The 111,718-nt window shown below is 43.6% G+C and overlaps 1 protein-coding gene and 1 non-coding gene across 7 annotated transcripts; one reads left to right on the forward strand and one right to left on the reverse strand.

The window, feature by feature from the left end:
- The first annotated feature begins 12,608 nt into the window (after positions 1-12,608).
- On the forward strand, positions 12,609-110,862 carry MTM1 (myotubularin 1). Of its 6 annotated transcripts, none has more exons than XM_023249466.2 (15): positions 12,609-12,694; positions 36,366-36,438; positions 38,799-38,871; positions 40,665-40,759; positions 54,323-54,433; positions 58,760-58,861; positions 79,620-79,703; positions 81,895-82,044; positions 86,185-86,373; positions 89,928-90,113; positions 96,523-96,729; positions 97,637-97,729; positions 98,438-98,551; positions 102,638-102,814; positions 109,133-110,862. In XM_023249466.2, the coding sequence occupies exons 2-15, from the start codon at positions 36,376-36,378 to the stop codon at positions 109,298-109,300; spliced, it is 1,812 nt and encodes a 603-aa protein (XP_023105234.1). In that variant the 5' UTR covers positions 12,609-12,694; positions 36,366-36,375; the 3' UTR covers positions 109,301-110,862. The 6 variants fall into 6 exon arrangements, with proteins under 6 accessions (XP_023105234.1, XP_023105235.1, XP_023105236.1 ...); XM_004000974.5 differs by lacking the exon at positions 12,609-12,694 and adding an exon at positions 30,484-30,709; XM_023249467.2 differs by lacking the exon at positions 54,323-54,433 and having other exon boundaries at positions 12,619-12,694.
- Positions 22,200-22,305, reverse strand: LOC111558798. Its single transcript, XR_002739938.1, has one exon. It is a non-coding gene; the product is annotated as a U6 spliceosomal RNA (small nuclear RNA).
- Positions 110,863-111,718: the final 856 nt, after the last annotated feature.

A 111,718-nucleotide genomic window follows, 5' to 3' on the forward strand; every position in this document is an offset into this window, starting at 1 on the left:
CAGGAGTCAAAGGCAAATGAAATGTTTGAGTGCCAGTGATACATCACACAGATCACCAAGGACTACCCCTGAAATTCGCTTGGGAAAATTCAACAGCATTTTATTCCACCCCACAAGCATTTACCAAGAGTCAGCCTACACTGTGTACTCTAGTAGAGAGTGCAATTGTTGTCTTGCAAGCTGGGTGATGGAAATGATTGGAGAGTGAGGAAATACCCTTTCTATTAAAGGGGCCCCATTGTTTTCAGGGTGCATATTTTGTTTTCTTTGATTTCCAAAACAGAAGTGCAATACTAAACAAGGTATTTTTGTAACTGTGAGGAGGGGGAAAAAAGCCAAAAAAGCATTGTCCGTGTCTAATTGGACTAAATTGAAGGGCTTGGCTGCCAGGATTACTGTTTTGAAAGAGATCATGCTGTGTGCCAGCTTCCCAACTGGTAGTAATGCCCCATGACCTTCGGGATAGTCTAGACCTTTTAACGTGGCATTCTTCTGCAGCTGTCACCATCTTCTGCCTCACTGTTAAGCGTTGAATTGTGTCATCCCAAAAGAGGCTGAGGTCCTAACCCCCAGTACCTGTGAACTTGACCTTCTTTGGAAATAGGGTCTTCTCAGATGATCACATTAAGATGAGGTCATTAGGGTGGGCCCTAACCCAGTAAGACTGGTGTCCTCATGAAAGAGGGGACATTTGAACACAGAGACAGAGGCACATGGGGAGGACACCAAGAAGACCAGAGTGATGCTGCCACAAGGAGCTACCAGAAGCTGGCAGAGACGCCCAGAACAGATCGTTCCCTAGGACTTTGAGTGGGAGCACGGCCCTGCCCACAGCCTAATCTCAGACTCCTGGCCTCCAGAACTGGAAGATGACACATTTTGCTTGCTTAAGCAGTTCAGCGTGTTGTACATTGTAAGGGCAGCCCTAGCAAAGGAATGCACTCACCTTCCATCCTGATCCGTCCAGCCGCCTCCAATCCTACACTCCCACTACTCTGTGCCTTGGCCAAGAGGAATCACACGTCCGGGTTTACTGGGACAGTCCCAGCGTGTGTTTGTTGTGCCAGCATAATAATGAACAGTGCCCCCTTTCAAAGGCATCCTAGTTTGGACTGTGTATTCTGTGGTCACTGTAGCATTCTTCTGTGCCAACTCCAGCTTCGAGCGATCTCCCTCTCGTTTGGTACCTCGTTGCTCAAAACCTGTCCCAAAAATCACTGCTTCTGTGAAACACACACCACCTCAGCCAAGATTTCATCAGTTGGTCCTCTGGGTCCCCAGAGAAGTTTATACGTTTCCAGACCACGATACTTGTTACTATATCATGTCAGCCCAAACATGCCCTTCTCGGGGAAGCCTCCCTGACATCCTGACTGACTCAGTGCCCTGGTCACTGCTCTCAGTGTCCTGAGCTCTCCTCCCTTCATGGTTTGTAGTCTGGGTTGTAATGAGCTACTCGGGGGAGTTCATATCCACTGCAGTAATCTATTACTTGCTCCTAGCCTGTGGCAGTGGGGACCGTGTCTGTGTCCTGGCACACAACTTGAATAAAAGAGCATCTAGGTGTTTCTTTGAGTGCTTATCCTCCCTTCTAAAGTTGTCGGGATTAGGTACCCTAATCCTCTCTGTGTCACCGTTAGCACCTAGTACTGTGTTTAGAACATCAGAGGTGTTCAATGCCTATTTATTAAGAGCATGCTTAATTTAAGAGCCTAACTCAGTTGCTATACAATACTATGAGTCAAAAAAGAATACTGCATTTGCTTCCCTCCTTGAAGGATATTGGGGGCTTTCTGGACAACAAACACAATTGAGACAATGACCTCTCTCAGAGTGACTGTTCCACTGGGAAAGAGAAATGATATAGTTACAGTAATCTCCTGTCCAACAATGGCTGCAAGGTGAGGGAAGATGTGGGAAATGGCCCATTTCAACCTCTGATCCAGGTGATTTCAGGTGAGAGCTGTTATAGAAATGCACGACTAATAACTCTACATGTGTATTGAGTCACTGAGAATTTGTACAAAATTCTGATTTATATGAGCTACACCAGGTCTCACAACACCTTCGTGAACTAGCCAGGGCAGAGAAAGAAGCTCTGGAAGCTGCCTTTATTTAAAAGGGTCAAATAGTGTGTCTCCAAAGTCACACTGGTGACTGTCCAGGAGGGAGCTTCATTGTTGAAAATTGAGGTTCTGTTCCCAGCTCTGCCAGCTACCAGCACAGTTACCTTGAACTACCTGCAGCCTCTCTGAGCCTTGGTTTCCTCATCTGTAAGAGTGGGATTATCACTTTATTCACTTGTCTTCAAAGGTTGCTGTGTGGACCAGATAACAAGATGGGATGAGAGTGGTTGGGGAACTTGAAGTCACCGGATATACTAGGGGCCTTCCAAGATGGTCTTCCCAATAAACCCAGAGAGAAAAGAAAAAGAAAGAAGTACCTTACTGACATTAAGATAGACATATGAATTGGTGGAATAGAATTGAGAGCCGCAAAATAAATGCTTACACATATGATCGTTGATTTTTTTTTAATTTTTATTTTATTTTAAGAGAGAGCAAGTGACAGAGGGACAGAGAGAGAGGGAGAGAAAGGGACAGAGAGAGAGGATCCAAAGTGGGCTCTGCACTGAGAACGCAGAGCCCAATGTGGGGCTTGAATTCACAAACCGTGAGATCACGACCTGAGCTGAAATCAGGCACTTAATCAACTGAGCCACCTAGGTGCCCCTGGTCATTGATTTTCAACAAGGGTGCCAAGACTATTTTGTGTAAAAGAACAGTCCTTTCAACAAATAGTACTGGATATCCACAAGTGAAAGTATAAAGTTGGACCCATACATCATACCATACACAAAAATTACTCAAACTGGGGTGACTGGGTGGCTCACTCTATTAAGCGTCCAAGTCTTGATTTCAGCTCAGGTCATGATCTCACGGTTCATGAGTTCGAGCCCAGCATTGGGCTCTGTGCTGACAGGGCAGAGCCTGCTTGGGATTCTCTCTCTCCCTCTCTCTTTGTCCCTTTCCTGCTCACTTGCTCACTCTCTCAAAAAATAAATAAGCTAAAATTTTTTTTTTACTTATCTCAAAGTGGACCACAGATCTCCATGTAAGAGCTAAAAGTATAAAACTCTTAGAAGAAAATAGTGGTAAATCTTCATGGCCTTGGATTTGACAACTATTTCTTCAATATGGCACCAAAAGTACAAGTAAGAAAAGAAAAAAATAGGTAAATTTGACTTCAATAAAATTTAAAACATTTGTGTTTCAAGAGAAACCATCCAGAAAATAAAAATACAAGCCACAGAATGGGAGAAAATGTTTGCAAATCATATATCTACAGTGGACTTGAATCTGAAATATATTAAGAATTCTTACAACTTAACAATAGAATATTTTTTTTAATGGGCAAAAGATCTGAATGGACATTTCACCAAAGATAATATGCAAATGGCCAGTGACCTAATGAAAACATGGTCACCATCACTAGTCATCAGGAAATGCAAATCAAAACCATCAAAATGAGGCACCACTTCACACCCACTAGGATGGCTAGAATGAAAAAGTAACAACTGTTGGTGAGGACGTGGAGTCATTGGCAGCTTGATACACCTTGCTGGTGGGAACGTAAAATGGTACAGCCACTTTGGGAAATGGTCTGGCAGTTCTAACAAATGCCAAACATAGCATTACCATATGATCCAGTAATTCTACTGGTGTATAGCCAAGAAAAATGAAAATGCATGTATATGAGGATTCAGAGAAGTGTTATTCATTCATACGAGCATGGAAACAACCCGAAAGTCCATCAATGGATGCATGGATAAACAAAATGTGGTAGGTATATATACACACAATGAAGTACTGATTCATGTTACAACATGGATGAACCTTGAAGACATTATGCTAGGGGCACCTGGGTGGCTCAGTCAGTTGAGTGTCCAACTTTGGCTTAGGTCATGATCTCATAGTTTGTGGGTTCAAGCCCCACATCGAGCTCTCTGCTGTCAGCACAGAGCCTGCTGGGGATCCTCTGTCCGCCACTCCCTCTCTCTCTGCCTCTCCTCTGCTGGCACTCTTTCTCTTAAAAAAAAAAAAAGAAATATTAAAAGAAAAAAAAGAAAACATTATGCTAGGTGGAAGAAGCCAGACACAAAATGCCACATATTGTAGGATTTCACTTAGATGAAATGCCCAGAATAGGCAAATCTATAGGGAGAAAGTTGGTAGTTGCCCCAGGATAGTCAGGACGTGGAAATAGGGAATGACTGCTCATGGGTGTGGGGTTTCTTTGGGGAGTGATGAAATGTCCCGGATTTACTTTTTAAAAGTTATTTATTTATTTTGAGAGAGAGAATCCCAAGCAGGCTTTGCACCATCAGCACAGAGCCCCAGTACAGACCTCTAACTCAGGAACCATGAAACCACCACCTGAGCTGAAGTTGGATGCTTAACTGACAGAGCCACCCAGGTGCCCCGGTCCCAGATTTAGATCATGATGGTGGTTAAACATCTCTGTGAATATTCTAAAAACCACTGAGTTGTACACTTTACGTGGGTGAATTTTATTTTATCTCAATAAAGCTGTTAAAAGAGAGAGAGAGCTCATGTAATGTTCTGTGTTGGGGGCAGGGGAGAGGAGAACGAGAGGGGGAGCTTAGCCTAAGCAGGTTGCCACATGCAGCACTGAGACCAGGCTTTCCTGGAGCTCTATTAACTGTCTGAGAATTGCCAGCCCTCTCATTCCCAGGCACTTGGGCTTTGCTCCCATGAGCCCCATCTCTGAGGAAGGACAGGTGAGTTGTCTGCCACTCTCACTAGAAGCACTGCCACTAGAAGAAACGCTAGAAGAAACATCACACAGTTTACTCTCTTGGGGCCTGACAGAGGCAAGGATTAAGAGCTGGAGAAGGGGCTGAGGCTCCATCCCGCTCACAAATAGCTACCCCTGGAAAACTCATAAGATTAGCAGGCTTCTTTGGGTGGGTGAACATGCCTTCCACTGGTCGAAGTGATCCCCAGGTGCTCTAAGTGGAAAGGGAGGACCTTCCTCAGACTCTCCCTGGGGCACATGGGAAAGAACTCCCCCCAGCTCCCCACCTCTGATGGGTGCGATCCTTAGGATGCAGGTTCTAGGGAAATTCCAAGGCATCTGCTCCCCTGCACACCCCAGCCTTTTCCTTGATGCTTTCTTCAGAGTGGATAAGAAGGGTTTAGGGACGCAATCCGGGAAAGGACCCTCCCCAACAACTCCTGTGAGTATTTGGCGGTGACACAAAGAAGAGGTGGTGGTGTTTATCTTGGAAAAGGCTCTTGTTCTTGCTTCCCTCATTTTTCTAGCTGCCTGGGACTTGGGCTCTTGCTTGCTTCTGGCTCCCTGCGGGAAGTTTTGTTTTGTTTTGTTTTGTTTTGTTTTGTTTTAACATTTATTTATTTTTGAGAGACAGAGCATGAGCAGGGGAAGGGCAGAGAGAGAGGGAGACACAGAATTTGAAGCAGGTTCCAGGCTCTGAGCCATCAGTACAGAGCCCGATGCCGGGCTTGAACTCACCAACTGCGAGGTCATCACCTGAGCCAGAGTCTGACACTTAACTGACTGAGCCACCCAGGGGCCCCAGAAGTGGGACACAAGACCTTCTGTCCTAGGTGGAGGCCGACCTTGAGGGGTACAATCACGTCTAAGATGAACTACGGAGTCTAGGTTTTTTGCCCCCCCCCTTAGTTCAGACTACTGTGGAGGCTTAATCTTTTCGAAACAATTGTAATAAAATACGCATAACAAAATTTACCATCTTAACCAGTTTTAAGTGTATAGTTCACTAGTGTTAAGTGCCCTCATATTGTTGTGCGACCAATCTCCAGAACTCTTTTCATCTTGAGAAACTGAAAAATCTGTCCCCATTAAACAAGTTCCCATCCCTTTCCCTCTAGCCCCTGGCACCCACTATCTTATGTCTGCATGTATTTGACTAGTCTAGGTGCCTCATATAAGTAGAATCATTCAATGCTTGTCCTTTTGTGTCTGGTCTCTTTTACCGAGCATAGTGTCCTCAAGATTCATCCATGTGGTAGCATGTGTCAAAACTTCCTTCCTTTCTAAGGCTGAATAGCATTCCATTGTATGGATAGACCACACTTTGTTTGGCCATTCATCCATTGATAGACACTTGGGTTGTTTCCACCTTTTGGATATTGTGAACAATGCTGCTATGAACATAGGTGTACAGGTAACTTTTTTGCAACCCTGCTTTCGATTCTTTCGGGTGTACATCCAGAAGTGGACTTGCTGGGTCATATAGTAATTCTATCTTTAATTTTTTGAGGAGTCACCATACTGTTTTTGACAGTGGCTGCACACTTTACATTCCTACCAACAGTGCACAAGTGTTGCAATTCCTCCACCTCCTCACCAACACTTGTTATTTTCTGGTTTTGGGGGGGTTGTTTTTCCTAAAGGGTGTGAGGGGATATCACATTGTAGTTTGGATTTGCACTTCCCTAATGCTTGGTGGTGTTGAGCACCTTTTCATGTGACTATTGGCCATTTGTATGTCTTCTTTGGGGAAATGTCAATTTAAGTTCTTTGCTGTTTTTTTTAATTGGTCTATTTGAGTTTATGTTATTGACTTGTAGGAGTTCTTTATACATTCTGGATATTAATCCTTCATCAGATATGTGATTTGCAAATATTTTCTCCCTAGGTTGCCCTTTCACTGTGTTTGCTGTGTCCTTTGATGCACAGAAGTTTTTAATTTTGATGTAGTCTAATTATCTATTTTTACATTTGTTACCTGAGCTTTTGATGTCATACATTTTGAGTTAATTTTTTGTGTATGGTGTCAGGTAAGCATCTAACTTCATTCTTTTGTCTGTAGATATACAGTTTTCCCAATGCCATTTATTGAAAACATTGTCCTTTCCCCATTGAATGGTGTTGGTACCCTTATCAGAAATCATTTGATCATGTATGTGAGGGTGTATTCCTGGGTTCTCTATTTTATACCATTGGTATATATGTTCTTTTTGTTTTTTAATTTGAGAGACAGAGAGAGAGAGAGAGAGAGAGAGAGAGAGAGAGAGAGAGAGAGAGAGAATCTCAAGCAGGCTCCACATTCAGTGCGGACCCTGGGATCATGACCTGAGTTGAAACCAAGAGTCAGATGCTCAACCAACTGAGCCACCCAGGCGCCCCATATATTCTTTTTATTCCAGTACCTCACTATTTTGCTTACTATATAGCTATGTGATTTGTTTTGAAATCAGGCAGTGTGACGCCTCCAATGCTTTTCTTTTTCTTCAAGATTGTTTCAGGTATTTGGGATCCCTTGAGATGTCATATACATTTTAGGATGGATTTTTCTATTTCTGCAAAAGAAACAGAATTGGGATTTTTACAGAGATTGTATTAAATATTTAGATCCCTTTTGGGTGGTATTGATGTGTTAACAATATTAAATCTTTGAATCAATGAACATGGATGTCTTTCAATTTATTTGTGTCTTTGTTTTCAGCAACGTTTTGTAGTTTTCAGTGTATGAATCTTTCACCTCCTTGGTTAAGTTTATTCCTAAGTATTTTATTCTTTTTGATTGATTAATCTGAATAACAAAATGTTCATGCTCAGCAAATGTTTGCTGACATTCAGGTCTTTTTCTCTTTCATTTCTTGTTTTCTCATATATTCTCTTCTAGGTTTAATGTTGGGTCTCCGAATATTTCAGTGTTTGAGAAGTAGCATACTATTCACCTCAGCATGAATCAGACAGCCCCCTCAAAGACAAAGATAAAGTTCTTTTTAAACATCTATTTTGAGTAAAACACACTTGAATGTATCATGAAACAGTTCCTCATAGGACTTCCTTCCTCAAAAAAAATTTCTTAGTGTAAGAAATAGAGATTTTAAAAACCCTCATTATTAGGGGCAAAGGGTGGGCATCTTGTGAGCTGATCTTTCTTTTGTGTGGCTTTGGTTTGATTTGTGATATGACTGGGGTCTGGAGCAATTTTCTCACCATGCTGCTTGTAGACTAGACCTCAAAGCCATCCCCCAAAACCCTACATTTGTGTAGTGATGAGGGAGACAAACAAAACTGGCCCTTGGAAACATTGTAATGTCATAACAATAATCTCTGCATGTCTGGCCCCTATGTCCAAGAGGCCCTGAGACCAAAAAAAAATTGTGTTTCTCTTTGTGTGTGAGTGTTTTCATGTCCCATTACTTGGCTCAAACTTCCACCCAGCACCTGGGAAAATAGACTCTGCTGACCAGCGGGGCCTCTCCAAGGAGGCCCCAAACTCAACACTGAGTTCTATGAGAAAGTAGAAGGGAAAGACCAGCAAGAAGCAACAGAGCTCTCATCTGCACGTGAACAGAGTCCAGCTTGACCCCTTGGTGTTCTGGAGCCCCTCTGTGTGTGTGCTTATAGGTCATTGGCAGTTCCCAGAGAGAAGATGGGGGGAAAACTTCTGGTTTCTAGAGTCTACAGATGTCAGGTTCCCTCTGACCAGACTCAGCTCCCAGGTAAGCACTCCCTGTCCTGCCCCCATGGGGCTTGGCCACCATCTTCTCCTGGTGGGGCTTTTTCCTAGCCTGAGCCAATCTCTTGCCTTGTAGCACACCCTTGGTGTGTGGAGGGCAAGCTGCACCACGCTCTCCCATTCAAAACCCTGGGGCTCTTGAAAACAACCAACCAGCCAAACAAAAACAGACAATTGTGGGCAGTCTCAGGAAACTTAACTGAGGCTACTCACCCTCCTGCCCCTGCCCCTGTAAACCCCAGCATTACGGAAGTATAACTTTTCCACAGTGAAATTCATTCATTTCAAGTTTAGAGTCTAATGAGTTTGGGCAATTGTATACAGTCACGTGATCACCATCACAAAGTATAGAACATTCTCATCACCACCAGAACTTCCCTCTTGCCTCTTTACAGTCAGCCCCCTTCCCACACCTCTGGTTCCAGTCAACCACAAACCTGCTCTCTATCACTATAGTTTTGCCTTTTCCTAATGTAGTGTAAATATAGTGTATTGTGTATTGTTTATTTCATTCAACATAATATTTTTGAGATTCATTCAAGTTGTAGCATGTATCAATGGTTCTTCCTTTTAATTGCTGAGTAGTATTCCATTGTATGCACACATCACTGTTTAGCCATTCATCAGTTGATGGAAATTTGAGTTGTTTATCTTTTTGACTATTATTGTGAAAGGCTGCTATGAAGATTTGAATACAGGTTTTTTTGTGAACATAAGTTGCCATATCTCTTGAATAAATAGCTAGGAATGGTATTGCTGGGTCTTATGTACATTTACCTTTATAAATCACTGCCAAACTGTTTTCCAAAGTGGCTACATCATTCTGCTCAGGTTATTTTTTTAATAATAGCTTTTTTTTTTTCAGAGAGAAAGCCTGAGCTGGGGAAGGGCAGAGGGAGAGGGAGAGAGAATCTTAAGCAGGTTCCATGTCCAGTGCGGAGCCTGACTCAGGGCTTGAACTCACAACCTTGAGATCATGACCTGAGCTGAAATCAAGAGTTGGACACTCAACCGCCTGAGCCACACAGGTGCCCTTGCTCAGGCTACTTTTTTTTTAAGTTTATTCATTTTTGAAAGAGAGAGAGAGAGAGAGAGAGAGAGAAACATGAGTCGGGGAGGGGCAGAGGGAGAGGAGACAGAATCCCAAGCAGGCTCCATACTGTCAGCGCAGAGCCTGATGTGGGGCTGGAACTCAGAAACTGTGAGATCATGATCTGAGCTGAAGTCAAGAGTCAGACACTTAACTGACTCAGCCACCCAGGCGCCCATGGCTACTTTTTAAATAAAGAGCAGAGGTGAGGGGGCCGTGGGTAGAATCACTTACAATAAGCTTATAATGTAGATACTAATGTCCCCATTTCCCAGATGAGGAAATTGAGGTTGAAAGACATGTACTGCCCCAAAGTCACACACCTAACAAACAAAGGAAGGAGCTGGAATGCCCAGGGGCTTGCTCCTGCCTTCTCCCACCTCCCTTCCTATCAGTCACAACCCGGCAGCTTAGGGACACTGCTGCCTTGACATTCTAGACAGCACATTCTCCTCTGTTCTTACTGTGCTAGGACACAGTAACCGTGAGAATTGGCATTTGATTCCTTTTTTTCAGAGGAAGCCGCCAATGATCAGAAGTAACTTTCCCAAGGCCAACAGCCTTTTCCTTCTATAAGAATGCCCCTTCCCTTCCTCCACCCTCCTCCACCCTGGGCTTGAACCTGGTAGAACCAGGTGGTTGCAGTTCCCAGCCTACAGCAGGGGTGGGGACTGGGAGGTCAGAGCACCAGCACTGGGCCCGTGTGTGAGGACACTAAGGGAACAGGAATTTTCCCTTCTCGGACCTGCTTCCCACCGAGGACTGTAGAAGTGGGATCAACATAGACCCATCCTGGGGCCTGCATTCTCCATTTGCCCTAACTTCAGAGAACAGGATAAAGCCCCAGAGGACAGGAGGCACCTCCAGCCTGTGCCCTAGCCAACACCGGAGGGCCTAGGTGGGGAGATGGGTGCACCGTGTACTACCCAAGGAAGGTTATCAGCCTTAATGTCACATGCATTGCTGCTCCCTCCCTAGTGTCTCAGAGCCAGCTGTCTACTGACAGGCTCCTCTGCATTTGGGGTGTGTGTGTGTGTGTGTGTGTGTGTGTGTGTGTGTGTGTAAAATGCAGGGAAGCCTGAAGAAACCCCAACACACACACAGATACACACACACTTTGAACTACGAGATGCAGCTCCAGCCTGAGAGACAGCAGGACTGGGTCAAGAATACAGTGACCTCACCCAAGACGAGGTGGTTGCTCCCCAGTAGTGCTCCATGTTTACAGTTTTTCAAGTGCCCTCCCCCTTTCACTTGATCCTCACACCTACACTGTGAGGCAAGGGTCACTGTCTACATCCCACAGGCCTGAGACTGATCTTTACTGGCCCTTTCTGCCTGGGCTGTATCCTTCAGAGCTGGAGCTGGGTTAACCTCTTTAGGAGGAGGAGTGTTCTTGCTCTGTAACCCCCATCCCCTGGTTGAACAAAGGGTTTCAGCCAACTGTATGCAAGGTCTTGCACCGAGCTGCTGCCCTCTCTCCATGGCATTTTCCCCGATCCCTCTGCCTCAAGACTCAGATTATTCAGTAACCCACCAGGCAGCCTCTCTGGCGTGCAATGCATGCAATCAAGAAGCATTTACTGAGCACTTTTTGAAACCCAGTACAAAAGTGAATGTGATTCAAAGAAGTTCACAGTCTGGGGAGGGGAGTTGGCAGGCTGACATGTAAGCAAATGATGACATCAGCGTGATGAAAAGGACGCTGGGAGAGCTAATTCTTCCTGGCCCGGGAACAAGTGCTATTCTGCTGCCCTTCCAAGAGTTTGGCCAATGCAGGAGAAAGAAACAGCAAGTGTAAAGGGCTGGAAGGAGGAAAGAACATGGTGCATCCAGAGAATAGAAAGAAGTTCTCTGTGACTAGACCAGAATTTGGGGCGAGGAGAGAGAAGAGGCACATTGGGAGAGTAGGTGGGTTGAGTCTGAAGGGACTTGTTACTCACGTAAGAAGTCTGGACTCTTCAGTAGGGTTAATGTGTGTGTGTGTGTGTGTGTGTGTGTGTGTGTGTAGTGCGTTTAATGTACATAGTGACTTATGACTGTATATAGATACATATGAAAATACACACACTAGTATCAGGTAAAACAGTTGTGTTTAGATGCTGGAGTACTAACAAATATAAGAGGAAAAAGATGTTGAAGAGATCCTGTTTACCATCATTTACATGAAGTGTTGATGTATATATATTATATATTAGTAATTATTACGTAGCATGAGGAATTTTACTCCTGTTCTTCAATGTGTCCTATTAAGTTTGGTTTATTTGATGACACACGGAATACTTTTCCTGAAGTTGTCTTGCTTCTGTTTTTTTTTTCTTTTCCTTTCTTTTTACTGTGTTAATGGTCGCCTGTCCCTAACCTTAAAAAAGCAGAAGGAACTTTGCCCTTAAATGTTTCCTTTCACTAAGTCTCAAGAGAGTTCTTGGAAAGATACTGGCACGGCATGAAGTACACACCTCAGCTGTTCATTTGGTTTGTGAATTGCAGATTCTGGGCCAGAGTCAGTGAAATTTCTTTTTTTTTTTTTCCCTTGTAGTGTCTCAACTTCACGCAGCCAACTCTATGTACCCAATATCAGTTCAATTTAGTGACATCCGCTAAAGTTTTATCTAGAGTTTTCCCTCTGGATTTCCCCTTTATTGGAGAAAAACAATGGGACTCAGAGGAGTCCTGGGACTACGCTTCCCAGCGGCCTCCGCCGGGCTGCTACTCCAACTTCCCTTGCTGGGGCGGCCCCTAGCATCTGGGCCTTGCCCACTGGCATCGTATTTAGAACTACAACTCCCAGATGCCTCCAAGCGCCGGACCTTTCAAAGAGGGTTTCCCAGCAGCCTCCCGGGTGAAGAGCCCCGCCTCTCAGAGTGGCTCCCAAGGCTCTACAGGCGCCTTCCACCCGCCTCAGCCATGTCACGTGACACACACCCGCCAACCGACGCACGGAGGAGGGCGGCGGGCGGTGGCCAGGGGCGGAGAGGCCGCAGGGGGCGGGCCCTGGAGGGGGCGGAGCGGGGCCCGGGAGCGAAGCAGCCTGGCAACGGCGGTGGCGCCCGGAGCCCGAGGTGGGTGAGCGCTCGCTTCTGGCTTGGCTCCGAGCCGGGTGCTGCGGGACCTGGGGGGGAGGGGGGCGGGAGGAGGAAGTTAGGACTCCCCGGGCCGACGGGTCCCGCGTATCCTCGTAGCACCCGCGGGCGTAGGTGGCGGGGGGGGGGGGGGTGTCGCCCGAGCGCCTCGCTGTCCCCGCCAGCCAGGGCTGAGTGAGGCCGGTGAGCCCCAGGCAGGTGCCTCCGGCTTCCTCGCGTTTTCCCCGCCCAAGGTCCTGGGCTGGCGACGGGCGAAGGTCGGGACGGGAATCGGGGCCGAGGGGAAACCCTGGGGGCGTCGCGGCCGCTCCCCGGACTTTGCTTCCCCGTCCTGTGGCGGCGAGCGCGCTGGGCGGCCGTCCTGCCTCCCCGGCGACGCGCCTCGGCTGGTCCTCGCCTTGGCCGTCCGCCTCGGGTGAGTGCCCGCCGCATCCCCCGCGGGTCCTGCGGAGCGGCCGCAGCCCGGTGCTGTCCGGGAAGCCTCGGTGGGCGCTCTCGAACAGAGTTTCTGTGTCACGCACGGGAGGTTTATTTGCTTTTGCAACAGTTGAGAGAAGATCTGAGAAGGAACGGTTAGTTCCCTGATACGCAGTCGGAAGTATGCACAGGCACGAGCAAGCGCCCTTTGCCGGGTTGCCTCCCTTAACTGTCTTTTGCTGCGCTCAGGAAGTGAAAACTAATTTTAGTCTTTGCCTAGGCAAATATGAAATGAATCTGCTGCAAAGATTATATTATGGGCTTTATAGACACATACGAAGTATGGGGTGGAGTGAATTGTGACTAGCTTTTAAATAGACATACTAGACCTTCACAAGAATGGAACCATGGAATGTTAGAATTGACTGGGACCTTGAAGTTCATAGTAGTTAGTTTCTAGGATGGGGAAACTGAGGCCCAGAGAGGGTAACGCTTAATGTGACCCAGGATTTGGGGCAACCTAACGGCAAAGCTAATATCACAAGTCAGGTCTCTAGGGAGTATCTTGGTGTCTAACCCGGGTACTTTTTATCACAGCTTAGTTTTGTTTTTTGTAGAGTGTCCACCTTAGAATCTTGAGACTGAGCCAGTGATTTTGCTATAGTTCAAACCATTTTGAATTCCCTTCAAAACGAGTTTACCAGCCAAATAAGACAATCAGGCTTGTTACTTTATAGACACACTTTGCTTTCATCCAACATATGTTTTGGGCATGATCTCTTATTACCAGATTTGATCCAGTGACTTTTGGCTGTTTCACTAAACCAGATCTACCCTTGAGAGATTCCACTCCATGGAGTAGATTCCAACCAGTGGTGCTGCCAGTGCATAGCAGCCTCCCCAGGTGCTTGAAAGTACAGAACATTCATTGGGGCTTTTAGATTCTAGCTATTAAATGATTGGTCTCCTTACCTTAAAGTTATAACATATAGTTATCAAGTTCTCAGTGGCTTCATTTATTTACCCATCGAACCCAGAAAGCCCATAGTGTGCCTGCAGTGTCCCAAGCACTGAGAAGACAGCAGACAGTACCTACTGATGAAGCTTTACAGAGCTTATGTGTGGGGAAGAGGACAATAAAAAAAAAAAGTAAACGATATATTTTCTAGTGGAGATGAACACTATGCAGAGAAATAGAACTCCCAAACTCTATGTCAATAAAACAGGCTGGCATGTTTGAGAGTGACTTGGGAATTACATTGAATTGTTAGTTTTTGAGTGTCAGCTGCTGCTTCATTAAAGTAAATAATCAAATCCAAAAGTAAATCTGTCTAAAAGAGATTCCGTGGAGTCATCATTTTTCTAGCGATTGCCTCTTGGATCCTAAATTCATCACGGCATCATTTTTACTTGCATTTTTTCTCTTACATGCAAACCGTGCTTTCAAACACCTAGCGGGGTGGTCTTCGAATCCCTTGCTATCTCAGTAGTTACCTTACTCTAGCTACAGAAGGCTCTGCTGAGGTCAGTATTCCTTGTTGATTTCATGCCAGTGTCAGCCTGCCTCAGGCTACCTTACACAAGAATTTCTCTTCTTGCATTTTGGTTTGTACAGAGAACCTACTATCTGAAATGATCCGCAATCTTTGGGTTGTATGATTTTTAAAGAAAAGAGTTCATTTTGATGTTAGCTCTAGAGTAAAGAAGCATTCAACGTCTTAAAAACTAAAGTGCTAGTGGGGTGCCTGAGTGGCTGAGTCAGTTAATCATCCGACTTCAGCTCAGGTCATGATCTCATGGTTTGTGAGTTTGAGACCCACATTGGGCTCTGTGTGGGCAGCTCAGAGCCTGGAGCCTGCTTCAAATTCTGTGTCTCCCTCTGTCTCTGCCCTTCCCGCAGTCACATTCTGTCTCTCTCTCAAAAATAAATAAACATTAAAAAAAATTTAAAAAATACCCTAAAGTGCTAGTAAAATGGCATTCGTGATAGCTTACTCTACAAGTTCATCTGTTTGTACCTTTTCAGTTCTCTCCTATTCTGTATGTTCAATGGCTTGAAAGCAAATGTTTTCATTCTTACAGGTTCTGAAAAATGGCTGAAGTTACAAAAAAAATACTCAAATATTCTTTGTTCCAAAATGAAAGGAGGATTAACAAAATGTAGTTACTTTAAAAACCACTGAAGGAACATGTGGTTCTTGCTCTTATTGAGGGCTCCAAAATAAGGAGAAAAGCAGAGCCTCTTCAAGGCTTAGTAGGCGACATTTTGAACTGGTGGCCAAAGGATTTCAAAGGCCAGAGTTTCTTGTTATTTCTAAAGTTTTTTCAGTTTTATAGAAGAATAAGAGTTTGTTTTCATTATTCTTTAGTAATTTCCCTTCCCTGCTTCTGACCTCTTTGAAGTTCTGCTTTCTTTATTTTCTAGTTTCTCAGTTCATTATTCTTTTTTGGCAGATGGGGGAGGGGCAGGGGCTGTCATTTGCCTACGAGGTATTGACTCTGGATTTGAATCCTGGCTCTAATATTACCTGTGTGATTTTGGGTGAGTTACTTATGCCTGTGTATGCCTTAGTGTCCTTATCTGTAAAATGAAAATAATACTGATAGCACCTTCCTCAAAGGGTTGTTGTCTAGACTGAGTGATAATCTATGTTAAGTGCTTAGAATAGTGTCTTATTTTCTTTGAAAGATAAAGAAGTGATTCTAGATATGTCCTAATAAACTTTTGGACATCAAATAAGCGTGATTTTGTTTTTCTAGACATTTCTTAGCATCTTGTGGGTGACTCGAGCTTTTAGTTTCAGGTGACATTGGCAGTGGTGTCCACAGTTCTTGCAGTGTGAAGTTCCCGTCAGTGTTTGGACTCAGAAATTACTCGAGGCCACATTTTGTCTGTTTCTACAAACATGATTAGAACAAGAGTGGCCTTCTTCCATTTGCTCTGCTTGGAAAGCAAGAGGGTACCAGGAGACCCAGTTGGAGTTAGTCGGGTGAGATCCAGTTGCCATCCTGTAGTTGGAGGATGGTTTTTCATGTTAAATGTTTACAACGTATTTTTTCCACCTGAGCACCTGGACAGTCTCATCCTTTTCCTTTTAAGGAAAGGAACCTTAAAAGGTTCCTTTAGAACACCTCTTTAGCAGGCACCTCTTTAGAACATTGGCATCACGCGCTAGCACTTTCTGTTTCTACCTGAGGAGTGAGGGGTGATAAAGGAACCCTTTGTGTGAGGTGGCCGAAAGCTTCCTGAGTCTGGATTCCAGAAGCTGGGTTCAAGTCCCGTTTCTGCCACGTCTTAACTCTGTGACACCAGATACGTCATTTTACCTCACCGCTGCTGCCTCTTCCATTCGTACGATAGAGCTGTGAGCCCTACCAAGCTTCCAGAACTTTGCAGAGAATCACATGTACAACAGTACCCTTCATAGGCTGTGCAGCATGATTATTACTGCTTTCATGTGTTATATAAGCTGTCACTGTTTGGAGAACTGGTGTAAGAGAGCAGCGTCCCTCCTGTTGTTGGCCCACCTGCCCCATGGCTGTATGTGTGGCCTCTGCCTTGCTTTCCGTCTTCTGTCAGCATTGAAAAATGTGGGTGTTTCATTGCCTCTCTCAAATGGACCTGAAGCCATTGGCACACCTTGCGAGCTTCCATTTTATTTATTCCCAAGACGGTAGTACTGTATAGCCAACAATCACAGGGCAACAGCAAGCGATCTCTGCATCAGGAAATATTGCCTGCCTTTTTCTGAAGTATTTCGGAGTGAAAATCTTTCCTTTTTCAAATCGACACCTTCCATTAGCTCCTCAGTGCAGCTTGAGGCCCTGCGGAGCTCCTCCATCCACAGTAGCCTGGATGCTCTCACTCCAGGGGTTAGGGTGAGAAGACATCCAGGGCATTGATTGTGCTCCGGGTCCCTGCTGCCTTCATGTTCCAACAGAACTGGGGCTTAGTGCTCTGTTCTTGTTATTTGAAGTTGTTTCTCAGGATCCTGGAAGGACTCTATTATAAGTAGCTCTTTGAAATGTCATGTACTTAGGTTCGTCCAGTGTTGCTGAGCTGCAGCTCTTTGTTTTGATACGTAGTACCTGAATATTTCAATATCACTTGTTCCATCTTCCAAGCTTGTGCTGAAAGTTGGGGCTGAGGTTGGAGACGTTTTTTTTCCTGGGCAGGTGAAACCTAACATGGCCCTCTACACACAGTAGACATTTAGAAAACACTCTTTGACTTGAACTGGACAAGTGGAGGGGTAGTTCAGAGTTGTTTGGATGTGTTCATTTCAACAAATCGGGTTGTATGTATAGAGACCATATCCATATCTCCCCCCCCCCCCACTGCACGATGGAAGGGAGCTCATGCTGAGCCTTCCTCCCACCCCCACCCCCACCCCCACCCCCACCCCACCATGGTTGATTAGCAAATGAATAAGAAAGTTCTTTGAGTCCAGTGATGGGAGAGGTCTCACACATTACATTCCCAGCCTCTGGATTTTTGGACTACTGTCGCGAGCAGTTTGAGTTTAGGTTCATTTTTGCTTTGCTTGTTGGTAGATTTTGGGGGGTGGGGAGGGGTATGGGAAGTTGAAGGGTAATAATTAAAAGTAAAAATAAAAGTAATTTGTAACTCATTCCTTTCTTATTCCCTTGCCTGAAAACCTTGACGACACCGTGATATCCTTTCTTTAGCTTGTGATAATTGTTACATATCTATATTGTGCCCTTGGGCTTTCTGGGAAAAGGAAGCGCTGTTTCCCGGAGCCTCTTGAAATGGAACGCGCTGCTATGTCCCGGCGCCATGTTTTCCCCTTCGTGGGAGCTTCGAGGCACAGGTGGGTCACAGAGGGGATTCGTGGCATCAGATGGTGGTGCTTAAATTGCCCTTGGCTGAGCCTTTAGTTTCTTTATGGCCCCGAGATGACTTAGGTGGGGACTTAGAACAAGGGCTGTGCTGTCAGGGTTTGTTCCAGCAGTCCTGGAATTGGCCTGAGCTGTTTTGCTAAAAGAAGAAACGTATCCCACGGCAGTGACCCCCAGCCATGGCTTGTCAGTAGTAGGTGGGTCAAGGTGACAGGGACGAGCCACACCATAGGAGGACAGTGCCATTGACGCTAGTCATGTGTCAGGCAGGATATGAGAAACCTCAGTCGAGATTCCATTTTGAGCTTTCTGGTCCTGAAGTGTTCCTTGCAGACACTGATGGTTCCAAATCTGAGAGAGAAAGTGAGTCCCTAGACGGAGGGCAATTGGATTTGGCCCTCACCTCTTTGCAGCTCTTGCCGTGAGGCCTAACAACTGAGTTTTTAAGGTTGAGGCTGAGTGCAACCCTGCCGGCCATTTCCTTTCTTCACCGTTTTCAACTCTGACAGGGCATGATCATTTCTCCAGAGGTTCCCGTCCCTTCTATGCCACAGAACAGTTTTTCCTTGTTGATAAAAAATTGTCCTGATGCTCCTGCTGTTCCTTAGCTCCTAGGAGCCCAAGAGCAATGTAGAATTTCAGTGCCCCCCGCCCCCCATCTACACCTAGAGTCTGCATTTTGATGACAGCCCTCGGTGATCTGTTTGTAAATTAAAGTTTGAGGCCAGTTTAACTAGTAGCTCACATCCCGGCTTCCCCATGATCCTTTGAGACCTTGTGGTCCATTAGAAAGATAATTTGAGCCACATGTGTAATCCATTTTCCTAGTAGCCGCATTAAAAAAGGAACAGATGAAGTTGATTTTTATAACGTATTTAACCTAGTATATCCAAAATATTATCATTTCCACATGTAATCAGTATAAGTATTAGTGAGATGTTCCCCTCCCCTTTGTTTGTACGAAGGTGTCGAGGCCTGGCATGTATTTATATTTCCGCCACCCCTCCATTTGTACTAGGCACATTTCAAGTGTTCAGGAGCTGCACGTACTTAGCAGCCCCCGCGTTGGACAGCACAGCTTCGAGAGATACATTTTGGCCTTGATTTGCTGTCGATGCCTGAAGAGCAGTTAGAGCCGTGGTCGCCTCAGTAATAAACTTGCATTCATGATCCATGTTGTAACCTGTGCCAAGCCCTTTGCCCCTTGTGATTACGTACATCCCGTATGAATCCTCACAACATCCCACAACTTTGTCACAACTTTGTTCAAGACAGTTCTCTTCTCCGTTTCGGCTTGGTAAGTGGTATGAAGAACTCGCCCTTGGTATATGAGTGAAATGCAGGCTTTTTTCTTGAGGGTATCTTCAAAGAACTCATGGATTCCGCCCTTCTTCTCTGGCTCATCCTAAAGGGTGTGGACTCGCTAAATAGAACTTTCCTTGCCAGGCTGGCTGCTCATTAGAATCACCTGGGAACTTTAACGACCTGCTGCCCAGGCCCCACCCACAGATGTTCAGATGTACTTAATCAAACATAGGCTTTAAAAAAAAAAGTTGGGGCACCTGGGTGGCGCAGTCGGTTAAGCGTCCGACTTCAGTCAGGTCATGATCTCGCGGTCTGTGGGTTCGAGCCCCGCGTCAGGCTCTGGGCTGATGGCTCAGAGCCTGGAGCCTGTTTCCGATTCTGTGTCTCCCTCTCTCTCTGCCCCTCCCCCATTCATGCTCTGTCTCTCTCTGTCCCAAAAATAAATAAACGTTGAAAAAAAAAAGTTTATAAAAAAAAAAGTTTATTTTGAGAGAGAGAGAGAATGAATGGGAGAAAGCAGAGAGAGAGGGAGAGAATCCCAAGCAGGCTCCGCTGCCAGCACGCAGCCTGACCTGGGGCTTGATTTTATGAACCACGAGATCATGACCTGAGCTGAGATCAAGAGTCGTTTGCTTAATCGACTGAGCCACCCAGCCCCCCGCCCTGAGACATGCATTGCTCGGCGTGCAGGTCGGCTTGAGAGCAGCTGCTATGGGAGTGTGTCTCCGGCACACTGAGTGTGCTTAGAATCACCTGCACTTCGGGCTGGGACGCAGATCTGACTCAGTGGGTCTGGCGGGTCGGGAGAGCCGGCTTCAGTTGATGCTGCACCTCTGTGGCTCTGTCCCCGGCCCTTTGACATTAGGTAGCCGGCCACCTGACAAACACCTGAGGGCGTTTCCCAAACTACAAGCTCACTAGCAACAAGCCTGGAGTTTCTGATTCGGTGGGTTTGGGGTGGGGCCCAGGAGCTGTATTTGAGAAGGCATGTTTTCCACACTCCACCATAAAGTGTTTAGTTTACGTTTTATGTAGGCGCACTTCTAGCGCACCTTTGTTTTGGGCTATGTGGATGTTGACTGTTATCAAACCCCTTTTCTGCCTTTACAGAGCTATGTGATTTTCCTCTTGAAACCTGTTAAGGTGATGGGGGTATTTTAAAGGATTGCCTGATATAATGTAGCATTAACCAGTTTGCCTGCTGGCGTGAAACCAGCGTGTTTCTTTCTGCTGGATTGGATTGGTTAATATTTTCTTCAGGATTTTGACATCTGTATTTGAGAGGGAGATTTTGCTTTCCTGTACTTGATCTAGTATCGCTTTGCTAGCCTTGTAAAGTGAGTGAGAGTATTACCTTTTTCTGTTCTCTGGAACTTTGTGTGAGATTGGAGTTATGTGTTTCTTTTTCTTTTTCTATTTTTTTTTTTTTAAGAGAGAGAGAGAAATCTTAACATGCTCCACGTGTGGAGCCTGACTCAAGGCTTGATCCCACGATCATGACCTGAGTCAAAATCAAGAGCCGGATGCTCAACTGACTGAGTCACCCAGGTGCCACCGTTTCTCCAGTGTTTGGTAGAATTTACCCCTAGAACCACCTGGGCCTGGTATATTTGGAGTGGGAAGATTTAAAAAAAAATTTTTTTGGGGGGCGCCTGGGTGGCGCAGTCGGTTAAGCGTCCGACTTCAGCCAGGTCACGATCTCGCGGTCTGGGAGTTCGAGCCCCGCGTCGGGCTCTGTGCTGACCGCTCAGAGCCTGGAGCCTGTTTCAGATTCTGTGTCTCCCTCTCTCTCTGCCCCTCCCCCGTTCATGCTCTGTCTCTCTCTGTCCCAAAAATAAATAAACGTTGAAAAAAAAATTAAAAAAAAAATTTTTTTTAATGTTATTTTTTTTTTAATTTTTTTTAACGTTTATTTATTTATTTTTGAGACAGAGAGAGACAGAGCATGAACGGGGGAGGGGCAGAGAGAGAGGGAGACACAGAATCTGAAACAGGCTCCAGGCTCTGAGCGGTCAGCACAGAGCCCGACGCGGGGCTCGAACTCACAGAGTGTGAGACCGTGACCTGAGCCGAAGTCGCCGCCCAACCGACTGAGCCACCCAGGCGCCCCATATTTTTGAGAGAGAGAGAGCAAGTGTGTGAAGCAAGGGTCAGAAAGAGAGAGGGAGACAGAGATTCCCCCCAAGCAGGCTCCACACTTTCAGCTCAAAGCGAGATGTGGGGTTCAACCCCACGAACTGTGAAATCATGACTTGAGCCAAAGTCAGATGCTCAACTGACTAAGCCCCTGGAGTGGGAAGATATTAAACTACCAGTTAATATATGCCATTTCTGTGGTTATGTCTGTCTTTTCATTCTTAAATCTTTTTTTTTCCTTTGGTTTATTTATATTTTGAGAGAGAAAAGTGTGAGTCAGGGAGGGACACGGTGGGGTGAGGGGTTGGAGAGAGAGAGAGAAAAAATCCCACACAAGCTCTGTGCTGTGAGCGCAGAGCCTGATGTGAGGCTCAAACCCACAAACTGTGAGATCATGACCTGAGCTGAAGTCAGAGGCTTGACTGACTGAGCTACCCAGGTGCCCACATTCTTAAGTTTTAATATTGTTTGTGCCTTCTCTCTTTTTTTCTTAGTCTTACCACAGGTTTGTCAGTTGTGGTTATGTAGTATGATGTTTGTTAGGATGTAGAAATGAATGAACATAATGACATTCCCCAGTTTCTTTCTGATTAATTTTTAGTGAGTAAAAACTTTATATCATTTTAAAGTCAAATTTACATCAGAGTTTATTCCAAAAAGCCTTATTTACATCCCTGTCTCTTGCTGGACATGCTGTTTCTATCTCCCATCTCAGGTAATCAATATTATAGTTTTTAGTTTCTTTTTCTGTTTCTTTCTTTTTTTTTCTTTTATGAAATGCTTCACGAATTTGTGTATCATCCTGTGCAGGGGCCATGCTAATCTTCTCTGTATCATTCCAATTTTAGTTTATGTGCTGCCAAAGCGAGCATTCTTCTGTTCCTTTCGCAAATTTGAGCAAGTGCGTGCACACACATATTTGCATTTCCCCTCTCACACCCAAAAAGCATACTGTGTACACTATTCAGCCTCTTGTTTTTGTCACTTAAAATATATCCTGGACATCACTCTTTTCTTCGTTTTGTCCTCTGTTTGGACTTATTCTGTGGTTTGGATATTTCAAAACATAGAATTTTTATTTAGTTCTAGTATATTCTAATTTCCATTGTGATTATTTCATTCACCTGTGGGTTTAGAAGTGTCTTTTTAAATTTACAAATACATTTAAAAAATGTTTATTTATTTTTGAGAGAGAGAGAGAGAGACTGAGCAGGGGAGGGGCAGAGAGTGAGTGGGACAGAATATCTGACGTGAGCTCTAAGCTGAGAGCAGAGAGCCCAATGTAGGGCTTGAACTCACGAAATGCGAGATCATGACCTGAGCCAAAGTTGGATGCTTAATTGACCCAGCCACCTAGGCACCCCTACAAGTACATTTTTTTAGGTATTTTTAAAACTGATTTCTAACTTAACTGTATTATGGTCAGAGATTGTGACCTGAATACTAGTAGTTCTTTGAGATGTGTTGAGGGTAGGTTTGTACAGTATTTTGTGGTTGGCTTCTTTGTCTTAGCATAATGCTTTTCAAATTAATTCATGTTGTCTCAGGTATCCATAGTTGGTGACTTTCTGTTGTTGAGCAGTGTTCCACAGTGATTTGTTTATTCACTAGTTGATGAACATTTGAGTTGACTTAAGTTTTTGGCCATTATGAATAAAGCTGCTATGAACATTTGCTTATGAGTCTTTGTGTGGACTCGATGTTTTCATTTGTGTAAATACTTAGGTGTGGCATTGCTGGGCAGTATGCTTAGTGTATGTTTAACTTTACAAGAAACTGACCAACTATTTACCAAAGTGCTTGTGCCAATTTGCATTCCCGCTGGCAAAGCAAAGCATGACAGTTCTGCTTGGGCCATATCCTCATCATCCTGTTATTGTCCATCTGGTTAAATTGTAGCCATTCTAGTGGCTGTGTAATGGTAGCTCACTGTGGTTTTAATTTGCATATTCCTGATGTCTAACGATGGTGAGTGTTTCTTCATGGGCTTATTGGCCATTTGTACATCTTCTTTGGTGGAGTGTCTGCTCAAATCTTTTGCCTGTTTCTTATTGGATTGTCTGTCTTGTTAAATTATAAGACTTCTTTATATATTTTGGATACAAGACCTTTATGAGATATGTGATTTGCAAGTACTTTCTCCCAATCTGTAGCTTACCCTTTCATTTTCTTAATTGTGCCTTTGAAAGAGCAGTGGTTTTAATTTTGATGAAGTCAGGTTTATCTTTTTTTTTTTCCTTACAGTTTATGTTTTTGTGTTCTAAGAAATCTTTGCCTAACCTAAGTTCACAAAGGCTTTCTCCTGTGTCTCCCACTAGGACTTGTAGTTTTAGCTCTTACGTTTAGATCTTTTGTGTCCGTCCCCTCTCCTCCCGAGGGTTCATATCCTGTGTAACCCCTTTCCCTTGAGTTTACAGCCTTGTGAGACCTTGAGGAGAGAATCCAGGTAAGTTGTACCCAGACTCCTGACCCATGACCCACGGAAACTGCAAGATAATTGTGTGTTGTTTACAGCTACTGAGTTTGTTATGTAGCAATATAAAACTAATACTTCTTCATTTCAAGTTGTTTTGTATATTGTGTTAAGGGTCCAGACTCACTTATTTTTCCATATGGATATCAAATTATTCCAGCATCATTGGTGGAAAAGACTATCCTTTCCCATTGAACTACCTTGGTACCTTTGTTGGAAATCAATTGACCATTGCTGGGACCTCCAAAAGATGAGTCTAATTCTGAAGTCAATCTTCAGAATTAGTGGCAATCTCTTTGCACACTTCTCTATTACTGCAAACTGCCTGTTGGGCAGGCAAACTTAGTCTTGCTAGTATCACACTGTCTTGATTACTGAGGCATTTTTAGTAAGTCTGTAAATTGGACAGTGGAGATACTCCAACTTATTTTTTCCCTCTTCAAGGTGGTTTTGGCTATTCTCGGTCCTTTGCCTTTCCATATAAATTTCAGACTCGTCAGTTTCTACAACAAAGCCCATTGAGATTTGACAGGGATGGCATCGAATCTCTAGATCAACATTAATATCATAAGAATATTGAGCCTTCTGGTCTTTGAGCATGATATGTATCTTCATGTATTTAGGTTTCTTTAATTTATCTCAGCAGTGTTTTATAGTTTCCCTTGCATGAATCTTGTACACATTTTATTAAATGTGACCCTAAAGAGTTCATTTTTTATATTATGCACATAATATTTTTACACTTTAATGTCCATTTGTTCATTGCTAGCAATACAAATACAATTAATTTTTATTTTGACCTGTATATCCTGCAACCTTACTAAATTTACTTACCAGTTCTAATAGTTTTTCTATGGCGTTCTTAGGATTTTTTGCATATATGATCATGTCTGCAAATACAGTTTTACTTCTTCCAACGTGTTCTGCGTTTCATTTCTTGCCTTATTAAACTTGCTAGGATCTCTAAGAGCTATGGAATATGCAGGCAGCAAGAGCAACTGTCCTTGCCTTGTTCCCATACTTAGTGGGAAGGTGTTCCATCTTTCATCATTAAGTATGATATCAGCTATAGTTCCCCCCCCCCCCCCCCCGCAGGTGCCCTTGACTATTCCTAGTTTGCTGAGGTTTTTTTTTTTTTTTTTTTTTTTTTTAACAATGATTAGATGTTGAACGGTGTGGGTAGAAGCCATGTCTCAGGTACAATCTTTAGGAAGCTAGTATACCTCATGAATAGCCTTGTTGACGCTACATATCACTGCATTCCTATCCATCACCAACCACCACTATCCAGCTTTTCCTCCTAGTGTTGATAACAGAATTTCTATCTGGAGTGTGGAGAGTTTTTTATTCTTCTATGGAGCATCATATATTGCTCCTTCACAAACCATGGAAATTCTCTGCCGCATTCATCTTCTCTTTCTTTGCCATCCTTTTGACACTGGTTTGGGTTCTTCTTCATCTCTTTGCCCTTTTTATTTCTGCCTCTTTCCTGAGATTATTTTCTCACATGTATGAAAGCATTCTCCCTGCTGATAGTGCCAAGTTTTAGAAGTGTGTGTGTTCACGTGTTCAGCCCTTTGCCTTCTCGTAGAGCTAGGCTGGTTGGCCAGCGTGTTTAGGACTCTTTGCCGTACTCCGGCAGTCAGTCCTAATTACAGTGGGTCACTGCAAGCCTTTCTCTTTCTGAGTCTCCAAAGCATATGACGATGCCAATCTTTGGACGACCCTTTGGACACTCCTTTCAACTGCTGGCAGACTGCCTGTGGGGCAGGCTAACTAGTCCTGCTGCTGGTCTCTGCTAACCTCCAAGGTCAACCTGCTCTTGTAAATTAGGACTAATAAAGATTCATCAGGCCCGGCATTGGCAGCGGTTGGCAACATTTGCAAACCTCACTGCTTTCTCCTTCTGGCCCATGTAGAGAAGGGACAGGAAACTCCAAAACTGTCCAGCTCATGTTTGGAACTCTTGTTTCGAATTGCATTCAGGCACCTTAAAAAAAATATCCTCAATGGTGTCAAATCCTTGAGTGAGGACTTAAAATTTAGCTTTAGACCAAAATAATTTTGAGGTTCATCTATTAGAGCAAGTGGGCACCCGTATTGTGGGAAGCATTGGTATTCACTGAAAAACTGAGATATGGTAAAATTTATGGGATGATGTCTTATGTAGCTCTAAAAACTCTAAAGGCAGTTTCAAAAGAATAGGAAGAATACTTTGGCGGTAGTGTTACTGGACAAAGTGCACACCACCAAAATGGACTGCTTTGAAGAATTCCTCTAACCAAGTATGTTCTGATAGGCATCTTAACAGAGGCCTCCTTACATCACACTTGTACCTCATGGGATATTTATTCTATTTCTATCCACCAATAAAGAAGTTTTCCCATCTTTCTGATACAGTTTGCAAAGACTCTTCCATGATACAAAGTAATCTTACAGTGGGCGGACAAGAAGGAAAGTAACTGGTTCCTTGCCTCCCAGATGTGGATTTGGGGAGAAGAGGCACTATTTGTTTACTTGTCTGTGAAATGAAGGCTAGAGTTCCTGTTTGTGACCATCCGATTTTATCACATAGAGATGGAATTCCAAAAAAACCTTTTTTGTTCAGCTGTGTAAGCATGAGGCATTCCTCATTTTTCATTTGATCATCTACTAGAGCGACAAATATCTGTTAGTGCACAAGACGGTCCTACTGACTGGGTTTGAATTCCGATTTTGACGGTTCTTCGTGGACACATTGTTTAACCTTTCTGCTCCTTGGGATTGTGTGTTTTCGTATGAATATAGTCCTAGCAGTTGCCTTATAAGGTTGTTGGGGGGGTGGGGTGGGGATTGAATGGGTTCATCTTGCTTAGGAGAATGCTTGGTACATAGTGGAGGGTCAGTAAAATGTAGCCATGCTCATTACCCATGAGTACATGTTCTCTTTTGTTTTTTTTTTTAACTATACAGTATCACTTGTATGATTATCTTTATTACTGTTCTACCTATTTGTTGTCTTTATTGCCAGTTAACTTATATTTGTTCATCTCCACAACTCAGTTGCTAGTTCCTTGAAGACCCATCTCAGTTTCTTTTTAGAATTTCACGCCATGGTCCAGATTAGTTGTCCAGTGTAGATTTATTGACTGATTTTGGATCTCTTTGGAAATAGGCTTAAATAAAATTATGGAAAGAGCCTAAATGTCCATCAACTGTTGAATGGATAAAGAAATTGTGGTTTATATACACAATGGAATACTACGTGGCAATGAGAAAGAATGAAATATGGCCTTTTGTAGCAACGTGGATGGAACTGGAGAGTGTTATGCTAAGTGAAATAAGTCATACAGAGAAAGACAGATACCATATGTTTTCACTCTTACATGGATCCTGAGAAACTTAACAGAAGATCATGGGGGTGGGGAAGGAAAAAAAAAAGGTTAGAGAGGGAGGGAGCCAAAACATAAGAGACTCTTAAAAACTGAGAACAAACTGAGTGTTGATGGGGGGGTGGGAGGGATGAGAGGGTGGGTGATGGGCATTGAGGAGAGCACCTGTTGGGATGAGCACTGGGTATTGTATGGAAACCAATTTGACAATAAATTTCATATTTAAAAAAAGAGGCTTAATTACATATGCTGAGCAAGGAGTGTCTCAGAAATGATTGGCTTGGTGTCATTTCATTATTTCTTCTCAGAAGCTATATTAATATTTTAGTGCTGGTTAATTTAATCAGTGTTCAGTGAATGCTTATGGATGGATTGACAAACTAAATTGTTCTGAATGCAACCATATGTTGACATGATCATTTTGTAGGTTGTTAATTTCTTCAGCTAACCTCTTGCCTGTTACCTGTTGGATTTTGCCCCCCAAAAAGATATGCTGGTAGGCCTAGCCCCCAGTGCCTCATAATGAGACCTTACTTTGAAATAGGGTCATCCTAGATGTAACTAGTTGAGATTGTACTGGAGTAGGGTGGGCCCTTAATCCAATACAACCAATATCCTTAGAAGAGAGGAGAACACTGCACTAAGACACAGACACATAGGGGCAGCTCTATGTGACCGAGCTTGGAGTGGTACAGGTACAAGCCGAGGACTGCCAAAGACTGCCAGCCACCGCCAGAAGCTGGGAAGAGGCAAGGAAGGCCCCTCCCCCAGTGCCTTCAGAGAAGCATGGCCCTGCACATACTGTGTTTTCAGGCTCCTAGCCTCCAGAAGTGGAAGGGAAGAAATTTCTCTTGTAGGCTATCCAGTTTGTGGTACTTCGCCAGAGTAGCCCCAGGAAACTCAGCTATCCGTTATTTTGCCTTTTCCCTCCTTGCTGCTGGAATTAGAGTGTTGAGTACCCGGAGATTTCATCTCAAAGGGCTGATTTGCCTCTATTTTCACCAATTATCCATCTCTGGCCTCTAATCCTCTCTCTGTTTTTCTAGAAACTGCACATCTGCTTTTCAGTTCCTTTCTGTTCCTCCCCCTTCCCCACTAATTCCAGTTGGAGGAATCTTTGTCAGGAATGCCATTCTGAGAAGGTCCTTGGAAAGTAAGGAGATGTTCTGGACTGGCACCTTCGTTGCTACCCTAGTGGTGACTGTTTCCATGAGTTTACTCTTCCTTTCAACTATCTTAATGTTTGCCTAAGAAGGTACTTTTCACTTATAAATTTCAAATGGACTTTTTGCAGTAGTTTCTCACAGGGTAAGATAGTTTGACAAAATGCAGTTTTATCATAGAGCACATCAGCTGGGTTCATGAGTTTGGGAACTGGCAGGTGGATGGGGAACTTGATCTTGTTCCTATTTTAAAACTCTGTTTACTGGCAGGTATTTGATGGTTACAAAATCCATTGGTGGATTTAATGATTTGTTTAAATGTATGTAATATTACTAGGTAGCCTTTTAGCATCAGAAAAGTTAACCTGATGGTAGCTGACTTTTTGAAGGGTTTATGTAGCATACCAATTTCAATTCAGGGAGCATTGCTAGGGTTACCTTGTTCCATGGCCACAGCTCATGCCACTGAAGCCAATCAGCTGCCTTGAAGATGTGCCATTTGTCACGAGGGGACCGTGTAATAGGGTGAGTGGATCAGCTCAAATCCATCACTAACTGCTGGAAAAAATGATTCAAAAAGCATTCGACTCTGGATCTGAATTACATTGCTTGTAGCCAGAGGTCCTTGCAGCATTTAAAGAAATAGAAGTAAGTGTATTGTGATCTCTAAAATGAATAGTAAATATCAAAGGGCTACAAAGAATGAGTTTCTAAATGAAATAGATAACATTTTATTTTTATTATTAGTTTTTAAGATTTTATTTTTAAGTAATCTCTACACCCAATGTGGGGCTCGAACTTACAAACCAGAGAGTTACGTGCTCTACCTACTGAGCCAGCCAGGCACCCCTGTTTAACATTTTATAATTTCCAAAGAAGAATCATCAAAACGAAGCCCCTGGAGCCCTGAGATTTGATGTGGCTGAGACAAATTGAGCTGTGGTGCATACGTGTTGTGTGTGTCTATTTGGACAATAAGCCACTTGCTTTGATGGGTGGGCACTGTTGCAGAATAAACACAATTAGATTTACTAGAAACATCTAGCATATTTCTACATCCTTGATCCAGAATAGAAGGTGATGAGGCAAGGTCCCCATGTTAGGGATCCTGTGGAAAGTTAACCTGGGCTAGGAGTCCAGTGTTTTGGTTTTGTCTCTCTCTCTCTTTTAATGTAAGTATGCATGCTTTAAGGCTATTCAGAGCCTTGCCAAGATGAGATGGGTCATCTTAGAAGGTGTGTATGCAGAGTGCATAGGCAGTGTTAGACATCATATATTTTATGGAAAATCCAGCCAAGTGTATTAGCACCAGCTTGCGGAGTGACTTAGAGTTCATCAAAGCATCTCTGTAGGAGGGGGAACTTGGTATTTGAGTGCCTCTGTTTTGCCATCTGCTGTGGTAGTATCATGCCCATTTCACAGACTGGGAACTGTAGTTTGTCCAACAGTGCAGAGTTGTTATTATTAATTAAGTGACAACATTGGGGTCTGAAACACAAGCTGGTCTGAGTACAGAATCCCTTTTTTTCAACTGTAGCACCCGGTTTTGCAGCTGGTCATAGTGCATTTTTATAAGGTATAAGCTACAAATTGGGAGTGAGTAACAGCTTCTATTTTAGCTTAAAAGGACATGATTGTCATTGGGGTGAAGAAAGTTCATTTGGAAATCATTTATTTTAATAGTTTAAGGCAGAAGGGTGACAGCTTGTTTTTGTAAATAAAATCTTACTGGAATACAGGCACACCCGTTCATTTCTGTATAGACTTTTACTGTTTGTTTTTTTTTTTTTTTAAAGTAAGCTCAACACCCAATGTCGGGCTTGAACTCACGCCTCCAGATCAAGAGTCACATGCTCTACTGACTTTGCCAGTGAGGCGAACCTGCCTTTTGCTGTTTTAGTGCTACAACACACAGTTTAGTAGCTGCAACAGAGTCCGTATTGCCCACAAAGCCTAAAATATTTACTATCTGTCCCTTTGTAGAAAAAGTTTGCCAACCCCTGTGCAAAGGAAGATGTATAAAAATGAAACTCCTAGTTTTACGGACCATCATTTGTTTCCCTGTGGGTTGAGCACATATGGAACTTGAATTGATGGTGTACCTGGTCTCAAATTGGCTAGGATACAAACATTTCTCTTTTGTACAGAGTGGTTTCTCAAGGCATCATTTTTATTTTCTTGCCTCCTAGGTGGTCTACAGTGAGAGGAACTTCAATGCAAAAATCAGAAGAAGTTAATTTAGTAAATCCTGTGTTTACAGGCACTCCGGGTACCTAATGGAATGCTTGAGTGGTTCTCATTGGGGGTGACACTCCCCCTAGAGGTCAAATTGGAAATGGGGGGGGTGTTTTTATTTTCAGTGTAATGTGTTGAAAAATACATTATTTAACAAATTTTTAAAAGAAAAATACATTATTATAAATCACTGTCCTTTTGTTTCTCCTTTACACTGAAGTTGAGGCACTATATTGATTATTTTTTGAAATTGTGTTTAGATTGGTAGTATCTATGATTTTCATTTCAGGCTAGCAAAGGGCCTTTGCAGGAATTTGCTTTAATAACAAAGAGAGGATTGGATCTAGTGGTATTGAGCACCACTGCCCTAAGTATTTGGCCTTTTTTTTCCAAAGCAGACTTCCAAGTAAAGAGAGTGCCTTCAGAAAGACTTGTAATTCTGGACCCAGAGGCTGCTTACGCACAGCTTCTTGCTCACTGGCAGGCTTTAGAAGTGGGTTTTCAGACTGGGTAGCTTTCCACAGCTTTCAAAGGAGCCTCCAGAGAAAGACTATCTTTACACTTCATTTACACGTCAGCACAGAGTACGAAAGCACATTGAGTAAAATCCAAAGAGAAGGCCCGTATGCACTTTGTCACTGTACATGGAAAGTTTGCATAGACCACTAATTGAGGGCCATTGATCTCCAATCACGTGACCATGGGAGTTAGAACTCCTCTTGGAGTTTAGATTTTGCTTGCAAAGGCCCTGTGAGGTGGAGGTCAAAACTATTTTCTAATTCTGTTAGATTTTTTTAATGTTTGTTTATTTTTGGAGGAGAGAGACAGAGCCAGAGTGTGAGTGGGGGAGGGGCAGAGAGAGAGGGAGAGACAGAATCCAAAGCAGGCTCCAGGCTCTGAGCTGTCAGCACAGAGCCCGATGCAGGGCTCAAACTCATGAGCTGTGAGATCATGAGTTCAGCCTGAGCTGAAGTCGGACGCTTAACCAACTGAGCCTCCCAGGCGCCCCTGTTTTTAGATTTTTTAAAAAATCTATTTATTTATTTGTGGAATCTATTTATTTGTGGAATCCTGTTTTTCATATGCAACAGAGAGGGCAGCAGATCCTTAGTCTGGAAGCAGGGTCTGGTGGAAGAGGTTTCTGTACCTGAATTGGAAGTATGTCTTACAGGAAAAGTGTCTAGCGTGGGCTGGTAGGGCTCCAGTTCTTTGTGGTGCAAGCTGCTTCAGAGCAACATAAGTTAATGTTGACCTTCCACTGCCCAGAGTCATCCGCCTTGAATATCCTGATGAGCCAACCGTTGGTTCTACCGTTTTCTTAAGTTTGTGTCGAATTTTGGCTTAAATGGAATATTGGGTGAATGACGGTTCGGTTCTTTGGCTAAGTCTTTATTGCCCAGGTCATTTATTTAACAAGTAAGTAAAACAGACCAGAATCCCCATCTGGGGGGTGGCTTGTATTCTGGTGGGGGAAGGCAGACACTAACAACAGATTATGTGAAAGGTGGTAAGTGGTAGGGAGAATAGATTGATAGAGGCAGAGAAGAGGGGGAGACAGGCGGAGAGCGGGAAGAGAGGTGAGAGAGACAGGGTAGGGGGACAGAGAGAGTGACACCATGAGTTTAGTTGTCTTGAATTTGTGAAGAGGGACTCAGTTAAGGCCGTGTTGTGACTTTTACATTTGATATATTAAATAATGCCTCGTTTATGTAGCTTTATGTGAAGGGGTTAGGGGGCCCCAGATTGCTTGCCTAGATGAGTTGAGTCTTAACTACTTCTTAGTCTCAAACTCCTTTTCTGCTGAGATTGGCACCGGTGACACCCAACCTGGTTTCTTTCAAAATGGGGACCACTTAGAAGCGCTTTTCTCTGAGTGGAAAGGACACTGCAGTGTTAGTCCAGAGGCCTAGGCCCTGCCACTGACACACACCCTCGAGGCTCTTCTGGACATCTTCTCTGTCCTCAGAGAGGATTGGGCTGAATGTATGACAAAAGTTGTTTTCAAGATCAAAAGTGAGAGATGCCCACCTCTGGTTAGATTCCTGTAGAGTGTGTGTGTGTGTGTGTGTGTGTGTGTGTGTGTGTGTGTGTGTAGATGTAAATAGATACAAGGATTAAGCTTCATTTTTTACTTTAAAGCCAGGGTAGCCCAAATTCAATGTGTTTTTTTTTTTTTTTTTAATAAAAAGGAGTAAAACTCAATCTTTAGGTGTCTGGGACAAAATATAACCAAAAGGGTATTTTCATGTACTTTTTAAAGAAAAGCTTTATAACTAGGTCACCGCCGGCCATGCATTATCCCTGTGTTAGTTAACTTTCTAGCTAGTATTTACAGGGTCAGGACTAATTTGTAGCATACTTTTTTGTGATGTCAGCATTCAAGAAGTATCCTTTCATAATTGAAAAAATGGTAATAATTTGTTAATGTATATACTAGAACATTCTTCTGAGCCTGTTGTATATATTCGTTCATTCATTTTGCCCATCTATGCTGCAAAAAAAAAAAAAAATAGAGATCATAGCAGCCAAAGTCCTGAGAAGTTAAGTAACCCGCCCCACGTCAGTGAGTTGCAGAATCAGGATTTGAATGGAGTTGGCTCCAATAACTGTGCTCTCCAACATCGTGCTGTTCCAGCTTCTCTGCATTTCAGGGATCAATTGGAACCATTCAACAGAGAGGTTCACTGATGAGATTTTAAAGCGAACCTCATGGAACTGACCCATGTTACTTGGACCATTGGATTTCTCAGATTTGTGCTTGATCCAGCTTTTAATAGTAGTAGTTTCTGTGTAACTCTAAAAATGACTTTAGACATATTACAGTTGACTCTTGAACAACTTGGGGGTTATGGGTATCAACCCCCCATGCATTTAAAAAGCCACATATGGGTTTTGACTATGCAAAAGCTTAACTACTGCTACCCTACTGTTAATTTGGAAGCCTTATTGATAACATAAAGTTGATTAACATATTTTGTATGTTGTATATTATATATACTGTATTCTTACAATAAAGTAAGCTAGAGAAAATATTAAGGGAGTCATAAGAGAAAATACATTTACAGTACTCACTCAACTGAAAAATCCGTGTGTGAGTGGTCCCGCACTCTTCAAACCTGTGTTGTTTAAGGACGAACTGTATTTGATTCCTTACAAAAAATGTCCTAAATGGGCATATCTATAGAGCTAGAAAGCAGGTTTGTGGTAGCTTAGGGGCAGGGGGAATGGGGAGTGATACATGACTAATGGATACAGAGTTTCTCTGTGATGAGAATGTTCTAGAGTTGGTGGTGGTGATGGCTGCGCAATTCCAGATATACTAAAAACCAAGCAGCCACTTGGTTGTACGCTTGAAAGGGGTGAGTCATGTAGTGAGTTGTTGTATCTCAATAAGATAGTTAGAAACGAGGAGGAAATTTTCCTCTGTTGTATTTAATCCATTTTATTTTTATTTATTTTTTAAATGTTTATTTTTGAAAGAGTACGCACACACGCGCATGAGTTAGGGAGGGGCAGAAAACGGAGGGGAGGGAAGGACAGAGGATCTGAATCGGTGAGCCAGATGTAGGGCTTGAATTCATGAACCTCTAGGTCATGACCCGAGCCAAAGACAGATGGATGCTCAACCGATTGAACCACCCAGGCACCCCTGTATTTACTTCATTAAAAAAATTTTTTTTAATGTTTATTTATTTTTGAGAGAGAAAGTGAGACAGAGTGTGAGTGGGGGAGGGGCAGAGAGAGAGGGAGACACAGAATCGGAAGCAGGCTCCAGGCTCTGAGCTGTCAGCACAGAGCCCGACGTGGGGCTCGAACTCCTGGACCGCGAGATCATGACCTGAGCTGAAGTCAGACGCCCAACCGACTGAGCCACCCAGGCACCCCTACTTCATTTTAAATTGAAGTTTGTTTTTTTTTTTTAATGAGGACTGAATAAAATAGGAATACTCCTCTTTTCTTTTATGACTTACAAACATGAACAGGAAAGTGAAGACTGAATTGACTGTGTAACCCAGCATTTTAAATTTCTTATATTGACAGTAATAATTTAACTTTATTTGAAAACATTGACCTATATTAGTAAAGTATTTTAAATATTACAGTATCTGATTATTAAAAAGTAATTTTATATCTAACTGGAGAAAATCCCCCAAGTACATAATCTTGTTTAGTGCGTAGAATAATTTCAGGGCAGAAAAATGTCTGACTTGCTCTCGCTAGTCTATCTCATCCATTCTGCTTCTCTGAGATAATGAGTTATTTTGCTTGGATTTGAACTTGAGGTTAGGTCTTTCAAAGCTATTTTTTTCTTAACTGTTTTATCTGCATTTCACTCATTTCAGAATTACACATTGATCTTTGTAAAAAGCTATTTCTAATTTTAGATTGTGCTACCTCTTAATACTTTCAGGTTTAAGTTTATAAAGAAGCATTTTATTTTGCCGTAATTACTTTCAAGCCTCAGGGTAGTTCTGTAGCTCCACTGTTGTAGGATTTGGTAAACCAGTAAACAAGCTCACCCCATTATGATGTTTCACAATATTGTGTATTTTGTACATAATCACTCATTGACCAAATAGGAGTGCCAAGTGTGTGCCAGGATGCAGCCATGACCCAGATGGACCCCATCCTTGCCTTTGGTGGCCTGAACTCCAGTGGGGGAAGCCTGGCAGTCGTAATCTTGGATGATTGTCCTCACGTAGCCATTCCTGCATCTTTATCCTGGTGGTTACCCTTACCTGCATCTTTGTCACCTCTCTTGGTCCTTGCTTCTTGACCGTAACCAGCACTGTGCAGCTACCAAATCACTAGGTTTTGTGCCAAGGTGTGTTAATACTCGCCGTGCCAGGTTTTGTTAGTGAGTGGTTGCTTTTTTAATGAGCCTCACAAAAAGATCCCATAAATATCTGCAGCCCCCTAGCTGATGTGGTTCACCTCCCAGTGACTTCATGTGTATCTCTCTGTGTCATTCACTTTGAGAAGGAAAATAACTAAAGCATGCTTAGTTTCCTACTGTGGCTGTAGTCTTCACAAATCTAAATCCTCGCATTAAAACGATATTGTGTGTTCTGAATACGATGCTTTCATTTAAGTCTGAATTGTGATGAATATGCATTATTTAAATGAAGTATAAACTTTCCCTAGAAAACACTGATCAAATCAAATGTCGCTAATTTGATTTCCATCAAATCCATGCCACTTTAAATTGCCTCAATTTGGAGAAGACAGAATTTTTAAAGGCGAAATAAGTGTGAGGGTTCAGTTGTCTACCTTTTTTACTACTCTGCTTGGCTGCTTCTAAATTATCTGTAAAAATTAAGAAGTGTAGAGATTTGAGGCCTGTTGCACGATTACTAAACATGGTGTTTTTTTGAGATGACAATTTGAATGCTATGGATAACAATTCTGGGAGTATGTGTAATGTCTCCCACTGTGCTCCCCCAAGTACACTTAGCTGCCCTTTTCTTCCCCAGATCCCTGTACCTTTGTTGGAGCTCTTCCACGTGACCTGTGCTGTGCTTAGTCCCTCGTGTGTCTGGTTCCCATTGGGGAGACTACTATGGAAATGGGGCCTGGAGAGCAGAGTCCTTTGGTTTTCAGTTGCAATACTCCAATCTCAGGTGCCTTATTGTTGGACATTGCATACAAATTCAGTTGATACTGAATGTTGTCTTTTTTGTTGTTGTTAGAGTTTCCAGAATGGCTTCTGCACCAACTTCTAAATATAATTCACACTCCTTGGAGAATGAATCTGTTAAGAGGGTAAGTTGTGTTTTCAGCTTTATTTGTGCCTCTTTTTCTGCATTTCTCTTCTTATATTTGCATACTAGGTGGTCATTTCAGGCTTATTGAATTATTAATTTCATTATTCATTCACATAGTGTGAATTCTTCAATATATGTGGTTTTGTATGCTATCCTACCTTGTTCCAGAAAAGACAGAATGCCGTTTACGTGTTAAGTTTTGCATTTGTAAATCCTTTCGTGGAACTTGAGCAGGCTGTTACACCTTCCTAAATATTGGCCTTATTTTCTAATTATGATAAAATGGTTGTATGACCGAAACAAATACAGCATTAAGAAAAAAATGTTCAAAGTATCAAGGAGAAAATTATGTCATTAGAGAGAGATTTTGAAACCTATATTGAAAGGAAGGGTTGAATTTAAAATAAGCTTTACTCATGGCTCTTTGAAGCTTTTGATACATTTACCAATTCTCCAGCTGAAAGGTTGATTTACACCCCCGCCGGCAGTGTACTGAGTGCTGAAGCGATCAGAAGGAAGCCAACTAGTGTCTTTGAATTTGTAGCTCCCTGAATACTAATGAGAGTGACCTTTTTTTAAAAAAAAATAGTGTTTATTGTCCATTTGCTTTTCTTTTTTGAAGTGGCTGCTCGTGTCCTTTGCCTGTTTGCTTTTTGGGGTGTTTGAGGGATACTTTTCTATTGATTCATAAGTGTTCTTTACATATTGTGATAATCAGTTCTTTATAATATACAAGTCTTTTTCCTAGCTTATTATTGGCTTGTGATTATATTTGTGGCATTTTGATTTTGAAATACAGAGGTTTACATTTTTTGTGTGCAATCACATCCCTCAGTCTTTTGTATTTCATATTTTCTGCTTTGGGTGTCATGTTTACAAGGACCTTTTTCATCCTCAAGATTATATAAGTTTTTATTGTGTTTTGGTATCGTTCTGGTACAAGAAGCCGTTCTAAGCACAAGAGTTACTTCATGAAGCTAATTGTAAGTCCATGTGGATTGTGACTCTAATAGTGTATCCCATGTTAATCCCATGTTATCCTGTGTTAATCAAACATGTGTTTCCCTAATTTTGTGGTTGACTTCTACTTTCTTCACCTAGCCCAGAACTCTGGTCTTTAAAGGGTATAATGAATATCAATGTTTGTTACGCCTGTGTTTAGTTAGTGAGAGGCAGCATTAAAGGGTGTTGATGATCTCTTTCTGGTCTTATCATTAGTGTAAGTTGTGCAGGTTTGCTCCCCATTGGGGAAGGCATTCCTGGCTGGGAGCAATCTGTCTTGCCCTCCTAGTTAAAATGCTTAGCTTACAAGCACTAACACGTGGAAAATTGGCTAGGAATTTTCACATTGTGCCTGAATAAAAATGATAAAACCATCAAAAATCCAGCAGAGCACCTAACTTTGACAGCTTGTATCTGACCTAAATACACAACTGACACTCCCCTTATTTCATAATACTTCACATCTGCACAGCCCTTGATAAGTCACCAAATGGTGCCTTGTGCATTTTGTGTCACCTCATCTCAAAAACCCTTTGAGAGAAGTATTACTAACTTTACACATGGAAAGTCATGCTGAAAAAGTCTTGTGCCTGAGTAGATGTTAAGGATGTGGACATAGGCAGCGCATCCTTGGCATTGATTGGCATGGACAGCTCAGTAAGGTTGGGGTCAACTGTGGGTGGCTAAACTGCTCAAGTTCAATTCATAGTTTAAGTCTCAACAACAGATGTTGGCGAGGATGCGGAGAAAGGGGAACCCAGTTACATACACACACGCAACTTGCCATCAATATTCATTAGCTGTGTTAACTTTTAGTCTGTAAATAACATTAGCACACTTTTCAGTATTAATTTTTAAATACTGGGCCCAAGTGCTTTACAGTTAACAGCATTCAGGAAAGTGATAAAAAGTCAATATCAAGCATATTCTTTTTTTAAAATTTTTTAATGTTTATTTATTTTTGAGAGAGAGAGAGAGAGAGAGAGACAAAGCACAAATGGGGAGGGATGGAGAGAGAGGGAGACACAGACTCCGAAACAGGCTCCAGGCTCTGAGCTGTCCATGCAGAGCCCAACGCGGGGCTCAAACCCATGGACGATGAGATCATGACCTGAGCCAAAGTCAGACACTCGACTGACTGAGCCACCCAGGTGTCCCAATATCAAGCATACTCTATAGACACACTTTGGCAGCTTTTTAAAAAATTTTAAATATTTAATCATCTAAATAATGGTAAATATCACTGTAATTTTTTTCTTTTTAAAAAGTATGTTTTTGGTTGGTTGTGTTCCAGGTTGCTTAAAAACCTGTGCAAATGTAATGTCATTTCTTCTGATGCCCCTGTTTCATTTCCAGACTTCTAGGGATGGAGTTAATCGAGACCTCAGTGAGACTGTTCCTCGACTTCCAGGAGAAACTCGCATCACTGGTAAGGGTCCTATGAATTTAGGATTCACACAGTATGATGAGCGTCCCAGCAGGGTCAGGTGGCTTCAGTCCCTCCTTCTCTTTTAGAAGTCACATTGAGATAAATAGGCTAGCTTTGTTTGAAAGTGTTAACATAAAGACAACCCTCTGCATTAGTTTCTTGATCAAAGAGTTCCTTCAAGAGTTTCGTGTGGTCCAGGATAGTGATATTTTCCCCTCTGTACCCAAGACTGAGAATTATTTTAGAAAAGTGGATTATCTCTTGAACGTCCTTGTTGGAGCCCTAAGCTCTCATGGTTTGAGGTTGTAAGAACAAAGTAATACTAAATTTTTCCAGCCTATGATGTGTGCTTTTTAAAATGATCAACCTAAAGACTTAACATCTAAGTAGTCTTCCTTTGAAATATAGGAGACCATATTGGTTTAAAATATCTTTCATTTGTCTGAAAACATTTGTAGTAGTGTAGTAGTACATTTGTAGTAATGTTGATACAATATTTTGATTGTTTACTTATTTTTTTCATGATAAATTCATATTAAGGGGAAGGGATTTACTTTGGAAGGACCAGATCATTCTGGCTTAAGAATACAGAAGCATGTGACAGCTTCTAAGCCAAATGCTGATGTTGTGGGCATTCACATTTTGTATTGGGGTCAATACCCTCCCTCACCTCAGATCACCACATATTTGGTGGTGATACAGTTACCATTGTTTCAGGGAACCCTTTGGTTTGTTAACTAAGATCTGGGTTGTTTAGGTTAAATGGCTAAAATATGGTATTGATTAGATTAATGTCATAAGATATGGTCCCTTTGTGAATTAGTTAGCCGTGCAGCATGAGAAACTATTCCACGTCTACAGACTTGCACACATGATCCTAGTCTTGAAAAGAAAACCAGTGGCATGTGTCCATCCCAATTTCTGGATAAGAGCAGAGAGGATAGCTTACTTTGGGCGGTCTTCCTCTATGAGCTTTTTGTGCTCTGTATCAGTCAGACGCTTAACCGAGGTAGTAATTTATTGAATTAGCATGAAGTAGCCTTACTGGGTATTTTTCATTTAGTACCCGTGGAGAAAGGGATTTCAAAGTAGTTTAAAAAAAAAAAACCCAGTACCACATTCAAGGACACCCTTGAAAGATAACAGAAGGATATTTTTATTATAATAAATTTACTCTCCTGATTTAGTCTCCCCTTATGTTTGAGTCCACTAAAGATGTACTATTCTTTTGGCCATCTGTTTTTTTAACACTTAAATAATTGAAGTGAATCAAGCTTAACACTCTTCTCTGGACTATTAGAAAGAATAGACTATAGAAATATTTCAACTACTGACATTCATTTATTAAAAACGTCATGATGTCGGTGTGATTAGAGGCTGGCAAACGGCAAATCCTGTCTGGTGGTTAGGCCATGAGACTGTCCTCCTCCATGAGTTGCCATCTTCTGGTTGAAGTAGCTCCGTAGTTACCTTTATAGCCACCTGGGGGGAGCAGTGGCTGTACCCTCCTTCACTTTTGCTCTCCAGCTTTTACCACCTTGCCCAAGCTGGTGACAGCATTTTGGTCAAGCTCAGGGGAGCAAAGCTGGTGCCTGGACATGACGTGTGGCCCCTCTTGACCTAGCACGGTAATGTGGAAACATTGCTGGTGCTTGCTTTCGACTTTTCTGGTGATCTTTTTTTTTTTTATTGTAGTTATTCTTAGCCAAATAGTTTATATTAAATTAGTGCCATTTGTTGTGTATTTTGGTATATATTTCCATTATTTTAGGGTACTTTTTTTATCTTAATAGACAAAGAAGTTATTTACATATGTCCTTTCAATGGCCCCATTAAGGGAAGAGTTTACATCACAAATTATCGTCTTTATTTAAGAAGTTTGGAAACGGTAAGTAGAATCTAAGACCATAAAGATGACCCTAACTGTTAAAGATAATGCTAAACTGTCTCTCTTCTACCTTGCAAGACTGACTGTGGACCAGATTAACATGGGAATGCATTTGCTTCTCAGCTCTTAATTTTTGGCTTACGCAAAGCTCATTTAACACTAACACCTGTATATGTAGGAATAAAGTGAATTTAAAAAGAAGTTTTTATCCTGGGAAATACTGGGGAGGGGTTGGTAACTGGACCCATTTGCTAGCCTGGAGAAGTTGGTTAATATAGAACCGTGGTTCTTCACCAGAAGCACAGATGAGAACCACTTGTGCTGCTTAACAGACACCACAGATGTCCTGGATGTCCTGCATCAAAATGTCCATATCTGTAGTTCAGGTGTGGCTGTTATTTTTAAAACTTTACAGAGGAGGATGCTGATGTGAGTCTCTACTCTAGAACTTTCCTAGTGTTCAATTACAAAGTACCAGGTAGCAGTTTAGAACTAGGATGCCTATGGTATGGCTTAGTGCTGTTCTACCTTTTCATTCTAAGATGAAACGTTTGCCATAGCGTTTCAAGGAATGTTCCACTGATGGAACAATGAAATAGAGACGAGGTGCTCTAGAAGGGAAGGGAAGAGTATAGCTGTTGTGGCTGACACAGAAGGACTTACAGTAGATAGGTTGTTGTCTAGGCCAGCCTGAAGGGGCAGCTGTATTTTGGGGGTGGACCAAGGGGGGAATAGATAGATAGATAGATAGATAGATAGATAGATAGATAGATAGATCGATCGGTTGGTCCAGGGTACATGGAAGAATAGCCTAATAGTGGTTTATACACAGGAGATGGTGAGACTGTTTGAGGAATCTAGCTTGTGTTTCATTGTTTTTACCCTATAATTTCTTCAGGACTGTGTTATTGATGCATTATCTTGATTGAATCAAGGCATATGACTGATATTGACTAAGAAACATGGGCTGAATGGTGGTGGTACACTTAGGTGAGGTTATACACTGGTGTTAAAGGCTCATAGCCATCCAAGAAGGGTGGTCTCTAATGTCTTGCTGTGCAGGGCCCTTCCTCTGCAGCGTTTCTAATGCAGTACAGTTGAACACCCAGAAAGCACGTGTGTCCAACATGTGAAAAACAGCAAACCAGCCAATGTGCTAGACTACACAGGTGCGATTTGAAATGGTCTTAATCAACCAGGATTTGGGAGTGAAACTAATAATATAAAGTTTAACATAGGTAACATTTACTTCATACAAACCGGTTGTACCAATAAAGAGGGTGGAGGAGGTCTGTCTTAATAGTGGCTCAAGCTTATTTGATCCAGTAATTGGGCATGATTGATTAAAAAGTTAATATACCTGTAGGCTAAACTAACAAAACTATAATAGCAAAATGAGACTGTAGTCCCATCTGAAGTGTCGTGTTCAGATCCAGGTGCCATGTTTTGAGAGGGACATTGGCAAACCAGCAAGGGTTCAGACAAAGGGAACAAGGCTTGTGAAGAGGCTGTAGTATGAGCGATGATTAAAATAAGCGTCGATGTTTCCTCTGAAGACCGAAGGGAGGCATGACAGAGCTACCTTGGAGTGTTTGGAGTGCCTTCTGTGGAGCAGGGATCAGACTCATTCTGTACAGCTCCCAAGGGGCAAATTGGGACAGATTGAGAGATTTTATGCTGATATATGCAAGAGTTGTCAAAAATGAGAATTAAAGCAAGTGTTACGGTGCCTTTCCCCTCTAAGAGTCTTGGCTCGTTGGGCTGCCACGCGTGCCCAGTTCCATTTCATGCTATCACTGATGATGAACTGGGGAAATTTTTTTTTTAATTTTGTCTTTAATTTTGAGAGAGAGCATGGGAGGACCAAAACGGGAGTGGGGAGAGAGAGAATCCCAAGCAGGCTTGGTACTGTCATGCAGAGCCCGATGAGGGGCTTGAACTCACAAACCGTGAGGTCATGACCCAAGCAGAAACCAAGAGTCGGATGCTCAACCAACTAAGCCATCCAGGCGCTCCAAGTGGGGAGATTTTTTAAACTGGGGTGCCGTGACAGGATTGTATGATCTCAACTGCATAAACTATCCGTAGACAAGAGGCCAGAAGGAAATATAGCAAATGTCTTAGTACTTGGGGTATCTGGGGAGTGGAATTATACATGCTTTGTTTTGTCCCTTCCACTTGGAGTGAGCATGTATCACTTTTATAATTGGGAGAGCACTTAGCAAGCTTTATTTTGTTCTTATACAGCATCTTAAGAGGTGGGGATTAGCACCGAATGGGTGTACAAAATGCCCATTTGACACCAGCTACTAACTTTTTCCTCCTTCCACTGTTTCACATAAACCTTTTGACCAATTGGCTATAACATTTAGTCCAAGCATAAAAGTGGGAAGCTAATGGCATAAAACACCATATAAAGAAAGCCATGTAAGTGGTTCTGCAGAAGCCTCAAAGCATAGTCCTCATAGTGTTTCTCAAAGTCTAAATAAGAGCATCAGTTGTGGATTCTGCTGCAGACTATGTGTTTGGCAAAGAGCTGTCCTCTCACGGGCATTTGGAAGCGGACACCTGTGTGTTTCAGGTATGTAAATACTGCAGTGGGAGTCAGCTGTCCCATTTGGTTGAGGTGTCAAGGGCAAGTTTCCTGTCTGCCCCACCCACCCCTGCACCGTCCCCTTCCCAAGGACGGTAGAAGCACAGTGGCTGTATCCTTAGATTGTCATCGTGGCCCTCCTTCATGACCTCCCCACTGTCCCCTGCATGCTGCCTGCACAGTGATCCTCCGTGGAACGAGGCCAGCCAGCTTACTTCTCCATTCTATAACTCTCGTTGGCTCCCTATTGCCCATAGAATAAAATCTGCTGTCCTTTATATGGCATAAAAATCCTTGCAACTTCTCTTGCTTCGATCCACACCACTCCTGCCCATACTGTTCTTAAACCACCTTCCCTTCTCCCAACACGCAAGGCCCTTCCATGCATCTGTGTGGATGCATTGCATTTGCTGTTCTCACTGTCCCCAGATGCTCTTTTCAGAAGCTGCTGTTTGTCCTTCAGAACCCACCTCAAAAATCACACCATCTTCGGAGCCTCCTCCAGCTCACGGTGAGGGACCCCCTCCCTCTTTGTGTCTCGGTAGCCTTTCCCCATGCCTCTCTGTTAGCATTTATTGCTGTGAGCCCTTCATTGGCCAACACTTCCTTTTTCCTTTTCGTGTTTGTTTCTCCTGAGCACTTGCCGCCACCTCCTATTTTATATATGTCACTGCTTCGTCTTGTTCCTTGGCTGTGTGAGGACAGGGATGCTTGTCTATCGCCCCGTGTCCCCTCTGCGCTTAGGGCCTGGCACATTGAAGGTGCCCAGTCGGGCTGTGCTGAATGAAGGAACTCTGGTGTTCTTTACTTGCTGCTATGTCTGTGGCCTTTACTAATGGTGTGTCTGCTTGGTCCTGTGTGCCTAGCTAGCACGGTGCCCACTAGATAGTAGGCACTCAGTAAAAATGTATTCCGTGAGTGAACTCGGGAGGGAACAGGCTTCATTGCTGTGGTGTCTTTTTTTTTAAGTTTGTTTAAGAGAGAGAGCATGAGCAGGGGAGGGGCAGAGACCTGGGTCGGGGGGAGAATCCCAAGCAGGCTCCATACTCTCAGCATGGACCCCGACAAGGGGTTGGAACTCACGAACCGTGAGAGGTTTTGACCTCTCAAAACCAAGAGTCAGGGGCGCCTGGGTGGCTCAGTCGGTTGAGTGTCCGACTTCGGCTCAGGTCATGATCTCACGGTTTGTGAGTTTGGGCCCCGTGTCAGGCTCTGTGCTGACAGCTCAGAGCCTGGAGCCTACTTCGGATTCTGTGTCTCCTTCTCTCTCTGCCCCTCCCCCACATGTGCTCTGTCTCTCTCTGCCTCTCAAAAATAAAGAAAACTAATTAAAAAAAATTTAAAAACCAAGAGTCAGACACTCAACCAACTGGGCCACTCAGGCTCCCCTGTCACTGTGGTTTGACCTCAATGTAGGCCCCACTAAATCGTGGCATCTTGAATACCAACATTGCTTCTGGAGTTTGGAAATTTCATAGTCCCCTTTTGACCTTGAGGGTGTTCAGGAATTTGGCTTGGGGTCGATCTTGTGACCACAGCAGGGACACTTTAGGCACAATAATAGTCTATAATCAGTATACCACCATGGGGAAGACTGCTTCAGCTTCCCTTCCAGGAACACTGGGTTCAAGTGCTATAGTGGGTTAGAAAAGCAAAGTAACTCTTTGTTCACGTGCTCATACCTTTATTCCGGAACCTTCAGCAAGCAGCATGGTGAACTAACACTGAACTTGGTGAACAACTCAAAAACGAGTAATTGGGGTGTAATATGACAAAGCCCACACTGGTTGCATAATGCCACGAGGTTACGAGGGAGAGGGTGATTAACTGTGTGATGACTCATAGCATGCTTTGTAGAGGAGGTGATATTTGAACCGAGTCTTGACGAATGCTAACAATTTCCTGGACAGGAGGGAAGAGAGGGAGGAGCACATCAGGTAGAGAGTTTCCCTATCACTTGTATGACAATATGGAGAAGACTACATACTGTGAAACAGCTGAGTTGTCTGTTGGAGATGGAGGGGAGCAGGGTGGCAGGAGATGATACTGGAAAAAGGGTGCACCCCAACAGTCTCACAAGTCACATGTCAGCACCCACCTTCTGTGGACAACCACCTGGTGGATGTGGGTTTCTGGAAGGGATGTCAGGTTGCAGTGTGTCTGATGGATTACGGAAAGAGACTGGAGGGAGGGAGAGCAATGGAAAAGTCAGCTGTCCAGGTGAGCATCCCGGGCCTCACAAGGTCACCGTTGCGCCAGGAGGAGGCAACAGTGTGGAAGGTTCAGGAGAATAGGGTGGCCCTTTGGAGGCGGGAGTTGGAGGAAGGACCTCAGGTGGAAAATGATGCCTGTGATCCTTTGCCTTTGAAATGAACCTCACAGGAGAAGGAACATGCGTGAGAGAAGCCCCTGGGGCTCTCAGAACACGTGGGCTTGATCACCGTACAACCACTGGGTGGAGATGTCTCTGAAGCAGTTGGAAGCGTGACTCTGAAACTTACGAAGTTGTTAGCAACATCAGTGTTGGTGAACACCGCATACATCCATGCGATTACCTGAGAAGAAGATGTGACAAGGACATGCGGGCTGTGGCGAGAACCCTGGGGAGCACGAGCATTCTTGGTGGGGGGGGGGCGGGAAACAGGGGGAGTGCCAGCATAGAAGAGAAACGGCAGTCTCAGCAGTAGAAAATGTGAGTGAAGGCTTTGGTGGAAGTCGGTATAGAAGAGAAAAGACTCAGGAAGGGAGCAGACCACGGATGGAATGCTGCAAGGCTCAGTGGGAGAAAGAATGAGCAAAGGCCACAGAGGGTGGTCATTAGGTCACTGGGAGCCCTGGTGGGAACCGATTCTGTGGAGATGCCAGTCTGATTGGCATCTCGCTCCTTCCACCTTCCAGGCCTCGGCACAGCGGGCTTGTCTCCAGTCTCCCTCCCCAGGGCTTCCCCTGCTCCCTGGCTGCAGAGAACTCCGCTGCCTGCTGGCCATGCTCCTTCCCACACGCTGTCCCCATCTGGCCGCAACTGACAGGCAGAGCGATTCCCTGGTCATCCCTGGGCTTCCTTTGGTTTCAAGTGCCACCTGTCTTTCTGGCCCCTTTCTCATTCCTTGCTGCCCGCTCGAGACCCCTTGCCTTTTCACCCACCATCCCAGATGACTGGACCGAGGTGGGGGCCTTCAGCTCTGCCTCCCTCCCCAGTTCCTTCCTTCCTGGTGCTCTAGCTTCTCTGGGTGGCACTGCTTGTCTTCCAGTCATCCTGGGATCCCTGCCCCTCCCCTCCCTTCTCCATAGTCCTCTTCACGTGTGCTGTGCCCCACCTTAGTCCAAGGTCTTGTCCCAGTCTGCTGGTGGGGCTACACATCAGCTTCCCTACCCGCAGCCTCTCCCCACTCCCTTCTTTCTGGCTCCCAAAGACATCCTGATAGTCATGCCCTCCCCTTCCTCAGAGGCTCGGCTCCTTTCCTCCCTCATTTCCAGTGCCTTAGCCAGGGAATTAGGGGCACCTTTCCACCACTGTCGGGTGTGCCCACTTTGCGCTCTGGCTCAAGTGCCCTACTCACTGTCCCCCGACTAAGCCCTGTGCTTTCTGTTCTGGACATGCGTTCAGGCCAGTTTTTTTCACCTAGAGCACGCATTCATCTCTACTAGAAAATTATTTTGGAATATTGAAGATAGAAAGTTTATAAAGAATACCCTAAACATCTACGGATCCTCCACCCAGCTGAAGAGACCCCATCTTCCCTTTGCTGCGGAGGTAATCCCACTTGAAAGTTGGTATTTCTTGCTCCTGGTCACCCACACACCCCTTTCTAAACTAGAATGGACTACAGCGGATGCGTGGCAGCTAGATGAATACAGGGTTTTGGGCCTTCCAACTGAGCAGTCCTGATGAGATGAGAAACATGTTGTGCACACACCTTCCATTTTCTGATGGTTAAGTCAGAAATAGTGTGTTCTTCCTGGATTAAATGCAAGGACAAATCTCTCTGAAAGGAACACAGTGATTCCATTCTCCAGGCAGAGTATTACCCAAAGATTCTTCAGTCCCATTTAAGACCCTCTATAAGGATATGGGACACACGTTCATCTTTACTTGGTAAATGTATTTCTTTGAGGGACTAGAAAAATGAGGTCCATTTCCTTAGCTTTTCGATGGTTTACCAGTCAGTGTACAGACAGGACTTGGAGAAGTGAGTTGAATGGATGGCGGTGTGTCCGTCAGAATCTGTCTCTCAAATACGCAGTTCTGAAATGAGCTTTGGGCAGGTGCTGGGTATCGTGCCAGCTGGAAGCTGGGTGTTTAACAAGAGTGGGAGCACTTCGGTTCTGTGGTCTTCGTCATTGGCTGCAACTGGAGGTGTAAGCCTCGGACACCACCCTTGCCTTGTGGTATGGACAGTCAGAGCCACATATGTATTCTTTCCCAGAGGGAAGGCCCATCTCATTCATTACAAGGATGACTGACAAGGATTCCTATAATACTTTTCTTTTCAAGAAAGTCCATTGGAGGCTTTTCAAGATTGTTCTTTCTTGGGTTCCTCAGGCTAATAGATTTAGCAGGCTAATAGATTTAGTTTTTGTTTTGAGGGAGCTGAAATAATGCAAAAAAGACTGTAATAATAAAATATTCTCTTGTGTCTATAAGTAGGAAATTCAGCGGGAATGTGGGACCTGCACTGTAGGTATTCTGCTAAACTTCAGTCTTGAATCCTCTTACACTGCTGCTGCAAAATGAATGCTGTCTTCGGTTAAAACAATGCCTGCTGCCACCTTCGGTTCCCTTGCCCCTTGTTGCCATATCATTCCCACTTTTCCAGTTCCCAAACTTGAGAGTCTGGGGGCTACTGAACCCTGCTGTGCAAGTCCCATAGTAGATTTAATTCATTAGTCCCTTTACAAGTACAGGCTTTCAGACCTCAGGGTCTCCTTCCGCCTGGGCAGTTCTTTGGATTTCAGGTTGACTTTTTCCGTCCCCCACTGTGTCACTGACAAACCCTCCATGTTCTTTAGCAGACTGCCTCTCTTGTTCTGCTGAACAGGTAAAAGCCCTCCTCCTTGAGCTGCTTACCTGCCCCCCCCCCTGCCGCCACTACCCACTGATATCTGTTTTCACCCATCCTTTCCTCCTCTCATCTGAGAGGAAGGGACTAGTTGCGTTTTTGAAAACAAAATTCCTCTACTTGAGCCTTTTTTCCTTTGCTCTTTTACTTCCTCTGGAGTTTAGTGCCCCCCTCAGTCATTCTCTGTCTTCCAGTTGTGGTGTCTGTTGGCTCCTTTGCCCCACCCGGCCCCACAGACCTGCTCACGTCTCTATGTCTTGGATCCCTGCTACCCCCCTGCCCCAACACTACCATCCTCTTTCTTCCCCTTCTTTAGGGGACTTCTTTAAAAATTAGTCCACACTCACTGCTTCTACCTCCAGACTATTAACTCCTTTGTGTTTTGTGGTCTGACTTCTGTTCCCTATTGAAAGTCCTCTTTCAGTGCTCAATTCCAAGTGGGCTTGGTTGAGTTCTCAGCTCCTTTTAAAAGTGTATTTATTTTGGGGGAGAGAGAGAGAGAGAGAGAGAGAGAGAGAGAGGCAGACAGCAAGAGAGAGCATAGGGGAGAGGCAGAGAGAGAGAGAGGGAGAGAGAGAATCCCAAGCAGGCTCTGCACTGTCAGCACAGAGCCCTATGTGGGGCTCAATCTCACAAACTGTGAGATCATGACCCGAGCCAAAATCAAGAGTCAGACATTTAACGGACTGAGCCACCCAGGCACCCTAAGCTCTCAACTCTTTAACTTCTGTGCAGTGACAGATATTGTTGACTACTCTTTCTTTCCTCTGTAATTTTCTCCGTATTTCTTGGGTCTTCCCCCACTTCTGCCATTTTGCCTTTATTGCCACCCATTTTTTCCTTCTTACTTCCTAGATATATATTGTCCCCAGAGTTTGCTTCTTTCTCAGCTGTCAGTTGCTCTCCAGTTCTATAGCTCCGGTCCTAATCTTTCATTCCTTATTTGTTGACCATTCGAGAGGCCTCTGTGTGTCGAGCGGCCAGATGCTGTGCCAGATGCTAGGATCCAGTGGTGTGCACAGCAGACACAGTCTCTCCCTCATGAAGCTTTAGTTTTGATGGGACTGCCAGGCATTAATCAGATACTCATACCAGGTATATGACAACATGTTGTGTTGCTTGTGAGGAGCACAGGCATGCAGTTGTTTGAGAAGCCTGGGAAATTGTCCTGAGAAAGTGATGTTTCACCCCTGATCTGAAGAATGAATGTGAAAAGAAAAGAAAGGAAAGAAAACAATGAATAGGAATTCCCTAGATGTTCGGCAGAGACTGGGTGGGAGACAATGGGCAGAGAGAACAGCCCGTGAGAGGCCCTGAGAGCAGAGGGAACACGGACCGATGAGCGAGCGGGTGGCTGGGTTGGTGGTGGGAAGAACGGCAAAGAGTGAGCGGGAGGGAGAGGGGTTGGGGGCCAGATGGCCGAGACCTGGTAGATCCCGTTAAGGATGGAGGTGTTTGGAGTTGAGCAGTGAGAAGTTTTGGAAGCGCTTTAAGCAAAGGAATGATACAGCCTCAGACTGACTTTTGTAAGCGATCAGCTGTATGGAGGGCAGACTCTAAGGGGAGCAACGGTCCATGCAAAGAGGCTGCTGTGCCTATTCCAGTGGTCCAGAGAAGTTGCTGCTAGAAGTGGAGAGGGGTTGACGGACTCAAGATTGATTTAAGAGATAAACGTGGGAGACCGGATGAGGGATAACAGAGAAGGGGATGTCAAGGATGACTCCTAGGTTTCCAGCTTTTGTAACTGCGTGGATGGAGCACCAGCCACTGAGATAGGTAGACGTAATTGGGAGAGAGAAACATCACATGATTAGTTCTGGACATTCTGAGTTCAAGGGACCTTTGGAATCTCTCCCAGTTCTGTATTTCCAGCTGCCTCCTGGTTATCTATACTTGATTAATTTACCATAACCTCCAGCCCAGTGTATCTCAAAGTGAGCATGTTAATCTTTCTCTAGAACCCCTTTTTGTGTTCTTTATGTCTCTTTGTGGGACCACATCTCTCGTCTGGGCCTAAATCTGAGTCATTGTTGATGCTTCCCCAGTGGCTCATTGTCTCCTCTTCTCAAAACACATTCCATGGATCCCATTCACCCCAATCCAAACCCTGGGGTGCTCCCCAGGGAATTCCCCTGCCATCCTTTTGTAAACCTGACCTGCTTGCTTTTTTTTTCCCCCCTGCAAAATCCCCATACTTTCCCACATGTGTAGCTGATGTCACTGTTACCTGTGTTTGGAAGGCAGATCTCCCAGCTGCTATCATTCCATCCTGTAAGGATCATTTTTCACATCGCCATTGCCCCAGAACCTTCAGGAGACCCAACCGATAGGAAATTGTTTTGCTCTCCTCTGATCTCTCAGCCCATTTGTCTGGATGTGGGTGGTTTGCTTTGGTTTTTGTGGCTCTTGTACTTGCGGCCTGGCGGCATGGCTATTTGGGTACCTGTGTGTTCTCTCCCAGTCTGTGCCCTGGGCTCCGTGAGGGTGGTGCTTGCATATTGTCTCCGTGGCTCCTGGCATCCAGTGTGGCTTCTGTTACTCTGTACACACTCGAGAGAGACAGTAAATGCTTGCGTCTCTGCAGAGTTCGTGTTCTGTTTATTTCCCCACTATTTTAGATCCTTAAATGTATAGAATTTTGAGTTAGAACGGGCCTTTGAGAATTCTTAAATATTTAATGATATTTAGATAGTAACAACTCAGGTTTCTACAGAGTTAAGCTAATTTTCCTATTCCTGGATCTTCCAGTTTGGCCTGCTGGGTTATCTGATCTTGAACCTGTCTCTCGGGGAGAACATGGCAAGTAGCCTCATTAAACTATGGGTGTCTTTGGTCAGGAACTGGCTGGTTCTCCTCAGTGTCCTTTTTTCTGTTGGGTCAGAATAGTCAGAGCTATAGAGTTTCCTCCATACAAGGACAAAGGACAGTGAGGTCTCCTCTCACTTTAAATTTTTTTTACTTTTTTGGTTGCATTCTTGCTTCCTTGTTGATGTTAGAGTATGAGACTTTTATTTAGTATCTCATCTGTGTATTTTTAGATCTAACTGTAAGTTTGGTATTTAAGCATATAGTTGGACACTCCTAAATCTCAGTCTAAACAGACTGCCTGATCGTGTGTTTCTATTTTATGTTATTCTTAATTTTTTAAATATTTTTTATTTATTTTTGAGAGAGAGAGACAGACAGACAGAGGGAGACAGAGTGTGAGCCGGGGAGGGGCAGAGAGAGAAAGGGAAGACAGAGAATCCGAAGCAGGCTGCAGGCTCTGAGCTGTCAGCACAGAGCCCGATGGGCCTCGAACTCACAAACCACGAGATCATGACCTGAGCCAAAGTCGGACGCTTAACCAACAGAGGCACTTCGGCACCCCTGATAGTTTTCAATAACTAGATTGTATGGAGAGGTAAATACGTTATAATATGCAGCTACAAATGTATAGTTACTGAGTACTGTCTCCTTTTCTCTAGGCACTTGGGTTTGAGTCATGTAGAGAGGTGTCTTTCCCCACGGCAACAACTATAACCTGCGTCCTTATGGGTACAAAGAGACCTCTAGCTGTTTGCAAGGGCGTACTGATCCACATTTGTAGAATACGGTTATATCTTCCAAATGCTAAAATAGTCTTCGTGATCGTAATAATAACTTCCTTTGTTTTGTAGCTACCAAATGACAGGCACCATGCCAGGTGCTTAAGTCCGTGATCTTTAATCATCCCTACTTGACAGGAAAATGTGGCCAAGAGGTACCATCACTTGCCAAAGCCATTCAGCTAATAAATGCCAAAGCTCTACTTTGAACCAATTTTGTGCAACATAAGAGCTTGTGCTCTTTTCTCTACACTGTGATAACTGTGCTCTTATGTTTCCTTTACCTTTTTATTTTGAAATAATGATGAACGCTCAAGAACTTGGAAAACTAGTACAATACCTATAGCCCCTCCAATAACTATGCTGCTTGATCACAACCAGGAAATTTATGGCACAATACAGTCGACTGAGACCCTGACTACTTGAATTTCACCCGTGTTTCATGCACTCATGTTTTCATGTTTCTGCATACAATCCTATGACATTTGATCCCATGTATCATGTAACCACGCACTAGCAATCAAGAAAAACAGCCATTTTGCCAGTGTGAAAGAACTTCCTCATGCTGCCCCTGTATAGCCACACCCTACTTCCCCTCGACCCCTGACAACCACTCCTCTGTTCTCCATCTCTACAATTTTGTCACTTCAAGAATGTCCTAAGTCGACTCCTATAGTGTGTGACCTTTGGACATTGGCCTCATCCACTCAAGCATGATGCTCCAAAGAGCCTTCCAGGTTGGTGTGTGTGTCCATAGTTCATCCTTTTTTGTAGCTGGGTTGTATTCCATGGCATGGATGTACCACATTCTTAGACTTTTTGAATTTTTAGAACACCTATAAGCTGTATTCATATTTTATAAAGAAATGCTTAGTTTTTCTATTATATAAAGGAGAAGGATTGGAAGTAAAACTTCAGCTTTCCTTGTATCCCCCAAAAGGATATCTTCTAAAGAACGAAAATTCAGTGAGCACCTTTAAAACATTTTCTTTATTATCAAAGTAATCACCGCAATAAAGGAAGTATTGGATTTAAAAAACCTGTGTAGGTCTCCCTTTGTCCATGTGGCTTTTACGTTACTGTAGCCCGTGTAGTTTGTATGCTGCTGCTTCCCACGTAAGCTTATTTTTCCACGTACTGTAATTATTTTAGTAGCTGCATGCTTAGTCCATCACATTGACGAGTGGTAATTTTCTCCACCCCGATGTCCACCTCCGGCTCCATTGAGCATCTTCACATATACAGTGTTCTTCCTGTCGTGCGATAGCTGGAGCCAAGCTCTTAAGAATGCTTAAGAGTCAGAAGGCAGGAGCATTTGGCTCTTTTGATGGGTGTTCCCAGAGCTTGGCTCAAATGTCAGCCCTTCCCCGTATTTCCTAAGCAAGCCACAGAAGCTTTTGAAAGCTTTGATTGCCATGTCAGGAACCGGGAGTAGTACGCCAGCATCTGGAATGGTTGTGAGGACAAAATCAGAAAGATGGCGTGCACGATGCCCTGCCCCTGTACACCTGGCACAGGCGGGTTTCTCTGTGCATGGCGGCTGCCGTCGTCTCGTGATGCTTGTGGTGTGACTTCACTAATGTGGTTCTGTCTTGCCAGCAGTTGTATGGACCCCTCGCACCCAGCGGTGGGGAAGGAATGATGGAGAGGCACGGCTATGCACTCAGGCTCTTCTACTTCGTGAAGTGCGCCCCTGCCTAAGCTAGGCGCTCCTTCCAGATGTCTGGTTTCTAGCGTGGGGAATATAGACCTATGAATTTCGGCAGACAGAGTGAAGCAAGTGACATAGCAGCAATCTGAATCAAATGTTCTAGAACTTCAGAGGAAGGAGTGGTCAACTCTAATTAGGAAGCAATGCTTTGTTAGAGGTGATGTTTGCTGAGCCAGGGCTTGAGCCACGGGGAGAAGACATCTGGTAGTTGGGAAGGATAGAAGATCCGGGGCAAAGAGAACACCGTGCCGTGTTTGAGGACTGCTGAAGGTATTCACTTCGCCAGAGTGCAGAACGGTGTGGGAGAAAGGCCTGCAGAGACCAGGTGGATGTGACACCATGGGGCCCTTGAAATTGTGTGCCTGGGAGTTTAGTCTTTATTCTATAGGCCATGCAGAATGGCACATGTTTGGGGATGCATTTTGATTGCATAACTGGCTGTTGTAATGCTCACTCTTTCACGTGTGATCTGTATCCTATTTTTGTTTATAAAAAGTGGTAAAAGGGCCAAGGTAAAATGCCCTAAAGCATATGTTCTTTTTTTAACAGACGTTTTTGATGTTTTAATGATACTGACAGAGATACTGACTTCTGCGTTTTTGTCCATTACAGGATTCTGCTCTAATACTTGATGTTCCTCTGGGTGTGATCTCCAGAATTGAAAAAATGGGAGGCGCGACAAGTAGAGGAGAAAATTCCTATGGTCTAGATATTACTTGTAAAGTAAGAGATTCAGTACTTTCTTGTGTGAAAAAAAGACACATTACTGTTGAATGATAAGTAAAGGTCAATGGGGGCTTAGAAAAAAATAATCAAAGACCCTTGTTCCTCTAAGGCCCTAGAAAGAATGGTTCTTCCTCAGGTCGAGCTTCCAAAACCGCCTGGGGAAATAGTTCCTATGAAAGAGTCCTGCTGTTGTCAGCATGTGTGAGGACTAACACCTGTCCTTCTGTCAGCTTGACTGAATAGGAAGAAAACTTCATAGATAGAATTTTCACACTCTCTAGTCTTTGCCCGAGTCTGCTCCTGGTGTCCCTTTATGTGATGTGTTGCCAGCTGGACATCTTCACACCCTGAAAGGAAAGAGAAATGCAAGAGATTCTACCCTCTGTGAACAGGCTGCGCCTCTAACAACCTCTCTAACAGTGGTCTATCATGTTGCTTTGGCGTGGTGGGTGGCAGGGATTTAATGGGAACAAAATTCACTCAGCAGTAATAGTAACACTTCAGTGAGCCTCTGTGTTAGTCCACACACGTGCCAAGTGCTTTCCGTTCAGTCCTCAGGGCAATGCTCGGAGATGGACAATGGTGTCTCCACTTTATAGTTGTGAAGCCTGAGCATAAGAAGAGTTAAGTAACTGAGCTAAGATCACCCAACAAATGGCAAGGTTGGGATCCAAATACAACGAGATGGTCATTTTGCAAACAACAGGATAAACCTTCTGGAAAGAAAACTTCCTTTCCAGGGATTAAGGATCAGAAGACTACAATCTGAATCGAGTAATAAAATAGAATAATAACAGAATAGAAGAGAATAATGGCCAATCCCAGAAAGAGCTAGAAGGGGTTTGGAGGTCATCTGTCCCAGTGGTTCTCACAGCTAGATCTGGAAGGTGTGGCCTTTGCTCAGGCACTTTGATTTCTTAAAACTAATCTCCTATGATTTTGTTTTGATTATGAATGTGGTACATTTGTTTTATTACCTCCAGTTTATAAAAGATGAAGACTAGTACACTCCATCACGAAGCAAAGGATTGTGTCACCATTAGACCTGAACTGAAATTCTCCGTCACTCCCCACCTTGGCTTTTTTTTTGTTTTTGTTTTTTGGGGGTTTTTTTTTGGTGTTTTTCTTTAAATTTAATTTAATGTTTTTAAATTTACATCCAAATTAGCATATAGTGCAACAATGATTTCAGGAGTAGATTCCTTAATTCCCCTTACCCATTTAGCCCATCCCCCCTCCCACAACCCCTCCAGTAACCCTCTATTCTCCATATTTAAGAGTCTCTTCTGTGTTGTCCCCCTCCCTGTTTTTATATTATTTTTGCTTCCCTTCCCTTATGTTCATCTGTTTTGTCTCTTAAAGTCCTCATATGAGTGATGTCATATGATATTTGTCTTTCTCTGACTAATTTTGCTTAGCATAATACCCTCCAGTTCCATCCAAGTAGTTGCAAGTGGTTTTTGGTTTTTGTTTTAATCCAAGCTACCTTAAATTCCTTATTTATGATCCCAGCTACTGTCTTCACTTTGGGGCCTAGAAATACAAGGATTTACTTTTAAGGAAGGTTTTTGCATTTTGCATAAAAGGATCCATGGGAGTATAGAGTTTCCTATCACAGTACTCAAGAGAAAATGGGGTTGCTCTATCGAGAGTTTTGAAAGTGACTTTCATTCTGATAGAATTTTTTTAAAAGTCCTATTTGTTGCCTTATCAGTAGGAAGAATTTTGTATTTAAACATTAGTCCCCCCAAAATTAATAAGACAGAGCACATTTCCCCCTTTGACTGCTTATTATAAAAACAAAGAGCTTAGGAACAACTCCACCAGGCATCACTTGCAAATGTTACACACATGTTTCTCAGTATTAGCATTCAGCCCAAAGATGATGGCCTAGAACACTTGTGGCTCAGCCTCTTAATTCCATTCTCTCCCTGGGAATGGCGATATCTCAAGAGTCCAATCCCATGTTCATAGAACAGACCTGAAGGTGATAGAAAGGGACCCTGCTGGGTCCAAGGCGGATGCTTCTGTCTTTCGGAGGTCAGCTCCAGCTGGCATCAAGAAGCATCGTGCAGCTGTTACTCTACTGACACGGGTAGTTCTGAGCCCCCCAAATTTGGTCCTATCGGCTCTACACGTGGGGATTTTGGCTTGCCAGTAGCGTCTTTCACCCTGGGGAGGCAAGTCCCAGTGGGTGTCATCTAGCAGCAGAGGAGAACGTAGCTCTGAATATGCGAATTTTTAGCCAGGTGCCACAGGAGCCCCTGTTGACACCTTGGAGCCTTAAGGAAAAAAAAAAAAAAAAAGAGCAAGCCAAATCTTACCATCACAGAACCTCCTCTCTTCTTTCATGCCGCACCCCCGTTTACTCGCTTTAAAGACAGCCTGGTATTTCGAGGTCAGCGGTGATGGGTGTTGTTTCTATAGAAATGTGTTATAGAAATGATGTGTCTGTAAATCAGCCCCTTGGTGTTGGTGCAATGGGGGGATGTTCACTTGGACTCACTACAGCGAGGCTTGGTGGATCATCACAGGACCCACTTGTCAAACAGGCCGAGGGTCTGACTGTCCAGTCCTTCTGCCACAAGGCTCTTTGTCAGGTGCCTCTTCCCTGACAAGTCAGGCTCTCAGGAGACCAGGTGGAACTTACCACTTAGGATCGGCTCAGATTTCTTTTGCAGATTTGGTGAGCTGCTGCCTGTGAGTCATTTGCCTTTTCCGTTTCAATTTTCTTGTTGGCAAGATGAGGTAGTAATTCTTTCTGTCCTTTAATTACGTCTGAATCAGATGGCAACAAGAAGTTGCTTGAATCACTTGTGCTTTGGCACAGTGAAAGTAGTTGTTTGAATCACTGATAGATCAAAATAAATGGTTATCCAGAAATGGTCTAATTTCTGGCCAAGTGGTGAAGAGCAGTGAGATTCTGGCGTTATCATCTGACCCTGGGCTGTTAGGAGGGAAGTTCTGTGCGGGTCTTTCAGCCTCGTGGATCCTTGGCGATCCAGGGCTGTGCTCATGGCTCGGTTGCAGACCCTTTCAAACCATGTCATCCCAGTGAGATGATTATTCCCTTTTATTTGACTACTTCTTCGCATCACGAGCCAGCAACTAATAACCCAGTTTTCTTGGAATATGTTGTGAATCGGTTTTTGGATTTTATTCAGTTATGTGCTTTTAAAAACAAAAGCACAGAATCCTGTAGCTGGCAAGGCCCAGCAGATGCCATCTGTGTACAGAGTAAGCAATCTTGGGTCACTCATCAGAGGTCTTAGGGTCCAGTTCTTTATACCGCCTCTGCTGCCAGTGGCATTCTGGGATGTCTTTTATATGGCAAGGAGCTTGCTAGTCCTTCATGCCAAAGACTTACGAAGCTTTAAATGTGCTCCTGAGATAATAAATGAAAAAGCACTTTGAAACAAATATAAAGATGGTGATGTCCAAGACGAAGTACCCCAGGGTCCAGCACAGGGCTCGTTTTTTTGTAGCTGAAAGCACAGTGCAGAATGTGCCGGTTTTAGTGTTCAGCCATCACTTGGTCACAGCACCATGATCAACTTAAGAGACAGCCTAAAACCCCTCACTTCAAAGAGAAGACAGAATGTTCTATAAAAACAACTTGATATATAAGGGAGCACTTTTGGTTTGGGTTTGGTTTAAAAGAAGGTTTTCTTATCAAAGAGCTACATATTAGAAGCTGTTTTTACAATCCAGGTTTGAGCATTGATTTTTAGTTCCTGGAAGCATAGGGGTCCTTCACTGTGGTTTATCTGGAACTCTGTGCAAGTCAACTCGATAGGAAGAATACGTCCCATTGCTTTGCATGAGCACTTACTGTGACAAGCATTTCCTGAACTGTTAGACTTGAAAGTAGCAGGAAGCAGAGGGAGAGAGCTTCCGTGTTTTCCTGACATGTTTGACAATTTTGAGATTACATGTGATAGCAGGTACACATTTGAAAAGTTCTATGAATAAAACACTCTTTTGTGATGAAAATACCGCAGCAGCCAGTTGGAGCAGATAGACACCATAGAGGGTGTGCAAGGCAGGGTGTGATTTTTCTCGTTACAAAATGATTGTAGCTCTGTCTTCTTTTTAGCACTAGTTGCTTTGTTTTTACATTCGTGACTACGATGGGGAGTGTTTTGAGGTGTTCTTAAACTGGATATTTCAAAATACCACACAAAGCAAAGTGATTTTCTTAGTAATCTCGATTAATTGTCCTTTCAGGTAAGTGAATCTTCCACTCCTTTAGTTGAATAGATTTTTTGCTAAGGAATGTCACTTTATTTGAAGACTGAACTGTCGAATCTGTCTGCCCCCTAGGACATGAGGAACCTGAGGTTTGCGCTGAAACAGGAAGGCCACAGCAGAAGGGATATGTTTGACATTCTCACGAGATACGCCTTTCCCCTGGCACACAGTCTGGTAAATTCCAGGGTTCTCCCCAGCACTGGGGGGCTGTTGGGAGTCTACTCTTTCATCTTACGCTCTGTGCTGTACTTCCCGGCATGATACATATGCCAGGACGTTTATTAAAGATGATTGAATTGTTCCGGGGGTGGGGAGGGGGCAGGCCTCTCCTCCGCTAGTCCATGTGGGATGGCTCACCCCAGGTGACTGGAGCATCACCCTGGGCAGCCTGTGCTCTCCCCCCACCCAGGGCGCCCCCCGCCTTGGCTCACCCTCTTTAAAAGGCATGAGGTTGCGAGGCGGGCCGTTGGCACCTTCCTTTCTCCATTGTGCCTGGCTTGCACCTCTTCTCCCCTCTCCTGCCCTGCTCTAGTCTAAGCAAACTTGGAGGCAAACACCTGCTACGGGGACGGCAAGGAAGTAATTCTTATAAATATAAATATAAATATAAATATAAATATAAATATAAATATGCGCCTTTGCTTTGAGTCTAGGATGAGTATGCCACTGTGTAGACAAGGGGATCAAGGAGATCATTTGATTTTTGTTTTCTTTTTAATAATTGTTTATTTTTGAGAGACACAGAGAGAGAAACAGCATGAGCAGGGAAGGGGCAGAGAGAGAGAGAGACAGAGAGAGAGGGAGGGAGACACAGAATCTGAAGCAGGCTCCATCCAAGCTTCGAGCCATCAGCACAGAGCCCAACGTGGGGCCCGAACCCACGAATCGTGAGATCATGACCTGAGCTGGAGTTGGACGCTCAACTGACTGAGCCACCCAGGTGCCCCTGAAGGAGATCATTTGTAATGTAGCCCTTCTCCCTGAGGCCGTCTTTTAGGGCTTTTTGGCAATAGAGGCCTGAGGTTTGTTTGTTTGTTTTTCTAGTGAGACAAGGTTCCTCTCTTCCCAGATTTCATCGACAGTTGTTTTGGCCCAAGGAAATTCATGGTTGATGGAAGGGACAATTATACAAAGACTGGAGGTCTAGAAAGATATGAAGAACTCATGAGTCATGTGTTGATTACAGATTCACATGTAATGCTTTAAACAAATGTAATGATACAGAGTTGAACACGTTTTCAGCCTTTTCTCAGTTTTTGATTAAATGTGGGTTTGAAAACCTATTTAAGAACTAAACAATTTCCTTAACTATTAGGGCTAATAGAGTTTTATGGGAACACATCTTTGGAATATGAACGTGTGAATGTAAGTCTAATCCACGAAAATGCAGTTAGGGGGTGTGTTCTGTCTTAGGCTTTGCATATCTGGCCCGAAATAATCAGAAATTTGCTCCTATAAGTCCATCTCTCTGGCATCTTTTGTCTCTTTTAGGGTTTACTCCCCTAAAAAGTCAGTTCTTACACCAACTTTCTCCTAAACTACTGTCCCATCTCTCTCCTCTATCCAAAGTTCTGGAAAGAATAGTCTGTTCTCCTCTCCAGTTTATTCATTCCTCCAGCCCATTTCAGTATCTACCTTTCAAAAAAATTTTTCTTAATGTTTATTTATTTTTGACACAGAGAGACAGAGAGAGAGAGAGAGAGAGAGAGAGAGAGAGAGAGAGAGCATGAGTGGGGGAGGGGCAGAGAGAGAGAGGGAGACACAGAATCCGAAGCAGGCTCCAGGCTCTGAGCTGTCAGCACAGAGCCCGACGCGGGGCTCGAACTCACAGACCATGAGATCATGACCTGAGCCGAAGTCGGACGCTCAGCCGACTGAGCCACCCAGGCGCCCCCAGTATCTACCTTTATTGCAGGTACCTTTTTGGAACTCAAGCTCTTAGTGGCCAAATCTAGTGGCTCACTTCAGTCTTTATTCTGTTTGATCTTCCCTCAAAATTCACCAGTTTTGAGCACCCGTTCTAGCAAGTCCTGGTTTCTGTGTTATTCTGCCAACTTGACTGCCCTTCCCAGTCTCCACTGCCCCTGTCTTTTCCTTGGTGGACCATCTCGGTGCTGGTCTGCTCTCAGACACCTTCTCCTGTTACGCACTTTGCCTTGATGGTTTTGTTTCGTCCCATAGTGTAGGCCGCCACTGCTGTATTGGTGATTTCAAAATCTAGCCCTGACGCTGGCCTCCAGTGAATCTAACAAGCCTAATTCTCAAACATCTTCCTGTGGAAGTCCATGAGAATCACAAGCTTGTTGTCTCTCCCGACCTTTTTGCAGCTCACCAGACCTGTTCTTCAGCCTACATGTCCCTCAGTCGGGAGGATCCTCACTTGCTCAGGATCGAGAGTTTGTAGTTAGCTGTCTTATTCCCTTGCTGCCTTGCCACCCATAGCTACATCCATTCCAAATCTTAGAGGTTCTACTTACTAGTAACTCTCACATATTTCTTCCCATTTCTGCTTGTGCTTCCTCTTTTAAGCCATGCTTCCTAACTGGCTTCTGTTCTTTCACTTTCTCTCCTTCCAATTTACTCTTCACGGTGTTGCCAGTTGTTTTTAATGGAACTACAATGATGTCAGTCCGTCCGACTCTCCACACACATGCACACACAAAATGCTCAGTGACTTCCCGTGGCTTATACCCTGCGCTCCGCCGTGTGCTCCTCTGGTATACATGGAGCTTTCGCAGCGTGGAGTCTTTGGTTTTTCTATCCCCTTTACCAGCAGGCTTCCTGTCTCTTTAAAGCCCATCCTCCACCACCTCGCTCAGCCCTAAGTCCTTTTACATACTGTGTGCATCCCTCACCGCCCCCTGTAGGGTTGGTCTGGCCTCTCACTTGTTAGACTTTGCAGGTCCCTCCATTAAAGCACTTACCTCAGTCTGCCTTACGTAATAATTATGTAGTAATTGCCTACCTCCTGCTCTACTATGGGCTTATCAAGGCGGGGACCAGCCTTTATTTTTCTCACCTCAGCATAATGACTTCTGCATGGGAGTTGTATAATGATGGCTTTTTTATGGAATTCAGGGCTAGTAGAAAGTGAAGGAAAAATCCATTTTATGGAAATGAATGGGATGCATTTCTGGACGTTGTGGATGGAGCTCAGCCGCCTAGGATCGCAAGTTGCTGCCACTGGAGCAATCCCCAGAGGGGTTGATTCCTCAGGTCTGTGGTACTTCACCGTAGCTCTTGTACCTGTGCTAGAAATCACTACGTCTTCCTTGGGAAGTCAGTAAAGTGACAAACTTGAGAAAAAATGTGAGCCTGATTGCTTATACAGAGTTTTAGGAAATTACATTCTCTAAGTTTTAACCACTAAAAGTCAGCTTTAAAAAAAAAAGTTAAACTAGTCATCAAATCAATACAAGACAAGATACAGCTAAAAACTGATCAGCTATTAGCATGGCTTTTGGAATATCCGTTCCTGCTCTGCAAGTTGACATGTACAGCCGCCTCATGACTTCATTTCAGGGCACTGTGTTGAGTGGCGTCAGGGAGCAGAGGGCGCAAATGAGGAGTGGTTGCTACCTCGTACTATTCACAGATGTGACACAAAAGATAGGACACACATGTGTGGCCCCGATATGGAACTGTTCCATATCCCACCTTTTTTGAATCTGGAAAAGTGGCCCGAGCAAGGAGACAGAAGCCAGTTGGTAGGGATCTAAAGAAAGAGTTGGTGGTGTTTAAAAAACAAAGGGGTATCAGCTGGGTTGAGGGAAGAAGTGTTTCACTTAGAACCCGAGAAAGGTGAATGAATATATTTGGGTGCAGGGGAGAGGAGCCTTGCCTCTTTTCAAGGCAAGAGAGAGAAGGGATCTTTCTGGAGCAGGATCCCTGGGGAAGGCTGAAGGGGACGGGGTGAAGCCCAGTTGGTGGGGCAGTTTGGGAAAGGAGAAGGGACAAATTCCTCTGAGACAGGAGGGAAAGAAAAGTTTGCACACTGCCACAGTGGGGAATGTGAGAGTGTGCCAGAAAGGGATTTTCTGGAAGCCCTAATCTAAGCCTGATTGCATTAAACAATACAAAGGGCCCTGCTTGAAAAATATCACTTTGTTAACATTGTTGAAACTGGTAAATCAGCTGCAGATTATCTCAGTGAATTTTTTTTTATTGTAAGCATTTGAGGCCACAAGTAATCTTGCTGTTGTATCCATGAAATGGTGTATGGAGGCCAGGAGACCTAGGTTCGAAATCCAGCCATGGGGTGAACAGTGTACCAGGGGGCTTTTTGCTTTCCGACCACCCCTTTAGCTCTGTCTTGCCTCCTTCCTCAGTAGTATTTTCACCATGTAGTGTGTTCACGTTAGGACTTAAACTTTGTTTTTTTATTTGTTTCAAATTTTTATTTAAATTTTAGTTAGTTAACATATAGTGTAATATTGGTTTCAGGTGTAGAATTTAGTCATTCATCACTTACATACAACACCCAGTGCTGCTGATAACAAGTGCCCTCCTTAATGCCCATCCCCTGCCCCCCTCCCTCTATCAACTCTATCGTTAAGAGTCTCTTGTGGTTTGTTTCCCTCTCTTTTTTGCTCCTTCCCCTATGTTCGTCTGTTTTGTTTCTTAAACTCCACACATGAGTGAAATCATATGGTGCTTGTCTTTCTCTGACTTATTTCACTTAGCAGAATACACTCTAGCTCCATCCACATCATTGCAAATGGCAAGATTTCATTCTTTTTGGTGGCTGAGTAGTATTCCATTGTGTGTATGTGTCTGTGTCTGTACACATACATACATACACCACATCTTCTTTATCCATTCATCAGTCGGTGGACATTTGGGCTCTTTCCATACTTTGGCTATTGTTGATAGCGCTGTTATAGACATCGGGTGCATGTGTCCCTTCGAATCTGTATTTTTATATCCTTTCTATCCTTCCTAGCAGTGCAATTGCTGGGTTGTAGGGTAGTTCTGTTTTTAAGTTTTTAAGGGAACCTCCATACTGTTTTCCAGGGTGCTACACCAGTTTGCATTCCCACCAACAGTGTAACTGGGTTCCCCTTTCTCCACATCCTCGCCAACACCTGTTGTTGCGACCTAAACTATGAATTGAACTTGAGCAGTTTAGCCACCCACAGTCGACCCCAACCCATTAATTCGATTGTTTCTATATTATGTCAATCCATTAAGACTTGAACATTGTTCTTGTAGCATTTTCCACTTCAGCCAAAGTGTTTATTTTCTTGCTTTATTTTTGTTTTGCCTGACAAACGCTAGAAATTGTATTTTTACAAACTGCATTGTAAATGCTACTTCTAGGTAAATGATATATTTTTATAAAAAATGTGACCACACTTCTGACTTAACTTTTTGAAGGCAGGAACAAAAATTATACATAGGAACAGAGCCTGATAGCACTACAGAATAGAGTACGTAATCATTGGGGTGATTTGCTCCATGCCGAAATTCTTCTTTCATTGATTTCCTTTATTGTTTGCTCATTTGTTACTCCGTTGGGATAACCAGACAGAATATAAATTTTAGATGAGTGTTTAATTGTTAATCCCAACGCACCATTGAGTCATGAACTCAATTTATTAGTTTCCAACTAGCATTTTTAAATTGAGTAGAAGAGAAAATGTTAACAGCACAGTACCTAATACAGGTACGTATGGTTTGGTCAAATGTTTGTTTCAGAGGTGTGTGTGTGTGTACAGGGTCAGGGGGAGTGTAACGTGTATGGTTTTCTGTTTATCATCATCTAGAAAGCTTGAAAAACAGTCTTTGAGGTAATGGCAGAATATGTAGAATAAAATGCTCTTTAACTTAATTTAGGCATTAATAAAGTCACTTCTATCTGTTTTTACCACTGTAGGCTGTACTGTCTTGAGTTTTGTTGCAGTGAATGGCTTGAGTTTTGACAAAAATCCTGGGGTGTAAACTCACATAGGGAAGTGGAGAGCTGGAAGGAGTAGAGTCTGGGACCTGGTCGCCAGGTTCATGGCAGCCGCTGATGAGGGAGAGGCAGACAGAGGACTTGTTTACAGAGCCCTTCTGGTGTGGGGTCACGAGTACATGCCATGCCGTCCAGCGGCCCGTGTCTGAATCTGGCTCAGTCGCATACCTGCTTGGCAACTTTGGAAGCCACGTAATATTTATGTGCTTCAGTGTTCTCATCTGTAATGAGGATAATAACAGTCTCTACCCCATAGAGTTTTTATGAGGATTAAATGTAAACTGTTTACAACAGTGCCTGGCACGCAATAAGTGCCCTTTTGGTGTCAGCTGTGCAGTCGTGCACCATTTTCCCAGCAGGTGCAAAGAAGGATGATTACCCCAACACACTTTTGTTCCCCAGAACATTAATAAAGTAATTGTGATAATATGTGAGACACTTTAAGTCCCTTAAAACAAAGATGCCATATAGATAAGGTTACTGTTCTTAACAAACCACCGATTGTACTTTGATAAAGGATTAATTGAAAGTGTTAAATTTCGGTGTGTCAAATCCAAAAAGCATCTTGAAATGTGAATGAGGGGCGGCAGTGATACTCTTCAGAAATGGTTTTCCGGTGTTGCTTTCTTTCCATCTTTTGACCCCACGTAGGCCTCCTGCTTTCCGGGTGGCACAGCTCACCCGGGTGTGTGTCCCTGTGCTTTGTACTTTTCTGTGCCGTTCTAGATGAAGCTCTCGAACACTGCACGGTTTCTTGCCTCTTGTTGCTCTGTGAGCTCATCAGCACCCAGGTAGTTTCAAAGGTTGGCAGTGTCTCGTTTGTTTTCGTACACTTGACCTTCCTGTGGGCAGTAGGAATAGGCACAGGAGAGGAGACTCTGGCTGTGCTTTTGAGAGAAACAGCTGGGTCTCAAAGCCTTTTCCATGGATACTAGCAGCCTTCCGGGGACCGATGGCGTGGCATCTGCTACGGTGAGCAGCATAGGAGGACAGAGTGTTAAAAATGGCTGCACCTTTAGGACAGGGCCTGTCTGAATTTGCAGGTGTCTGGGGCTCCTGCCTTTGCTTCTGAGTCTTTAGCACTCTCTTCCTTTTGGCCAGCTTTGGTGAGCCACATCGAATCTGGTATCTGGCTGAAGCACTGTCCCGGTTCTACCTTGTGTCCTCTCTGGCTCAAGTCCAGTTGTACTTGCTTATAAAAATGACAATGTACACATTGTGGGGGTGCACATCTGTTCTGATGACTTGAATGAGAGGTGTAAATAGTCCTGTGGATAGGCTATTAAAAACAAGGGTGCTTGGGGCGCCTGGGTGGCGCAGTTGGTTAAGCGTCCGACTTCAGCCAGGTCACGATCTTGCGGTCCGTGAGTTCAAGCCCTGCGTTGGGCTCTGGGCTGATGGCTCGGAGCCTGGAGCCTGTTTCCGATTCTGTGTCTCCCTCTCTCTCTGCCCCTCGCCCGTTCATGCTCTGTCTCTCTCTGTCCCAAAAATAAATAAACGTTGAAAAAAAAAAAAACAAAAACAAGGGTACTTTTCCCTGGGCCTTTGTTTTCCAGTCCAGAATTGGGGAAATTTTTATAAATTGCTTTGAGATTTTAAAAATTTCAGACTGAAATTTAGTGGACTCTTACTTCCCAGGCTGACCACAGGATAAAAGCACACAGCTCATTTTCAGAAGGCAATTGAAATGAGAAGCAGTACTGTGTGTAGACACACACACACGCACGCACGCATGCACACCCCTACACACCTACCTCTACCTGTCTTTCAGCCTAGATGTGGCTTTAGGACTGAAGAATGTCTTAGTTCTCAAGTTTCTTTGTGCCCAGGACTCTTTTTTCTTTCTTGGATAAGCAGTAAATGTGTGCCAATTGAGGGTCTCCTCGTGCCTCCTGCCGCCTCCAAGACTTGGCCTTGGTCTCTGTCAGTCTCTTTCTTCTCCCTGCTCTCCATCTCCTGGAACCGTGCTCCCAGCTGGGCTGTCCCCGCAGTGCCACCCCCATTCAGAAGTCTAGTGTTCACTGCCTGCCTGCACGTCCTTGGCAGCCGCTCACTTCACAGCTCACCTGACTTCTCGCCCTCCTACTGCAGGGAACCTGTGCTTTTGAACGTGACTCAAGACCCTGTAAGTTCTCAAGCCACTGCTCCTTTCAGGGGTTTGTTTGTTTGTTTGTTTGTTTTTTAACTACTGAGTAGCTATAAGAAAATGTTTGTAAAACATATGTAAAGTATAAAGAAGTATGCGATCTGGAACATCCATCTGTCTCCCAGGATATCATGTCTTTGACTTCATTCACCACGGCTCTCTGCAGCCCGGCCTGGTCTGCTGGCTTCTGGTTTGCTGGCTCGAGGTGCCTAGTTTCCCAGGCTGTTTTGTGATTTTTGCCGGTGAGCTCCTATTCCTTGGACCTTTATGGGAATCCTCTGAGGCCAGGATTGAAGGCAGTTTGGCATTTCCTTCCACCAGGCATCTTAGGGCACCACAAATGGGGGATGGTTACAGATTAGATTCTCTGCCTGATGTCTTCTGGGCCATCCGACTTTTATGAGTTTGGGCTACGAATTGGTTAAATTTGCTGCCGTGTGGCTACAAATTCCTGGTGGGGGACAGCAGTAGAGATTTTTTTCTCCCTTAATTAACACCAATAATCTAGACAGGTAAGTTCCTTGGAGTCTCAGGGGGCCAGTTCCTATTTGTGCTTAACCCTGAGGTTGTAGCACTTGGGAGGCCAGCCTGTACAGGAGCTCATTTCCAGTTTGATGCCCATCCTAGCATCTGGGTGGGCCTGGGGCTTTATGTCCTTATGTCCTATCTCTTGGACCCCAAGAGGCCATGGAAACCAATTCCGTGAGTACCCTGAGGTAAAAGCCCATGCTTTCGTCTTGGTCTCTGAGTTCCTGTTTGTGGCTAGTTTTTAGCTTCTGCGTATTTATTCCTCCCCAGCCAGCTCATCGGAGCATTTTTAGAAAGGTTTCTGTTTTATCCAGCATCGTTAGATGTTCTCAACAGAAGGCTCACTTAGGGCATCTGTACCATCACACTTCCAGATACCTCTCCGTGTGGCTTCTGAGATCTGAAGGGCCTGGTCCTCTGCCTCTTTAGCTTCTTTTCAGCTTCTTTGGCTTCCTTGCGCTAAGTGTGGGTTTTCTAGAAAAATCCATCCTTCCCCTCCTCCTCGCTCTATGCCATCCCCTCATCAGTCTCTCTTCCCCTCAGGTCTTCCAGCACTGCCTGTCTGGGCATGACTTGCACATCCAAAGCTTCATGTTTCCCTTTCGTGGCTCCATAACTTCAACTGACACCTAAACATTTGTCTAAAATTAATCTCTTCTCTTTCCCTTAAACCTACTCATTTGTGCTCCCAGTTTCTTGTGCTGTCTTCCCCTCCTCCAAAATCCAGGCCACTCGAAGATTTCCCTTTTCCTGAACATTTACTGAAGCCAGCCTGACTTGGTTCAGGTTTTCATCTCCTCTTTTCTCAACTGCCGAGATGGTACTTAAACTAGTTGCCGTGCTTCCTTTTTGTCTCCGATCTGGTCCAGCCCTGCACGTGCTGTCTGTTGCTTCCCTCTCCCCCGGACACGACTCACATTCCCTTGCCCCTAAAACTTCGCCAGTCCCTCCCTCTCAGTCAGTGTCAGTGCAAACTTCTATCTCCCTCATTTTGTGTGTGGCCTCACCTCTCAACTGTCCCCACTTTTTTCTACCCCCTCCTATGCTCTGGTGTTTGCTGATGGCCTCATATTCTTGGAGTTTGGGTCCCATTTGGGCCTTTTTGTCACATCATTGTTATTACCATGTCCAAAGTCATCTTACCCTTCCAGGCCCCTCTCTCCAGAAGTAACCTAGGCATTCTCTGGAGCCCCAGGTGCTTTATCTGTACCTCTCATGGCACTTAACTGCTCTCCTCTTTACACGATTGATAGTTGTGCCTCCTTGTCACTCTCCTTTGGAGGATTTCTAACCCCTTACAGACAGTACCTGGGTCTTACTCGTCTTTTTGTATACTTAATACCTTGTTCATAGTAGGCCCTTGGTAAATGTTTGTTGAATTAATATACTAAGGTCAGTAGAGTGAATAAATTAAGAACCAGCAGCAACCAAGTCATCAATAAGAATATTCCGTTGAGAAAGGGCATTTATTCAACAAGTACTACTTTAAAATTTTGAAAATAGGCCATATATGACCGTAGTTGAAAATTCAGGAAGTATAAAAGGTATCGTTGTGGACCAAATGTGTGTGTCCTTCCCAAATCATACTTTGAAGCCCTAACCCACCAGTGTGATGGATGATATTTGGAGGTTGGGCTTTTGAGAGGTGTAGGTTTAGATGAGGTCCTGGAGGTGGAGCCCCATGATGGTATTAGTGACCTTGGAGGAAAAGCGATGGACCAGAGCTGGTTGGCTGCCCTCTGTAGACCAGGAAGTGGGTCTCACCAGAACCCGACCATGCTGGCTCCTGGACTTTACGCTTCACAGCCTCCAGAATTGTGAGAAATAAATGTTCACTGTTTTAGGCCCCCAGTCTGTGGTAACTTGTTATGCTAGCCAGAGCTAACTAAGACAGGCATGTAGTAAAAATCTCTCCCTCCCAGCACTGTTCGCCCATCTCTTTCCCCTCCTCACAGACACCCAGGGTTGTCACTCTGTTAATGTCCACTCAGTGATGGTTTAGGCCTGTTCATGCAACTTGTTAGTTGTATTCTTTCCCCCTTTGACCCTAGCAATAGTATGCTATATGTGCCCTTCCATACCTTGATTTTAAATTTACCAGTACATATCACCTAATAATGGACTTCTTCATCCTATTTATGGCCATATAGTACTCTGTTGACCGTACCATACTTTAGGGAGTTCTCTATTGACGGGCGTTGAGATCATTGCCAATCAGTTGCTGTTACACAAACTGTGGTCGATAACCTTGCACATACATCATTTTGTATGTGTTCATGTATGTTTTAGGATACATTCTTAGAGTAGAATTACTGCTATTACCAAATTCCCTTCGAGGAAGATGTACTGGCATTCCCTCCCGTGTGCACTGTGTCCGCCTGTTTCCAGACATCCCCTCCAACTCTGTTAGTTTCCTAAAGCTTCTGCAACACACGGCCGCAAACTTGTGGCCTATGAAAACACAAGTCTTACAGTCCTAGAGGTCACAGGTCGAAAATGAGTCTTCCTGGGTTAAAATTGTGGTGTGTGGGGCTTGTGTTCCTCCTGGAGGCTCTCGGGGAGAGTCCATTCCTTGCATTTTCCGGCTTCTAGAGGTGCCTGCATCCCTTGGCTCATGGCCCCTTGCTCCCTTTACAGAGCTAATAGCAGTGGTCAAGTCCTTTGAATTATTCTGACTTTATTCCATCATCACTCTCCTTCTCTGATTCCAACTCTTCTAACTCCTTCCACATCACAGGACCCTTATGATGACATTGGCACTCCGGGGAAATCCAGGGTACCCTTCCTATCTTAAAAGGCGATTAGAAATCTGAATTCCATCAGCAACCTAATTCCTCTTTGCCATGTATGGTAACATGACACGGGTCACAGGGATTAGGACATGGACATCTTCGTGGGGTCATCCTGCCAACTGTACCAATCCCAGTATGCTTTCTGTCTTTTTCAATCTCTGCTAATCTAATAGGTGAAAATGTGGATTCATAGTTTTATTTTGTATTTATCCTATCCTATTTGACTAAAATTGAATATCTTTTGGTTTGAGCTATTTGCCTTTCTATTTGTTCTCTGTGACTTCTGCCTATATTTCTTTTGGAATTTTGGTCTTTTTCTTGTTGAAGGAGTTCTTTATGTACTAGCTATGCTCGTAATACAAGTTGCAGTTATTTTCCCCATATGTATGTCTTTTGACTTAGGGTGGCTTTTGCTATGGGGATTTTTTTTTAATCTTTATTTGTGAGTGTTCATCATTTTTTTTCTTTTTGGGGATGGGGATCCCTAAGACAGCCCTAAGTTTGATGATTCATCAGGAGAGTTCACAAGACTTTATTAACACATAGTCGTACTCACAAGTGTGATTTATTACAGCAAAAGGGTACAGAGGAAAAGCAGCAAAAGGGAAAGGTGTATGGGGTAGAAGTCATGGTAGAAACTCTGCACGAGCTTCCAGAGTTTTCTCCCCATGGAGTCACACAGGAAGCACTTAATTCCTACAGCACCAAGTTGAGACCACGCATGGGAAATGTTATCAACTGCGGAAGCTCGGCACCTAGGGTTTTGATCAGAGGCCGGTCATGTAGCCCCTCTGCCTAACATGTACCAAAACCCCAGCCTCTCAGAAGGAAAGCAGGCGCTCAGCATAAATCACGTGTATACAGTTTGGGCACCGCCAACCACTCTTAGCGGTTAGGGAGCAATGGGAACCCTCCCGAGAGCCAGGTTCCCAGAGTCCGGCTGAGGGCCAGTCTTACGAGTGGACCTGGGTAATGAGAGCAGCCAGGGTCGCTAGGATAATTCTTGTCTGCATGGTTTTCTTTTATAACTTCTGGGTTTTGTATCCCTGTTAGGGAGGTTTTCTCTACTCAGAGTTCTAGAAGAATTCTCCCTAGAATATTACTTTAATACTTTCGTTTCTTTTTAAAACTTAAATATTCCATCAATTTGGAATTTTTTCGGGGTGACCGTGTCCGCGTAAGATCTGGATCCCAATCTTTCTTCCACTGTTGTCACCATACCATTGGTTATCTGATCTGCTCCTTTGAAACACCACCTTTACCACACACTTCGTTCCGTTTGGTGTTTGATTTCTGAATGTTTCCTTTCTTGCATCAATCACTCTTCATGTACCAGTAACATTCTTTTTAACTCTTGAGGCTTCATAAGATGAAAGGTCTGGTAGAGCAGGCTTCTCCTTGTTTCTCCTCTTTTTTTCATCCCTTTCCTCCCTGTTTGTGCTGTCCAGGCATTTCCGGAACGCCTGTGTTGTGGCTAGGTGCAGGGAGCTGGGGCTCATGCCGACCCCCTGGCCCCTGGGAGAGCAAACAGACACATACGATATAGATGCATGTGCACAGGACATCAGGGGAGCGGCAAGTAAGGGGCTTGTTGTCGAGGAAGGCTTCCTAGAGGAGGTGAATCCTGGAAGACGAGTAGGAGTGTTAGCCAGGCAGAGACAGCCAAGGGCAGGAACAGTGTGTGCAAATGTGAAGAGACTGGATACAGACTGGACCCACACGTGGGCTGGTATCTATGTGGGAATAGTGGTGACAGATGGTGTTGGAAGGGAAGGCTGGGTCCCAAAGCTCGCAGAGCCTAACCTGCCCCACCAAGAGGTTCCACTTTCTATCTAAAGGGGAGGGGAGCCATTCAAGGGGTTGAAGCAGTAAAGTGACATTAAATTTCAATTTCAGAAGATTGCTTGGGCTGCAGCATACAGACTGCATGGAGAGGGGCAGGAGTTTAATTCTGGGGATGTTCATTAGTCACCTGGGTACATGATTGTGAGCCCTTCAAATGGGGCAAAGGAGAGGGGCAGGAGAGTGAGGATTTGAGGACGATCTAGAAGAACAGTAGAATTTGTTGATTGTGTGACTATAATTATGATGGGGGATGACATGATAGGGAAGAATCCAGCCTGGATAAACAGGTTGACATTGGTTGAGATGGGCAGTATTGGAGTGGCGAGTGAAGAGGCGGTGAGCCCCATTTCAGATATGTGGAATTGCAGGTGTCTGTAGGACAGCCAGACAGACATATCTAGGAGGCAGGTGGCCGCGTACCTGGAGCTGTGGCCCGGGGCAAGGTTTATTTGGCAGGCCCAGATGTGATCATTGGCATTTTCATAGATGTGGCCAAAATTGCCAGGAGAGACAGTTACAGTGAGAAGAGGTGCGACAGATGAACCCTGAGAAATGTCACCATAAGTGATTATGATTGTAGACAAGTAGGAAAGAATGCTCTTTTTCCAAATGGTTTCAAATGACATTTCAAATGTACTTACTGAGTCGTCTTCTCCTGAATAAATGACTGTGTATATTTATATATGAAGGTGATGGCAACCCAGAAATATTAAGCCACTTTCCCCAGGGAAGGTGGTAGAAAGAGGACGAGGAGAATTATTTATGCAGGAAGTATAAATGGCAGTTGATGTGCTAGCTGCTTTTGACCTATGAGACTTGTGTCAGATTTTTCAACTCAATTACCTTTGATGCACTTACCTGAAGATGTTACTTAGAATTACAAACGTTGCCAAGTGTCAGTACCTCCTGTGGTTCTTCCTTAAAAATTTTAGCTCCCCCCCTTTAATGAAAGCATTTTTTCTTATATGAAGAGGTCTGTTTTTTAAGTGTAATCTAAAAGATGAAAATGACATGCATTTACATTGCTTACCCTTATGTGGTAGATGGAAGCTTTTAGAAAGGCGGGTATCTTCAATTTCAGAAATCAAGTTAGAACAAAAAAAAAAAAATGCTCCCTTAAATTCCTGTTCCAACACTGCAAAATTCTATCTGGAAAGAGTTAACAGTCCCCTGACTTTTAATTTTTTTTTAACATTTATTTATTTTTGAGAGAGACAGAGCATGAGCAGGGGATGGGCAGAGAGAGAGAGAGAGAGAGACAGAATCTGAAGCAGGCTCCAAGCTCTGACCTATCAGCACAGAGCCCAACGTGGGGCTCAAACCCACAAACCGTGAGATCATGACCTGAGCTGAGGTCAGACGCTTAACCGACTGAGCCACCCAGGAGCCCCTGAACTTTTAATGCTAGATATTCAGAGTTATATTTTGTTTACTTCCTGAAAAGGGTCTGCTCATTCTAAAACTTGTGTCCAAATGACCGTGCCATTGCATGGTGGTAGCATCATTTGAAAGCACTGTTAAATCTCCATAGTTTATCGATTCATTCCCCTGCGTACTATGAAAATAGTTTTCTTCTGTAACTGTCTCCCTTTTGAATGATATTTAGTTTTTACAAATCTGATTCTGTGACATCCAGTTCCGAGACATACTGTGAAGAGTCCTTGAGGGAAGAGGCTCTCCGTGAGGGGCTCCATGAGATCTAGAACCCTAATTTGCAGACAGCTCTCCCACCTCAAAGAAGGAAACTTCTAAATCACTCAACATTGATAGAGTCTACTAAATAAATAAATAAGTCCAGTCTAGGTGTTTTAAGTGAGTTGATGCGTCTTCATGTAGTTGCCATTTAAAACCAATGGCTAATTAAGTGAAAGCCAAAACTTGTTGTCGTTTCAGATTTTTTCTCCCACGAGACACAACAGTGATAAATGTAGGAAAATTTAAATGACAAGTTACATTCTCTTTGTCAGAGCTGTTTTTATCCCTAGTGTGAAATCGGAGATTTTCATCTCAACTTTGTCCTTTTAACATTTTTCAAATGTTACATTGTGCTATTTTTAAACCTGGAAAAAAATGCACATGATTGCTTTTTTTTTTTTTTTAAGTCTCCATGCATGGGATCTCTTGACTAGTAGGAATCTGAATTGGTGAAATGCCAAAATACCAATAAAGAGCCAAATAAAGGAAGACCTGCTCATTTGAAACCAGGATAGGCACTTGATGGTGGCTGTTTTCTGGTGTCAGTTTCCTGATTCTGATACTGTACTCTAGCTGTCTATGCAGCATGTTCACATCGGGGAAGCTGAAGTTCACATCCCGGAAGGCTGCACGGGACTTGACTGTACATCTTTGTCACTTCTTGTAAATCTGTAATTATTTCAAAATAACTTTTTTAAAAAAGGAGAGCAGCCGGCCAGATAGGTCATCTGCATAGAGGCCCGAGGCTCTGTTCCTAAGTGTCATCTGTGTATTGCACGGGCCCCACCCCTCCCCCCCCCCCCACCCTCTGGCAGCAGCAGAGTTGCCGGTTCGGTTCTGTGGGGCCAAGGCGGGGCCCAGGCACCCCCGCCCCTACCCTGAGGCAGAGCCAGGCTGAGGGACCAGGCCCCAGAAGAAAGCCGCGGGGGTTAGGGTGGGGGCGCTTCCCGAAGCACGGAAGCACCAATCGGATTTGGTGATTTGGCGAACCCCTTGTCTCTGAGGCTTTGCTGAGCCCGCACTGACTCCTGGTTGCCTTGTCCTCAGGCGGGCCGCCGTGAAAGGAGTGAAAGGAGATCAGTGCCGGGACCAGTTCAAGCAGCCGACTCGACTATTTCCCGCCTCACACACCCCTCCCCCTGAGCGATCCTCGTGAAGGAGGGTTCTCTCCATGGTGCTTGGGTCTCCCCAAGAGAGGGTCCCGATCGGGCCAAGGTTATCATTAGGAATGACTGGGAAATGGCAACCCCACTAATAAAGCATTAAAAGACTCGAAGTCTTGAAAAATGTGTTGTCTGTAAGAGAAAATAAATGTCAGCTAAAAACCTCAAGGTGTGTAGCCCATTAACTTTAGGTTTTAACAGTTTTCAGACAGAAGCCTTAATGAGGCTTGTCACAAGTCCCCACTTGTAGGGAATTCTGTGCTTTGTAATAATGCAGATGAAGGGTTTTGTTTCTGTCCTTTAATGCTTAGTAAGTTTTTTTGTATAATCCGCTTTTATGTTCCTCTGTTGAGAGCTTGTATTTTAACATTCTTGCTTTGTTCTCTTATCTGGATCTTGAAGGAGAAAAAAAAAAGGGTAAAAAAATTAAAATATCTGGGACTTAAGTCCGGGTACATTCAACTTTCGAAAATATCCTCATGGATTCTTTTAGAATGCTTGCCTCAGTATGAGAGCCAAGTATGGACAACTTACTGTTTGCATCGTGTTCTTCTTTAAAAAGTAACAAGTTGTCCTTTATAAAAAAGATTTAATTCCTTGTAATTGTAAGCTAATTTATTTAGATGGTTAAAATATTAGTTTAAGCACCTGGTCTTTTTTACCTTAAGCTCCAGTTTGGTATTAGATGTGTTGCTGTCTATTTCATGACCAGAAATATCTGGCTGTTAGGTGACTCGTAAACCTTCCTGAAATATCTGAGGTCCAAGTCTGGCTCTCAGCTCTTAACCTGGGGACAGTTTCCATCATAGAGTTCTCATAGCCATGTTTCAGGGATAAGGGATGCCAGTTCATGGCATCATCCTGTATATCTGGGCATCATCATAATGTGAAGTGTCATTCCAGAATGATTTCATGAGAAAGGCCACCTAAGATGTTGCTACTGCGAGCACATTGTATCTTTCTCTTGTTAATGACAGTTTTTTTTTATATTACTTGTGTTCAGAGTTCCCTTAAATCAAGCATGTTAAAGAAATCATGGAGAGGTGCCTGGGTGGCTCAGTCGGTTAAATGTCCAACTTCGGCTCAGGTCATGATCTCACGGTTTGTGAGTTCAAGCCCCGCGTGGGGCTCTGTGCTGACAACTCAGAGCCTGGAGCATGCTCCAGATTCTGTGTGTGTCTCTCTCTCTGCCCTTCCCCTGCTCATGCTCTGTCTCTCTCTCCCTGTCTGTCAAAAATGCATAAACATTAAAAAAATAAAAAAGAAATAAAGAAATCGTGGATATCATTTTGGTTTGGGCTGTATAACTTTCATCTTCTGATAACAAACTTGTAAACTTATATTATGCTTATCAGTAATTTTAATATGAGATATAAGAGAGTATTTGAAGCAAGAGAGGAATTGCTTTATTATTGGTGACTGAGAAATAGTAAGGTACGTTGAAAATGCTGCTGGCAAGTCAAAGGACACTGATAGCATTAACATACATCATGAGTTTTCTGGAGAGAAAGTTTTATCTGGCCTTTGGGTTAGCAGTGTTATTCTTTGTTTTTAAAAGGCTGCCATATTCACTTGAGCTTCATGGGAAAGATGCAAATAACTAGAAGCAAACTGAACAAAAACCATGTTGAGATCAGGAACTTATTTCAAGAAAGCAGATTATAGGTCTTCTTCTAAAGTGAATGACACCCCTGTGCCTTAAGCCTCCTGCCATGTACAAGTATGTCAACAGCACAGCAGCCAGGAGTGTTGAGCAGTACCTGTGCTGGCTACTGACCAGTATAATATCCAGGGCTCAGATGTCACCCAGAGACTGCTTTGCTGTGTTCTACTGATTCTGTTTCGGGATGAAGAAGTACACCATACATTTTAGTGTTGTTTTCATCAAAAGTCCCTCTGTCATTTAAACTTCAGTTAATAGAAATCATTTGTTTTCCCCAGTGGTACTGAATAATTAACTATTTAAGCAATCAGCGAATTGCTTAGCTAGATCAGTATCGTGTGGTCAGCATGCTACCCATGCAGAATACATAGCACTTGGACCTACCACCGCCAGAACTGAGACCTGCTGAGGGTGTCCTATGCTTTAGAAAGTTGAAGAGGAGAGTCTGGACAGCATGTTCTTGATCAGTTTTCACCTTAAACCTCCTGCCTTTTAAATTTATTTTAATGTTTGTTTATTTTTGAGAAAGAGCGTGAGCAGGGGAGGGGCAGAGACAGAGGGAGACACAGAATCTGAAGAAGGTTCCATCCAGGCTCCTACTGTCAGCACAGAGCCCGATGCAGGGCTCAGACCCACAAACCGTGACATCATGACCTGAACCAAGTTGGACGCTTAACCAACTGAGCCACCCAGGTACCCCCAAAACTCCTGCCTTTTAGACACACTAAACTGTTGCTGCCAAGTAAGCCTTTTCCTGAAACTCTCTGAAATGTAGGAGAGAGAATGCTGCCATTCAAAGTTGTAGTATGATAACAGAGGAAAATGGGTGGGAAGGAAGACCCCCAGAGGAAAAAGTGCCCAAATATGGTGCCTCCAGAGAAAGTCATTGTACAGAGGCTAGATAGGCTTCACAGTTTCATTGGCAACAAAAAATACATATTCTGCCTACTATGGACGGGACACTGTTCCAGTTACTAGGAAAAGAGGATGTGGCCAAAGCAGTCATCTGTCTTTATGGAGTCCATGTTCTAGGGAGGGGACAGTGGGAGCCCAACAGTAAACAAACAAGTAAATCTACAATCTGTCAAATGGTCCTAAGTAATATGGGGAAATAAAATGGAAAGGACAATAGGGGGTGCTGTTCTGGGGGTAGCATTTAGTTTTTCTATAGGGCATCAGAGTAAGTCTCGCTGTTTAAGGTTACATTTGAGCAGAGATGTGAAAGAGTAAGGGGGAAAGCCATGGGCGGGGGGAAGGATTCCAGACAGCTGGAGCAGTGGGTGGAAAGGCCCTGATGTTGGTATACACTTGGCGCTTTGGGGGAACAGCACTGGAGGTGAATTTGGCTGGAGAGGAATGAGCAGTGGGAGAGCAGAGACGTGGTAGGGGATGTGGCCAGATGGTGGACAGCCGCGTAGACCATTGGATAGACTTCCACTTTGGCTCCAAGTGAGATGGAAAGCCACAGGAGGATTTGGGCCAGAAGAATAACTTGAGCTGACCTAGGTTGTGACACTGTTACTCTGACTATAGAGGTAAATAAATGGAAAGTAGGGGACCAGTTAGGAAGTTATTATAATGATGCAAATGGGGGACGGTCAAGACTTTAACCAGGTGGTAGCAGTGAGCTGATGAGGATGACACCAAGGTTTTGGGCTCATCTAGAAGGATGGGGCTGCCATCTACTTCAATGAGGAGACTGTGGGAGGAGCAGGATACAGGGGTGGTCAGGCGTTTCTCTTTGGATGTGTTAACTTTAGAATCTTCCAGATGCCTCTTAGGCTGGAGTTTTGGGGTGGTCCCTTGGACTGCCTGGCCTGCAGATCCAAGTTGGGGCTGGAGAGCAATAGCTACTAGGTAGGAGTCACTAGGGTCTGGATGGTATTTGAAGCTGTGAAATTCATCAGAATCGCCTCCAGAGTAACCACAGAAGGAAAAGCGAGGAGAGGTCTGGGTCCTTCATCTCACAGAGATCATGGCATTGATTCCGAATTCATAGAGAACAAACAGTTAAAAATTTTCCTAATGTCCTGTCCCTCATGTTTTGAGACAGCTGTACTATTTAATAATTATTCCTGAATTTCCTTTTTTTTTTAAGTGTGTTTTACTTGATCAATTGCTGATGTTTAAAATTGATAGGTGTAGTTTTGGTCTAGAAATCTGACTTATCTGGAAGATAATTTCAAACAAGGGCAACATTAAAAGAGATGTTTGCAGTGCACCTGGGTGGCTCAGTCAGTTAAGCCTCCGACTTCTGCTCAGGTCATGATCCCATGGTTTGTGGGTTCGAGCCCCACATTGGGCTCTGTGCTGACACCTCAGACCCTGGAGCCTGCTTCGGATTCTGTGTCTCCCTCTCTCTCTGCCCCTCCCCCACTAGTACACACACTCCTTGTCTCTGTCTCTTTCTCTCTCAAAAATAAGAAGACATTAAAAAAAGAAAGAAATGTTTGTAGGGGCACCTGTGTGGCTCAATCAGTTGAGTGTCTGACTTTGGCTCAGGTCATGATCTCACAGTTCGTGGGTTTGAGCCCCACATTGGGCTCTGTGCTGATAGTGCAGAGCATGCTCAGGGTTCTCTCTGTCTCTGTCTCTCTCTCTGCCCCTCCCCCACTCAAGTTTGTACACATGTGTGCACATGCTCTCTCTCTCTCTCATGATAAATAAACATGGAAAAAAAAAGATGTTTGCAGCCATGGAAACTTGAGGTCTCAGAAGTAATTATTACTCAAGATAGAAGGCAGTAGGGGGGCACCTGGGTGGCTCAGTTGGTTAAGGGGCCAACTTCGGCTCAGGTCATAATCTCGCAGTTGGTGGGTTCAAGCCCCACACCGGGCTCTGTGCTGACAGCTCAGAGCCTGGACCCCGCTTCAGATTCTGTGTCTCCCTCTCTCTCTGCCCCTCCCCTGCTCATGCTCTGTCTCTCTGTCTCAAAAATAAATAAACGTTAAAAAAATTAAAAAAAAAAAAGGCAGCAGAAGTCTAGTGTGCACTTTTCACCATCATTTCTTTTTGAAAGTCTCACTTTGGGTTGTGATTTCATGGTAGGCAAATCTGGTGAAAACTTGGAGGGTGTAGTATTAGTAGGCTATCAGTTCTGTCACGCTGCACTTTAAATTCTCTTTTTCCTTTTGCCTTTTCTAGCCAATATTTGCATTTCTAAATGAAGAAAAGTTTAACGTGGATGGATGGACAGTTTATAACCCAGTAGAAGAATACAGAAGGCAGGTAAGTCAACAGGTGCTACGGCAGGTGGTAAATCTCAAACGCGCATGGTGACACTATGTTGTCAGCCATACTCTGAGAATCAGTGAAATCCTTGCTTAGTATATTTTTCGTGGCAGTTATAGCTCATTTTTTTGATTACTGTGTGATTTATGAGCTCATTCCCTAGCAATATTCAAGTTGCATTGAAGGCTGGGTAGCCAAGTTCTGTTTCCTTCTGGTATATGAACAATGTCGGTTGTATGTTGTTCATGAAATGAATCAAATACGTGGGGTCTAGAAAAGTCAAACTTCTATACCTTACTATTGAGGCATTCGTGTCACTATGTATTTACACATTTGGGAGCATAACTATCACTGACAGCTAAATTTAAATTATATTTATTCCACTTTGCAGATTGAAATGAATTAGGACTGTTTTCCTATAATGCAGACTTTTCCAACAAAGCTTTGATGAACATATATTAGAATAGCTTTTACTGCTCTCTTCTGTAAACTTCACCTGCATGCATGTTCATTTGCTGTAATAAAGGCAAGAGGCTTGGTACAGTGTTGCTGTTCAGGGACAAAGGTCTCTTGTGGCATTTTTTTGTGAAGAAGAGCCAATGTGTATTATGTAACAGGAGCCACAATTTGACCTGTGGTTTAATCAAGTTTTTAGGCCAGGTAGGAGTTTTGTGATGGAGGTTTTCATAGTCCTCATCCTACAAAGCTCTTAAAATAATTGGGAGCATTTGCTGAGTGAGCTGTGAGACTCCGATGGAGCCCAGTTGCTTTATATGAAAAGGCAGTGAATGTAAAGTAAAATTCTAGGACCCTAGACTCGAGGAGAACCTTCTAGCCACCACCTCCACTACCAAGCACCTGGGTTGATTATTCTCTCTAGTCTTGATCGGCAGCGTACATATTCATAAGCAGATTCAACGCTCAGGAATGTGGGTGTGGGAGTTTAGATCGCACATAGGAAGTAGGGCGTCCTGTGCTTCCAGAAGTCTGCTTTAGACTGGTGGGTTTTCAAAGGCTGTATATGTGTTTCATTTTAATGATCTCTGTTCTGGGTCAGATCTTGAGGCAGAAGAAAGACCATTGAAACATTTTGCATGCTTTGGAGGCCTCTGTAGCATTATGTATTTAAATATTTGTACCTTAGTTTTGGAGTGTTATGGACAATATTAAGACTTATTTTGTAGGCCAATGTTTCTAGCTTGAAACAAAACAGTTCCTGTTTTTCAGATTGCATGCATATATGAACTGTTGAAGGTATCTTGTTCTAGACTGCCATTATATTTCATCTTTTCTTCTTATAACTTTCTCATGGGACTTATAACTCTCTAATTGGACTCAGCATCAGACTCACCTGTTTGGTCCGTGGTCTATAGGACCAGACCTAAGGAAAAGGTACAATGTCTGTCCCCACAGCAAACACCCACATAGCTCACCTTTGTGTGTGTATTTGTGTATTTGTGAGTATGGGGAGAGAATATTCCACCACCTCTGGATCTTGTCCATACGCGGTTTTGTGGGTAGCTGGCAGGATGGCAAGTGTATTCTGTGTCTCCCTGTCACGTTAGCCATCTGCTTAGAATGCAGGTGGCTGTATTTCTCACACAGCCTATGGAGTGACCGCCAATCCCAAACAACTTGGTTGAAAACACTTTTAGGAGGTGGCGAAATGAGCCTCCCCAGAGGGGTTTTCCTTTACTTCCCCTCTGTGACTTTCTGCATAATCTTAGCCTCTTTCTACTTTGGAGCAGACTGAAGCATTCACTCTCTTTTGAGTAGGGAGAGGCAGTTGCCCAATGTCTCTTCTACCCTCAAGTGGACACAGGTTAAAATTATGTGATGCACTTTTCTCTGGGGTGGGGAGGGTACGTAGGTGGGAGATGCACTTGGGCTTACTGTTACACACATAGTAAGGAATAGTTTGACGTGAAATTAACAAGGAGCTCAAATTCAAGAGAATTTGTATTTACCAATGACATTTTAGAATTATGGAAGCCACCAGTGTTTTGTCTTGTGTTCTTATGTTGTCCAGATGACTGATTTGGCTCCCTTTATTATAAATCAGTAGACCGTCCCTACCCTGTGTTCAAAGAGGCACGTGCAGATTCTGCTAGCAAAAGGAAAGGAGACCCAAGGCCAGTCCGGAGACGGAGCTGTGCAATACTGACTTGGACATCCTTCTCTCCTGCAGGGCTTGCCTAACCACCACTGGAGAATCACTTTTATCAATAAGTGCTATGAACTGTGTGACACCTACCCTGCTCTCTTGGTGGTTCCATATCGTGCCTCAGATGATGATCTCAGGAGAGTCGCAACTTTTAGATCCAGAAACCGAATTCCAGTGAGTACTACAGTTAATGTTTTCTTCAAAGACTGCCTTTTGTCCCATAAGAACAGGAATCCAGTCAGAGACACACTCTTGGAATCTCAGTCCACTGTGTCGTTTTTGAGTGCCCGCTGAGCACACAAAGGACCTGGCTGAACAGGAAAAGAAGTGAGACTGCACCTGCCTTCCGGGAGTTCACAATCAAGGACAGAGAATGAGCGCAAGTAATTCTCATACAGGAGAGGGTGAAAGTGACGCTACCATACCTAAACCAGGTGCTTGCTGGAAGGACAGAAAGAAGTATAGGGACTTTCCGGTTTTCACCTTTGCAGCCCCATACCTTACGTGCGACGGGCCCTTGACAAGTGTCGGCCAAATCATACTGGAAACAACGCGCTATCTGTCTAATGTCACAGAGCACAGAGCACATGGGTACAGGCTTTTGTGTGCGGCCACCTTTATTAGGGTTAGCTCATCCTCATCATGTTTGCCGGCTGCCCGAGTGCCAAATGAACATGATTCCAGACGGTATGCTTACAGTATCCTTGGACCTAGTTCACCAAGTTCTCTTTGGCTCTTGAATATTTATGTGAGTCACGCCATCTATTTTGTGTACATAAATTTTCTTGACTAAAAATTTAGAGAATTTTTCCTCTCTTAATTATCAGAGCATGTCATAATGAGTACATCGCTTTGTTTTTGTTTTTCTAAATAACAGATTTTGGAAAAACAAGGATAGAAGAAATTAAGATTTAGTGTCACCTTGCCTTTAACTCCAAGTCTAGACATTTTTTGTCCTTAAAAGGACATTCATGTGAAACTTTGGTCTAGTGTCAACATAACAGGAATCATAACTTTAAAATTCGCTCCCTTCTCTAATTCTCAGTGTCTGTTCAGATCGTAATGATGTATATTGTATTTGAACATGTTTTTCAGCTCATTTTGCTAGAATACAGTGCCAACGAAGCTAGAATTACAAGTTTACTCCTCTCGTGCTCTTCTGCGACATACTTTTCTGTGTTGTAGCCATAGATTCCACCCCTGCCTTGGCCAGCTGTCTTTGCTAATACTTGTCTTGCCCACAGGAGGAAGAGGTTAGGGTAGTGTGGATCGACTTTGTTCATGCCTTCATTCAGTTGAACGTCTACCATGAGAAACGTGTGTGTGTGTGTGTGTGTATGTGTGTGTGTGTATTTCATGGGATTTGGGTCAGGAGAGGTGGTGTGTGTGTGTGTATTTCACAGGATTTGGGGCAAGAGAGGAGGGGTGTGTGTGTGTGTGTGTGTGTGTGTGTGTATTTCATGGGATTTGGGTCAGGAGAGGAGAGGAAACAAGTGTGCTCAGGCTGCCATCTTGACCCCCTAGTTTCCACTCTTCTGAGTGAATGAGAGCCCACCGTAGAACACATAAGATGCATAACTTTTTACTTATTTACCCATTTTATTGATCCTTCTTACTTCATAGTGGCCACAAATTTGCATTTATTTTTCCTAATAAAAGTAAAGCTAAGCTCTCCTTCACATCTATATCTTTATAGATTACCATGCTTAATCATATTTAATAGTAGATAATGTACTTTTTCTGATATACCTCATAACCATCTGACTCTTGACTATAACCCAGAAAATGCATTTGCTTTTAATGTGAAATCCTTACTATTTGATATTCAGTTCTTTTTTTAAGAAAGCCCATGTAAAAATACAAGAAGAATTGATGAGAAAGCAGTTTTGTTATTTGTACATAAATAGCATATGAACTATTATAAGATACCATTTAATAACAAAATGATCCACATGCATTGATGTTCCCATCAATGCATACATATGTTCTCTTATGCATTCCTTTTTCTCCCATAGGTTTGTCTTAATGTTACAGAAGTCCTTAACATATAAGTAACACATAGTTACTTCACATATTTTACAAAATGCCGATAAAAAGGATTCTGCCACCTAGTGAGAACCACAGTTAACATTTTGGTCTTGTCCTTCCAGACTTCCTTCTATGCATACATATTTTTATTTGGAAAGAAAAAGAAATTATGCTGTCATTTGTGTCTCTGCTTTCTCTGTGTAACATTATCTTGGAAAGAGCGTTTCCTGCTGTTAAACTTATCTGTGTGCCAGTGTGTACTTGTACCATATGTATTTAATCAGTTTTCTATTATGAGGCATCTTGGTTATTTTTTTATTTTTTTGCTGTTATAAACAACGCTGTGATCAACATCTTTTTTGGTGGCTAAATATTTGTGTACATCCTTAATTATCTATGGCTTCTAGATATTAACTTTAGTAGGAATAACCTAATAAAGTACCATATACTTTGAAAGCAGTCATGGTAGTTGATGTTGTGAAGCTACTATTATTTATACCTGTGAGCCAAACAGCAAGCATCCTTTTAAAAAGGTAGTCAAGGGGTGCCTGGGCAGCTCAGTCAGTTAAGCATCTGACTCTTATTTTCGGCTTGAGCCATGATCTCATGGTTTATGAGTTTGAGCCCCGTGTTGGGGGTCTATGCTGACAGCGCAGAGACTGCTTGGGATTTTTTCTCTCCCTCTCTCTCTGCCCCTTCTCTGCTTTCTCTCTCAAAAATAGGGGCTCCTTGTGGCTCAGTGGGTTAAGCGTCTGACTTTGGCTCAGGTCATGATCTCACAGTTCATGGGTTCGAGCTCTGCATCGGGCTCTGTGCTGACAGGTTGGAGCCTGGAGCCTGCTTCGGATTCTGAGTGTCCCTCTCTCTCTGCCCTGCCCCCACTTACATTCTCTCTCAAAAATTAATAAACATTAAGTAAATAAATATTAAAAAAAATAAAAAGGTAGTCAAGATCCCTCAAGAAAAAGAAAAGAGGAAGTAAAACAACTTATAAGAGAAGCATTTCTTAATGTGATCTGGTGACTCCAGCCTTAAACTTCCCGAGCAGAGAGAAGAGGGGTGGAGGAAGGGAAGGCATGGGTGGTGGCACAGGGCGGTGTCTTGCCCAGGACCTGATTTCAGTTTAAAACTTGGGAGGGTCTCTATCAAATAATAGGTTTCTTATGTGTAGCAATTTTCTCTTTTGAAAGTGATCTTGTATCAGATCAACATGTTGTACAGCTTAAACTTCCACAGTGCTGCATGTCACTTACATCGCAGTAAACCTGAAAAATGACAACTCCGTGCACATGTGATCTCGTGTCTCTTACTGGTCTTAAAGCGAGGGCCACAGGAGGCAGGCTGGGCAGGTCCCATCTCCACCTTGTTGGTTACAAAGTGGAGGTCGGGGAGGGCCAGTTCTTGTTCCGGGGCTTCCCACTTCTCAGCCTTTGGACTCTTAGGAGTCACAGTGGTGTTTTGTACAGGTCTCTTCATGGCGTGAAGAGTCCATGAATGAGTATTCATTAATGCCATCACATCCTCTTTTCTCGCTAACCCAATGTCAGTATCATGTACATTGATTTTCATGGACATCAGTGCTTATCATTTGCCGTCATGGAGGGGGCGACTTCAGGGATGACGGTGCATTTGGCCTTCTATTAAGTGAGCTCAGACACTTCTGCTTCTTTAGTTCTTCTGTCTGCTTTTCATAGTTTTTCATATCTCACTCCATGGGCTGCTCAGCTCGCCCCTGGAAGGTACTTCACCTGTGTTTTTCATTCATCCTCCCAGCAGGGCCATGGAGTCATGCTCCTCCTCATTCGATGGTGGAGGAGACAGAAGTGACACAGACTGTGAGCTCAGTACCCAGGCTACAGCCACAGCAGACATGTGCTTCACATCTACATGAGCTGTAGATGTGAGTTGGTATTATGGAGACACGTTGTACCAGACGTGATTTCCTTTACGTATCACTGAGAAATCCAGTACAAGCTACAGAGCAGAAGTAATATCAGACGCCTTTTATTTCCTTTAAGCGAGAGAACTTTTTTTTTTTTCGGTAAGCATTTAACTTCTACAAGAAAACACTAGTAAAGCAATTGGTTATTCTAGCTGCCTCTGGATAATTGTCACTGTTAAATGTGTGTTGCTGAGCACATTGCGTAAAATCGCAGGTGAACCGGTATTCTGTTTTGGCAAAATCAGATTCACTTCCTCATGATTGTTAGTGCTTTCTGTTTTGGGTATTTCTGTTTTGAGATTTGTTTTTTTCCTGATAGCTTAAAATTTCTGAACTAACCTTAGGTGCTGTCATGGATTCATCCAGAAAACAAGACCGTCATCGTGCGTTGCAGTCAGCCTCTTGTCGGTATGAGTGGTAAACGGAATAAGGATGATGAGAAGTATCTCGATGTTATCAGGGAGACTAATAGACAAATTTCTAAACTCACAATCTATGATGCAAGACCCAATGTAAATGCAGTGGCGAACAAGGTGAGTGCATTTAGTGACATGACAGATGCTTCTCTTAGATACAGTGTGCCATGTTTTACATGATTGTGTTTGCCGCGGCGTGTCACTTTGTGGGCTTACGTTAATAGTTAAACTTAGTTGAAATAGGAAGACTACTTTGCTGACATAGGAAGTAGTTTTAATCACAAAACGTATTTTAAAACGTGAATCCGTTAAATGAGAATAACCTTTAGGTAAATTAGATGAGTATCGAACTATAATGAACTTCAATCTGGCGCAAGTTCAGCCCTCTTTGGAGTGCCTTAGGCATCTACGAGGAGTTGTGGGAAGCTGCAATGGTTAAACCCTAAATCTGTAGCTTCATCCAAACGGTCTCTTCACTGCACTTGTTAATGTGCCTGCTCATTTATATAAGATAATTCAGTAAAAGGAGATTTCTGTATATGGATTTTACAATCAGGCACACACAATGTTACTGTTTTCAGCGGCAATCTGTCTCCATTGTCTTCTTGGCCTTCTTAAGCAGAGTGTGCCAAGTGCCCCTAAAATTGGTCGGGGACGTCGCTGTGAACATCAGTGACTATGTAGCGTTGCTTTCAGAAGCTCCCCAGAAGTTGCCGCAAGATATAAGGCTATTTGCCCGGACTCTAAACAGCCCCAGATTGATATGCTTTTAACATTCGATTTCTTCTTTTCGTTTTGTGTTTTCCGTCTCCTGTTATTGCCAGCTGTCACTCGCAAGTGCTCACAGTGGGCCTGCCCCGCGTTGTTCGCCACCATTCCGCCTTTCAGATTTATTGTTTCTCGTCAGCTGTAGGCTTAAATTTCATCATCTTGAATACTTTGCTTATCCCGAGGTCACTTTTCTGGCATCTTCAATTATTCATAGCACAAGACAAGAACCCAAAACCAAAACACATCCTCCAGTGGCTCAGAGAGAGATGCAGACTGTGGTTGTTTGCACACGGATCGTGTGTCTTCCACATTTGCATCGGGGGTGGGGGTCCCCTCTGCTCCCTGTGTGCTCTTGGACAAGCTCTCTATTACTGCAGTAACAGTTTTTGTCTCACTAATGGAAATCATTTGGAAATTCTATGTAAAGCAATCAGGAGTGGTATTCATGAGTAAATTAGGAATTATAAGTAAAACATGTAGGAAATTAAGTCTAACTATGAATATCTTCTTGCATTCTTCATAACTTTAGATATTTCTGTTCCTTCTCTCATATATAGTTGAGAGTTCAAAACATGCATAAAATGCAATATCTGCATGTACACATTTAGCCTGAAATAGATATGGTGTTACATTAAAATGAAGTATTTAGAAAGAATATTTTAAAATATGTAAATGTGTAAAACAAATACCTTCATCATATTAACTCTCAAGCTTACTGCTATAGCAGTAGAATTCTTGAATGCCTTTTTAACATTCAGGAAATATGCCTGTGTTGCTAGTCCTGTTAGGGATGAAGGGAAGAAAAAAATTAAGGAAAAAACCTAGGCTTTAAAGATCTCTGCAGCATTCTTTAGAAACCAAGCCCTGGTTCCCTCCTCCCTTGGCTGTGTCTCTCCCCTCGTCATCTATATCCATAGCAACAGGCCCTTGAACCTTCGCGTTGTCATATTAGATAATCTGGGTTGTTCCTTTCTGTTGAAGAGAAGGAAACTGAAAAGACTTCCAAAGTAACCAGAGATGGAGAATTGGAACTTTTGGGAACTCAATCTATGCTTAACTAATTGATTTTTACCCTTGTGACTTCTGTTCTCTTTGGACCTAATTGTTCCTCCCTTGTGGAGATTTAGAAATTTACAACCTCCAATGTAATAAGCGACATTACACCATTTTAAAGTAAACAAACCAACCCCAGGCGTAGATAAGACTCAGCACCAGGCTGCTTCAATTTGGTGGCGGTCTGCTGTGATTAGAGTGGAACTGCATTAATGCCTGTCTTTGCTCTGGCAATGAGCAGCAAGTATAGTTTTCCTTTTATTTTTTTTTTATTTTTGCATAGTATCTTCAGTTATGTATGAAAGAAACTCCAGCATTGAGAATCTCTTAGCAAATCACTGTAGCTTTTTAAAAACCACATGTGTAGAGAAGCAGGTCAGCTCTGGGAGGGTGACGTGTGTCATTGCTTTATAGGCTTGCAGCTCCAGCAAAATTTAGGCCTGCTATCTCCTCCCAAGCCGGGAGCCTGCAGCTTAGGAAGTGACTGCCAGGTGGATAGGAGCGCCTCTGTCTTGGCCTCTGATCTGAGCTGCAAAGTGCTATGCCCTGAGGCATGGATAACCAACAACAGGGAAATACGGCTCATCTGTCTATTCGTTAGCTAATAACTTTTTAAAAACGGTAATGTGAATGTGTATTGTCTACTTACTACTGATGATGCTGTTAGTAACAAGCTCTAAAATATATGTTATATATTCTTCCTATTGTTATAAATAAAAAGAGGCAAAATGTAGCAATAGCACATTTGTCCAATGCCTTCCCCTTCCATTTCAGCTTATAGAACATTGCTTTCTTGGCAAGTCTATGAATTATTTAACTTTTTCTTAAGGGGCCAGAGGCCACATGTTCCATGGCATGTTAAAACATTAAACAAAATGCAGCCAGGTTCTTCAACAAAACCATTACATTTCTTTTTCTCTACGTGGAAAATGGGTATCTTCACCCCATTGTGAAGGTGGACGGATGCCTGCCCTGGCAAGATAATACTTTCAGGTGCTGTGGTGTAGGTGGTGGCCATCTTGTCTCCCCTCGAAACCTTTTGCTCTTTGAGGGCCTACTACGTACTGCTCTCTGTCCTTGGTGTTTGCACAGCAGACAAACAGTCATTGTGCACTAGAAAAGGTTTGGGCTTTGAACTCAGGGTGAATTCTGTTGATTACCATGGGGCTTTGGGGATCGTTAAATAGTATCTCTTCTCTTTTGCAAAATGGGGATAGTAATACCTCCCTTGCTTGCAGCATTGCTGTAAGAATTAGATAAGATTATGGAAAGCAAGAATCAGTATCTGGAACGTCACTGGGGCTCATTAAATGGTGGCTGGTGTTAGCTGTGATAGAATGTGCCTCCTTTTAATCCTGTTTAACCTACTGAAGTGTTATTGCCTATTCTGTGGGAGAGAACGCTGAGGCTCAGGGAGGTTGAGAGCCTTGCCTCAAATCACATAGCAAAGAAGGGCCAAAGCGCCTCCACCCCCTTCTACCCCCCTCCACCGTTGCTGAAGAAGAGTACTTCTACAGAGCTGATAGAGGACAAGGACCCTTGAGAACCTGCTCATGCCTTTCCAGATCCAGAAGAAGAGCTAGTAATTATGGAACATTTTGAAATGATTTTTTTCTTGTGAATACAGATCCCCAGGAAATTGCCAGCCCGCTATTTTCTTCTAGCTCAGAGTGTGACTAATGTTGTTGAGGCTGTGTTGGGTAGGAAGTCAGGTCACATCAGTCATCGCATCTAAGTCGGAAGGTTTTAAGTTGAGATTTGGAGGACCGGTAACTTGAAATATTTGGCTAAATTACTGACGAAGTAGAAAATCCAACTGATTGTTTGTATATCTTGCTGTTTCTCAGGCAACAGGAGGAGGATATGAAAGTGATGATGCATATCACAACGCCGAACTTTTCTTCTTAGACATTCATAACATTCATGTTATGAGGGAATCTTTAAAAAAAGTCAAAGACATTGTTTATCCTAATGTGGAAGAATCTCACTGGTTGTCCAGTTTGGAGTCTACTCACTGGTTAGAACACATCAAGGCAAGTAAACATATATATATATTTTTATGTTTATTTATTTTTGAGAGAGAGCAGGGGAGGGGCAGAGACAGAGAGGGAGACACAGAATCCGAAGCAGGCTCCAGGCTCTGAGCTGTCAGCACAGAGCCCAATGTGGGGCTCGAACTCATCAACCATGAGATCATGACCTGAGCCAGAGTTGGATGCTTAGTTGACTCAGCCACCCAGGTGCCCCAAGGCAAGTATATTTTTTTTAAAAAAAAAGATTTACATGTATAAAAAAGGAAGTCATTGTTTAGTGGAACAGGAATCTCTTTTAATTCCTTCAGTTTTAAAATTGAGCAGTTATTTGTAGTGTAGGGTTCTACATTTGACGGTTTTGTGTCTCTTTATAATTTGCTTACCTAAATTACAGATTTCACAGCATCACTCCAGAACAGTTTGAGTGTTGGTAGAGATGTCACTTCCCGTGTTGTCGATAGCAAGTAGTTGGGGTTTCATGCAGATTTATTTAGGAACAAACAGCCAATTGATTATCTAACCGTTACTGGGTATGACCCTCAAGGACCTAGAGATAGATTGTTTTTATTGAAAATAATCTCAAATTGACTTATTTTAAAGAATGAACTTTATGCCTTGATTATATTCAATCCTTCATCTTGATAAAGGCATCAAAAGCCTGCAGTCTTTAAAAGTACTTGAAGCTATCTGAGGAAACTAACACTTTTAGAAACCACCATTTAGTTCTGTAAACAAACAAAAAGCCCACTTTAAATAGGTGCATTTTTTATTTATTTATTTATTTATTTATTTATTTATTTATTGGGACAGAGAGAGACAGAGCATGAACGGGGGAGGGGCAGAGAGAGAGGGAGACACAGAATCGGAAACAGGCTCCAGGCTCCGAGCCATCAGCCCAGAGCCTGACGCAGGGCTCGAACTCACGGACCGCGAGATCGTGACCTGGCTGAAGTCGGACGCTTAACCGACTGCGCCACCCAGGCGCCCCGATAGGTGCATTTTTTTTTTTAATTTTTTTTTTAACATTTATTTATTTTTGAGACAGAGAGAGACAGAGCATGAACGGGGGAGGGGCAGAGAGAGAAGGAGACACAGAATCGGAAGCAGACTCCAGGCTCCGAGCCATCAGCCCAGAGCCTGACGCGGGGCTCGAACTCACAGACCGCGAGATCGTGACCTGGCTGAAGTCGGAGGCTTAACCGACTGCGCCACCCAGGCGCCCCCGATAGGTGCATTTTTGATATAGATTATTTTCTAGTCAAATTGTACTTTCAAATTTGATAGGAATCATATTTCTCTTTTGCCTGTCTATAACTTTCATTTTTTTCTTAATTCATTATTCTCAAAAAGGAGTTAGCAAAACAAATTAATTGTGACAGCTGAAGGTAACGTGGGGTCCTGGATGGCAGCCTGCTTTAGAAAAAGGACATTAATTAGAAACTAAGGAGACCTGAATAAAGTATGCGCTTTATTAAAAATAAGTTAATATGCTCATTGATAATTTCATAGTATGTCAATATCGCTTCAACTGATTGTGACAAATGTACCACACCATTATAGGAGGTCAGGAATAGGGCAAACTGGGTCAAGTATATGCGAACTTTCTGTAGTACCTTTATAACTTTTCTGTAAATCTGAAACTATTCTAAAATAAACATTTATTTTTTAAAAAAAGTAGTATTAGAAACAAAATTACTACCATTTTCAGAATATATATGTATCAGTTTGTTAAAACCGGAGTTAAGGGGCGCCTGGGTGGCGCAGTCGGTTAAGCGTCCGACTTCAGCCAGGTCATGATCTCGCGGTCTGTGAGTTCGAGCCCCGCGTCAGGCTCTGGGCTGATGGCTCGGAGCCTGGAGCCTGTTTCCGATTCTGTGTCTCCCTCTCTCTCTGCCCCTCCCCCGTTCATGCTCTGTCTCTCTCTGTCCCAAAAATAAATAAAAACGCTGAAAAAAAAATTAAAAAAAAAAAACAAAAAAAAACAAAAAACCGGAGTTAAATAAAATTAGTAAAAGGTAAACAAAAAAGTAGTGTACTCTTATATGCAAAGCATCACACTAGACCTCATGAATGGAAGAAGGTATGAGACATACTTCTGCCTTTAAGGAGGTTTGTGCGGTTGAAGACGTGGTATGTACGTGTGACAGGAAAGCTTCTGCTCCTTGCTGCAGTGTGTTAAGTGGAAGGGACGAGGGAACCCATTCTAGAGAAGGAGGCACTCTGAACCAAAGTCCAGGAACAGGCCTGGGGGAGGCCCCGTTGGGAAGAGTGAGGAATGCTGGAGTTGCAGGTTCATCTCAGAGACCTGGGAGAAGCCAGGTGGTCAGAGGCCTTGGCCTTGAAGCTAGGTTGTTGGAAGCCCCAGAGGTTTTGGAATAGTGAAGTAGTAGGAAAATGTTCTGGCAGGTTCTTACAGGAAAGGGAAGAAGGTAAAGTCAGAAAACAACCACTTCAGGTATCCTGAGGCAGGGTGGTAATGATCAGAATTAGAACATGTCCAGGTGGGGAGGGGGGCACTATGAAAGGGACAGACAGGAGAGCTTTCCGAGAAAGGGCCTGTGGGCTTGATGATTACCTAGACGCAGGGTCTCAAGAAATGTAGGCTGATGCCAAGAGGGTGAAGCTGGGTAACTGGGACGATGACACCACCATTTGCAGATGCAAGATTGTCCTGAGCAGGGTCTTGGTTAAGAAAAACATCATCTGTTTGAGGCAGCGGCGGGCCATCCACCTGGTGATAGGTAACAGGCAATTTTCTTCCTGCAAAGCGGAACTCAGAACAGGGGCTTGGGACTGAGATGGAAACGTGAGAATCAGCTGTTGGGCAACCAACTCAAGCTGAGCCCTTTAATGACGCTGAGAGGGACACATTAGCAATGATTCTTGCTGAGTTCATGGGATTATGGTCATTTTTAGTTTCTTTTTTGCACTTTTGTTCACCTCCATTTTTATCCAGTGAATATATATTACTTTTGTAAATAAGGGAGAGAGCTTTTTTTCTGAAAGACAGGGCACAGGCACAGGCACAGGAATTATTAGACAAGGTGAGTCAGCTCCTACTCTGAGCTAGATAGAAGAGAGACTGGTCAGAAGTAGGTCTTCTTCAATGGCTCACATGTCTGAAGAAATTAGGAGTCAAGGCCATCACATAAGATGAAGTATGGAAGTTAGGACTTAAGGAATATGGAAAATGCCATAAAAGACCCCTGTAAATTTTTATCGTTTTGCCCAAAGAGAGGGAGATACAAAAGAAATGAAAGAAACTGTCATTGTTCTGTCTGGAGACCATCTGTAACTGGGGAGCCCAGAGAGACACCTGTAATGACATCTGACTCACGGCTACTTAGGCATAGGTCAAATTGTGCTAGAAGACAGAGGAGTAGAGTTATGGGTAGCGTTGAGCTCGACCTTGAAGATCAGGTGGGAATGGGGGAGCACGTTTGGGCTGTGCTGCTTCTGGAAGCTCTAGAGGAGAATCTGTTCCTCGCCTCTTCTAGCTTCAGGTGGCTGCTGGCGTTCCTTGCTGTGGCCAGATCACTTCAGTCTCTGCTTCCACGATCATGTTGCCTTCTCTCTGTGAAATCTCCCTCTGCTCCCTCTTATCAGGATATATGGGATGGAATTTAGGGCCCACCTGCATAATCCAGGATAACCTCTCCATCTCAAAGTCATTATCTTGATCACATCTGTAAAGTCTCTGTTAACCATATAAGGCGGTATTCACAGATTTGCAGGGGCTAGGACCCAGCCATCTTTGGTGAGCATTATTCAGCCTCCCATGCTATTTTGCGGCCCCAGGACTACTGATAGACACGTGGCATGGCCACCACTAGCCTGCGTTCAGGCAAAACGGTCCGACCACTCTGTGCAACACAGGGCAGGCTTTGCGAGCGAAGAGACCACCACCTTGGCACGTGTCCTATATCGTCATTCTAGTTCACCGATGGAGCCCTGACAGGGTAGAGTGTCTCTCTGTTTCCTGGAGCTTACATTTTTTTCTCTGCCCTTTTCTCTTTTTTTATGTTTATTTTTGAGAGAGACAGAGACAGAGCGAGGGAGGAGCAGAGAGAGACACACACACATAGAATCTGAAGCAGGCTCCAGACTCTGAGCTGTCAGCACAGAGCCCAACACAGAAGTCACGAACTGTGAGATCATGACCTGAGCCAAAGTCGGACACTTAACTGACTGAGCCACCCAGGCACCCTGCACCCCCCTCTGTCCTTTTCAACACTCTTCCCCTATAGACCTTCCCGTTGGAAAGTGACATATTATTTTGTGTTTCCTAGAAGGCGACATAATCCATGTCATCATGTTGTGGGCATTGTCTCTTTTAGTCCAACAGAAGCTGGTGGTGGGGGCGGGTACCATTACTTTAGAAAGGAACCACAATTCTGTGATTGGCTCAATGTGTCACATGTCATTACATAACTACCAGGCGTTCCTGTCAAGAAGCAATGGCGGGAATTCATACCCTATTGGCAAACATCTAATAATTTCTAAAGATAATTGGCTGAGATTGCGTTCTTTTTCGTGATAAGGGACGTGTCTGGAGTGAAGTTGCCCTCTGTAAAAATGTTCCTTCAGTTGAACTCAAGTGACCTGCTGCATTACCACTGCTACTTAACAGCCCTTTCTTCACAAGCACCTTAAATAAAAACTGTAAACGGGAGTTTGAGGAGATACTTAGAACGCTGGAAGAAATAAAGTTGCGCTAGTCATTTTAAAAACAGTGATTTTTGCACGAATAATTGATGTGCCATCAGGTCCCCTAACCTGTCCTTCTTGGGACTACTTTGTCCACTTATCTTTGGTTACTGTTTATGTCAACATGATAAAAGTACCTATTTTTAGGGGTGCCTGGCTGGCTTAGTCTGCAGAGCAAGCTACTCTTGATTTTGGGGTCGAGTGTTCAAGCCCCACATTAGGCATAGAGCTTACTGAAAAAATAAATAAGTAAAATGAAAAACCAGATCTTTCACTTACTCTTTTCCTTGAATTAGTGAAAGTGACCATAATACTTGACTGTTGCACAGCTGTTACAATTTGGGGAGCCCCCAAATGGCATCATGTAGGTGAACGGCTGATGAACGCATGAAAAGACAGGGCCCTCGTACACTGACAGTGGCAACGTGAAGTGGTACAATGGCTTTTGAAAACAGTTTAGCAGTTTCTTAAAAAGTTAAATAAGTACACATTAGAGTGTGAGCCAACCATTTCACTCTTAGGCATTTACACAGGATAAATGAACACTTAAGTCCCTAGAAATGTGTGTATGTGCATCATTCATAGTAATCAAATACGAGAAACAACTACATGTCTATCAGCTGATGAATGGATAGATAAAATGTGATCTGTCAATAGAATGGAATTTTTTTTGGCCTTAAAAAGGAAGGAAGGACGGATACAGGCAACAACATGGATGTACCTTAAAAACACACTGCTGAGTGCATTAAGCCAGTCAGGGTGCCTGGGCAGCTCAGTCAGTTAAGTGTCTGACTTTGGCTCAGGTCATGATCTCCCAGTTCATGGGTTCAAGCCCCATGTCGAGCTCTGTGCTGACAGCTCGGACCTGGAGTCTGCTTCAGATTCTGTGTGTGTGTCTCTCTTTCTGCCCCTCCCTGCTCATATTCTCTCTTTCTCTCAAAAATAAATAAACATAAAAAAAGACCACCTATTTTATTATTCCATTTATATAAAATTTTTAGTAAACACAGAACTGTAGAGAAAGAAAGCAGATCATTGGTTGCCAGGAGCCAAGGAAGGGAGCAGGGTTTGACCTCAGACGGCACACGAGACTTTTTATGGGTGATGGGTTGTGATGATGGTTGCACAACTGTATAAATTTACAAAACCTTACCAAACCACACACTCATGGGTAAATTGTATGGTTCGTAAAGGATTACTCCATAAACACCTAAATCATCCAAAAATGACATTGTGGCAATAAGTGTTTGTGTACATAAATTTAGTAGTACTTCTAAGTCTCAAACTTTTACTAGAAGGCCATCCCTGTATCCTTACATAACTATTCTACTAGTGAGCCACAGAGTAGTTCATATTTTGTCAAAGGCTCAGAGATGATTTCCACTGTATCAGGCCTTTAGGGTCTAGACCTATTGGACCAGTGATTTTTCTAAAATGATCACTGTTACAAGCTGAATTGTGTCTCCTCCCCCCCCCCAAATTCATATCTTGAAGTCCTGAGGTACACCCTCCCCGTCCCCCCCACCCTCCGTACTTCAGAGTATGACCTTTTTAGAAATAGGGTCAGTGCAGGTGCAGTTAGTTAAGATGAGGTCCTACTGGAGTAAGGTGGGCCCTTAATCCAGTAAGCTAGTAAAAAACTGTAATTTCACATTTCAGCAGTCTCTTACAGCCACCTACTGACTCGCGTGTTCTTTGCCAGCTTGTTTTGACGGGAGCCATTCAAGTAGCAGACAAAGTTTCTTCAGGGAAGAGCTCAGTGCTTGTGCACTGCAGTGATGGATGGGACAGAACTGCCCAGCTGACGTCCCTGGCCATGCTGATGTTGGACAGCTTCTACCGGAGCATCGAAGGGTTTGAAATACTGGTACAGAAAGAATGGATAAGTTTTGGACATAAATTTGCATCTGTAAGTAGACCATAAAGCTCATTTTTTAAATGTCAGATCACTGCCATTTGAGATGTAAAAACTAGTCATTAAACCACATATTTGCTTTTGAAAAGGAAAATCCGAGGGATTGAATGATAAAAATCCGAGGGATTGAATGATAAGGACTCTACAGGTGTGAAAACGTGTGATGCCTGGGGTCAGGTAGAAGTTGTTTTAGGAGACTTCTTTATCCATCTGCACTATTTACAGTTTGATTTGAAAGTAATACCAGAAGCCTGCATGAAAATGTTCACATTGACTTTGTGTGAAAGGAGGAGGATAGGGTGACAATTCTTTCTCAACTACTATTAGAGCTATTAGAGCCAAATACATTTTACAGAGATACTAGATTCTTATTATTCTGATACACACATTTCCAGTTCTCGGTTCCAGATATCCTTTGCATAACCCTTCTGAACAAGATCACTCAGGTGATGGTCATCCACATTTCCTAAGTAGTGTGAATAACATTTTCAAGTAGAAAGAATCATGGTTAATAAAAGAATAAATGGTGAGGCTTTTGTCTTGTTTTTAAGAGAGAAAGAACTTACTTTTAATGATAATGATAACACCCTTTTGGACCCAGCTTCAAGGCTTCAAACTTGAGGGTTGGTCCCTTTGTGCCACTGACATAACCACAGAGTCATCTGGCCCTGTCTTCCTGCAGCTGCCCTGGACTGGTACAGAATTCCAGTCAGATGAAATAGTTGGAGCACATGTGTTGGTATTGCTATTTTATAGATGTTTATATACTTGATTTCCACTAGTTCAAAATCGGCATTGGAAAGCAGATCATGGACTTGTATTGTCACATTTTGTGGGTTGTATGCTTTCTCAGTCTCGTGCCCTTAAATTATAACAAATCGTCTTCATCAATTCCTTTTAGAGAATAGGTCATGGTGACAAAAACCATGCCGATGCTGACCGATCTCCTATTTTTCTCCAGTTTATTGATTGTGTATGGCAAATGTCAAAACAGGTAAGGGATATATAGGATAAAGATACGTTTGACTCAGTGTTTAAATATTTTGTTCTAATATCTGGGATTTGCCTCATCTCTATTTACATTCGTATGTTAATAATCGTTGAAGCCGGATGATGGGTATATGGGGTTTGCAGTTTTATTCTCACTACTATTTATGTCTGGGATTTTCCATAATGTCTTAAAAATTCAATATCTAACTGCAGCATCTCTACTAACGGAATTGACAGTACATGTATAAAGGCATGTGTATATAGTTATGCCTGCTAACATATGACACCATAAATAATAAAACTACCCTATATGCCCTGTGCACCCAGGAGAACTGAGATAATTGGCTTGCTTTCCTATTTAGTTATTCAGTTATTTTATTTTGAGAGACAAAGACAGAGTAAGCAGGGGAGGGGCAGAGAGAGAGGGAGAGAGAGAATCCCAAGCAGGCTCTGCACTGTCAGCACAGGGCCCAGTGCTGGGCTCGATCCCACGAACTGTGAGATCATGACCTGAGCCGAAACCAAGAGTCGGAAGCTTAACCGACTGAGCCACCCGGGCACCCCTACTCGACTCTCCTTTAAACCCCTCAGTCCTGTGCACAGCACCAAGAAAAGAGCTGTAGGATGTGTGCGGATTATGCACCTCTTTTCAGTTCTGTAAGAGATCAGCCTCAAGTTTTCATGCTTTGTTGGCTTGTTTGCTTTTGTCTAGTTCCCTACAGCTTTTGAATTCAATGAACGGTTTTTGATTACAATTTTGGATCATCTGTATAGTTGCCGGTTTGGTACTTTCTTATACAACTGTGAATCTGCTCGAGAAAGACAGGTGAGTGGAAATGCTAATCGTTTTAGTTAAATGCGTCTGGTCTTTCCTGAAGGAAGAAGGAAAACAAAACGATAGCTTGGTTTGTGTGAAATGCAAATGTTTCTCATTTTTCACCACGGAGCCTGGGTGCTTTCACTTCAGCCAGGGCTTGTTGAGTGTCTGCTATTCAGTGCAGGGGTAAGACACTAACTTTGCCCTCAGAGAGTAGGAATGACTTTAAAGGTATGCAAGGGCTCCCTCCCAAAACACCATAAAAATGTCAGTAGAGGAAATTGTTTTAAAGGCATAAACCTACAAGAACAGGGAAGATGAAAAAGGAGATGTGGCAACCAAATTTTAGAAGCTGATAAGTTTGTAGACGACGTAGCTTGAGAAACTGAGTCTCAGATCAGCAGCGGGGGAGCCAGGAAGCAGCCCTCTTTGCACTGCCTAGAGTCCCAGATGACTCGGGTTTTCGGGCAGAGCGGAAGGATAAGACCACCCGAGGGTCTGTTGGGAATCAGCAATTAGCCTCCTCAGATCCCCTCCACTCTTCTGGAGCTGAGGACTCTGGCAGAGTGAGTCTCTGGGCAGGGGACCCGAGTGTCACCTGGGGGTGAGGCGAATGGAGAGGAACTGACTCTGAGGGCCGCAGCTTCTTTCCCCTACTGACTCCCAGCATTCTGGAAGCAAGTCTTCACGTTCCGGGAAGGAGCATGGAAGAACCTCTGTCGGTGAGGGTCGGGGGACAAAATGGAGCCCTTGGCCATTGTTGGTGGGGATGCAAAATGGTGCAGCCACAGTGGAAGACCGTGTGGTGGCTCCCTCAGAAGGCTAAACATGGAGTTTTCCTAGGATCCAGCAATTCCACTCCTACGTATTACCCAAGGGAAATGAAGGCAGAAGTTGAAACAAAAATTCACACACAGATGTTCACAGCAGCACTACTCACGATAGCTAAAAGGTGGCAACGACCCCAGGTCCATCAGCGAGGACGGGAGAAACAGAATGTGGTCTATGTATACTCTGGAATACTATTCAGTCATAAAAAGGAATGAAGTCTGGGTCCAGGCAACAGCATGGACAAACCTTGAAAACATGCTAAATGAGGGGAGCCAGACACAGAGGCCACGGATCGCATGATTCCATTTATTTGAAATGTCCAGAATAACAAGTACATCGAGGCAAGAAAGCAGATGAGTGTTTTCCAGGGGCGGGAGGGGAGAATGGGGGGTGCCTGCTTAATGGGTATGACGTTTCCATTTGGAGTGATGAAAATATCTCAGAACATGTTCCATGTGGAGTGATGAAAATATCTCAGAACATGATAGAGGTGATGGTGGCACAGCTTTTGTGAGTGTACTGGATTGTAGACTTTAAAATGGTGAGTTTTATGGTATGTGAATTCCACTTCAATTAAAAACAATCATCTCTGGGGAAACTGGCCCGAGAAGAAGGACCTAAAGATACCAACACCTACGGTTCCCCACAGTGAAGCTCAGCTTGACAAGCCTCATGATCCGAGAGCTTCCAGTCGGCTCTTCAGCCCTCCGCTCTTAAATTGTAGCAGACAGCCAGGAGTGAGAAAAAGCAGCGTGGAGAAAAGAGTTACCAGGTAGGGAGGGCAGAAACGCACACAAGCAGTCATCATTTAATATCCCAAGAAAGATCAGAAAATGTGTTTGGAAAGACCGTTTCGAGACCAGAAACCAACTTGAAATGAAACACATGATGTCCACAGAAATTAAAATCTCAGAAGAAGAGCTGGAAGAGGAGGTGAAATCTCCCAGAAAGACCATTAGAGATAGAGGTGGAATATGGAAACCAGATCACTCCTGGAGATCCAAAATCCACATAGTAGAGGTTCTAGAAAGAGAAAATGGGGAGGCCATAGAGCAGGAAATCACAGAAATAATTTGAGAATGTTTCCCAGAATTGAAGTACATGAGTTTCCACATTGAAAAGCCTGCCAAGGGCCCCAGTGCAGTGGAAAAAAATAGACCCCTACTAACACACATCTCCATGAAATTTCAAAACAACCGGGGACAAAGAAAAGATCTTCCAAGCTTCCAAAGAGAAAAGGAACAGGTTATTTGCAAATAAGCAGATTGAGAACACAAAATTGTTCAGTATCAGTATTGGAAACTAGAACTCAGTAGATCATTGCCTTCAGAATTTTATTTATTTTTTTTTAGAGAGAATGAGAGTGCACACAGGAGCAGGGGAGAGGGAGAGGGAGAGGGAGAGAGAGAGAGAGAGAGAGAGAGAGAGAGAGAGAGAGAGAGAGAATCTTAAGCAGGCTCCACGTTCAGTGCGGAGCCTGATGAGGGGCTCTATCCCACAACCCTGGAATCATGACCTGAGCCAAAATCAAGAGTCGGACGCTCAACCAAGCCACCCAGGCACCCCTACCTTCAGAATTTTAAAGGAAAATGGTTTCAACCTAGTATTCTCCAGCCACCAAACCGTCAAACAAATGACTAGGTAGGCCAAAGATACTCTCAGACATGCATGGCATCAAGACTTCCCTCCGACACCAGCTTCTCTCGAAACTGCTAGAGCGTCTGCTCCACGCAAACAAGGAAGAAGACTGGAATCCAGCTCAGAGAGAGGCAAGAGGGGGTGCTCAGGGCGAAACAGGAAAGAGATCATAGACGCGAGCTGGACACAAGACACAGAAGCACCCAGCGCAGCTTGCTTTCCTCCGAGGATCAGACTGTGAGCTCTGAACGTACAGTGTCTTGACAGAAGTTCGAGACGTTGGAGGAAGAGTTGGGGATTGGATTACTGGTAAATGCCAAGGAAAGTTAGCAAACGGAATAGGCAGTTGTTAAACCAAGGGAAGACGACAAAAATTGGGGAGAAAAAGTGACTATGTAGCCTGCCTGGGAAAAGCATTTGCTTCGCGATAGTGATCAAAACACTAAACGTCAGTCTCTTGAAAGCTGTGGGGGGGTGGGGGGTGAGACAGGAAAGAGACTGAGTGCCCGGAGCTGTTTAGCCCCCAGGTAGCAAGGAGGGCATGTTATCTAGAGATGTGGAGCTTAAGTACCAGGTAATCAAATCAACTTAAAAAAATCAAGCACAGTTGCTTGTGTGGAGAGAGGTGAGAGAGTTAATCTTTTTATAACAAACCTCGTCAGGCTACTTGATCTTTTAAACTATGTGCATGTATAAAAATAAAAACAAGCATGCAAATAAACACAACGCAATATAGATTGTGGCATCCGAAAGGTACAAATGAAGTTTTAGGTGGATTCCAAGGAAGGCAGACTTTTGCTGCCATTGTTATTGTTCACACATTAATGAAATATGCATGCTAAAGACATGTCTTCAGTTCCTGGCTTCAAGCTGTTCTTTTTTAGCATCCAGTTTTAGCTTATTGGTCCTTTCTTATTGAAGTCATTACTAGGAAGAATTTCACATTGTGCCATTGGTAATTTTAGTAGTTGTACCTTTTATTTCCCAAGCATTGGATTCTTCCTAGTTTATGCTCAAAATTGGTAGCAATCTATAATAAACTGCAAATGTGAATCTCTGTGTGGGATGATGGACACTGAATGAAAAAGTAAAGATTGAAGTCCGTTATCTAGGTGTTTTCAAATACCTGGATGGCAGCATATGATAAAGATTACACATCTGGATGGTTGCTTAAAATCACTTTATGTCTAGATACCAACTGTCAAGTAGGCACAGGTGAAGACCTTACAGTCCTAACAAATCTAAAAATGAAAAGAGCCAGCGGGATCTTGCGATAATTTTTCTTTCTGCTGAATTAAAAAGAACATACTGCCCAGATATGTGTTCATAAATGTTTTACCTCGCCAGGAACAGTCATTTTAGGTCAGTGAATTGCATTTAATGGTACAGCGTTCTGCACCTCTGTCTTCTGGCAGAAATAGTGGCTCTCAAGCTAGGCCATTATCTATGCAAATATCAGGAAGTGGTTGCTGGGCACTCACTGGCCCATGAGGCTTTTTGAGCCATTATGGGGATAATGTAAATGTGTGATTCAAGTTGAAGCTCAAATGTATTGCCACAGGCTGAAAAATGGTTCGCGTACTTGTGTGTTTTTACTTAGGCTTTCCACTTTCTCTTTCTCTACAGAAAGTTACAGAAAGAACAGTATCTTTGTGGTCACTGATAAACAGTAATAAAGACAAATTCAAAAACCCCTTCTATACTAAAGAAATCAATCGAGTTTTATATCCAGTTGCCAGTATGCGTCACTTGGAACTTTGGGTGAATTACTACATTAGATGGAACCCCAGAATCAAGCAACAAGTAAGTGAAATGACATTGTTAAAAGGCAGTGATGTGTATTAATTATTGCTTCTGGACTTAGATAATGTCATTTGGTAGTTTTTTTCAAAAATATTACGAGGGGGAAAATAGACAAAAAGAATACACTTGCTTTCAAATGCAGCTTTAATTGCTAAGCCACTTATTTTGATTGGCTTTAACTTATATTCCTATAAATAATACAATTTTGGGGGCGCCTGGGTGGCTCAGTCAGTTGAGCATTCTACTTCCACTCAGGTCATGATCTCACAGTTTGTGAGTTCGAGCCCCGCATCAGGCTCTGTGCCGACAGCTCAGAACCTGGAGTCTGCTTCGGATTCTGTGTCTCCTTCTCTCCCTGCCCATCCTCTGCTTGTGCTCTGTCTCTCTCTGTCTCTCATAAATAAATAAATAAATGTAAAAACAATTTTTTTTTAGATAGATAAATAAATAATACAGTTTTGGGGGCACCTGGATGGCTCAGTCAGTTAAGCGTCCAACTTCAGCTCAGGTCAAGATCTTGCAGTCTGTGAGTTCGAGCCCCACCTCGGGCTCTGTGCTGACAGCTCAGAGTCTGGAGCCTACTTCAGATTCTGTGTCTCCCTTATTCTGCTCCTCCCGTGCTTGTGCCTCTGTCTCTGTCTCTCTCAAGTAAATAAACATTACAAAAATAATACAATTTTTTTTACTAAAATGTAAACTGATTAGAAGCTCTGGAAAATTTTCGAGTTTTGATAGCCAAGGTTTTCCTTCAATTAGTGGACATTCTTGCACATCATAAGAAAATTCTTTCCAGGAAGTAGACTTAGATGATCGTTCAAAGAAAGAAAATATTTTCCAGTATCTACCCCAGGTGTATGTACCAGGTCAGCTAATATCAGAGCACATTTCACTGAGGGGCATGTCTTCTAAAATACAGATAAGTGATCCGTCAGTGGATAGATTGGCCATTTATCAATCAAAACGGGAAACTGATTTTTGAAGCAAAAGATTCCACATTTTGTTGGAGACACACTTGGGCTTCTCTATTCTCCCCCTTCTGCTCTGCTCCAAAATCAAAGAAAAGTACAGCCTGCGCTGTAAAGGCACGGAAGCACTGCCAGTTCATGATTTGTTTTAAGCGTGGTAAATCTTCAGTATTTGCAATTGCACTTTGTAAAGGTTTGCACGTTTTCCTGCAGTGTGGATGGCCGACTGACTACCTGTTCTCACAGGCCGGTGCGGCGTCAATGCCAGCTTTAATCCCTCTAGAAGTCGCAGGGCGACAGCAGGGCCCCGGCTCTGCGGTCTGTCTCTTCGATTGTTTATCCCACTCGGGCAGCTGGCCACGGGCCAGCCTGTGCCCTCTCTTCCCACTGGGGAATGCCCGCTCCTAGCTGGCACTCTCGTTTCAAGGTCTCTGCTGCTCACATGAAAGGCTTCTGCAATTCGGCAATGGTAGCAATGTGTAATCTCTCAGAAAGTGACAGATTCCAGGGCTGGAGAGCACTCGCTTGCTTAGTTTGGGATTTGAGAAGCATGTTGAGGGAATTTACTCAACAGTAGTTCTTGCATTTGAAATATCAAGTAAAGAGGAAATGGGAATTTTGCCAGGGTTCTGTTACAGAGGACATGTTCCTTTTCTAATTAGAAAATATTCTATAGATGTGCACTGTGTCTTGCACATTGATCCTTTTATGTATTTATTGTAGCCTTTTTTTTTAAACCATTAGTAATTAGAAAGTATCAACAATTTCTGTACAGATCCTTTAACATCCCCTCACCCATTTGTACTTGGAGAAACTCTTAAGATTGGAGGAATTTAGAGCAATTCATTTCTGAATATATAAAGGTGACAATTGGGTGACAAGTCAAGTTGGAAGAAACATCATTAGAATAACTTGCATCTCTCTCCCCTTATTTTCATAGAGCTTAGCAAAATGGGCCTGGTCCAGATAGGAACACAGATTTTTTGATAGAGGTTTCTGTGTTGAGACAGTAATTGGTCTGTATTATGATCTGTGAAAGTACTCAAAAAAGAAAGTAACTTACGCTTTCTCTGTAGATTTCTACATGTATCTTTGTATTTTCAGGGAGGGAGACACAGAGATTAAGAGGAGGTAGTGTCAGCCCCCAGGAGCTCCCAGGTTGATGGGGGTTCCCAGGAGCATAAGTCCATGATGATAGTGCTCAGGGAGAAATGTCATAATAGAAGTGTGAGTTAAATGCCTTAGATTTCCTTAAAGATCTCACGTAGAACATTATTTCATACAGAAATAGATTTAAATCTGATCACATAGGGCTTCTTAAATTACAGAATGTAAACCTAAAGAAATACACTTAACCACTTAAAAGTTAAGTTATTCAGTTGTCTGGCCCAGTGGGTACACACACCTTTACTGGGTACCTACAGCATTCAGAGCACTGCAAGTATCCCATCAGTACTGAAAGATACAAAAGCATATACTACATCCAGCCCCTCCCTGTGATGAGCTCTAGCCTAGAATAAGGCAGGGTTAGTGTGCTTTGCTTTTCTTTTTTCTTTTCTTCTCTTTTAAATGTTGATTTTGAGAGAGAGATTGTGAGCGAGCAGGGGAGGGGCAGAGAGAGAGAGAGAGAGAGAGAGAGAGAGAGAGAGAGAGACAGAATCCCAAGCACCATTAGCGCAAAGCCCGACATGGGGCTTAAACTCAAGAACTGTGAGATCATGAGCTGAACTGAAATCAAGAGTCGGACGCTTAACCAACTGAGCCACCCAGGCATCCCAGGTGTGTGTGCTTTTGAAAAGCAAAAGCCACCAACCTTTGCTATGACATAAAAATTTGGCAGAGTTGATGGAAAGACCAATACTTACATTAGAGGAGCTCTCCATAAGCAAATTCGGTACCTGTATTAATACGTGGGACTTGCTCATGCCGGAAGCACAAGTATTCAGTGAGTCCTGTTATAAACCTGAGTGGGGCCTTGGGCTGCTGGGGAGCTTCATATTCTACTTCGGGGGCCACTGTGCTCCCTACAGCTGTTAACCAGGCTGGCACTGGCAAGCTCACGTCTCTGCATAGCGATCGCCAGAGGTTGAGAACGAGGACAGTCAGATATGGACAGGCTGGCCTGTGTGGTGCTGAAGTCGTCTCCAGTAGGAGGGCCTGTCTTCTGTGCTGTGTCGACACTCTTTATTTCACACTCAGTCCCGAGTGAGAGGCCGTGGCGTGGCATTTATAGCCACTTGACTGTATTTAAACCTCATTTCTCATGGTTTTGTCTGTTGGACTCTTTCCTTGTATCCTCTAAATGGTTTGTATTTTTCTGTAGGCTAATGCCTTCTGGACATTTTGTACCCATCACTGGACTGAATTCGTTTTATTTCTAGTCATTTTTTTGGTCTACTCTCTCGAGTTTTCTAATTATACAGCCTTGTCCTCTGCAAAAATGAGTTTTACCACTGATTTCTTTTTCTTGTCTAATTGTGCTTGCTGGTACAATAACAAACTGATCCTCATAGTCATATGAAGAAAAGACAGTTTTAAAAATAGCCAAGACAGTTTTGAAGGAGAGAATCTCGAGAAAGAACTTGCCCTGAGATTCGAAAGGGTAGAGCCCAGAAACAGACTGTACAGGTGTGGGGCCCAGTAGGTGACACCAAGCAGAGAGGATGGACGGTTGATGGTGAACAGGCCTGGCACAGCAGATCAAAGTGGACGTGTCTAAAATGGAACTCTTCGTCCCCCAGAACCTGTGCCTCCTGCCATCTTCCCATCTCTGTTCTCGGCAACCCCATCCTAGTCACTCTGGCCAGAGACTAGGCAGTCCTCCTTGACTCCCTCCTCCCTCGCACCCCTTATCCAGTCTGTCAGCAGAGCCTGCTGGACTGGGCCCTCCGAACCTATAGGACTCTGGATACTCTGCACCAGTCCCCCTGCTGCTGGCCCCGTGCGGGCTGTGTGATGCTGCCTAGCCTTGTAGCTGGGCTCCCCGATCCCCACCCTTGCTTCCTTCTGGCACGTTCTCAACATGGTAACCAGAGCAGGCCTTGCAAAGCGGATCCCAGATCCCACCACCCCTCCACTCGGAAGTGTCCAGGGAACCAGTCTCCTCACCCGGCACCAAAGCCCAGGTCCCTGCAATGGCCTCTGAGGCCTGACGTGGCATCCTTCCAGCCCTGTCCCTCTTACACCGCTCTACTTCTCTTCCATAGTGTTCCTCACCTTTGAACACCTTCTGTAACTCAGACCTGTAGTATTCTCTGTCTGTCTCCCTCTGCTGGAAGAGAAATGGCATTAAAAACTGGGATTTGGGGCTCCTTTGTTCACTGATGGGTCCCAAGCGCCTGGAACAGTGTCTGCCCTCAGCTGAATACACAGAGAAAGATGGACAAAAGACATTACCAGGCCTCGCACAGCACTTACTGGGTATCAGGCGCTCTACCAAGCATTCCTGTTCCAATGCCATATGCATCTTTCTGGAAAACCTCGCGTTCTGCGGTTATGGTAAAAAAAAAAAAAACAAAAAAAAAAAAACAAAAAAACAAAACAAAACAAAACAAAAAAACCCAGGGTTTACAGGAAGAATAGGATTAGGAGGGAGGAGGAGACCTCTTCTGGCCTGTGGGCCTTTGTAACCAGAGCTCTAATGGAAGCACCAGTGCCACTAGAAATGCACGCACCATCACACATCTGTGGCATTTCATCTGGCCTCTGTCAACCACTCCTTGGCAGCCTGAATTGGGTTGAGTGGTCTCCCCCAAAAGACGTGGCCCCTCCGAACCTGTAAGTGTGATCTTATTTGGTAAAAGGGTCTTTAGAGATGTTACTAGGTTAAGGATCTGAAGATGCCATCTTCCTGGATTTGCAGTGCACTCTATATTGCGTGACAGGTGTCCTTGTAAGAGAAAACAGAAGGAGATTTGAGCCACAGACACTCAACGGGGAGAAGGCCATGCGAAAACAGGAGAGGTGGGAGGGAGGGACACAGTCACAAGCCAAGGAAGCCTGGAGCCACCCGAAGCTGGAAGAGGTCACCCGTCCCTGGAGCCTCCAGAGGGAGCACAGCGCTGCCGTTGGCCTGATTTCAGGCTGGTGCCCTGCAGGACTGTGAGAAAGTACATTTCTGCTGGGTTAAGCACCCCGCCACATTTTATGTTAATGTGTCATGGCAGCCAGAGGAAGCTCAGACACCATCTTAAAGCCCCGGGCTCGTGCTCCCTCCTTGAGGTACAGGTCCCAGAGGGCTTGTGCCCCTACCACAGCCCGCTGTCCTCCGCGTGTGGTGCGGGCTGCGGCCTGCATATCAGGCGTGTCTTCACAGCTTCCTTGTTGCTGCTCAGCTCAACACAGTAGGAACGCACTTGTATAGACTTTTTTGGCTTTTTTCTTAATGTCTTCATATATTGCTCAAGCTTTCTAGGAGCTTGCCTTTGATCTCCTCCAAACACGCTGGTGATGAGGGAGTCTTCGGTGGGCCACCCTACCGTGTATCTTGGTCTGGGTGCTGATTACATGAGTGTACGTATATGTAAAGGCTCACTGAGCTGAGCATTTTAAGATTCGTGCCCATTCCTGCCTGTTAATTTATACATCAGTACCAAGGTTTTGAAAGTTAGCATGCTGGGGAGATTCACACTCTGTTCCCGCCTGACTTCTAACCTTTGTACTGCCGCAAGGCCCCTGTCCATCAATGAAAGAAATAGTCCAAGCTGACTGTATTGGCTGACTTCACTCGTGCGGCAACCCTGTGAGGTCTGTGCTGGGGTTTTTTTTGTTTGTTTGTTTAATTTTATTTTTTATTTTTTAAAATTTCCATCCAAATTAGTTAGCGTCTAGTGCAACAATGATTTCGGAGTAGATTCCTTAGTGCCCCTTACCCATTTAGCCCATCTCCCCTCCCACAACCCCTCCATATTTATGAGTTTGTTCTCCATATTTATGAGTGTCTTCTGTTTTGTACCCCTCCCTGTTTTTATATTATTTTTGGTTCCCTTCCCTTATGTTCATCTGTTTTGTCTCTTAAAGTCCTCATATGAGTGAAGTCATATGCTTTTTGTCTTTGTCTGACTAATTTCACATAGCATAATACCCTCCAGTTCCATCCACATAGTTGCAAATGGCAAGGTTTCATTCTTTCTGATTGCTGAGTAAGACTCCATTGTCTATATATACCACATCTTCTTTATCCATTCATCCATCGATGGCCAGCCATTTGGGCTCTTTCCAGACTTTGGCTATTGTTGACAGTGCTGCTATAAACATGGGGGACCCTTGTGCGCGTGGCAGGGACCCTTGTGTGGATCAGGGCCCGTTGTGTGTGGGCAGGGAGAGCCCTAACGCCCGTCTGTGCTCTTTGCAGCAGCCCAACCCGGTGGAACAGCGCTACGTGGAGCTCCTGGCCTTGCGTGACGAGTACATCCAGCGGCTCGAGGAGTTGCAGCTCGCCGGCTCCGCCAAGCTCGCCGAGCCCTCCACCTCGCCGGCCGGCCCTTCGCCGATGATGCCCCATGTGCACACCCACTTCTGAGACGGGACCTGGGCGCCGCGGCGCAGCTCTGGGCAGAGGACGTCGTGGCCTTTCATCAGGGGCCTCTGTACAAAGTAGATTGAAATACTTGCCTCCATGTAGAACTGGAACTAACACGATCTTAAACTCTTAAATATGTGCCTTCTAGAATACATATTACAAGAAAACTCTAGCATCTACACGGCAATCAGAAGAAAGGAGCCAAGATGAGGTTTTGGAAAATGCTAACACCTTTCAAGAGCAGGTTTTGAGAGATTAAATTTAATTTACCTCTTTTGAAATACTATGTATACAATATCTATTTTGTGGGCTTAATTGGAACGACGTGATTTTAAACTAAAGTGAAAACCTGTGTTTGTGAAACGAATTTGCCTTAGGTTGCTCACGACAGTTGCTTTGGATTACCTAAAATGAATCCAAATGTGAAAGATGTTATTGCCAAAACCAAATTGAGCTGTTCTTCTGAGGCATCATCCAAAAGCAAGGTGTTTAAATAATTGCCAAATTTTATACCATCGTCAAGTGGTGACTTAAAGAGAAATAGCTGTGTAGATGAGTTTTTCATTAGTTTGAAATTTTAGAATATGAAGTGTTTTCCCCTAATTTTCAAGAGGAGCGTATTTTTATATTACACAGATGGGGCCCAGTCAAATAGGATTTGATTTTTTTTTTAACGTTTTGCCCGTTCTATTTTCTGAGTTCTTCTATGAGCTTGCCTAAAATTCTGACCCACTTTCCAGTTATGGAAAACCCCTCATATAGCACTGTTTGAGGATGGTGGGGGCGTTATGCTGCTGAGGTGACTGTTTTCGCAAACATCGCTCTAGTCAGACCAGCTTATCTGCCAAAGTGTAGGGTCGACCATCTCGGACGTATGAGCTGTTGCTAGAGCATCATTCTTTGAAATAAAAGCTGCAGATGTACATTTGTTGAGCGTATTCTTGAAAGTATTGTATTTCCATTTACATGGTGTTGGATGCCCTTCCCCGCAAGCGTGCATTAAACTGGTTCTACAAATTTTTACTTGAAGTGTACCCGGCAGTTTGCTTTTTCAGGTTTTGGGTTTTTTGTTTCTTTGTTGTTGTTGCTTTTTGTAGTAATAGTAGTAAATGAAATTGCAAATGCAGTTCTATTTGATATCTGAACTAATTCATTTAGTTAAGTATATTTGTAAAAGTTAAGGCTAGAGTTAAAACAATTACTGTTTTACAGTGATTTGTAAAGGACTATTTATAGCTAATATGGTTTTGTTTTCAATGAATTAAGAGAGATTAAGTATATCTTTGTAAATTATTTTATGTCCTAGCTTAATTGGTCTACCAAATAAGACATCTCAAATATAGTCGTATAATGTATAAATTTTGTATGTATAAGAAATTTTATTAGATGTTCTCTTGCTTTTTGTAAACGCTGTAAATATTTCATAAATTAACAAAGTGTCACTCCATAAAAAGAAGAAAGCTAATACTAATAGCTTAAAGGGTTTTGTGAAATTTCATGAAAAAGTTTTCATGACAATAATGACTAAAGTCCTGCTGTAATAAATATATTAACGAAACATAGCACTCTGTTTTCGGGGGTGTGACTGTGTGTGTGTGTCTTCTTTTCCTGGCTCTGCTACATATGTGCTTTATCTTACTAGAGACCTTACAGGGCTCTCCCAAAATTGTGACAATATGGGACATTTGAGTGTATTAAAAGTGCTGGGTTTTTTGTTTTTGTTTTTGTTTTTTTTTAGTGTTTATTTTTGAGAGAGAGAGAGAGAGCGTGAGCAGGGGAGCGGCAGAGAGAGAGGGAGACACAGAATCCGAAGCAGGCTCCAGGCTCTGAGCTGTCCACACAGAGCCCGACATGGGGCCCAAATCCACAAACTGGGAGATCATAACCTGAGATGAAGTCAGAGGCTCAACCCACTGAGCCACCCAGGCGCCCCTAACAGTGCCAATTTTAAGCCACAACCGTCTTTATTAAAGTAAGGAGAGCTTCTGCAAAAGAGCCAGGGTGCATAGACCCAAGACTTCAGACTGGATGCAGAACATAGCAGCTGCCATTGAGGGAGGCTAAGACATTGGTGGGAGCAAGCCATACGCGGTGTCCCTTTTGGTAAGAATTCAATGTTTTCTCAGATACAGCCAGTTGGAAATTACATTTGCATTCTAAGGATGCTTTTAATAGTTCTAGCAGTAAACTAAAATTAGCCACTTTTTAAAAATCTGAATAGGACTCTTAAAAGATCATGTCTCTTTTAGAACTGTATTTGAGATACTTCGCAAAGGTTCTGCCTCAGACATGGCTGTGTTTAGTCCTCACTACAACTCCATGGGCCACGTGGTATTTCTGTCATCCCTGTTTTCCACCTGACGAGAATGTCGTTGCTCCACGGATGCAGTGACCTGCCCAGAGTCCCACGGCATCAAA

The sequence above is a fragment of the Felis catus genome, chromosome X (assembly GCF_018350175.1).
Source record: "Felis catus isolate Fca126 chromosome X, F.catus_Fca126_mat1.0, whole genome shotgun sequence".
NCBI lineage: Eukaryota > Metazoa > Chordata > Mammalia > Carnivora > Felidae > Felis > Felis catus.

Bases quoted from the DNA above. Each gene is read 5' to 3' on its own strand.
- MTM1 (XM_023249466.2), top strand. From the start codon at position 36,376: ATGGCTTCTGCACCAACTTCTAAATATAATTCACACTCCTTGGAGAAT. The intron at 86,374-89,927 runs GTGAGTGCATTT...GCTGTTTCTCAG, and splicing joins TAAATGCAGTGGCGAACAAG to GCAACAGGAGGAGGATATGA. The intron at 102,815-109,132 runs GTAAGTGAAATG...TGCTCTTTGCAG, and splicing joins ACCCCAGAATCAAGCAACAA to CAGCCCAACCCGGTGGAACA.